Source organism: Corythoichthys intestinalis, chromosome 19, assembly GCF_030265065.1.
Source record: "Corythoichthys intestinalis isolate RoL2023-P3 chromosome 19, ASM3026506v1, whole genome shotgun sequence".
Lineage (NCBI taxonomy): Eukaryota > Metazoa > Chordata > Actinopteri > Syngnathiformes > Syngnathidae > Corythoichthys > Corythoichthys intestinalis.
In genome coordinates this window covers 34,720,474-34,836,717 of record NC_080413.1, presented here as the reverse complement: position 1 = coordinate 34,836,717, position 116,244 = coordinate 34,720,474, and the positions used below count along the sequence as shown (strand labels likewise).

The 116,244-nt window shown below is 39.8% G+C and overlaps 1 protein-coding gene across 1 annotated transcript; it reads left to right on the top strand.

Annotated features, from left to right (window-relative positions):
* Positions 1-31,245: 31,245 nt before the first annotated feature.
* Positions 31,246-115,832, top strand: tnfrsf21 (tumor necrosis factor receptor superfamily, member 21). Its single transcript, XM_057822496.1, has 6 exons — positions 31,246-31,571; positions 63,583-64,258; positions 70,442-71,005; positions 100,374-100,639; positions 108,317-108,548; positions 114,207-115,832. The coding sequence occupies exons 1-6, from the start codon at positions 31,545-31,547 to the stop codon at positions 114,434-114,436; spliced, it is 1,995 nt and encodes a 664-aa protein (XP_057678479.1). The 5' UTR covers positions 31,246-31,544; the 3' UTR covers positions 114,437-115,832.
* The last annotated feature ends 412 nt before the right edge of the window (positions 115,833-116,244 follow it).

Below are 116,244 nucleotides of genomic sequence, written 5' to 3'. Positions count from 1 at the left end.
AATAGATTATGACCGGATTTTTATGACACTGTCAGTCAAAATGACAGACAACGAAAAAGTCTAGCGCAACCTCTGAGTAGCAGTAATCTTGACAGGAAAACGAGACAGAGGGAGACACACATATACACACACACACGCAGACACAGTGCGAAAGGCAGACACACACCCACGCACCCCCGTATACTTTCATACTTGTGGGATAGTGCAATATACACTCAGCCAGACTTAGTGCTATTTTACTGTCCTTCATTGTGTTGTACATGACAGTGTGTTAAAGAATTAAATGAGGAAGTGTTGAACGATTCAAGGCTGTATGTTTTATTCAACAATCCACTGCAGTCATTCTACATATACAACAATACTTTAAGTACATCATGAGATAATACACTAACTCAAGGTGTCATGCAATTTGTGTCCAATGTTGGCTGGGCAAAAGAAGCATAATCACCGGTAACCATGGTTATTGTTATTGTTCAAGATGGCACGCCCTTGTGGGAGGAAGCTGGAATGTAGAGGAAACTACGGTGGCTTAGATAAACCACAATGATGCGGTTTTGAAAATCAAACGTACTGATTTGAACGTTTTAGCATCGTTTTAACCAGAAAAGTCGGTTTCAGTTCAAAATGGAATAGTTGAAAAACTTTATGTGATTAAAAGTCAAAAGCCAAACGCTTCCTCATCTTAACGCTTCATATCGCCAGTGCTCTTTGCTGTGTGGTCTTGTTTGGTTAAAAAATACTGTGCACTCTGAAAATGAGAGCGCCTTTGCCACCCACTGAGTGGATGTGCAATTACACTTGATTTTAGGCAAAAAAAAAAACATGTTCCCAAGGTCACATCCACCACCCCCGTTATCGCTCTGGACCCCTGCCTCTGCATAAAATCACCATCAAATGTGATCTGATCTTTGTCAACATCACACAGATGAAAAAACAGTGTCTGCTTCAACTAAAACCACCCAAGCATTTATAGGTTTTCATATTATAATGAGGATAAGATGCAAACAATGACAGAAGGGGGAAAAATAAGTAAGTGAACCATCACATTTAATATTTTGTGGCCCCTCCTTTGGCAGCAATGACTTCAACCAGACACTTCCTGTAACTGCATATCAGTCTGACACATCGATCAGGACTAATCTTGGCCCATTCTTCTCTACAAAACTGCTGTAGTTCAGTCAGATTCCTGGGATGTCTGGCATGAATTGCTGTCTTTAGATCATGCCACAGCATGTCAATGGGGTTCAAGTCTGGAATTTGACTTGGCCACTCCAGAACGTGTATTTTGTTCTACTGAAACCATTCTGAATTTAATTTACATATATGTGTTTTGGATCATTGTCTTGTTGCAGCATCCATCCCCTTTTTAGTTCCAACTGTCAGACAGACGGCCTCAGGTTTTCCTGCAAAACATCCTGATAAACCTTTGAATTCATTCATTCATTATTGCAAGTTGTCCAGGCCCCGAGGCAGCAAAAGAAACCCAAATCATGATTCTTCCACCATGCTTCACGGTGGGGATGAGGTGTTGATGTTGGTGAGCTGTTCCATTTTTCCTCCACACTTGACGTTGTGTGTTACTCCTAAACAATTAGACTTTGGTTTCATCAGTCCACAAAATATTTTGCCAAAACTTCTGTAGAGTATCCAAGTGGCTTTTTGCAAACATTAAATGAGCAACAAGCAGTGGCTTCCACCGTGAAGTAATCCGATTAACACCATTCTTGTCCATAGTTTCACATATACCTGTAGTTGATGTGTGCACAGACATATAGGACTGAACTCTTAGTTTCATCTTTGGACAACTTCTCTGACTGTCGATTGATGAACATCCAGACTTTTAGAGATGGATTTATATCCTTTCCCAACTTTTTACAAATCAACAATCCCCTTTTTTATGTTTTTTTTTTTTTTTTTAAACAGCGCAGCCCCTCCCTCCTCCCGCAGCCCAGCAAAGGAGCCATCGTCCCCCCCCCCCCCCCCACCCCCCTGGGATCTAGGGTGGTCCCCCGGGCCATCCGTGCACCCATCAACCGGCCTTCAGGGATGGCAAGAGGGGACGCACCACCAACCCCACCTCAACCCCCGTCTGCCCACACGGCCCACAAGCCACCGCCGCAGCCCCCCAAACTGCATGGCACGCCACGGGACCCCCAGCGGCCCACCAAGCCCAGGACAGGGTAGGTTTGTAAAAACAAACAAATCAACAATCCCTTGATTGCAGGTCTTCAGACAGCTCTTTTGACCGAGCCATGATTCACATCAAACAATGCTTCTCATCACGACAATTCTTACCAGGTGTGTGTTTTATATTGGGCAAGGCAGCTTTAAACCACTCATCAGTGATTGGGCACATAGCTGACTTTTATTGTTTGGTAAAAATCGGTTTTAATTGCTCTTTAAGTTTTTATAGCAGAGGGTTCACTTTATTTTCCCCCTTCTATCACTTGCCACGTTTACATGGAGCCAAATATTCCAATTACAATCGGAATATTTGTTCAAACCGAATAAATGTGTTCCATATAAACACCTCATTCGGAATGAACAGGCCCAAACCGAATGGAATTTCATTCCGATTCACAGGGGTGGAATATTCCTTTTCCCAAACCGATTAGAAGTAAAATTATATCATGTAAACAGGGAAGCGGAATGGTGTCTGGTTGCGTTCTTTCTGTGCATGCTCCGTACTGACGTGGTGACGTCACTTGGTGACGTAAGTAACGTCACTTGCAACATGGCTTCCAAGCACACGCACAGCGCACCCACACAACTTTTTAAATGAACGGCGTATCATTCCGAAGTTTTGTTTCCACTCGAAAAGTTAAAACAGCAGCTGATCTGACGATCGATCTCCATGTTTTGCAACGTGACGGTTTGTTTTGATTAATCTGCGCATGTCAGACGGCAGTTGTCAAACGTCCTTTCGGAATAAAGGCAGTCACATGTAAACGCTGGATCGGAATAGATGAAGTGACATGTAAACAGCTGATGTGAAATTTCCATTCGGAATGATTTGAATCGGTATGAATAAAAGTCAGCATGTAAACGTGGCTATTGTTTGCATGCTATCCTCATTAAAATATGAAAACCCATAAATGTCTGGGTGGTTTTAGTTAAATTAGATACTGCATTTTCATCTATGTGATTTTTACAAAGATTATATCACATTTGATGGTGATTTTATGCAGAAATGTGAGAAATTCCAAAAGGTTCAGATACTTTTTCATACCACTGTAAACCACCACTGAAACTTAAGACAATGTTAAGAACCGAAACCAGCAACCAAATCATGTCACTCGTGTGTATTGAGTGTATGAGCCAGGAAACCCGCATGTTGTTTGCACTAACAATAAACTGTGTGTTTACCCCTTTTTTATATGCACTAAACATTGTTTAGGTTCCATTCACTTTGTTGTAGTTGAAGTTGTAATGATAGTGTTTCCTTAAAGAAAATGACATACCATGTTGCTTATTTTAGTGCTGTTTGAAAACGAATTCTATCGAGTCCTAAAAATCCAAATCATGGTAAAGAAGGAGCCGAGCTGAAAGGCAGAGTTCTCTATTTACTTGTCGATCCATGTTCCTGCCTTTATCTATGGTCATGATCTGTGGGTCGTGACCAAAACAACAAGCGCCCGATGTGAGTTTCCGTTGCTCAGTGTGACAAGCTTGGTCATCCGGGCAGGGCTTTGAGTATAGAGTCGCTGCTTCTCCTCATCGAAAGAAGCCAAATGAGTTAGCTCAGCATCTGATGAGGATGCCTCATGGATGTATCCCTGATGAATTGTTCCTGGCATGTCCCAGTGGGAGGAGGCAAGAGACGCTGAGGAGACTGTCCACCCGCTGGCTGGCCTGGGAACACCTCTTGGAACCCGTTATGATGAATGAAGCCACTGGGGAGAGGGAAAACTAGGCTTCCCTGGTGAATATGGTGAAATATACTGTACTGTAGAATCATGTCACAATGCTTTTTAGGTACTATGAATAAAAGACACTGATTTTTTTTTTTTTTATTATAAAGTTATATAAAGTTTCACAATGGTGGCTTGAAATACAAGTGACCTGACTTTCAAGTCATGTTGATTCTTCGACTTGCGATATGAGTTGAGACATGATTGCAGGTGATGCTAGTCTTTTTACAAAAAGCAGAGATTTGGAACATACTAGTACTTTTGGTAAATAGTCTTCAAATAAGAGGTTTAAAGCTGTTTATTTACAGCTGTAGCTGTAAAATTAAAAATGATCCAAAGATAATTACATAATGTGTGTTTGAAATCACATAGCATCCATCTAGTAAACAACGGGAAACAACAAGGGCACTGATCAACCATTTGCATCAACTGGATGTATTGGTACTTTTTTAAGCAAAGGATATATGAAATGTGGGCTATGCATGCTGACAGTAACTATATTCACAGTTACGTAATTTACTTATCCCCTGACTGTGAATAATGACAAATATAATTGCTATACTAATGCCAAATGAAGTTTATTTATTCTTCAATATGGTACAGTACATCTATGTCTCATACTGCCACCAGGTGGCCAAGCAGCATATACCAGAATGAGCAGTAATTTGTTGCAATATGTTCATTGAAATATAAAGTGCTAAAAACCTATCAGTAATTTTCTTGATAATATATCTTATCACACATATTGTTGACATGAAGCCAGGTTCTACAACTCCTTTATGCTCCCCACCTCTGGAACAAGTTACCCGAACGTCTGAAGTATGCTCAAACTGTTAGCTCTTTTAAATCAGGGCTAAAAACGCTTTTGTTTAGCACTGCATATCTATAACTGTCTATATATTTCAATCTACCTGCTTTCTATTCCTCTTGTTTTTATCTCCATTGCTGATTTCAATTATTATTAGTAGTAGTAGTTTTTGTTTTATTTTTATTTTATTTATTTATTTTTATTCTGTGATTAAATGCGATCTTTTGTCTTCGTTTCTACGTTGTGTTGATTTAAATGTGATTTTTATGATCTTCATGTGATGTAAAGCACTTTGAATTGCCTTGTGTTGAATTGTGCTATATAAATAAATTTGCCTTGCCTTGCCTTGCCTTTAACAGAATAAGTCAGTCAGAACATTGAGCCTCAAGTGGGCCCTAACTGGGCCTATATTGGCGATACTTGTTTTAATCCATCTGGTTAGGTCATATATAAATCAGGGCTGTCAAACGATTAAAATTTTTAATCGAGTTAATTACAGCTTAAAAATTAATTAATCGTAATTAATCGCAATTCAAACCATCTATAAAATATGCCATATTTTTCTGTAAATTATATATACTGTAAAATAAATTGTTGGAATGGAAAGATAAGACACAAGATGGATATATACGTTCAACATACGGTACATAAGGACTGTAGTGGGCATTTCACTCTACTGTCATTTAAATCTGTCTATGCTGTCCTCACTCCGAAGCGTCTACTTTTTCCAAAGCTAGACAGCTAGTGAACGACGCCTTAAAAATCAGACTTCTTCCTTTTTCATCTGATTTATTAATAAAATGGCCTCAAACCATTGTCCTCTTTAGACCGTTGTAAAACTACAAAAAAAAAAAGTACACAAGCATTGCATTAGCAACAACGTTAGCTTAGCACGCTATACAGGTTCACTAAACATAAACAAAAAGCGTCTCATACAAAAAATATAAGATTTCGCTTACTAACATAATATGTACATTCTTTACAACAACCATACTTACGGACAAATCTTGTCCAAGGATCATATAAGCACAACATTAGAATGTAGGCGTCAGCTCGAGACGTCGTGAATCCATATTGAACTGGCAAGAAAACAATAAACCATGTCGCAAAGCGACCATAAGAGTTCGCTGTTAGACAGCACAAAAAGCCTTGCTGTAAAACTTACCAAAAGGCAGAATACTGTCTGAGCGGGACATGTGCGTTAATTGCGTCAAATATTTTAACGTGATTAATTAAAAAAATTAATTACAGCGCGTTAACGCGATAATTTAAACATAATAAAGATAAAATAGCCCTAATATAAATCTTATGGTACCTTGGCATGGCTGACCAGTTTTAACTCATGCTCACTTGGCCCACACATAGGCCATTGAAGAAGAAGGTTTTTTTTTTTTTCCTGTAAAAGGTTCTTTAATTATCTTAATGAACAGGTGATGACGACACACAAAACAGGAGCAAAATGGAAGCAATAATCACCTAAGATAAATACATTTATTAAGAAAAGAACAATAAAAATTTGGTCACCCAGGTCGAAATCCCCGAGAGCCCCCCAAGTGCCTTCGAGAAAATTCCGTTCCGACCTTTCAACGCAGATCCTATATTTAATCCAAATGCGGCAGGCACTCATATTAACCCATGAAGTGGCTCACAAGAAAGTGGAATTTTAGTAGCAGCTATGTTATGTTCTCTGCTTTGATCTTGCTGAGAGCTGCACTCTTAGGCAAATAAAGTAATAAAGAAGTCAAACAATATAAAAATGAATTTACCAAGTAAAATGAACAAATGTATGGGAATAAATACCTCAACACCATACAAGACCTAGACATGGTTTACCAGTTATAAAACATGCCCATTCAGCCCATACATAAACCTTTGAACTTGATATAGACACCACCCAACCATATGCAATGCAGATTTTATCAAGCTAACAAAATTATTCTAATCAATTGCAATTTTACATTTCATCATTTCATCCAACTGGTTGGCAACCAGTTTAGGATGTACCCTGCTTCCAGCCATTTGTTAGATGGCATAGGCTCCAGCACCCCTGCGACCCTTGTGAGTATAAGCGGTTCAGAAAGAATGAATCATTTCATCCAATATTTTCTGCAAATAACATCAAAGGTTTGATTTTATATGCACACACGATATTGTTGTTGCATTCATTTTTGCAGCATATGTACATTTCATTTTTTTGTCAACATCTAAAAATGTTTGAATGATTACTTTTTTTATTCATACACATTCCACTGTACAGTAATTATCTCCAGCAGGGCCCGAGAACCAAAAGTGGTATTTGCCATGTGGCAAAATTTTGCCATGTGGCTTTTTTTTTTTTTGTATGTGGCAAAATGCATTTTGCCATGTGGCATTTTTTGGGGGGTATATGGCATTTTTGGGGGGTATATGACAGTTTTGCAGGCCATGCACGTCCATGCCATTGGGGGCCATGCATGTCCCCATTTTCCGTTCTTGGTCAGAAATCAAAGCCACGCATGTTTTTCTGCCATTTAAAATGAATGGAAAATTTGGACATGCATGGCCGTCAATGGCATGGACGTGCATGGCCTGCAAAACTGCCATATACGCCCCAAAAATGCCATATACCCCCCCCCCCCCCCCCAAAAAAAAAAAAAAAAAAAAAGCCACAAACCAAAATCCATTTTGCCACATGGCAAAAAGAATGCCACATGGCTAAATCAATTTTGCCAGCTGGCAAAAAAAAATAAAAAATCCACATGGCAAAATCCATTTTGCCACATTGCAAATACCACTTTTGGTTCTCGCTGTCTTTCGTAATTATATTGTCATCAAAAGAAAATTCAACTCATGAGTTCAACTGTAACTACATATTTTTACCAGCAGATGTCCAACTTGCCATCCCTCCATTTACTACTGAGTTTTTCTCCCTTGAGTCTTTGCAGAGTTTGAGCTGATCTCAGTTGACAATGACGTGACGAGTATTCCATAAATTGAGATCCCAGGTTGTTGAAATCTGTCCACTTAATGCTATCTTTTCATACAATTCACGTACATTTTTTTAACATATCACATGGTGCTTAGACTACAAATTAGACAGTTAGACCCCTAGTGATGCTCAAGCACCTGCCGTTTTGCCCTGAAAGAAAAAAGAGCTCTGTTTTTCTGGAGTCCATTTATAAAAACTCATTCATCAATATTTACAAATGCAATTCCTCCGAATAGTGTGTGGATATCTCACAGGCATTTAGTTGAGCTCTTGTTAGAATTCAACCCAGACCTGATTGGCGGTGCACACAAGCCCCACATTGCTGCTCCCTACCTCGTCTCCTTCATCCACTTAAGTGCTGAGCAGCAGGGCGCGTGTCCTCTGACCCAAAGCATCAGACATACAAGTAATGATAGTGTTTGTGAAATCCCTTTCTGCAAGGGCGTAGGTTTGGTCTCAACATTGGTAGGGACAATATAACAGCATAACCTGCATGTACACTTTTTGCTGGGGACAGGACATTAATAAGACCAAACAGGTTGGGTGGAAAGGGGTCAGAACTACATTTCTCATGAATATGAACATAATTAATCAATACCATGATCAATGCAAAATAAATCTGTATTGACGTATGGCGGAAAAAACTTAGGGGACTTGAAGTTCCGCTCTGAGACCCCCAATTTGTCCAAATTTCAAAACTGTCCGATTGACACGTGTGATACATCATTGGAAAGCTTAATATGTTAATTTTCAGGGGGAAGAAAATTTTTGAACAGCGGGTCATTTAAAAAAAATAAATTTAAACAGCAAAACCCTAACTGGAGGTGAGAGCACGCGAGAGTAGAATTAAAGACGCCATGATTTTAACGAGATATTATCGCGTACTTACCTTGTTTCAAAGGTAAGTCCAAAAACTCCATATAGCATGTTTCATAGCCATAGCTGGATTTTTTCGGGATTTTATGGGTGAATCATGGTAATATAACAAGGGTTGCGATGCAGAAATCGCAGACATCAAGAAGTAATCAAGATTTTTTTTTTTCATATACTTCCCCTTTTAAACGTTTTTTTAAATACGTTATTTTCTTTGTTTGGATTGATTATTTATTATCTAAAATATTGGAGAAAATGCGACAGTAACGAAAAAAATACAATCAAGCAATAGTTATGAGGTAGATATCCGTGACCTTTTTACAGACGCCAAGTTTTTCATTGTGACGTAATTTGTTTAAAACTTTAAAATATGCGAGTAAATGATTTTTCTAAAGTCGTTTTTTTTTTTTTTTTTTTTAAACGAAATATTAGACATAAATTAATGATTCTAAGCTAAAAATGACACATTTCAAATAATAAATATAGTTACTTACTTTCTTTTTATGGCTTGGTTGAAACAAAAGCGGTTGCGCGACGTCTGTAAACGGGGGTATTCAGGGTAAAATGGACAAATTAAAAATAATTCAGGGACTTAATGCCCCATGAATCTGCTATGGCAGCATATGGACATATTGTTCTGTCAGACACAAATTTCTTTTGGCTTAAAATACAGCAGTTTATTTTATAGAGGTGTGCGAGAGCAGAAACTGCTTTTTCAGCCTTGTCTGTTTTTTCCGCCGTATACTTTCTAACTATCATGTGTATTAGTTCAGGTGATACACCGTTCGATTCAAACCTTTGTTTTCAAAAACTACTAAAGAAACATTTTGAAATCTTCCAGAAGGAATGTCTGGATTATTTTAGAAAATTTAAATTGCAATATTTGAACATAACGTAAATTATATTAACATACACAATAAATACAAAAGTGTTGCATTCCTGAATCTTAACTATCCAGGACTGCAAAAAAATAAACATTTGTCTTAAGACCACTCAGTTAAAAATGTTATTTTAATGGGAAAAAAGTCATTTTTCAAAATGGGGTAATACCCACTTGCTTCAAATAAAGGATTTTTTCATACTATTAACCTACACATGGAACTACATGTTAGCCTACATTTCCCTTCACCGCAAGAGTAATACATTGCTTCAAATAGTTGTCTCAGTCATCTTCTCGCTTATTTTCATCTCTAAAGTGCATCAGTGGGTTGAGCAATTATGGGAAAAAAAATTTTTAATCGGGATTAATTCTTTTTTTTTTCTTTTACTTCAGTTATGATTAATGTATGACTATCTGAAAAATGTCAGCATTGGCTGAAAATAAAAAATATAATTAAATAAGTAATGTAGAAAATAAATAAATACACTTTAATATACGTGCACTAATAGGTATTCGGTTTTAAAAGTGTAAAGTCACAAGATGCTCTAGCCTTCTTTCTTTCTAAACCAGGCCGTTTACAAGAAGAAAACCAGCAGCATATGTTTTTTTGACTGTCAACACTTTCCTGTGAAACACACTCTCTAACAAGCTCCTTGCTTACGTTTTTCTGGTTCTGTAATTACCAGCAGAGTTGATTACATTTCTTACAGTTTCATTAACATTAACAGTACACTATAGACCCTACTCACGTGACGTCACAGCCACGCCCCCGCGCCATGATGTCCGCATACTCGCCATAGAAATGCATTAGCGCTTCGTAAATTCTTCCTATTATTGCACGTTTTACTGCTCGTCAACATTAATACTCAAAATGGTGAAGTCGTGTGTGGCGGTCGGTTGCAAAAACAGAGAAGATAGACGGAGAGACTTGAATTTTTACCGTATTCCGAGAGACACGAAGAGGAGGCCGCGATTGACTGCTGCAATTCGACGAGACAACTGGGCTCCAAACGACTACCACAGATTATGTAGTAGTCATTTTATATCTGGTAAGATGCATTTAATATATATTTAGAGGGTTTCGGGCTGACAACCACAATTAAGATCATTGCTAGGCTAATCGCCGACAACATACACGTATGTATGTAGTTAGTGCTATCGCTAAACCATATAAACATTAAAAGCCCTAGCTCCATTGACAAATGACATGAAATACATTAGACTTGACAGTGGATGTTAGCAAGAACAAAAGATTTTCAATTGAAAATTTCGTAACTCACCTTCCGAGCACAAGATTCCTGCCGAATTTTCGTGTACGAGGACGTGTTTCACCTAACCAGCAACGTAGCATTTATAAGCCTCCAAGCTCTTAAAGTTTTTCAAACTTTCGTGAGAATAGGCTGATTTTGTGTGGGTATCAGATGTCAGGCGAAGCCAGCGGGTCGAAAAACATCGATTTAGGCATCAAATACGGATCTGGCGAATGGATAAACTGAAGCTTTTCCACGTAACGCCTTTTATGCAACGGATCCAATGAGTTTACAGCGTCAGATAACGCCGGGGCTTCCATGAATTGCTCTATAACTTGCTCGACTAATAGAAAACAATGAGAATAGGTCTGAAAAAGAGGTACAATATGGCGGCCGGAAACAGCGACACGCCCATTTTGTGACGTAGGTGAGTAGGGTCTATAATAAACTATTTTTGTGGGTAGTAATTATGATCCATATAAATCTTATGAATTATACTAAAAGTATTTAGGTAAGCGAGTAAACTTTCTTATAATACCCTGTTGGCCCGAATATAATACGGCCCTGATTATAAGATGACCCCCTCTTTTTCAAGACTCAAGTCTGAAAAAAGACTTTTTGAACACCAAATTAATTTTTATACAGAAAATAATTACAGTACATCTGAAACAAATGATTATAACAATATATTTGAGAGAAAAAGCATGTTATTTTACCTCATTCAAATCTTAATATCTGAACATTTAAATATGTAAACTTAAGTGCAGTCACATTCGTAAATGAATGGCTTCTGGTTTTTGAAATGTAAATAAACCAATCTATTGTGATAAAACAACAAAATTGCAATAACTGCATTAACCATCGAAGTGAAGTCTAACTGTAACTGTAGTCTTGAAACAAATCTGAATAAGGAAAAACATTGCAATAAAATAATGCAAACTGGTTAAACTTGAGCGTAGCTGAGAGTTGTCATGACAGAACATCGCTTCAATATCTGGCGCCATCTAGCGTCGTGAATGGGTATAACGTCTAGACCGCGAATACAAGACGAACCCCACTTTTTCAGTCTTATTTCAATGCAGAGAAACACTTTTATATTCGGGCCAATATGGTCATTAAAATTAACTCTCTTTACCCAATTTTAATCAGTATAAACTTCAACTTGAACAAACAAGATAATATCTACTCAAAAATATTACGTGTGTGTGCTCAAGGCTGCGTATGCGCCAACACGTCTTCTTTGAAACTGAAAGGAGGACCGTTTCAATTGGCGAGACACTCCAACTTGGATGGCATTTTACAGTAACAGGTAAGTTTGAACTTACGGTTTCTTTTAAAATTGACAATGCGAAATCATTAACAAGCCTGGTATGCGTCGTGTTAAATTAAGAAGCCCCTTAAGTAAAAATATTTTATATCTTATTCCTGGCTTTTGGACAGTCATTCCTGATAGCTAGCTAAAAGCTAGTTGTTTTTCAGAGCATAGCAACATAAGTTGCTGGTAATAATGTAGCTTAATTTGAACCATTAACCTTATATTTTCTAATTAACTTTCCAGCCACGCCGTACAGTATTGTCAAATGTTTTGCCCTTCAGTATAATTGAATGACGCTGGTCTGCTACTGAGGCGTGTAAATGGCAGTAATGGCGGCAACCACTAGAGGCTACAACAACTCGGATTACCCAATATGTATTAAAGAACAACTCTTCAGCAAGCTATCCAATACCTGACAATTATCCTGATTATTTGGTTCAAGTGTGTTTAAGGAAGGAGACATGGAAAACGGACTGAATAGGTGCCCTCGTGGACTGGAGTTGCACAATAATTTCATGAAACTATTTTTCACATAGTTTAACATGCGACAACATAGTGCTCCTGTAGGGTTCAAACATCTATGGCACAGCATTCTGCCTTATTTGTATCTCAAACTAAAAGATGTTTGATACACTGGTGCTGTTCACTGTTCAGTTAAAACTGTTCTTAATCATTCACTCCCAGCCATTTTCAGCGGGGCAACGCCCTTCGCTCCCGGCCGTTTTACTGGATTTTGACTTATTTTTCAAGGCCCACAGAAAATTCTGTTCTATTGCTATATAAACATGGAACCTACCAAAAGAAAGATTAGACTCTCTTCTTCCAGCAGAAAAAAGTAAGTTCATATCTTTTTCCATTCTTTAGAAATCAGCATTAGAAAATAGCTTGGTTTGAGCAGTTTTCCAATTTCTGATGACAAAACTGAGAAATTGAGCTTTTTGTGAAAGCATACATTTCAAACGTAACTTTGACTTTAACACAGCTATTTTTTGCTTTAGTTACATCCCAAACATCTGAATAATGTTTTCCTTTTACAAAATAACAGAAACAACAAGACGAATAGAGCTTTTGATAGCAAAGTAACAATTTAATTACACATACTGTAACTAACTAAAAAAGATGACGCTATTGTGGCCGCGACAACGACATGGTTTCATCTGATTTAGAACTCAGCCCATTTAAAGGGAGTTAAACTTCCCTCATCGTTCCCTGTCTCAAAAAGATGAATTTTTTTGAGTCTCTGCGGGCTCTGCTCGCGAGCAGCACAGACTGAACGACATCTAATGGTCCCGATCGTTCTGCTCGCTCGTCCAGCGCCTGGCATCTGGGGCGTCCTACCGGTTGTTCTGATCGGTCGTCCGCCGCCTGGCATCCATTCTGTCGTCTTCTGCCGGCGCCCGGCTTTGCGGCTTTCCCTTTCGTTGCCGTTGAATCGGGTTGCGGGTCTTACCAAATGCGCTACTGCCTTCCAGTTGCCAGTTTCATTGCTTTAAAATGGATTTTCAGCTTTGTGCTTTGGAGATAAATTGAATCACAACCCAGAGATGTCTCTTTTGAAAAAAAAAATACGTAAAAGATGTATAAATACGTCTTTGGGACACTGAAACAATTAAAAATAGAACGTATTTATACCTTTTTGGGAGCAAATTAGTTAAACTCATGTTGTTGGAATATTACTTATTTTTGACTGATGCCCATGTGTTCTTCACTCATCAGTTAATACTGTACTTGAACTCCTACAATGTAGGAAAAGTTTGCATGTAATATATGTTGGGCAGACAATTTGTTAAATGTTGAATTTAATGAGCAAATTGTCAACAAAAAAAGTTGACAATTAAATGCTTCTTGTGTGTTACGTTTTGTGTTGGTTTTTTCCTAGTGTGACTTGTCTCTGTGATTATCCATTGATGTCACCTGTCTTGCCTGCACATAGTGAGTCCTCCTGCATTACCCAGCTGTTCCTCGTTGTCTCGTTACCCCTTGTCTGCATGTGTGTTTGTATATAAGCACCCAGTTTCTTTTCAGTCTTTGTTGCGTCATCGTCAATGTAGATGTCTATGTCTATGCGAACGTCAATTTCAAGTCCTGTCAACGCCCTCGTGTACCAGTCCCTCTGTTTAAGGAAGTTTTGGTTTGAACCTTGCCTTTTTTGATCCCCAGTACTTTTGGTTGTACTTTGTGTTTTGTTAATTATTATTAAAATGTTTTTGAGAGCACCACCACCTCCTTGGCTGCCTGTTTCCTTGCAATTGGGTCCACACAACCACCTGCCCGCGTTTTCCCTGACACTTGTGTACAATGACTTCAGGGTAAAACAAACCTAATCTACAATAGTAATAATTAAGTTTGTATTAATTAAAAAAAAAAAAAAAAACATTCAGTTAAATATACAATACAATACACTACAACCATGAGTAAATAATACTCAATTTTACTTAGGTATTAAGTGATATAATCTGTTTTAAAAGGTTATGTACCCAAATTATTTGAGTATATTATTGTTGATGCATTTAGGTAATAGTTACTAAGTAAAGTGGCTAAACTTTACACTATCAAATTGAGTATAAATTGTTACCTCAATTGAGTAAATTCACATTGGAGGACACTTCTCTCTAAGCAGTTTCCTATTCCGGTTTTGCAGGTTAGCAAGTTCACACAGTTTAATTTTATGCTAACACTGATGCCGGTCGGACTTTCAGTAGCAAAATTAGTGGTGTGATCCCCACCTCCACAACATTGTCGTAAATGGTCTGAACATAATGAAAATAAATCACTTAATAATGGTAGGGTCTATTCTATTCTGACACATATGGGAAGACAATCTAACTGATCTCATTATGTAAAATCAAGTAATGTTGCTTAAAAGTTGGTTGGGACAATTTGAGCATCCTGAAAAGTTGGTCGTGTTATGTCCTTACTGTCCCTATGCAAACCTACGCCCTTGCCTCCCTCACATTGTTTGGTGCAAAATTAACCACAATACTTTACATTATTGCGCTGCTAAAAAAAAGTTTCATGCTTAAAGGTGGGACATTTCCCGATGGCCTGCACCGTTGAGGGGAGGGGAAAAAATGCTGTTGCTGATGTCTCATTCAAATTAGGTTTACATCACAACACGAATCAGCCGCTTATATTGGTTGCTTCGCCTCTTCCAAAGGGGCCTCTAGTAAACAAAAGATTGCAAGTAGCACTAAACCAAAAGTACATCAGAATAAAAGTACAATCAGAAGGCACAAATTCGAAACAACCTTCCAAAATAAAATTCAGTTGTTCTCAATGAAGAGTATGATTCGATTATTTATTATTATTTAATTATTTAATTGTTATTTAGATACAGCACCACCTCCAGATTGACTAATAACCACCCTAACACCGCAGAAAATGTAAGGACAGATCACTTTCTGTATCACATCATTAGTTATCATTTGCAAGGAATTATGAGAATATGATCAATTGGGCCCCATCATGCCATTACTTTCCACTCGACTGCTATGAGAAATATTTTTAGCCATTTTGATCCGCAGCAAAATGATAGCACTGAAATCCTTAAATTCTCTAAAAGAACCGCAGTGCTCTAATGACACTAAATTGCAGGGCATTTGGCTGTAATCTTCTTTTGGATCAAGCAGACTTGCTAAAAGAGCAAACAGGAGCTTTTGAGTTTGAAGTAAAGCTCCTCTTTGTAACTACAATTTCATCATGCCGAGTGTCTACCAATACTCCAAAGAGCAGAGTAGAAGATGGTGGCTATCCTGCTTGTATGTAAACAACATACTGTACGCTACTGCTGCTTCAGTAAAGGTGAGATTACAGTTTGAGGTCTTCCAACAACTTGACAAAATTATAGCCACTTGCACTGCAAAGCAATTTGTGTCAGCCATCTGGCAAGTAGTTCGTGAAGATTTTTTAAATTATTTTTTTTGTCCAAAGACTTAATGGTTAGATTCATTAGTTATGGAATTAAAAGTGCTACTTCTCTATTTTTCTCAGACAGATCACAATGACATTTGGTATATATATTCTAGGGATGTATATGCATTGATCCCCGCAGCGCTGTTTCTACTTTTTTGTCTCAGTGATGATTAATTACATTACACTGCCGTAATTTTCGGACTATAAGGCACCACCAAGCAAATTTGGGAAACGAAAACGGCATTTGTTCATAGATAAGCAGCAACGGACTACAAGCTCTCTCCTCACTGTATTATGGAATATTTACACAAAAACAAATATTAACCATTAACACTGTAGCGGCATCATAAAACTGTCATAAGACCATATGAACCACCATGAAGCTTTGAACCAATTGGCTGAAAAGCTTCATTGTTTCAAAAAGCTTCATTTGGCCATCACTGCTCCATTGGGGGAGACAGCCAACCTCTGCTGCCACCTGCTGTTAACACTGTTGTTGTCCAACATGCTTCCTAGCCAGAGGTTGCGCTAGACATTTTCGTTGTCTGTCATTTTGACTGACAGGGTCATAAAAATCCGGTCATAATCTATTTTTACCCGTCACTTAAATTTTTAAAATGATAATGATGACATATTCAATAGTATTTAGTTTTCATTCATTTTTAATTAATATTGTAACGCTTGCTTGGTGGCGAAAAATTAGACACGGAAGTCGTAGTATTTTTCTCCCTCTTTTTACTCTGCTTACTATCCACTCGCTCTCGCTATATGATTGGCCGAAGAGTCGAAATGCTCTCCCGTGATTGGCCGAAGAGTCGAAATGCTCTCCCGTGAAATGCCTGTTTAAAAATGTTCCCGTTGTTACTTCTTGCGTTCGCTTAAAAGTGCTCATTTAAAAAAGAAAATCGATGGATGATACTACACACAGAGCGTATTATTAACAAATGCTAAAGTTGTATATTCATAAAGCGAGAATAAGGAACGTCAATGACAAGCGCAGGCCCCCGCGAGTGGATAGTGAGGGGAATAGGATAGTGCGCCTACGCCCCCAAAGAAAAAGAGGCAACTATATTCAATTCAATTCAATTCAATTCAATTTGTATAGCCCTCAATCACAACAGAGGTCTCAAAGGGCTTTACAGAGGCAATATGATACACAATTAGAAATGAAGCAACAAAGATGAATAGATACAGTTCAAGTCCTGGGTATCCCCTATCCTTAAGACCCTCCATGCCGGCAAGGAAAAACTCCAAAAACTCCAGAGTCAATTGGGAGAAAAATGAGAAACCTTGGGGAGTACCACAGTCAGGAGAGATCCACTCCCAGGACGGATAGACAGGAACCCCAGAACGGCTAATGGGAATTAGCAAGCGAAATTGTAGTCCGTAAAAATACAGTGGAGTAAAGGAGCAAGAAGAGGTCCCTCTGGTCAGATGAGACGGGGGTAGCAGCGAGGACGTCAATCCAGCCAGGGGTCCGGACAGTCAGGAGGCTGCAGCTGAAAAATAGCCCCTCCCCAGAGGGGAGGGGGGAAAGGGGACACCGGGTGACTAGTGATGAAGAGACTAGACAACTAGATATTAACATTGGAAAATAGAAATAAAGTAAGACAAGTGGTAGGTAGAGTAAGAAAAGGAGATAGAACTCAGCGGCTGTACTGCCCCCAGCATTATAGCTTCTAGTGCAGCTTAAACTAAACTGTGAGTCTCCTCCGACTTCAACTAGCCTAACCATAAGCTTTGTCGAATAGGAACGTTTTTAATCTAATCATAAATGTGCAGACTGTCTCGGCTTCTTTAATACTAGCTGGAAGCTGATTCCATAAAACAGGGGCTTGGTGGCTAAAGGCTCTAGCTCCGACAGTACTTTTATAAACCCTGGGAACTACCAGTAGACCTGCATTCTGAGATCGGAGTGTTCTGTTGGGGCGGTATGGAACGAGAGCATCGGTGAGATAAGATGGCCCCAACCCATTAATGGTCTTAAATGTAAGAAGGAGTATTTTAAATTTAATTCTAAACTCGACTGGAAGCCAGTGAAGTGCCTGGAGCACAGGGGTGATGTGCTCTCTTCTATTGGTTCCTGTTAAAAGTCTTGCTGCTGCGTTTTGGACTAGCTGAAGACCTTTTAGAGAGTTTTTAGGACAAGCTGCAAGTAGGGAGTTACAGTAATCCAATCTCGATGTAACGAACGCGTGAATTAATTTTTCTGCATCGCTTTTAGATAAAATATTTCTAATTTTGGCAATGTTGCGCAGGTGAAAGAAAGCCGTTCTACAGGTTTGTTTAATGTGTGCTTTAAACGATAAGTCAGGGTCAAATAAAACTCCTAGGTTTTTAACTGTGGCGCTGGAGGCTACACTTACATTGTCCAGAGTGACTATCTGGGCAGATAAAGAGTCTCTAGCACTTTTCGGGCCTATTATAAGGACTTCTGTCTTTTCAGGGTTAAGTAAAAGATAGTTAGTGCTCATCCAGGTATTTATATCTCGGACGCAGGCGCTTAGTTTTTCTACTTGCCTGACCTGCTCAGGTTTAATTGATAAATACAGTTGTGTGTCGTCAGCGTAACAGTGAAAGTTAATGCTATGTTTTCTGATGATATTACCTAGAGGAAGCATATACAGCGTAAACAAGATGGGCCCGAGGACAGATCCTTGCGGCACACCATAACTAACTCTAGAGTACGATGATGATTGCTGGTTTACATTGACAAACTGGTACCTATTAGATAAATGATTTAAACCAGCATAGGGCTGCTCCTCTAATGCCTATGTCACATTCTAATCTCTGCAATAAGATATTATGGTCGATTGTGTCAAAGGCTGCGCTCAGGTCCAGCAGAACCAGGATTGAGACTAATCCAACGTCAGCGGCAAGTAACAAGTCATTAGTTACTTTAACTAATGCGGTTTCAGTGCTATGATGAGCTCGAAAGCCAGACTGGAACTGTTCAAATAAACTATTGTCCTGAAGGTGCTGACAAACCTGTTTAATTACCACTCTTTCAAGGACTTTGGAGAGAAATGGTAAGTTAGAAATAGGTCTATAATTGGCCAAAATATCAGGATCAAGAGTAGGTTTTTTCAAGAGCGGTTTAATAACTGCATATTTAAAGGACTGCGGCACGTAGCCAGTAACTAATGAGGTATTTATTATATTTAAGATAGTGTCAATAGTTAGAGGCAGGGTCTCTTTAAAAAGTTTGGTTGGGATTGGGTCGAGGAGGCACGTTGATGGTTTGGAGGACATTATGATTGAAATTACATCAATTTGGTGTACAGTGGTAAAGTTATTTAATATTTTAGAGGGTTTTATAGGAGATTCCGAATTCTTTGTCTGCACTTTATCAGACCTAATAACTGGAAGTGATTCATTTATTTTATTTCTAATAGTTGCGATTTTATTGTTAAAAAATTTTAGGAAGTTATCACAGCTAAGGGTGGTTGGGATATAAGGTTCTATTGAGGTGTGACTGTTTGTCAGCCTTGCTACAGTGCTGAACAGAAACCTAGGATTATTTTTGTTTTCCTCTATTAAGGATGAGTAATATCTGGTTTTAGCCGTACGCAAGGCCTGCTTATATGTCACTAAGCTGTGTTTCCAGGCAGAGAGGGTGTGCTCTGTGTTGGAACGGCGCCAAAGTCTTTCTAATTTACGTGTCGATTGTTTAAGAGAGCGTGTTTCAGCATTATACCAGGGAGAGGCTCGTCTCGGCTTGACAAACTTTAATTTGGAGGGAGCGACGACATCGAGGGTGGTACGAAACGTAAACAGAACACGATAAACAAACTCGTCATTAACAGCAGGGCCGGGCATCATTCCTTCATAATTAGATGACATGGAGGCAAATATAGGCTGAATTATCTGTTTATACTCTGAAACAGAGTGATCACCTAATGTCCTTTTCATCTGAGTTCTAGCCACTAGTGGCGGATTATCTTGAAGCACAAACTGAAAGGTAATTAGAAAATGATCAGACAGTACAGGGTTGTGGGGATGGACACTAAGATCACTAATCTCCGTACCGTATGTTAAAATCAAGTCCAGGGTGTGCTTGTGACTATGAGTTGGTTTATTTACATTTTGAATGAAGCCAGTCCCATCTAGTAGGTCATTAAAGGCCTTACCAAGGGAGTCACCTTCATCGTCAACATGTATATTAAAATCCCCTACAATTATAATTCTATCCCAGCTTAGCAAAGTACTAGATAAAAAGTCAGAGAAATCTAACAAAAACTGTGAGTAGGGACCAGGGGGACGGTAAACCACTATGAAAAGAATTGGTTTTTGGTTCTTCCAGTTAGCGTCTATAATTGATAGTGCTAGACTTTCAAAGGAGTTATAAATGTAATTAGCTTTACTTTTTGGGCTCATACCTAAACAAGAGTGTGATATTACTGCCACCCCCCCTCCACGGCCCGTGCTTCTAGCTGTGTGAAAATTCACGTGACTTGGGGGTGTGGATTCATTAAGTCTAACAAAGTCATCCTGCTGAAGCCAAGTTTCAGTCAGGGCCAAAATATGAATATTATAATCCCCAATTAAGTCATTAACTAACAGAGATTTGGGCGAGATTGACCTGATGTTTAATAAGCCGCATCTTATATATTTATTACGAGCTATTTTATTTTCACTGCTATCAGGGACTATGTGTATTAAATTCTTTGGTCTCGTTCCTATAGTACTCTGTTTTCCCCTGTTCACTATACGAGGCACGGACACAGTCTCTATCTTCTGTCCTGAATTTTGGATTTGTGACAGCTCGGAAAGAGGCGAGTGGTCACTACTGACAGAGTTGTGTTTTACACTACAACACTGCGCCCGGGCCCCCACTCTGAAGTGTCACTTTGGGAGACTTAGTTTGGCGGCCAAATTTCGAGTTAAGAGAGCAGCACCGTCCCAAGTCGGATGAATGCCGTCTCGGCGCATGAGCCCGGGCTTGCCCCAAAACGCGTGCCAGTTATCAACAAAGACTATATCGTTTTCTGGGCACCATCTAGACAACCAGCGGTTAAATGATGAGAATCTAGAGTACATCTCATCATTGACCAAATTAGGCAGAGGACCAGAGAAAACTACGGTGTCCGCCATCGATTTAGCAAGTTCACACACCGAGGCTACGTTTAATTTAAGCACCTCAGACTGTCTCCGCCGGGCGTCGTTACCGCCTGCGTGAATCACGATACGGCGGAACCTCTTCCTACTCTGCTTTAAGAGCCTGAGGTTTCCTTCGATGTCACCGACTCTGGCCCCTGGGTAACACCTGACAGACACCGCCGGGTGCTTCACGTCTCTAACTATGGAGCTTCCAATTACGAGAGTGTCTGGTTCAGCCGGTGTGTCGCTGAGGGGGGCAAACCTATTGCTGACGTGAAGCTGCTGGTGCACTAAGGTTGTGCGTTTACCACTGCGCTTCCCACGTAAAGTCACAAATCCGTCCTTAATTTCCCCCGGCTGCACGGGGCTCGCTGGGGGGCTAACTGCGCTAGCAATCCTACTACTGCAAGCACGACCTGCGGGCCCTGCCACTACCTGGCTATAGCTCGGACTAGCTTTCGTCTCTAGAGTGCAGAGCCGTGCTTCTAGCTCAAAAACCCTGGTCTCCAACCCTGAGACTAAGCTACACTTCCTACAGCTACTACTGTCCTCGACGAAGGAGCCAGGGTGCTCGCTATACATACAGCACACTGAGCAGAAAAGACGGGAGGAAGAAGGCAGAGGGCTAGCCATAGCTCGGATAAGCTAGGCTAGCAAGATAGAGCTAGAGAGGAGAGTAGAGTAGTTTTAATCCACGACCTGTTAAATCGTGGGATAAAACAAATTAAGGAGCACTAGGAGATTAGCGACTAGTAGCAGCGCTGACAAACAAACGATACACTCACCGGATGTGACGTCATCAAGATTCAAGATTATATAGACCCCAATCACCAACGTCACACAATGATCTTAATTGTGGTTGTCAGCCCCAAATCTTCTAAATATATATTAAATGCATCTTACCTGGCACACCGGGTGCACCAATAAGAACCTCGCGTTGATGTGTCAATCACGGTGCCGCCGCCAGACCCCGGTGACGCTACAATATTCTGACAGAATAGCCAACGACGTCATGCATTAAGAGAGACAATAGCTAATTAATATGCTCACTTGCCACCCTGTGGTCTGGGGTGTGAATTGCAACCTGTCAAAATGACGGACGGACTTCAGTTTTTTCCGTCACCGTTTTAAAAAACCGGTCAACGACGGAAGATATTCGGTTAACGCGACCCCTGTTCCTAGCATGCATTGTAGTGCTACAGGTGTAAACAACAATCAAAATTCATGTTGTGTGATAATATTTTCTTCAGTTACAGTTTAAGTTGTGCATTAATTGCTATTTATGGTATTTGGTAACACTTTATTTGACAGTGGCGTCATAAGACTGCCATTAGACCGGGGCCGGATGAATGGGGGGCCGGGGTGGGCACGGTCCACCCAGACGTGAGTCGTGCCCACCCAATCAAAATGTCGGGAATTTCTATTGTAGCGTCGCACTGGATATAGAAAACGCACGGAGAGTTGGTCTCTCCTACTTTTTTACTGCAAGATTAACGGTGACTGTTGGCCGCAACCATGCTGAACAAGCAATCACCAAAACAAGCTGTTTTTCCAACCTCGTTTGTTATCCGCGCGCTTCCTCTCTCCTCCAGACACAGTCTCGCAGTCGGACATCCGAGCATTAATGACGTCACCAGCCACAACAAAGCGTCGCCATATTGAAATGGGGGCAAAACAAGAGTCACAAGCAGTTGCTCTGTCGTGCATTGTAGTACAAACGCGTTGAACTTTTGTCTTATTTGCGGTCTTTTTTTCCGTCCGAATGACTAAAAGTTGCCGTGTTGCGGGTTGTAAAACAAGGGAGAGTTCGGAGCCGCATTTGAAGTTCTTCATTCTTCCTCATGAGAAGAAAAGACAAGCAAATGGCTGAAAGCAATCAATCGAGGAACAGTAAAAGAAGACGATTCCGTGGACCATTCTCGCCAGTGGGAACCTAAATCCAGGCACATTTACGTTTTCAGCCGACATTTTTTTACTGGTGAGTAAACTTTAATCGATTTTTTTGTTGCCCCAATTAGCTGCTAGGATTCAATAGACTAGGCAGTGGTTATTATTACCGTAACCGACAACTCGCAAAGCATTATTTTTCTTTTGCCGTGAACTGCTCTGATTGGTCAATCGGTATATTATTGGCCTGGTGGGAATTGATTATTCTGCCGTGACGTGTTCATGGCTAAATAACACTTGGAGGCGATTTACTGGTTACGGCAGAAATAATCACTCTGTATATACTACCAGTTTTCTTAGTTCCACACAGTACATATTCCACGTAATTGATAAAGGTCAACTTACTGGGTGACTTTATGAGGTAGTTCTAGATGTTTCCGAACTCCACTGCAAGCAATTCCTCTGGGTTGTTTATCCAGCTATCAGCTGCGACTCTGTATGGGCAGATTTCCAGGCCAATACACGCTAATTTTAAGTTGTATCGCCTCCTCGCGTCTGTCGGCAGTGACTCGTGATAATAATAAGTCATTTTTAAGATGTTTTTATGAAAAAAAGACGCAAAACACAGCTGAAATATATGAATTTCAGACAACGTTTGTCCACGGATGTTTACCTGTGTGTACCCCCATCTCAAAATGGCGAAATGTTGCTATGCGAGATGAAGTCATCGTGACATCACGTCGACTGCGAGAATAAGTAGATAGATGAAGGGGGGAAAAAAAAAAAACATGAAATAAACCTACCAAGAAATTAATGCAGCCTCAACGGGACACAAGCCAGTGTCCTACTTACGCCGGTCCCAAACCCGGAGAAATGAAGTGGGTAAAAAAAAGCCTGCATTGGGGGTGCCCCCTCAAGATTTCTTAGTGCCCACTCTGGTCGGTAAAACTAGATCTGAGCCTGCATTAGACAATCATCATTATGAAATGACACTGATATGAGCATTAATGAATGCTTATAACATGTAATTTAGTGTTATCTGGAAAATTATCTTACTTTTGAATGGATGTAAAAGATTTGAGCTGGACATAAATGGAGTTAGTGAATTTATTTGCCAGATGACACCTAATGACCTCTGTCTTAAGCATTCAGTAATGCCCATGATAGTGTCATGTCTTATTTATGATGATCTTTTTTAAACCGCTGTAAAATAAAATGTTACCTATTAACCCAAATAAATCAACAAATAAGCTGCACTGGACTATATAAGCCTCAGGATTCAAAATGAGGGAAACAAAGTAGCGGCTTATAGTCCAAAAAATTACTGTAATTAATTGCGGACCTATGGTTGCTTTTAGATTTCAAGTTAGCTAGTAGAAGGAGCCAGTCGGTCGTAGTTCATTTTGAACTTGTTAATACAGGCTGAAGGTATGTCAAGGTGCTTATCATGTTGTTGTTTTTGTTGGCGTGTGCACTATCATTTTGATCTAATCAACCATTACTCGTGGATGGATCACGATGAAGTTTAGTAGGTATACTTTCTCCTAGTTTTGGCAATCCATGCCGCATAGATCACCCAATTTTTCAGAGACGGATCATCATGTCAAAATGGATATGTCTTTGGAAAGCCAGCACTCTACTCTTTTTGATTACACCAAAACCTCGATTTTGGCAAATTCATTTGCCTCGCCAGGGTCACATATGTAAACAAATTTCTTTGGACTCTAATTTGTTTTTTGTGATAGCTTGGAATAAAAAAAAAAAAAAAAAGCCCAAGCTTGCTCTAAATTGTGCTCCATAAAGCCACAACCTACCTCGCCCAGTAACTGCAGTCTGATAATATGAGGGGACCCTACAGCGATGTAAGTGGTTTGCCCAGCTGAATGTCAACTCTGCTCTGCAGGATGAGTAAGCAGAAGTGTTGGTCAGGATGTGCATTGCAATTGTCAGTGTCACGCACGGTTGTAACGCATTCTCTTTCGCTTAGCATTTTATAAATTGTTATTTTCTGGAGATATTGTTTTAATTCCTGACGTCTGCCTAATTTGACCTAATTTACATCTGGATCTTCCCTTACGAGCAGAGGCAAAGAATTACACTTCATCCTTTTATCTCCTGCCCTCACAATCCTGTGCTGTGCAATCCCTTCGATTCCACATGCAGGGCAGATGGTACTGGACTTGCTTATCAGCTGCTGCTATTTGCAGCAATGCCTGAGGCTAAAAGATCAGCAGCTTGTGTGTATGCTGACTGCTGCCCAACGGGCAAAACACTGCTCACGTCATGTCTAGATATCTGGGCTGCAGGATGGTAACTGGATGGCAGACTGCACAGAACAGATGACTGAGTGGCTCGCTAAAACCAACATGTTTGCTCTACTGACATCAGACTAGTGGAGGTTAGTAAGTTGGTTTGTGATACTGCAGATAAAATGTTGAACTACTTGATGATGGCTCTCTATGTTGTCCAATCTGCAGGTATAACTATTAACAATTTAAATATAAAAATGCTCAACTGAGTATGGATTCTCTTGCCAGATCAGCAAACAGTTTGGGGCCAGACTGGTCGAAAGTGGCAGAAACCACATTAATGTATGGCCCAGATATGGCGCACTTGTTACCCAATCTGGGCCATAACCAAGCCAGATTTGTTTCAAAACAGTTTTCACTATTAAATTTGGGGTCCATTTTGTTTAATGTATCATACTGTAATGTGTTTATATTGCAAATGTGTCTATTAAAAGCAATGAGGACAAAACTTCTTTTTCATGCCATTTATTAATGCTAACATATTAATGCACAATAACATTGCAACATTGTTTTTTCACAAAATATTTTAACTGGAACAAACTCCGCATTAAAGATGATCCATTTTTAGACTGTAAACAACATATTGTGTTTGTTAAGTCACTGTGGTAACGTGGGACCTAAGCTCTTAGATGGAAGGCAACAAGAGTGTATTGACGATTAGAGGGAGTGGCAGATAGTGTCCGAAGAATCTGGTGGGCAGTTTGGTGATAGAACAGGTGAACAGGCAGGCAGGCAGGCATTACGGCAGGCAAATAGTACAGGATCTAGGGGGGAAAAAATAAAAATTAGCTCAGTATTTAAGATTACAAGATTCTTTGATAGCTGAAAGCTGGAGTCACAAACTCATGTAGTTGAGTTGTTGATCTGGCGATGATTTCAGGCCAAGGACTGGTTTAAGTAAGCTGCTGACATTGATCATTGGCACCTGGTCCCAGGCTCACCCATCTGTCCAATCCTGCAATCAAGGCAGTGACACACAGACACAAACACAAGGAGATGGAGCGGTGCTCAGGGGTCAGGGGCCCCAACAGTATTCCAAATCTGAAACATTTCCAGCAATACAGAGTAAATGCTTTTTCCCTCCGTATGTTGCTCTGCTGCAAATTTTGAATTACTTAATTTGGAGACATGAAGGATCAAGCAGTGACTTCAAAACGAGATTATGACTTTGACTAAAGCACTTACCATAAAAATTTGCCGTCAGCCAAAATGCTGTGTCCTGACTAAAGTTGCACCGATACCGATACCAGTATCGGCAGGGGGCGCTGATCCGGCCCGAATTGGTGGTATCGGCATCGACGAGTACCAACATTTAGGGCGCCGATACCATCTACTGGCATCATTTGAAAGCAAATACACTGTGCTCCTCATGTGAGCTAACTTCCCAAATCATTACCTCTGTATGTCTTTGTCTCGAAATTACCACACGAAATTTACACCTTCATCTTCAATATTGCGGATGTACACTACAACGCATATCCGTGATGTTATACTGCGCATTTAACATAGTATTCACAAATGATTAGCATGCATAAGCTAATGCTTGCTGTTGTTGCGTCGATAGAATCAGAAAGGTTAAGACTGTGGAAGACTCAGCAAACTCATGGTTTCATGATGAAAAATGAATGGCAAATTAAGAGCGCCGTATTTCAAACTCGTCCTGTTTATGAAAGTCGATTGTAATATGCTGGTGTTGTGCAGTAATGAGCAGAAGTGACTTCTGTGGCCAGAAAACACTCAGGCGGCGCAGCGTGCACACTAGATATCATCAAATAGCAATCTAGATGTCCTATGTTAGATCCCATGCCATTAGCTGTGTGAGCCCAGAGCGACGCGTAGACTACATTGATTAAATAGAAACCGTCATGACTGAATGGAGGTTAAGCAGGCCAAATCAACCCATACCAGTGACTATAGATAATGCTGCAAATACTCTTAATTCAGTATATGTTACAGATGGACTCGGACCACAAATAGGATGTTTAAATATAGCTGCTAAGAGAGCTGCAGCAATCAACAGTGTGACCCACTTTACAAACAGTAAAAATTGTTCTCAGCACTTACATACAAAATTTTTCTTCAGATCAGTAAGAAGTAAGCACATAAATATTATGCACTAAAATGCTTGTTTATATGATGGCACTGTTATTTTTGCTTGTTAGCAAAAAAAAATATATAATAATAATAATGATAACAGTTGAATTTTCTGTTTCAGAGCATTAAATGTATTGAATTGTATCGAAAATCGTACCGAACCGTGACTTAACTGTAACGTTGCATCCGTTATACGCACACACACATATACATATATTTATGTTTTTTTTTTTTTTTTTGCAAACAGAGTGGTATCGGAATGGTATCGGTATCGGCCGATACTGCACAGCCAGGTATCTGTATCGGTATCGGGCCCAAAAAATGGTATCGGTGCAACACTAGTCCTGACTCCTGCGTGTCTTCCTGTTTAGTATCGCAACGTGGATACCCACCGTCAGGGTTGGCGCTGTTGTGACATCACACGTCGACCATTAAATTTCCGATTTTGAGTGCATCCGGTCTGCACGGTTCCCCCTCCCCCCGGTACAGTACGTAACCTATCATTTCGACTGTCAGCGGGCATGATTGTCATGTGAATCTGGCGAGCTGAGGCTGGAACTGGCACAAAGCCTTGAGGTTTAGTGTTGAAATTGTTGAAAAAGTGTTGAAATTTCCCCCAAATTGTTGAAATGTTTATCAAAGCATAAAAGGGATGAAGGGTTTCTATATTCTCAATAGAACACAAGTTAATTCATTTTTGATGGTAAATTTCCATTGTTTTATGGCGGTAAACACTCAGGTGACATGAAGTTCTGCTTTGAGACCACCAATTTGGCCAACTTTCAAAATTGTCCCGATATGCACGTGTGATACATGATTGGAAAGCTTAAAATCTCATGTACATGTACATGTACGTGTACATATATATTTACCCTTTTAAATGTTGTTGTTTTTTTTTCCAATTTTTCTTTGTTTGGATCGATTGTTTATCGTCTAACATATCGGAGAAAATGCGACAGTAACAAAAAAAAAAAAATACAATTAAGCGATAGTTGTGAGGTAGATATCCGTGACTTTTTTAACGACGCCATTTTTTTTTTCATTGTGACGTCATTTGTTTAAAAGTTTAAAATGTGCGAGTGAATAATTTTTTAAGTCTTTTTTTCTTTTTTAAACGAAACATTAGACATCAATTAATGATTCTCAGCTAAAAATGACAGACATTTTGAATAATAAATATAATTAATTACCTTCGTTTTATGGCTGGGTTGAAACAAAAGCAGTTGCGCGACGTCTGTAAACGGGAGTTTCCAGGGTAAAACGGACAGATTAAAAATAGTTCGGGGGCTTAATGCGCCATGAATCTGCTATGGCATATCAAACACAGCAGTTCTTTTGGCTTAAAATACAGCAGTTTATTTTAAAGAGGGGTCAAAGAGCAGAAACTGCTTTTTCGGTCTTGTCTGTGTTTTCCGCGTTATGTTGAGTGTGCAGGCGCATGGAGTAACTTCATGAAAAAAATCATATTTTTGCAAATAAGAAACTGAACATTATTTTCATGACCTAAGATGAATAAAACACATCAGAAAAAAAATCTTGACCAAGGATTCAATAATTCATGCATCAGAAGGTTAAAGAGAACAGACTGTTGGTTGTTTTAATGAACACATAAATTACATGCCTGTCAAGTTGTACGGTTTCGGCGTAATTTGTACAAGTAAGCACTGATTTTTAAATGTGTACGCCGTTTAAGATCTGTACGTTTTTCGTGCATTACATTTTTTTTTCTCCATTCGGATTTTGTCACCGTTTCGGCAACAAGACAATGTGCGTTACTATGCGTTACATGTTACTACGTTGGTTGAATGACGCAGGAAAAGTCAGAGACACATAGAGAGAAGAGTGTTTGTTGTGACGCTGTAGCAAACGCGATGCTAGGCTAGGTGGCTCCAATATTTCCTGACTGTAGCCGACAGCCTACAATCTACACTTAGATATCACATGCATATAGAACTATATGCGAAATAACAGACTCGGCAACGTTAGTAAACAGCCACCATTTTAAAGCAGTAGACTTCTCAGAAAGGCTCTGTTGTAGTGAACCTTCCTTGCGAACTTAAGTAACTTTTTATCTAAAATACTCCTAAATTGGCAAAATCTTGACTTGAATCTATTTTTAAATGATGAAACAGTTTTAAAATTTTGACATGTCGAAAGTAGACAGAAGCGAACTAATGCAACAACGGGAGCAATTTTAACAACTTTAAATGACTTCCAAACATAGCATAGCATAGTTTTTTTTTTTTTTTTTTTTAATGAAAAAAAAAACAAAAAAAACATGAAAGGTAGCACCAATTACTTTGCCAAGTAACTAATTACTCTCACATTCAGGTAACTGAGTTACTAACTCAATTACTTTTTGGGAGAAGTAATTTGTAACTAATTCATTACTTTTTAAAAGTAAGATTACCAACACTGGTCATAAAGATGAAGTCTGCAGAATGAAAAGTGACGAAAGCGAAATTTTATTCTGCCAATTTGTTGCCGAACACAATTTGCCTGCAACTATTGCTGATCACCTCTCAGAATTAGCAAAAGAAATGCTCCCTGACTCAAAGATTGCATCGGTAAGTTAATTTTATCAATTGACCTTTTTAATTTATAATTGGACACACTAACGAACTACCTTCAAGTCAAACTTTATTGCGAGCTGAAGTGCCATGGAGTGCAGCCATCAAGACATGACAGAAATTGCCAAAAGTGCTACAGACAATTAGAACAAAAGCAGGCACGTGAAGAGGGGAGGGTGGAGGGTGCTTGAGCACCTGCCCCTTTGCCTCTATATGCCCAAAGTGCCCCTTTTGACTGGGCTTTTTTTTGTGCGTATCTCTGTGGTGACTGTGCAGGCACGCCACCGAGTACTTTACTAAAACACCGAAAACACCTTTAAAAAGCCTCTGTGACCTGGGTGTGTAGTGAGGAGTCTAAGGACATCTGGTTACCGTCTGGTGTTACCCTATTGAACCATCTTTTAGCAAATACTGTACTGAAAATTCTTACACCAGGTTCATTGTGGGGAATTTAAAAAAATAATAATAATATGTAATTTTCTCTTATATAGTTTTCTATTTTAATAACGAAATACCCCCCCCCCCCCCCCCAAGGCTATTTCGACCTCAATATTTGTCCATTCTCTTCATATCGTTATCTAGAAAGGTACACATCTTTAAGTTCTCTACTAATGAAATAATAGTTTTTTTTTTTTTAAATGCTGATTGTGGCTCAGTGAAAATCTAATTTGGTTTGTTCTCAGATGAACAACAAGTTGAGTAAGGAAGTTTTGATATAGAGGTTGAAGGAGGCAAAGACTGACTGAGTCACAGCCAGAAAGTGTTGATGACAGTGTTGATTTCTCTTTACTGTTAGTCTGTCACAGCCAATTATACTGCAAAGCTGGTTAAAACTGGAAGTTATGTTGTTGTAAGGTGCATTACATTTTTGTTCATGTGCCCCTTTTGATGCTTGAGCACCTGCCCCCCCATCGGTCTCTGCACGGCTATGAACACAAGTCACTGTTATATTTTAGTAATCATGATGTAGCTGAAGATATTGATTGTTCTTTGATTGCGCCAGGTTATGTTATAATATTACCAACAAATTCATGTTTTCTTAAAAAATGAGTTTTATTTTTGTTTCATATTGCACGCTATATACAACGTTGTAAGATTAGTCACCAATTTGTAAGGGCATGCGTCACTATTTGTAAGATTGCCAACGGCCTCGGGTTGAAAGGAATGCATAAAGACACAAAAACAAAACCGGCACACAATTAGAATATTAGAACGCTTGTTCAGGAATTTACCCAAGTGCGCTCTATAGTCTCCCACGAAGCGCATAGAAAGAGTGGAGCGCACGTGCTCGCTCTGTTCATAACCACGCCCCACCGTCTACGTCACCGTGTCAGAATGTCCGCGGTGCTCCGCAACGAGAGGACAGCGCCGCACTGCTCACTCAACAAACGTGCTCTGGGCGAGGCGGCGGTCCCCGCTTGGCCCGTCACCGCGATGGGAATTAGCACAGCGTTCTTTGCGAGACAAGCCCTTAACCCTTACTACCTGAAACCGCTCCATCTGTGGACCCAGACTATAAAACATTGCAGTTGAGCTGCTTCTCTTCCCCCACAGTGCATGAGAAGGAGGATGAAGAGCACAAACACCCAGAGATGAGAAGTGTTTGTCTTGTCAACTTGGACAAGGGCGTTTGATTGATCCTCATCTGAGTTCTGTACATCTACACAATGTCCGCCATGTGTATTTCTGCAGTGGTGAGTGTATTTATTTGACTCATTCTCTCGGTTTTTGTTTTACATCCTATGGATTCCTTCAACAAATTCTCAATTTAAAGGGCCAGTGCCTATTTTTATTTCTTCCATCCTTTTCAGTGTATTCCAGACTGAACTTCAGGGTAATGTTCCTATATTTTCACAATGTACAATTATGACCCTTCCATCCCCCCAAAATGGGAGTTAAAAAAAAAAATCAGTATTTAGTTATTCCACTGTGGGCAAAGCAGCACAAAACAGTGGCATGCTTTGTTTCAGTTTATTCAATTTATTCACACATCATTCAAAGTATACAATACATGTCATATACTAACAGTTCATATAATTATATGCACAAAAGGACACAATTTAAAGCTTTTAGTAGGGGTCCAGTTTTCCACAAATTTTATATTTTGGCCAGATATCTTTATCCTTATGAATGTGGACAGCATACACATGCACATACAAAAACCCATACACACACGTACAATTAAATATGGAGAATTTCAACATTTTGGTTACATTGGATTTGATATGAAATACAGTACCCTAGTGATGTTATTCAATGAATCAGCATATTAAACATACTGGTACATTGCTAGGAGTTGAGTCTTAGAGTTGTTTCTTAATTTATGTATGTCACATTTTGTTCAGCAAACTAGTCCAAAAGTCAATAAGTGAGTCATTATCACCCGATGCTTGTCACAAAAAACATATGGACTGATGATGTAGTTTCTGCAAAACCGAAAGGTTTTGAGACAAAATTTAATATTTTATACATATTATACGGCGCAACTCTATTTGACCCTGATTGACTTTGTCCTAATCTTTTTAATTTTGGCAAAGTTGTGTATGTTGTCTTCAAGTGCGTATGTTTGATCTCAACATTGGACGGGACATTACAGATTATTGAACGGGGGTCAGGTCTCCATTTTTCACAAATATGAATCTAATTAGTTGATAGGCTAAATGATCAATGCAAAAATAAATCTGTATTGACTGATACTAACTTTCATGTGTATTGGTTCAGGTGATACAACGTTCGATTCAAACCTTTGTTTTCAAAAACAACTAAAGGCACATTTTTCAAGTCCCTTTATTAAAAAACGGGTAGCTATCCACGAATGTGTTGGGGACACTGGCGCACCCCCAGACTCAAACTAAAGTATTGCAATATAAAAGTGATTTGGGGGGAAAAAATAGAATAAACTGACCGCTGTAGTTTTGCAGGTTAGAAAGCTCACTCACTTTATTGTCACGCTAACTCTGATGTAGGTCGAACTTTCAGTAACAAAATTAGTGGTGTATACCCCACCTCCACAACATTGATGTCTTTCTACATTACTCGAAATGGCTGTTGCTGGCCGAAAAAAAACTTCTATTATCGTACCTCTTCGAAGGGGGCGAAGGACGCGGCATGTTATCGACATGAATCTGTCAGGGCTGTGTGAATGTGCCTATGCTTCTGTGTGTGTGTGTGTGTGGGGGGGGGGGGGGTAATAGTAATCAGCCAATCAAACGTGCATTGGGGGGGGGCACATTCAGCAAGTGAAAAGGGATAAATGTCTGAACATAATAAAATATTTCACTAAATAATGGTACCGTCTATTCCAGGGGTGGGCAAACTATTATACAAAGGGCCGCAGTGGGTGCGGGTTTTTGTTGCAACCCATTAAGACGACACATTTTCACCAATCAGCTGTTTTAGAAGTGCAATCAGTTGATTGCAGTCAGGTGCTTCTCATTTCTGCTGAAACCTCAGTGGTTGTACCATCTGTGCTGGGTCAGTTGGAACAAAGACCAGGACCCACTGCGGCCCTCGAGGACCGGTTTGCCCACCCCTGGTCTATTCTATCCTACAACATAATTGAGGACAATCAAAATTACCTACATAAGGTTGCTTAAAAAGTTGGTGGAGATAATTTGAGCATCCTGAAAAGTTGGAAGTGTTATGTCGCTACTGTCCATATGCAAACCTACGCTGTAGCTCAAAGATGTATCAACATTCCCACAAAGCCCAATGATTTACTGTAAAAGAAACCACATGTTTTTGTTGTTTATACATTTCCTTTTTGATGCCGAGGGCAGAGCTCTGATCAAGAAAGGCCTGTCAAGCAACAAAACAAAACAAAACAAAAAATCACATTTAAAATATTTTGATGTAATAGATTGGGAGTAGTAGGTGTAGCACTTGAAGTACAGGTATATAATCAAAATGTCCATATCATTAAAAAGACAATACATTCAGAAAGTGAACGTTACATGAAACAGAATAATAACACACAGGTAAAAATATTACAAGATTTTGTTTCTTTCAATTTTGATTAGAAGTGCAACACTTAATCGATTAATCGACAACTATTTTGAGAACCGATTAATCGGTTAGGACCTTCTTCACCTTAAACTTGTCTAAATTCTTGAAATTCTAACATATATATATACTATATATATCATCTCATTTGTAAATATGATCAGATTTCTTCATTATATTACTTTGTTAAGTCAAAGTAGGTCATGAACAAAAAATCTTTTACTTTGGAAAACAACATAGAACCATGTGAAAAACAAATTATAACATATCATATCACATCATCAGTCATGGACGAAATTATTGGCACCCCTGGAATTTTTCCAGGAAATACAGTATATATAATATTTTCAGTATGAATGCGTTTATATCTTGGATGTGCATTGGAAAAACACAAAAAAGCTGAATAGGAAAACCAAAATGTACACAATTTTACACAGAATGCAAAAAATGGGCATGATTGACTGGACTTGTATAGGGCTGTTTTTCCTCATTTATTTAGTGTTTAATTGCTCTGTCAAACACTAAATAACTGCAGGGAAAGTCACGCTAACACAACAAATTTGACCCCCAATAAAGAATGAAAACAAGAAGTATACCCGCCATCAGCGGAGTTTAAGGGGGCTCCCCGGTGGCCTAAAAGTGTCATTGCATGTAACTGACTTTGCTACGTATGATTTTAAAATTTAGTTTTCCCGTAATATATTGTCTATAAAAGTTGTAAAGCAACAAAACAAACAACAAAAATGAATGAAATGAACAAAAAATATATTTTTATAATGGGTTAAAATTATTTTTCAAACACATCATGTGACCAGCGCCTTAGACGGTCATTTGCTTTGCTAAGTCAAAACCACCCGAGAACCAAAGAGGCAAGATGGATATGTCATTTTTTCAAACCTAAGCTTTTAAAAGCAACAACAATAACTGAGCAAGAACCAAGGATTGAAAATGTGGACAATGAAACGCGACAGACCACTGTCAAAATGCTGAGCGGTGTTTCAATTTGCTCCACTAAATACGCTAATTGTACAACAGAGCCACCACCGGTGTCTTGCCAATGTAGTTACCCCTGTCAAAAATTTTATTCCCTGGCCGCAGGAGCGCACACACACATATTAGTTATAAGTAATGTCGACTTAAATAATCACTTGAAGCCAGAAAAGAACCACAGTTATGTATTTTGGACGTCGATGTTTATTAAACTGGAGAAACTCCATACACGACTTGAATTACAGTAATAACAGTTATAGGTCATCCTACGAGTAAAACAGGGAAACATTGCCTTTTTTACGTTCAGTATGTGTGTTATGTTATACTTCAGATAAAAAGTTGTTGTTTTTATGGATGGGCCATGTTTTAAAACCTCGTAGATAACTACATCACCAAAACACAGAAATCAAGCAAATCAGAGCAGCGGCTCCGCCTAGGGGATGCAATTTTTGACGGGGGTAACTACATTGGCACGACACAAGCGGGCGTACCATATTCAATGGATCTTGGCGAAAAGTATAGCTGTCCTAAGCAGGTTGATTTAGAATTCCTCACAATAATGATGGGGGAAAGAAAATGCTAATTTTCAACTTATTATTGTAAATATTCTTGTAAGTTAATTCTATTGTTGACACTGCATTTTGGGGTCATCAACATGTTGTGCCCTCCCCCCCCCCCCCCCTAAAAGTCAGACTCCGCCTATGATACCCGATCATACCAGTTTTTTAAATTCCATCATCATCAGTCTTACTGTTTGCGCCTACAGAAAGACCGGCTAAGTTTTAAAACATACATCTTAGGGCATGGTTACTGACATATGCTGTGAGATAATAAGTTGCTTTGTTTGGAAACATTACTAAAAGCTCAAGCAGAAGATGCCTTGTGGACTTGTGTGTCACAGACAGAACCCAACCCTGAACACTAACATTAGCAGTGACATGAATAACATGACTGGCTGGTCCACAAATATGACAAACAACTAAACAAGGTCAGGGCTTGCTATGTGTTACAGGCAATTCATCATGAGAAACATGAACATTGTTGCTTTAACGTGTGAAGAATTTTATAGCCAGTATAGCTTGTAAGTCGCCTGTTAGCTTTTAATTATTTCATGAAACTGATCACTTCCCTAATGCACAATAAAGAGGATCTGTTCAAACCAAAATGAATGAGAATTTATCAGCTGCGATGTGACACATCCACGGAAATAGTCATCTTTTGACAATGATGAATTCACAGTGAGTGAATCCAGACAGTCGCCTTTCTTTCTCAGCTCAAATGTGCTGTGACCACGGTTCGTAGATGGCAAAGGGCGACACACAACAACAGGTGCTTCTCAGTGTGAACAAGTGCATTGGGGACGGGTTCATCAGTAAGTAAACTCACATAGTGAGGGGAGTAGAGGGGGCACGTGCATGTCTGTATCCTGAACATGTGTGTTTGTTAAGCCCTGCTTTAATTAGACGGTGATTGTCACGAAATGTTATTTGGCCACCCGCACCCAAACATATGTATGCACACACCTCATTATGTAAACAGAAAACAGATTGTTTTCACTCAAGGCCCACCCAACAGAACGACTTTAAAAGTTTGATGCTACAAATGTTGTACATAAGAGTTAAAGAGTATTGGGCCCGATATAGAACTAATCTCTGCTGTATCATTAAGAGTACATGTCATGCCTTAACTGTTGGAAGACATAATTCATTGGCAATTTGTGGCATGTAGCTATTCAGTTAGTGTGTTCAAACGCTTATTTTAGAATGATGTTTTGCCTCAAATGACCTAAAGCAGTGGTGTCGAATAGGGTTGGCCGATATTATCGAGTAGCCGATAATATTGACCGATAAAAGCATTTTAGAATGAGATCGGATAATATCGACATCGGTTTTTCATTAGCGGTTTTAAGCCAGTATGCATGTTGGCTCCCAAGTGAATGTAGAATCCTTCTGCCTTTGTACAAAGACTGGTCACAGCTTAGCACAGCACAGCCGTTATGCAATTTGACCATTAGATGTCTCAAGACTAAGATGCTTGGGATTTGTTATGTGAGCAGACCATTTGCATTCATGATGCAAAAATTAAATGAACAATAAATGATTGAAAAATAATTCATCATGAATTCATTACATACAGTATAACTACTGTGTTACCAGAAAGAAATAGTCACTAAGAAAAGTAAAAAAAAAAAAAAAACAACACAAAAATCTGTGCAAAGGTCCACGAATCACGACCGCATATATCGGTATTGGTTTGATATCCGTATTGGATTTTTGAATTTGGACAACATCGGTTATCGGTTTAAAAGTCTTATTGGACAACTTTAGTATCAAACTTACAGCTACCTAGGCAAAAGCGTCCCACCATAAAGTCAACTTCAGCCTGTCTTTCAGGCATGTTTTACCTCACACCAGTTATGCTTTCTAGTTCTTAAGCCAACCGCAGAGAAATTATGTTGCAATTTTTTTCTACCCTCCTAAACAGGTGATGCTCCTGTTAAGGTTTTAACTTCCTTAGATTTCCTGGACACCCAACCGAAATGATTGTATTTCTATCTCTTTTAAATTTCAGTACCATTTTTGCTCATTTTTGACGGAGAAACAGTGTTTATCTTGGCAGCCCTTTAAATTTTGGTCTTAGTTTTAGTCTTTTGGACAAGAATACTTCTTAGTCGTAGTCATATTACAGTAATTTCTTCGTCTTTGTGTAGTTTTAGTTGGCAAAATCACATACAAACTTCGTCTAGTTTTAGTCAACAGTTACTCATAATGTTTTCGTCTGTAAAATTCTAAAAAATTATCCAAAAATAAGTAAAGGTTTTCAAAAAATTTAGAATGAACATAGACTGATGAGCACATATTGTAGCATCTACAAGGACAATGCCAACTTTTTGATGATAAAACACACTTAGCAGGAAAAGCAGTACATTACTTTCAATGAACCCTACCTAGAAGCCACAAACTGCTTGTAAAAAAAAAAGTCCAAGCATTTATCTTCCTCTATACTTACTGGCCAGAGAACCCAAGTGGCTCTGCTTTAGACTAGGCAGTGTTTTAAGAGGACGCTGGCCATTCTGAGCGACTGCTAACGCAAATGCTACACTAACGCTAGGAGTTACATTTAGCATCTGATGATCACTCAGCACAGACATTTAAAGGATAAAGCAACATTACATATTCTCTCTTGCCAAAATAAGTTTCCAAACAAGGAAGTTGGAGTGCAGCCTAGCTTGAGATACATCTTAAACTCCGGTGAGGAGGGATAGGTGCAACTCATCTTACATGAGTGACACAACCCAAACACTGCTATGATGCATGCTGACGTACTACATGTACAGTGTGAAAAAGTCACGCATTGTGAACAAATGACAGAAACGATAATGCATTTCAAGTCGTTGTCATCTCGCCAGATGAAAAGTGACGTTCGTGGTTACATTCTAGTCTCCCAAGCCATGTTTTTAGCTTGGCATTGTCACGTCATCGTCATGAGAAAAAATGTTCTACGAACTATTTTCGTTATCGTCATTGGTGACGAAAACAACATTGCTAGCAAAATAAGCTTTACTGATCTTGTTGTAGCCCTCACCATTTGTGTGTAAAGAAATCATTCTCTTCCTGTGTTCTTGAGCTAGTTGTCATCCTTGTGGGGCCATTACTGACAGCACAAAGTCACGTGGGGTTTCCTCATTAGTAAACATAATTCTATAGTCAGCTGTCTGCCCGACGTCTCTTTAATGAATAATTGGATTAATCTGTGGTTAAAGACCTGCTTTTCCCAAATGCTTTCATGGGGGTGTATTCATTTCTCCCCCATGAGCTTTACAGATTTATTAGAACGATTTTTTTGGAACGTGCACATTAACTAATCTTGATTTAAATTAATTGCCCACGTTCGCCGGATTATTTTTGGTTGTAGTTTGTCATTTAAAATGTTATTTCTGAAAGGGGAAAAAAAAATATCAGTTGGGTTGTACTCAATTATGATGTGCACTTTATATGCTACCAAATACACATAGCAAGTTTGTCATGGGAACCCTATGTGGGGAGGGGAAGGATAAATCGTAAAGCATACAATATATAAATTAGGGATGTCTCGATCGCATATTTTTGCAACCGAGTCCGAGTCCCCTGATTTTGAAAATTTCCCAATGAGTCCCAATGCGATACCAAAAAAAGTTTTAGTTTTTTTGAACAAAAGTTCCAAACATGTTACTGTCCCAACGTTAGGCCTCGCGCGATAACAAATTTTAGTATGTGATACCGTAATTTCCCGAATATAAGAAGCACCCGTGTATAACGCGCACCCCAAATTAACTTGTAAAATCTAAGGGAAATTATTGTACCCGAGTATAACGCGCACCCTAATTTTAGCACCAATAAATAGAAGAATACAACAAAACAGAGCTGTCATTTTACTGACGGGTGAAACACAGCACAAGCATAGCACATTGGTAGTTCAAAACATTACCGTAAACTGACAATATGTACGATAATAATATGATCTGATAACTTCTTGAACTTACCAGAATCCAGGAGAAAACAAAATAGATGTGACTTCTCTTTTAAAGGCTGCTGTATAACTTGCTCGTTTCATCATGGTGAATAAATTTTTCCTCCATGGATTGATATGGTAAAATGAAAGTGAGAACGTAAGTCGGAAATCAGAGAGATCTCATCGCTGTCGACACGACAGTAACAATAGGAACTATTGTTATTTGGGTTTGAGTTTCCCGAGGGACAGATATAGTTGACGGACACAGGAAGTCTGTCTTGTGTTACGTTTGTTATGGTCCGAGTTGCGGAGCTGCAATAAACATTGACTCAAATGAGTTTAAGAAACTAAATTCTGTGCTTTATGAAGAGTGAAAAAAGCAGAATTTAACACAGACGAAATCATTTGGCCATTCAGAGTGAAGTATTACCGAAACAAAATGGTGACGTCACGTACCGTAGTGGTCGGCAACAGATTGCTGCATATGTTTCTTCAACACAACATGGCCGTGTCAATAAAAAAACGAAACAAAAAAAAACGTTCTTTATATAAATATATATATACTTCTGTCTCCATCCATGTACCAGTGTATAATGTGCACCATGATTTTACAAGTTGATTTTGGGGAAAAAAAGTGTGCGTTATATTCGGGAAATTACGGTATATTGTCTCATAAATTATCGCCGATGTGATATTGTTGTCATTTTTTTTCACTAATTCAACCACTAATGTAGTGACAATATATCCTAATAAATCACCCATTTAAATGCAATAAATTGTTATTCTTTAATAAAAACAAACTATACTAAAAATAATATTTAAAAAAACACACACACACATTGCAGAACAAGGGCAGAATATGAAATAGGTGAATCTGAAGTGAGATTAACTCCAGAAATCATTATTTACATGTTGAACATCATGTGCTTTTATTTTGAAATGTTCACCGGAAGGTCTTTTGCTAAGCCACTAACTGTAAGCTTTACACTCCGTTAAAAACAAGAGAGTCTGGCTGCAGCCCGCCTCTCTCAGTACCCTGCGCCGCTCGTCTCAGTACCCATCCCGCAGACAGGAAGTGACGCAATATCGCAGCTCTCAGACCGGAAATGACAACATGAAACAGCGCTCGAGCTCCGAGCTTCCGGTTTTATCGTAATAGTTAGCGTCCATTCGAACGTAAATACTAGTTTACTTTCCTTTTCGCACGTCTTTTATGTTCGGTTTCAGCATCACTCATTATTATTTAAATAATAATTTATTTCCATGCTCCTTAAATTGATTTGGTGAAATCGGGAGATTAACTCTTTGAGCGCGGTCAGTTTGTTAAAGCCTGCTGATTTTACCAAAATGAAAAACACGGTTACAGTACATCAAAATTAAAATACACACTACTGCAATAAAGGTTTAATTGGTGACTGAGAGATCGCATGTGACCTATCACAGTGTGTACTTTAGTTTGTCAATTGTAAAATATACTCCAATTGAGAATTATTAGAAATTGCTGTCATCCTTACATTTTTATGAACGGACACATTAATATAGCTTCATTACAATTTAATGTATCAAAAACGTAATATTCTCTCAATGTTGCAACCAAACCAATTTTGTCTTTCATTTTGCTAATTAAATTCATTCATGCGGGTGAAGATCCTAATTAACTAATTCAGAAACTATATTAAACTTTCTGCTCCAGGAAAGGCACCTTTATTTCAAACAGAAATGACAAAATAGTTGTCATGTGTTAGTTGTTCTTTTCTTTTATCCCAGACAATAGTTGTAGGTTGTTTTAATTACCTGACATTTTTCGGCAAGCCTTCATCACAGGTAATTAAAACTACCTACAACTAACATCTGGGATAAAAGAAAAAAAACAACAAATTTATAAGTGTAGAAAAATGAACTCAATACAACCAGTTCTAATATGGTAAACTTTATTTTTATTATTTTTTTATTATTATTGAGAGAATACCAGATATTTTCTTTGGTCAACAATCTCCTCAAAAAAGGTAAATCCATCTTCCAGATGGTTGAAACAGAACTTGAATGGCTCCAAGACATTGTAGTTCGTGCTCATCCTCTTCCATCTGCAGGATGCTTGGGAACTCCTACTGCATTGATCCCCCCCCCCCCCCCCCCCCCCCCCCGCCCTGTCCGAGGCTTTTGTGCTGTCTTGCACAATCCTTTTACCAAAACTGTTCATTGGAAAAGAGAAAGAAAACAGCTATTTGAATATTACATAATAAAAATGATGCTTTGTTAATTTTATACTTGATTTTTCTTTTCAGGCATTGCATTAAACTAGATATATAAACAATCGTACCATTTTTTCCCGCCATATCTTTTTGGAGTGGGCCACCACTAACTTGAAGGAGCTGTGGTTGCACCTCTTCCTAAAAAAAAATCAGTGAATAAAGGGGGACATGTTCAAAAGTGCGTCAGAGTAATGGACACTAAAAAGTCTTTAAAAGCTGACCTCAGCAATTATATTCAAATTTCACTTCTGTAGCTGATAGACTGGTGGCACTTCACCCTGCAGTAATGCTTTTGCCTTATCTGTCCAATGGGCAAACTCTTTCCTGTGGCTCACCTAAGTTGAAAAAATACAAAAATAAGTATTCCACATTTTCCAACAAAGAATTAAGGTGCTGTGCACCTACTTTCCTATGAATGCCATATCAACAGTTTCAAAGACTTACCATGCACCCAAGTTTGAAATTGTCCACTAGCAATATACACCACCACTTCCTCAGAGTTGGCATATCAGTCTAACAAAAATTAAAAACAAGTGTAAATAAAGAATAACGACAAGGATATTTTGTAGCCCAATTTGAATGATTCGGTGAACTTCATTTTACAATGGTTAAACTCAAAGAGAGCATCCAGAACAGTGCAAAGAGCATACTACAAATGGATAAATGAATACAAATATAACAGAGGACAAAATTGGACAGTTAAACTCACCTACCAACATGAAGATGCCACAGTCCTTCCCCTATGGCTGTCCCGAAAAACCCTAACGTAAGAATTTAACCGAGTCACTTCCTTCTAGTTTTGAATCAATGAATACACACTTTTACAAATACCTCTATTTCACTTCCAATCCTCTCTTTCCATGTCCCCCTGTTGATTGACTGTCAACGTTTTCTGCAATTGAAAATATAGGTTTATATTAAATACAGTAGTTAAACAATTACAAACGTGTTTCCATGCATAAGAACACCAACCAGTCAGGTTTAAATGATTCATGCAAACAAAACAAGGGCGTAGGTTTGCATAGGGACGGTAGGGACATAACACGACCAACTTTTCAGGATGCTAAAGTTGTCCCCACCAACTTTTGAGCAACCTTATTTGCATTATATTCGTCCCTACCAATGTTGAGACCGGGCCAATGCCCTTGAAACAAAACATTCGCAATTTTAGAGTGGCATTTTAGAATTTAGCTTCAAATGATTGGATGAATCATCTGGAGTGCAATTCTGCTTTAATTGAAGGGGCAAAATAAAAGGATCGACTGGAACATACCTTCAAAACCAAACAAGGCTATTCTGGATCATCATGGAAACGCCATGCCAATATGAATGGTTACTGAATTTCATTAGAGATAACAATAGTTCTCTGATCTCAAGATTGGATCTGTTTTTCTTCCCACAAATAATTGGAATTTGGATCATTTAATTTGTTATGATTTGACTGTTCTTTGAAAATGAACCAATGCTCCAAGTTGTAGTTGTTACTAATCAGCCTTACAGGCAGATGCATGTGTGGGTCACATCCTGTAGGCTTTCACCATGTTGCAACAACATAGGGGTCAGCCACAAATATGGTCCTTCCCTGAAAAATACATAATCTATACACACGGACATATGTTATATAAATACAAACGTACGCAGACACCTACATGAGCCCATACAAGCATTCTGTAGGCTACATAGTTAAAATAATACCCTACACACGCCAAAAAAATACTTTTTTATACCTTTGAATGAGCTACTTGTTAGACAAGTTATAAATATGCATTTCATATCTGCAAAAAAACAAAAACAAAAAGTTACATTTTACTTAATTGTACAAGTGACATTATGTTCTTTAGAGAAACTAAATCCTCAAAATTCACAGTTGATTCCATTTCATTGTTCAGGCCAACGTTCCAAAAGTCAGCACGTGTCAATCAAACTTTCTTTTTTTAGACAATCAACACCATTTCTGGCCTCTTTATATTCAAGATTTGCATAAGCTAATGAGAATGTTGATTGGTTAAATAAACAAAGAGTAAATAATCAATTATGTCCAATTGTTAACTAATATAAGGAATAATAAGCCTATCCAGATTTCCACTGAGCACAACATTTGTCTCAGACATAAAACATACCAGCCGTTCCTGGGCAGGATGAGTTTGAACCGTCCATGAAGCTCGGCATGGTCTTATATTGTCACCATTGGTCCTGTCTGCACAGTGGGTTTTACAGTGTTCGATGTCTATCAAAAAAAAAGTATTCAGCACAGTCCAAAATCTAAAGTACATTAATATTTATGCTACTTACTTCCATTTGGATCTGTGTGACATCCCTGTATCTGCATGGGAAGACTACCATTTGGGGGTCGTGATTTAGTTTCTTCCCAATGGGGTGGTGATCTTGCAGCTAGTAAAAAAAAAAACAAAATAATGAAAAAATATATAGCTAAGCAGAGTAACAATATCAAGAAAAAATTACAACCTTGTCCTATTTGGATCATGTGACAACATTCAAACTACAAAGGACCAGACAAAACAAATGAAGGCAAAACAACAATACCATACAACAACAAAAACAGCGAGCTGCGAATTGCAGGCATGTACATAATGAAAAATAAGAGTGCAATATAATGAAAACTACACAAAGAAGACTGTTCATTGTGAAAAAAAAATGTAAAAAGCATTAGCAGCATTAGCGAATTCGCTGCTGAATTCATCAGTACGTATTAAACAATATAAGTAGAGCAAAGTCACATGCAGTTAGTAAAGGAAGACATTATTTAAATTACATTAAGAATACTAGATATAAGTACGGTCTTTTCAACTCAGAATAAACACTTCATATTTTCACCGCAAGTCTTGTTTAACTATTTAACATTTTTAAACATGCATACGCTTTTAAAAACTTTTTTTCAGTGCGGCCACTTACCGTGTTTTTTTCGCGAGAGGTGAAATAACGTAACTTGTTTTCGTCGCAAGGGTTGACGACATTTCCGGTCTGAGGGGACTGAGAGCTGCGGTGTTGCGTCATTTCCTGTCTGCGGGATGGGTACTGAGAAGAGCGGCGCAGGGTACTGAGAGAGGCGGGCTGCAGCCAGACTCCTCTCAAAAATGTTGAACATGACATGCTTTTATTTTGAAATGTTCACCGGAAGTACGTTTGCTAAGCCGCTAACCATAAAAAAAAAAAAAAAAAAAAAAAAAAAAAATCAAATAGTGCACTTCTCTTTTTGCCATGCATGTTGTGTCTGCAATAGATTTTCTTTGTTTTTCATGTTTGAAGTGTCACCTTTTAACTGCAATTTTGCATTCTAGAGAAGACTGCCAATGTTTTATAGCAGGTTTAAGTGGTTAGTATGTTGTCCATTTTCTATTAGCCTCAATGTAGTAATGCTAACGTTTTACAGTGTTTAATATAGATTTAATTCCTTATTTTGTATTTCTCATTCTAAGGTGTGTTGATGACCAATAAACATCTGTGAAAGGAACTGGAGTCTCATATGCAATCAACATGCACGTGTGCCGAGTGCACGTAGCACACGCATCCACAAATGTATGCACGCACGTACGCGGCAATCGATCGCAGCTGGGAAAATTACCGTCCTCATTTTTATTTCCTGTACGATAAATTGACTTATTACATATCGCGACAGGCTTACCCACCATGTCACCTTCAATAATGTGAATTATTTTAAACAAGAATAACATCGAAAAATATTTGTCTTTATTAAATGCTTCATTGAGTGAGTCCAGTCAAATCAATTTGCGCTTTGACCCTCACGCTGCTGAGAACAGCCTCTCACTTACACAGCACATTTGTGCAAGTTTAATGATGATTGACACATTTGAGCCTTTGATCGTAGAGCTACCAAGCTTTTCTGGCAAGATTAAAGCTACAAACTTGTAAATCATCGTTAACTAAGTACCAAATGCAAGCTGGACAGTTTGGCCACACTTCTTAGCAGGAGGGAAGGTGAGAGGCTGTTGCACTGTATGAACATGAAGCAGAAAAACCTAAATATATTCCTTTTTTTATTTAAAAAAAAAAAAAAAATATATATATATATATATATATATATATATATACAGTGGGGAGAACAAGTACTGTATTTGATACACAGTCAATGGGAAAACCCATTGGCAGTGTATCAAATACTTGTTCTCCCCACTGTATATATCCTTTTCACCCGCTTCCGATCCTATGAAAAATTGAGCAATTGGCCAGATCCCTAATATGAAAAAAAGCATTATTAATATATAAACACATGCATTTGCTGAGATTTAGTGCAATTATTTTGTTGCATGACTTTCTTTGTTTGTCACTTTTTTCCTGAGACCTCAACCCCTGTTCGCCGTCTAGCCGTCCGAAAGAACCTTTTCTTGGCCTTTTCTCTGGTAGGAGTCACCCTCCTCGCCTGGTTCTTGATTTTTGTGGCACGATGTGGCACTACACTGAAGACATGAAAATCTATCGTAAATTTTAACTTGAAAATAAATGAATGGATCATTTCCAAAAATCTCTGTACGACTGTTAAAGAAAATGTTTCAGAGCAACATTAAAAAAATTCAATGTTGTATTGTAATACTATAAATGTTTAGAATTTGCAGTTGTATAGAAGGCAAAAAGACATGTAACATATGCCACACTAACTACACTTTATTGTCCAACATATTTAGACAAAAGTAAACAAAATCAGTCCTTGTCAGGGGATTTTTGAATTCTCAGCCTGTCTTCAGACTTGTCTAATGGCTGGCGCCTGGAGTAGTATTACAAGTTGCCCTGCTCATGGTTATAGGAGTATGTTTGTTTTGCTGAGCTGCTGCAATGTTGCCCACGTGAGGTAAACAAGATCTGTCCGACCAGGAACCACACCCTTGAATGTCTCTTGTCTTGTGATTCTTCCCGTTAGTGAGTGACAGAATCTGTAGATTAAAAAGCACATTCTGCTGACTATGTGGGAAAGAGAAGACAGATACAAGATGGATGGATAGGAGTAAAGGTACACAGCAGACCTGACTTGATGTGTGTAGAAGCTCCAGACGGTGCCTGTCTAGTGTCTGCGTAGGCAGAAAAGTACTGTACAAAAACACATTGTTGAATTTGTTGTATTTTCTCCTTTTCGCCTTGCCACGCTTTTGATATCTAATTTTCCACATACTGTCTACACCAGGGGTTGGGAACCTTTTTGACTGAGAGAGCCAAAACACCTAACATATTTTAAAATGGGACTCCACGAGAGCCATACGGAGTGTGTGTGTATATAGAGGTGTGTGTGTGTATATATATATTATACAGTCGCCTAGTTGTGTTTGATAAAAATCTAAGTTGCGTACTCACAACTTGGGAAATAACAAATAGAAACATGAATTGGCTTTGCGTATATTTCCTGGAAGTGGAAACCACAACCAGGGGGACGTATGCAACATAGTGGCCGAGACAGGTGGAGTCTCTCAAGGTAACAATTTCGTGAGTCTCACTCTCCTGGAAGTGGCAACAATTTGACAGGCGAAAAAGTCATGAAAGTGAAACCGATCACACGCTTGTGTGACTTGCGGTACCACACAGTTCACTTTCGTGGTTTAATTTTCTTCTATGCATTTTTATTAACTATACTATACGTTATAGCCACGCTGCTGGCTGAGTGGAGATTTAACGCGTGGGGTGAGCTCTGTAATCCCAATCTCCGTGCACTCCGCGACCACCAATGGGCACCGAATCGAAGCATATCATTGCACGTAGGTTTGAAGTGTCCAAGATCACTGTGAGAATGCGCCATGAGCTCATCACAGCTCCTTCTTGTCAAGCGAGCCGGCTAATTCCACGTTTAAAATTACGGGTTGGTGGAGAGCCAGATGCACTCATCAAAAGAGCCAGATATGGCTCCCGAGCCATAGGTTCCTGACCAGTTCCTTACATTGTACAGTTGACCAAATGCCTTACTCTGTTCATTGCAGAGAAAGTTCACAGCTCACTGTTGAGATGGGCGCTGTCAACGCAATGGCCGACCATTGGCTCAAGCAAGGGTACAGCTCTCCCTATTCATCAGTCTGTGATGCCATCTTTGACATCATGCTGACCTGGTCCATATTCTGAAACACATAAAATGGATTACCCATTAGTACTAAACTGTTTCAATCCTATGTTTTCAAAGATTACATTTTAAAGATTACGTGGTATGAAAACGTATCTGAACCTTTTGGAATTTCTCACATTTCTGCATAAAATCACCATCAAATGTGATCAGATCCTTGTTAAAATCACACAGATGAAAAAACAGTGCCCGCTTTAACATTTATAGGTTTTCATATTTTAATGAGGATTGTATGCAAACAGTGACAGAAGGGGGAAAATAAGTAAGTGAACCATCACATTTAAAATGTTGTCTTGTTTATAGTCTTGTTGTAGCATCAATCCTCTTTTTAGCTTCAACTGTCTGACAGACGGCCACAGGTTTTCCTGCAAAACATAAACCTTTGAAATCCTTCTTCCATTAATGATTGCAAGTTGTCCAGGCCCTGAGAAGCAAAACAGCCCCAAATCATGATGCACCCTCCACATTGCTTCATGGTGGGGATGAGGTGTTGATGTTGGTGAGCTGTTCCTTTTTTCCTCCACACATGTGTGTTACTCCCAAACAATTCAACTTTAGTTTCATCAGTCTACAAAATATTTTGTCAAAACTTCTGTGGAGTGTCCAAGTGCCTTTTTGCGAACATTAAATGAGCAACAATGTTTTTTTTTTCTTCAGACAGCAGTGGCTTCCTCTGTGGAGTCCTCCCATGAACACCATTCTTGGCCATAGTTTTACATATAGTTTATGTGTGCACAGAGACATTGGACTGTGCCAGTGATTTCTGTAAGTCTTGAGCAGACACTCTAGGGTTCTTTTTTTACCTCTCTGAGTATTCTGCATTGAACTGTTGGCCTCATCTTTGGTGGACAGCCACTCCTCGAGATAGAAGCAACAGTGCCAAACTCTCTCCATACATAGACAACTTCTCTGATTGTTGATTGATGAACATCCAGACTTTTAGAGATGGTTTTGTATCCTTTCCCAGCTTTATACAAATTAACAATCCTTGATCACAGGTCTTCAGATAGCTCTTTTGACTGAGCCATGATGTACATCTGACAATGCTTCTCATGAAGACACACTCTTTCCAGGTGTGTGTTTTATAGTGGGCGGGGCAGCTTTAAACTGCTCATCAGTGATTGGGCACACACCTGACTTCAATTGTTTGGTAAAAATTGGTTTCAATTGCTGTTTAAGTCTCCTTAGGCAGAGGTTTCAATTAATTATTTTTCCCCCTTCGGTCATTGTTTACATGCTATCCTCATTGAAATATGAAAACCTACAAATGTTTGGATGGTTTTAGTTAAAGCAAACACTGTTTTTACATCTCTGTAATTTTGAAAGAAGATTTTATGCAATGTGGGAAATTCCAAGAGGGTTCAGATACTTTTTCAGACCACTGTACATTAACCAATTCAATTTAAGTTAAAACTGAAGTGTCCCTTCGAGGGAGCTACTTTTCTGATTGTTTTAAAGCTAGTCCCTAGTGCAAACTTATATTGAAAAAAAACAATGATTTGTTTCAATGAGATGAAAAATACCAATGCCACGTTATAAAACAATGAACCTTTTTCAACACTGTAGCATTGGTTGCAAGGTTTTCAAACAGAATTTCCTCCAGTGGGTTACCTTTACCTTCTAGACGACTCTGGTAGCTTATCTTTACCCCAAGTCCCAAGATGCGCACCCAGCTCGTAGACAAGCCCTGACATCTCTCGCCTTTCCAGTCGTTGGTCAATGGGACGATTCGTCCGCCTGGTCCACCGGCAGATGTGTGTACGTAGAGAGGGGACTCCCTCAGGGGATTGGGGTAGAGGGAGGCGCTCACATAGTTTAGCCGGCTAGTCGAAGCCGTTTCTCGGGGGGTGGCGTCGCTGTACACAAGCGAAACGGGTCAGCAAGCGACAAAGTCGACGCTGCATAGAGAGAGAGAGAACTTAAGTTTAAACAATAAAATTTTAATAGTTGCACAATTCTTAATACTCACCATGATTTACAGTATGTAGTACAGTCAGGGCTTGAACTTTGCCATGTCTGTCCATGTTGGGTCTAAGCCAGATTGCTTGTGTTTGCTTTTTTCTTAGTTCTCCTTCCTCATGTCTTCCTGATCTGAGTCTCCAGCTGTGATCTTGCCTCATTCAGTATTTGAAAATGTTATCGCTACATTAAAATAAAACGCTTGCCACGACCAGTTGGTTATTTCTACCCCTCGGAACGTGAGGGCTAAATACCTTCAGAACTAAAGGGCACCTCGGGACTTGAGATATTAGACTGTGCCAGTGATGTTTAAGTAGCCTGAGCCTCAGAGGCTATTTAAATATTTCGGAACATGACGGTCTACATCACCACAACAATAATAGTCCTTTTGTTAGCGGACCCTCCTCCTTAGGAACTGTTTTCTTTTCAAAATACTCATCTGAAATTACAACCAGTGATGTCAGCAACGAACAAATGCTATGCTACGACGCGACGATTCGGGTCATAGACACGCCATGAACATAAATGTTACGCCAATATCGATATTAAGGTCGTTTTGACAGGCTTAAATCCAGAATTACATTCATTAAGTTGAAATACCTTTCTGTGGATTTTTCTCCCGATTTCCAACTCCGCGGCGACATAGTCAGGCGCACGTTTACAACAGGACAAACGATGTGACTTTCAAAATAAAGGGTGTAAAGGAACAATTAGTATTTGACGTGCTATTTCATGGCAAAAAGTGCGTAAATAATGAGCTATATACGTATATTCATGTAGATGTCATGTTAAATTATACAAATTACAATGTATCTTTAAATCTTAAAATTAAAATCTCATTTGCCAGGCATGGCGGTGCGCCACAATCTTGTATATGTAGGGGAAACCCTGCAATGGGTTAGTACCCACCGCTTTCTTAAGTATTCCTTTAATGGTATTCTGGGCAGCATATGTCACAGTAACCTCAATAGCTTAAAACTGCATGTGCAGACATACTCTTAGGTCAGTCTGCTACTGTTGAGCTTTAAGGGTGCCATAGGTCAATGGGATGGACAGGGTGTTTAGCCATTGGCAGACAGATAGTTCTAGAGCAGGAGTTGGTAAACTAGTTCAATAAAGCACCACAGTGGGTGTGAGTTTTCGTTCCAACCTCTCCAGAAAACTCGTTTTCACCATACCGGTGTCTTAATAGTGCAATCAGACGACTGCATTCTGGTGCTTCTTGTTTCTGGAAAACGTCATTGGTTAAACTGGCTGTACTGGATTGGTTGGAACAAAGACCAGGACCAACTGTGGCACTTGAGGATCGGTTTGCCCACACCTTGTTCTAGAGTAAAAATGTCAAGTTACTGACCTCATTTTAGTATCACAAAAATGTCTAGTGTTCTGAACAATTCTAAATGCTTTGGACTGTGGAAGGAAGCCAGAGTACCTGAGAGAACCCAGACACATGGATGGTATTCAGACAAATTCCAGGTAGAAAGGTCCCAACTAATGCAGCTTTAAGCCAATTACTCACAAAGCATTGATATCAAATCTGGGATAAGGCTGATTTTTATAGTTTGGGATTTGGCTGGTTGACAAATGTGTGGCTTTTTGGGTGGGCTTGGCGCGTGTGCCTTCTGGCTTGTAACCATGTTGGATTCGCCTGACAGAGCGTGCCCTGAGTGGATTAATGCACTGTGCTCCATTCCTGTTATAAAAAAAAAAAAAAAAAAAGAAGGAAAGAAAGAAAAAAAGTGACCTGCTGCGTTCGCAGTATAAATGAAAAAGATTTCCTGCTTGATAGAAGCACATCTTCTGTTCTCCAACCTCATATGAGCGTTAAAAGGTCAGGACAGTACATACTGTTTTCATAATAATCTGACAGAAAAAGACATTTAGAGAATCAATTATGGCATGATTAAATTATTTTGTTATGTACTCCGTCACTATATCTCTGAAGAGCTGGCTGCATCCTGAAAATTTTTTTGTTCTATGCGGTCAATTGTAGAGCAGTGAGCACATTGTCATGAACAACAGAATGATTTTTTAAAGATTCAATGTAGTGATTTATTGCTTAAAATGAATCCAAATCCAGAGAAAACCAAGAGAGTCAAATTTTACTTTATGCACTGGCAGATAATTTCACTTATTTTTAGTAGATTTACACTGAAAACAAGGGAATTTAACTAGCTTTAAGGTGGTGTGTTTTTGCAGTGTAGAAAATTGCCATGTTAAATGAAATGATGAAATTTTGTCTCATCATCGACTTCATAATGATATTGACGGGACACACTCCCCAGACACTGCGTCACATATTTAAGTAGGGGGCCGTGCCACATTCCGCTTCAGTCGGTCGAAGTCGGTCGCAGTTATTCTCAAACACATGCAGCAATCCAATGCCGGATTTAGATAGAAAAAGTATAAAAGCTGTACCGCATACAAACAGGAAGGATTGTCACAGGAGTGATTTGTCAAGGATTCAAGGTAATTGTTATATTTTTCATACCATGCATGCATTTTGAAACGTTGTGAAAAAAAATCAATGGTAGAAATTAACCACTACGGCTTTGGCGCCAGAATTCGCAATATCTACGTAAAATAAAGCTAACTGCCCGGTTCTTTGCTCTTTTAACAAATAATCAAGACTGTTTTACTTCCATATGTATAAATTTAATTCACACGAATTTTCAACGTAAAAAGCTCTTTGTGGTGATAAGGCGGCCCCACAGTTCTTACAGACTAGCAGCACATTCGACATATTTACGTAAAATAAATGCTAACTGCCGTTTTTCTTTTTTTCTTTGCTTTTAACCAAGAATCGGGACTGTTTTACGTCCATATCTATAAAGAGTTCAGGGATTTAAGCATTTATTCACAAGAATTTTCAACATAAAAAGCTCTTTGTGGTGATAAGGCGGCGCCACAGTGGCTTAAAGACTAGGAGCACATTCAACATTTTTACGTAAAATAAATGCTAACTGCCTGTTTTTTTTTTTTTTTGCTTTTAACCAATAATCAAGACTGTTTTACATCCATATCTATAAAGAGTTCAGGGATTTAAGCATTTATTCACAAGAATTTTTAACTTAAAAAGCTCTTTGTGGTGATCAGGCGGCGCCGTAGTGGGTTAAAGACGCAGCACATTTGACATATTTACGTAAATTAAATGCTAACTGCCGTTTTTTTTTTTTTTTTTTTGCTTTTAACCAAGGATTGAGACTGTTTTACGTCCATATATATAAAGAATTCAAGGATTTCAGCATTTATTCACAAGAATTTTCAACGTAAAAAGCTCTTTGTGGTGATAAGGCGGCGCCACAGTGGCTTAAAGACTAGGAGCACATTCAACATTTTTACGTAAAATAAATGCTAATTGCCCGTTTTTTTTTTTGCTTTTAACCAAGACTGTAGACGGTTTTAAGTCCATATCTATAAATAATTCAGGGATTTAAGCATTTATTCACAAGAATTTTCAACGTAAAAAGCTTTTTGTCTGTTTCTACCCGGTCAGCTTTGATAGAGGCCCCCTATTAATCGCCCCGGCGCCCCATGTCCCGTCACTAGATTATGAAGTCTATTGTCTCATGTCTACGATCTGCTTTTTTTCTACACGATAAAACAACTGAGTGATCAACAAACCACACTGCCCATACCATCATTTTTGCCAGGCGTTGAAAATATTGTAGAGTAGAAATTGTAGAATCAACTCACAATCTTATCCAACAAGAGTACCCCACATAAAACCTTTTGTTAAGTGTGATATCTCATCTGCTTCTCACAGATGACAAGCATTTCTATGTGTCATCAGCAGAAATTTCCTCTAGCTCATCACTTCAAACCATACCAGCACCTTTTTGTCCGGCATACCAACACAAGATGTTAATCTCCTCCAATATTTGTCTAGGCATGCGCACTCTTCTTTTAAAAACACACCTTTTCTCATTTTGTCATTATGTAGATACATTTAATAAACAGATCTTTCTTTGTTTACAGATTCAACATCGTACAGTATATTTATTGACATAAATAAATAATTAAAAATAAAATAAATCCAACTTTTTAAAAACAACGGCTTTTGAATCTTTACTACTCATTATCCGACTACAATTCTCCAGACTTGGTCGCCAGGCCCAGATCTTTGCATAGCCTTCTGTGTTTATTGGACACAATGGTTGAACTAACTGCTTTGTCAGTCTGTGTAAACTAGACGTGACGTTATTCCCCTCAACCACGCGTGTTGTCAGCTTCCCAGCAGAGTTGACAGTGAAGTCAGAATAAAAGCGGGTGATGCATGGTTCCCACCAAGTCCTCGTAAACTCCGCGCAACCTTTATTTGCACAGTCAAGCTTGTCCTTTTGGCTCATGTGCATGCGGGTCAGGTGACTTCCTGGCTTGTTATGTGACTTCATGCTGATGTGACCTTATAAATCTAGTTCATCAGTGTAAAGAGGCATCGTATTGTTCTTATCCACATGTTCTTTTGCTAAATTATAGTATCTTTTTGTACATTATTAGTGTGTGTATTAGTATAACTGTTGAGGAGAGTGTTGCTCAATACAATGCAGAACCCAGCATGAGATAAAAATCCTGTCATTTAAAGGGCAACTGAAGACCTTTCCGGATTTTGGTGTAATTTTATGAATATAAACTTGGGACAAGTTCGTCGAACAACCATGACATTATCAACACGTAATTGTAAGGATAATTTGCGTTTTTTTAGTTTTTTTGCACTCCGTTAATGGTCCCTTCGCAAACCCGGAAGTGTGACGTAGGCAACAGAAGACTACCCACAGCTAGCATAGCAGCAACAACGATGTCAGTGATATTTCCACCAAAGGTAACCATTCAGGATCGCTCTTTCGTGACGCTACCAATGGCAAAGGCTCCCAGGAAAGATGAACTACAATTAATGCCTACATGTTTGAACCTGAGGCGTCAGATGACGGCGATTTACTTGACACAGCAGATGGCGTCATGACGCCAATTGACAGCTCGACACTTCACGAACGGGAGAGTGAGTGGTAAGTCCAGCATCGTGATTTTTTTATTAGAATGCGATCATTACATGGTTGTATATTTTTCCATGCTCTACACATAGCTAAAACTGGATATTAGGTAATGGGACAGTTCCTACCGATCTAAATATGATAAAGCTAGCCCAAATGTGGCTAAATGAATGCTCTACACATAGCTAAAACTAGATATTAGGTAATTGGACAGCTCCTACCGATCTAAATATGATAAAGCTAGGCCAAATCTGGCTAAATGAATGCTCTACACATAGCTAAAACTGGATATTAGGTAATGGGACAGCTCCTACCGATCTAAATATGATAAAGCTAGCCCAAATGTGGCTAAATGAATGATATGTTATTGATATTTCAAAATAAATGACAAAACCATTTTATTTTCCAGGTGTTGCTGTAAACCGTCAAGTAATTACCCTTCCAAAAGTATGCCTGTGTCATCAGGAGATCCCAGACGTGAGAGCCAAACTTGAGGAGGCTGAAGCACTGACAGGGGCATGAATTACATTTAAAAAATAAAACCATAAATTGTTAACAACATTGACACATTTTGTTGACTGTTTAATGTATTCTATTGGTATATAATATATTGTAATTATATTACATTCTGAAAAAATATTCAATAGGCCACAATAATAAATGATACCAGATTTATGTTGAATCAGCATTAGCTTTCGTTGTCAGATTGTGACACAACATATGTTATCCAAGCACACAATGGCACACATCAAAGAGCATAATTTTAGTAAGCAACACAAAGTTAGGATAGCAATGGACTAGCGCAACATTGAAAAATGATAATGGCAGTGGGAAATATGTATTTACTCTTTTCTGTAGCATGAAGTGTTCTCTATACAAAGATAACGCATTATCATTAAAATATGAAGGTAACTTGATTTTTCTTTTAAAAAATGTGTACTGTATATATGACTAGTTTATGATTTCATGTCATCAAAATTTGCTACATTTATTTCTCCTAAATCATCGTCATCTGATGTCGCAGACGGAAGAAATTCAACATCTGGCAGGCCTCATAGGATCTCTTCAGTCGTCATCGCTTGACACCGCATCACTTCGTCACTCTCTCTTGATTTTGGGAAACTGGGAGGCAACTGACTTGCAACGCTTTTTTCATCGTGTTGAGGGTTTCCGCCACTTAATTTTTTATGTTTGGCTTCCTGGAGAAAAAAAAAAATCACAGCAGCATGAAATATTGGATGAATCCTAATTTTAATTTAATAATAATTTCTTGGTGATCAAATAATAATGCCCCAGTCATAGCAGCATCTATTTGATGCTATTGTTCCCTCTTCAAATAGGCAGACCTTGATGTTGAAGTATAAAAAACGAACCAAGGACCTATTTGGTGCTGGGGACATTTGAATTTACATAACACCTATTGATATAGTAATAAAATCACACGGGTAGACGACATGTCAGCCAACCTATCTACTTATGACAGGCCAACAGCAAAAAAAAAAAAAAAATGTCGCACTTCAACAAACAGGCAGTAGGAGTCCCCCTCGTTTATCAAAAAAAGCCATTAATGTTCTACTTACGTCTTTGTAAAACCAAGGTTGCATTGTTGTAGGTTTTCAAAGCTGTCGTGGCTGAAATGATGAAAACAATGAGCCGATTGGGGACCTGTATGCATGCTAACAAAAACGGTCCAAACCTTTGCAGGAGAAGTTTTTTTGGGACCACTCCCAGAGTCTCGAATCTTCCTGTGAGTAATTAATCGCTACACATCGAGATGGCATGACGAATCCCGCGAGTAAAACCCAGAAAATGTTTGCAATATGTGGCGAGGATAGCGTGGTGCTATATTTCCACGTTCAGAGTGGTGGCGAGGCTTCCTGGAAGTTACGTCATGAGGTAGGGGTCGGCAGGACGGCGCGTCCCTCGTTGCTATGGTGTTGCTATGGGCATAACTCAAAAACTACGCGGTCAGTTATTATTATTATTTTTTTATGTGACTTTTTGAGAGAGCGAATGACTCATTTAATACAATTCAACTGAGTAAAACACTTAAGAGCGAAATCTGAAAAGCTCTTCAGTTGCCCTTTAAAGTGGATCAAACATGCAAGTGCACATAGCAAGATTGCCTCGTGTGAGCCTTACCTCATGTCAAGGGCGTGGGTTTGCATAGGGACGGTAGAGACATAACACTACCAACTTTTCAGGATGCTCAAATTGTCCCCACCAACTTTTAAGCAACCTTATTTGCATTATGCAATGACTTCAGTTATATAGGTCATTTAGATTGTCTCCCCATATGTTGTAAGGATAGAATTGACATTACCATTAGTTAGTGAATTATTTTCATTATGTTCAGACTTACATTTACCGCTTTTCACTGCTGAGTGTGCCAGTCCATTTTTTTCCCCCTCAAACGCAGGTTTGATTGGCTGATGATTTCACAACACCCCCTCCCCACCCCACACACACACACACATACGCACTAACAGCCCTGACAGAAATTCAACATGTCGACAACATGCCGCGTCCTCCGAATAGGAGGGATAATGGAAGGTTGTTTTTTTGGGGGGGCCTGCAGCAGCCACTGTAAGTAATGTGAAAAGACGTCAATGTTGCAAAGGTGGGAAATACACCACAAATTTTTCTACTGAAAGTCCGGCCTGCATCAGAGTATACTATATAACTATATAATGATTATAATTAGGGCTGCAGCTATCGATTATTTTAGTAGTCGATGAAACGATGAACTAGTTAGTTTGAACAATCAAGTAATCGGATAAGGAACATAAAAAAATAAAATACTTGAGCTGAGCCTAAAATGGTATAAAAAAGGATCATTGTACAACAAAAGAACAATATAGCTTAAATGCTATAAAATACTAACGGTTTTTTTTGTGTGTTTTTTTTTTTTACAATACTCTTAACAAATGGTTCCGACACATATTCCCACAAAAATGGGCTAAATATACCTTTAAACTAAATTATGAATGCATTAAAAAAAAAAAAAACATTAGCTCAAACAAAAATCTAGCCTATGTTGGTCTTAACAGGGAGCAGCTGTATTCAGCCGTGTGAATGAGGCAGACTAGAGGGCTGTGTATCCACCGAAATCAATAAAACTAAATGCAAAAACTTTCAAAACAAACCATTACAACGCCAATTCATATAAACAAATACTCGAAGCAGCAAAATTCAATTTGAATCTTTTTTCCTAATCGAATACTCGAGTTGATCGATTAATCATTGCAGCACTAATTATAATTGATAATTATTAATAATAATTATTTATAATGTCTTCCCATATGTTGTAAGAATAGAATTGACCCTTTCAATTGTTCTAATTCCAAAAGCTCCGCCCCCACTTAGTTAAAGTTGCTAAGCCGACAAGCTTTATCACTTCAAGGGCAAGGCAATTGCAGGCAGACGAGTGTTTTAAGTGTTTTTGGAGCAATACCGGTGCAACAAACTCCAAAATTGAGGCAAAAGCATAGGTTAAACATTTACAGTGAAGGCCGGGAAACTAAGGTTTCAGTTCACAAAATATTAATGAAAAACAAAATATGTTTAAGACGCTTATTAGCATACTGTGTTTACTTAAAGCAAAACTAGGTAACTTTTCCACCTATATAAAATATTTTCATAACATTTATGATGGTATGGCCATGGATAACTAGTTGAATGACACCTCTTTTATATCTTGAGGGGGGTCTGTATTGCTTTCACGGGCACTAATTGACTTTGAGGAGGGTGGCAGGAACCCTGCCACACAAAAAAACTGGAAATGTGCCAACTGCTTTACGACATATGTCACTTCCCCTTTCCTCATTTGTTATAAAGATGGATGTTGATGCAAACGTTTTCACGAAAATTCTGCAAAGTTGGCAGACCGACAAAAGAGACAAAAAGTATTGTCTGAGGAGACAAAAGAAAAAGGGAGGCTTCCAGGATAAAAGGACTCTCAAGAATAAATATTAGCCTGGCTTTCAGTCGCTGGCGTGAATCCCTACCCCTCCTCCCCACTGAAGTCATCAGCACTGTCGGATGGGGGGCGGGGGTGGGTCGGATGGCCGGTGGGGGGAATAAGAACAAAATCAAACATTTATTTTCATCATTGTCATATCCTATTGTTTAGCCACAACTGGATTCATTATCCCATTAATATTCATCCTTCACACAGCCGTTGAAAACAGAAATGTCATTTAATCCAAGTGCAGGCGACCAGAAGATGATGCCTTTATGACGCTGTGTGCTGTTCCTAATGGGAAACACAGTCTTCCTTAAGGCAAAACACTACTGCGTTTGTCCACTTACGTCGCTAAAATCGACCAAAACAAACATTACCTGGTGTTGCTTTAAAAAGACAAAGCATCGCTTTAAAGTGCCTGTGACGCGAAAAAGCATGTTTATTTCATAATACACGCGGTATTTTATGCCCCTGAATGATATGGGCCGCTTGGATGTGTGTGGAAGCGATCGCTATTTTTATTTAGTTTTTTGAATCCTGCGCCATGAAAATGAGTGAGTTCCGGCTTCGGTCTTGCATTGAGGAGGACGTGTACGGTAGAAGACGTTCTCTTCACGCTACAGTGTACTGTTATGTATGAGGACGAAGGATTCAGCTGATTTTGCGGATTAATACGTTTATTTTTCGCATCACGCCAGCCAAACGGCTGCAGAAAAATCATTCTGTATGAGGGAGAGGCGTATGCGCCTTTTTGGAGTTTCAAAAGGTTCCCATTCACCGTGGATATTTACTGTGGGACCATTGGACTTACGATGAAGTGAGTAAACATCTTGTTTTGTATTATGTCAAATACGAATACAGCGATTACAAAGTAAACACTACAAACTTCCTTTAAATGAAGGACTACTTACGTTTGATCATTGATAGGCATGTAAAAAGCTCTCCCAATGCTCATTAGCAGCAGCACGTTAGCTGCACAACAACTCCAGCCACCCTCCTCCGGGGAACGAACTGTAAATTGCTCTCCGCCGGGCGGTTTGCCGAGCCGCAAAGACAATCGCCAACCGGGTTGTCATGTCAAATAATCCAGGATACTTATGTGTGATTTTCCGCTTCGAAGACTTTGAAACATCACTCGGTTCGGGTTAGCATGTCGGCTAGCTGTCACGCCTTCTGGTTTGTTTACATTCTCCGAAGCCGGGGAAGGGAAATGACATATGTCCGATTTAGGTTTCATAAAATATCGTTCGGGAGGTGCGACAGTAAAGTTGAAGTCGACAGTTTTGACCATTATGGAGTAATTTTGCCATGTTGTCCTGAATGAATGCATTTTTATTATTTTATATTCCATTCAGCACAAGACTGTTATTTGTCATGACCATGCCATTTATTTAGCAATTGGGGAAAATACTTGGATAAAAAGAATATCCTGTAAAAATATTGAAGTAAAGAGACAGAAACAATGACATTTTGCTGCTCTCTTCGTTGCGTTTTCCTCGTTGTGAATAGTTCCCCCTCGACAGGCTGACTGGTCCTTCTCAAACCATTTATATAGCTATTGGGGAAAATACTTGGATAAAAAGAATATCCTGTAAAAATATTGAAGTAAAGCGACAGAAACAATGACATTTTGCCGCTCTCTTCGTCGCGTTTTCCTCGTTGTGAATAGTTCCCCCTCGACGGGCTGACTGGTCCTTCTCAAGCCATTTATATAGCTATTGGGGAAGAATACTTGGATAAAAAGAATATCCTGTAAAAATATTGGAGTAGAGAGACTGAAACAATTACATTTTGCGGCTCTCTTCGTCGCGTTTTCCTCGTTCTGAATAATTCCCCCTCAATGGGCTGAATAGTAAAACCGATGAGTCCAGTCTACCGCTGACGTCATCCACCTGTTGGGGACGCTAAAACCCTATAATGAATGGTAGGCGTGGCTAACCGGCAGATTAAAAGACTAATTTCTCGTCATCTGTGCTTTGCTAAATTGTTGTATATCGTCGAATCGTCTCAAAATATGATTCTAATTCACATAATAATGCCATTTAAGACTTTTTTTCTCGTGTCATATGCTCTTTAATGTTAACGCATTAATTAAACGGACTGCGAACGAAGGGGTGCACAGGCATGAAAATCACTCACCTTTCGGCAGGTCAAAAAAGGCGACCTGCGTGAATCGTGTAGATCCGAGGAGAACATTTTTCGGGGGTTGGGGGGGGTCGTTAGTCCATCTAACTAAGTAATGACATGTTTTATTGAAGCTGCTAAGCCTGTCGCGATATGCAATGAGTCCATCTATCGCAAGGTAAATAAAAATGAGGGCGGTAATTTTCACGGCTGCGTTTTATCACCGCGTGCATGCATACATTTGTGTGTGCGTGTAGATGTCCAGATGTTTATTGGTCAACAACACGTCGTAGAATTACAGTTCACACATACAAAATAAGGACACACATCTATATGAAACAATGTAAACGTTCGCATGGCTACATTTAGGTTAATGGGGAATAAAGACAACTTACTTTAGCCTGCTATAAAACATTGGCAGTCTTTTCCAAAACGCAAACTTACGGTGAAAAGGTGACACTTCAAACATGAAAAATCACTGGTTAACCGCATTTGCAAATGAAAACATGAAAAAAAAAAAAGAGGGAGGGAGGGAGGGAGAAAATTAGTCGGTTGGGAACTTGGGACAGCCCTACCGGAACATATTTCCTCTACACCCTTTTCACCTTTTTAACCCATTTTCATGTCTGGGTGCAGTTAAATAACTTTAGCTAATGAAACAGCTATACTTATAGCGTTATAGACGTTATAGCGTTGACATTCTAGTAAGATATAACATTCGATAACAGTAACTACAACTTTGATATCCAGTTTTTGGAATTTTCTTGCTTCTATGTGCAAATTAGGCAAGACAGCTCGCCGGTTATACTCTGCCGTTAGCTTAGTCTTACCTAAAGACAGTGCTTCTCAATTATTTTCTGCTACCCAAAGGAAGACGTAAACGTTTCGCGCCCCCTACTCACTGCCGCCACTGTAAATAGTATCATTTGTCAATAAAATAATTATTATAAGTACACATCTGCATAACATTGTGTCCTTTTTAATTTTAAAGAAAGAATAAATAATATAGATCAGCGTACAATAAAGTATAATGTTATCAACCTTGTTCTGTTGGGAAGAGAAAAGACTTAAAGTGCATCACTTTGCCTGAATTAAAAAAAAAAAAAAAGTCACATCCAAACTGTAAGAATACACTCAAGGTACTACATTTTTTAACCATTTAATAGTGAAAAATGAAATTTAATAAAATCAATAAATAATAACCACAACCACAGCCAGAACCGGAATGGCGATGCAATGCAACCTACAACGAAGCTGCACAACCTTGAGATGAATGTTCGTCGGGAGTCAGAATGAAAACTGCGAGGAGGATTAAGTCGACAAAAGGAGGGTGGCGGACACGGCCTACCATCGGTCCTCAGCTATTCCCTATCTTCTGGATCGAATCAACTGAATAAACTAACTACTGAATTATGAACTAATCTACTGGATCTAATCAACATAACGAGCTCATTGCCACGATCGACAATGGACTATTGGGAAAATGAACAATCAGAGGGGATGGTTACTATTTAAAAAAAAAAAAAAAACAAAAAAAAAACTTGTAATCACTACGAAATCTGAATGTCAAAAATTGATATTCGATATTTTCTGCGTCCTATGTGGTATACCGGGGACGGGTTTCAATAAGCTTTGGCTTCTTCCGTCAGCCCTTTTCTTTTCGGGTTGAATTAATTGTAAACACATATAAATGCTGTATGTTTGGATTTGTCATGCCTGAAGGGAAAAATAAATAAATAAGAATAAATAATAAATTCAAATTGATTAGCAACATTAACTCATGAGAACAATATGCCAAACCATTTGACCAAAAAATTTAATAAAATAAAAATGTATTGCTATAAATATTTGGGTGGTTTTAATTAAAGCAGACAGTGTATTTTAATTTGTATGAATTTTACAAAGATCAGACCAGCATTTCATGGTGAAATTATGCAGAAATGTGATGACTCATAAAATGTTTAAATACTTTTTCATTCTACTATAAGTGACGTCTTAATTTATTTGGCTTCCTGCTGTCCGTTGCAAACATGTTTTGATACAGACCAGTCTTTCCTTGTCTCCCAACCCTTGGTTCACTCCCACTTAAAAGTCAAAGCCAAATGCTACATACGCGTCGTCATATTTCCTCGTCTAAGCTCTTCATATCTCCAGCGCTCTTTGTTGTGTGGTCTTGTTTGGTTCAAAATTACTGTGCACACTCTGAAAATGAGAGCGCCACTGCCACCCACTGAGTGGATGTGCAATTACACTTTATTCTAGTAGGCAAAAAAGTATCTTCCCGAGGTCACATGCGCCACCCTCGGCATCGTTCTGCGCCCCCCTGGGGGGGCCCGCTTCACCATTTGAGAAGTACTGCCTTAAGAGAACTTCTCTGTAAGCTTGTTTGTTTTGGAGATATTTAGCTGGCAGTACAGTTGTTTTTTCGGCTTTGGAAAAAGAAACACATCACATTTATACTGATAAATGCGTAGGTACCTCGTGTCCAATTTTGATACTCCATAGGCACACTGCTTCACCATCTTCTTCCATAAAGTTTTATGGGTGTTGACTATCTGAAACTACCAAATTTGTTAGACAAAGGGGCAACAGAGAGTTTGTCAGAGGTTGTATGTTAACAACGGTCTGTAGGATGTATGATTGGTTGATGGTTGTTTAAGAGACTGAGTTTGCAAAAGGTTAATTGGCTTAGGACAGAGACATTAAGGAAGGATGATGCAGCAGTGATAGGGGAGTAACATTAGGCAGAAATCTCATTTTGGCGAAATAAAAAAATGACGTAGGCAATTATGCTATTAGGACAACGATATTTATTGACTGTCACTACCTAATTACATTTTCCACTGTCTTCCTCAGGTCCTGTGGACATTGGTAGTTGAAATCTCAGCACGAGTCTTGTCCACAACTCACCCGGCTGACCTGCCCCTCCTGTCTTCCCGCCACTATCAATACAAAGACCCAGACTCTGGCTTCCAGCTGGTCTGTGACAAGTGCCCGGCAGGTACCCATGTGTCTGCCCACTGTTCTTTAAATGCTGTGAGGGAGTGCAGCCCCTGCCCTGAAGGTACTTTCACACGGGGTGAAAACGGCGTTTCACAATGCCATCACTGTCGGACTCAGTGTCCTGTAGGCCAGATTGAGAAACTACCCTGCACTGCCACACAAGACCGTGTGTGTACGTGCCCACCAAACAGCTTCCTGTCGATGGAAGGTGGCAAAGAGTGTAAGCAACATTCGCTGTGCCCTCCTGGGACAAGGGTGAAAAAGCGTGGTAGTGAAACAGAAGATGTCATTTGCAAGCCTTGCACCAAAGGAACATTCTCCGATTTGGAATCAAGTGCTCTCAAGTGCCAAGCCCATTCGAATTGTAAAGCTCAGGGGTTGATGCTGCTCAAAGTGGGAACAAGAGAGACTGATAATCTTTGTGGACCCCCATCTACATCCCATTCATCTACATTTTCTTCCACAACCACTGCACAAAGACAGAAACTAGTGACATCGGAATCTTCCTCATCAACATTAGACCACAAAGGTGAGAGTTGACTGTCATTGCAGTCATGAAACCCTATTCAAAAGAAGCACATTCTTAGGCATGGCAACAAAGTAGTGGCTTCTACTTGGTCCTGAAATGCTACTATTTATGGTCATGAGGAGGTCAACCTCTCCTGCTTCTCTGTATTCCCCACCTCAAAGATGTGTCGGATCAGAGAACATGAGTAATTTGTCCCCACCCCATTTGTTTTAGCTGCCGTTCACACTAATCATCATCCCTTCTGTTAAGTCAGTGGGTCAATTCTGGGAATCAACCTACCAATCCTGGTATTCCTACACACCCACTGACACTCACACCTAATAATACTGTCACTACTAATTGTGTTTTAGCATGGGGTAGCAGTATGTTACGAGTCCCTGCAGTTGACATAGGATCAATTTATTATTCTCCACAAAGAAGCAAAGAAAGAGTTGTATATAGCAGTGTCTAACTGTATTTTATTAGCGTTATTCAATGGTGTATAAAAGCTTTTAAAGCTTCGTAAATCTCCTGGTCAGGACAAGGAGGTAACATTTCCTGGTAAACAAATGTAACTGAATGGTACATTGTACCATACATACAAGGTGAGATTTCCCAACATGGTGTGTTCATTGTAGTATATGAATTTAAAACATTCATAGCCCATAATACGTATTTGAATAAAAACATATAACATAACATTTGGAATAGGCTCCAGCTGCGACCCTAGTGAGGAGAAGCTGTACGCAAGATGAATGTTTGTTATTTCTTCTATTAATAAAGTGCATATGACATGACAGAAAAAATATTAACTAGCATTATTATTGGAATTAAAATCATATTTTGAGACGATTCAATGATATACAACAATTTGGCAAAGCACAAATGACGAGAAATGTGTCTTTAAGTCTGTGGTTTAGTTAATCCTGTCACTATAGCGCTCTGGCGCCTCCATCTTGGTGATGATGTCAGACAATGAGCGATGTCAGCAGATTTAGCATTGAGCCCAATGGAGCATAAGGCGTTTTTCAGTGATTCCAGTTCAAGTGTGGATTTTTTGAACGATTTTGTAGATCCATAAAAAGTATGTGACATACAGCCATATACAGCAGGGGTCCCCAACCTTTTTTGATCCACGGACCGGTGTGATTTGGGTCTTTTTTTCACGGACCGGTGTTTTGACAAATTTTGCAACCCATCAAAAACTGCAACTATGTGGTTCTGCGCATGCGCGTAACATTAAAAATGGCCACAAATGCAGCGATTCCAAAGTAAACACTACAAACTTTCTTTAAAGAAGGGAATATTAACTTACGTTTGATCGTGGATGGACAAAAGTTCTCCTCAGACCCATCCTGCCATGTTAGCTGCACACCGCTAGCTCATCGTTAACGCTTTCGCCGTGTCGTTTAGCATTAATTAAGAAGCCCGCTTCACAAAAATTTGATGTTGTTTTCAGTGGTCTCGTAGGTTAAGATTAATTCGGCCAGAATGCGGTCATTAATACATTATTATTTCTGTGCGGCCCGGTAGCAAATGGGTAGATGGTAAATGGTAGATGGGGACCCCTGATATACAGTACTGTATGTTTGAGTCATATTTGGAGGAGAAGGAAGATTCAGAACGAGAAAAAGGCAACAGAGACAACAAACACAAGGCTGATGACTACAGCTGACTTACATGGGCAACACAAAATGTCATCACTGTTTTTATCTCTGTATTCCAATATTCTTACAAGATATTCTTTATATGGTGTTATCCTTATCCAGCGCTTTTCCACCTTTCAAAGCGCTCAAAGCGCTTTACACTATCTTGCCATCCACCTACTGATGACGCAGCACCAGGAGCAACGTGGGGTTCAGTGTCTTGCTCAAGGACACTTAGACGAGTTCATCAGGGTGGAGAATTGAACCCACAAACTCTGGGTTAGGGGACAACTACTCTACCACTGAGCCACGCCACCCCACTAAAATATATCTAAGTATTTTTTACCGTGATTGCTATGTAAATGGTCATGACAAATAACAGTCTTGTGCTAAATGGAATATGAAATATTAAAAATGCATTTATTCAGTACGACAGGGCTAAATTACTGGATGATGGTCAAAACTGCTGACTTCTTAAACCTCCCGAATGGTATTTTATAGCACCGGAGTTAGTCCAGCTCTTGTCATTTCCCTGCCAGACTCAGAGATGGAGGGAAGAGCGTAAAAAAACAGGATGCGTGAGAACTAGGCTACATGCTAATCTGAACCGAGCAGCTCTTACAAGTCTCTTCCTCGCCTTTCGAACACGAAAAATCACACAAAACTACCCCGACTCATGTCACACACGCCAGCTGATGAATGCAAGCACGCCGTGCTTTACTGGCCGACGGCAAGCATTGTCACCCACAAAATACAAGCCACCTCCTTATTAAAACGTGTGCCATGATCCCAGTATTTGACATAATATAAAACACGTTGCTTACTCACTTCCTCGTCCAGCCAATGGTCCCTCGATTGTAAAACCTGTTTTACCCATTTTTTGCGGTCAACAGGGTCTTTTGGAAACCCAAAAAGGCTCACAACACTCTTTCTAGAGTAGCAACAAAAGCCTGCAGCACATTGGGCTGGCGTGACGTGAAAGATAAACGAGTTGATCCGCAAAATCAGCTGATTTCGCTGGCCTTCTGCATACAATAGTATGGCTGTATAATGAAGATGATGTAATTCACTGACGTCACATCCACTTTCTTCCTCAACCCTAAACTCTGGCCGGAGGTCACTCATTTTCACGGGATTAAAAAAGTTGAATAATTATATCGATCGCTTTCACACACATACAAGTGGTCCATTTCATTCAGGAGCATAAAAAACCGCGTGTAAAATAAACATGTTTTCTGGTGTCATATGCACTTTAAACAATCCATGATCGTGTGGATCCTATCGTAATCTTTTTTACAGTAGTCTTTCTTTGTTGTGTCATTCCCCAAAAAAGAAATGCTATGCAAAATTGTAAAACTGTGAGTTGTCTCGTGCATTTTAGTGCTGCCGTGTGAACCCTGTAAGAATGAAGAACAATTAAGATAAAACAGAAGATGCTTAACGATGGCGTTTTATCCTTAAATTGACAGCATAACCCACATAATGTATGTACATACTGCATGTCGGGACATCTCTTAGAACACTTTTACATTAGACCAAGAGGACCACAACGCTTGCAAATGACTCGTTGAAAAGGTTCATTATTCACACTTATTTCGAGTAGATTTACTCTGAAAACATGGAATTTACTGTTTTCTTTTCTTCCAATTTTAAGGAGGTGGGTTTTTGCAAGTGCATATGTACAGTATTTGTTCAGGCAATACATTTTTTCGATTCAAACCTTTGTTTTCAAAAACTACTAACGACACATTTTGAAATCTTCCAGAATAAATGTTTGGCTTTTATTAGCAAATTTAAATTGCAATATTGGAAGACAAATTATATTAACATACACAAGAAATTCAAACTTGTTAATCATCTCTTAACTATCCAGGACATTTGCCTTAAGATCACTCAAAAATTGTCTGTCTAAATAAATTCAATATCACAAAAAACTTTTTAGGGAATAACAAAAATAAATTAAAATGGAGGCTTCCTTTAGGTAAAACACAACTGCTTTTGTCCACAAGCACAGCCAAACGCAACAAAAAAAAAAAAAAAAAGAAAGAAAGCTCATTTGGGCTGCTTTAAGACCACATAAATAACATGAAAGGGAGAAGGGGGTAACCCTTGGTTCAATATATTTCTTACAGTTTCATTAACCTTAACAGTAGAAAACATACAGGAAGATATTTCTCTCAAAGCAGCTTCCTCCTCAAGTTCGAGAAATTCACACAAATTAATGTTATGCTAACTCTGATGCAGGTCAGACTTTCAGTAGTAAAATTAGTGGTGTGTTGTCCACCCCCACAACATTAACCAGGTCTTTTTACATTACTTACAGTGGCTGCTGCAGGTGGGTAAAAAAAATTCTAATATCCCTCGTCTTCGAAGGGGGTGGAGGAGGCAGCATATTGTATTTTCAAGTCATCAGCCAATCAAACGTGCGTTTAAATGGGGGGGAAAATGGACTGGCACATTCAGCAAGTAAAAAGGAGTCAAAGTAAATCTAACTATAATGACAATAATTCATTTAATAATGGTAGGGTCTATTCTATCCTTACAACTTACAATTTGCCTATCACAGTTCTAAAGACGCACCAAATAAACATTATGCTGACAAGGAAGAGACCTCCGACTATTTTAATTTAGGGCTCTAAATTGTCCATAATTGTTAAATGAGAATAGTTTTTTTCTTTGTATTGCCCTGTGACTGACTGGCAACCAGTCAACGGTGTATCATGCCTCTTGCCCAATGTCAAATATTATTGCCTCCAGCTCCCTCATGACTAATAAGAACAATACAGTGTATCACAAAAGTTAGTACACCCCTCGCATTTCTCCAGATATTTAAGTATATCTTTTCATGGGACAACACTGACAAAATGACACTTTGACACAATGAAAAATAGTCTGTGTGCAGCTTATATAATCGAGTTAATTTATTTTCCCCTCAAAATAACTTAAACATAGCCATTAATATCTAAACCCCTGTCAACAAAAGTGAGTACACCCCTTAGTGAAAGTTGTCAATAATAACATACATGTCAACTGTCAATATTTTGTGTGGCCACCACTATTATCCAGAACTGCCTTTACTCTCCTGGGCATGGAGTTGACCAGAGCTTCACAGGTTGCTACTGTAATGCTATTCCACTCCTCTATGATGAGGTTGCGGAGCTGCCGGATATTTGAGACTTTGCGTACCTCCACCTTCCGCTTGAGGATCCCCCAAAGATGTTCTATTGGGTTCAAGTCTGGAGACTTGCTTGGCCAGTCCATCACCCTACATTCAGCCTCTTCAGTATAGCAGTGGTCATCTTGGAGGTGTGTTTGGGGTCATTGTCATGCTGGAACACTGCCCTGCGACCCAGTTTCTGGAGGGTTAGGTACAGTTGGAGTTCATGTTTCCCTCAATGGAATGTAACTCTCCAACACCTGCAGCACTCATGCAGCCCCAGACCATGACATTCCTGCCACCATGCTTGACTGTAGGCATGACACACTTATCGTTGTACTCCTCACCTGGTCGCCGCCACACATGCTTCAGACCATCTTGAACCAAACAAATGAATCTTCGTCATATCAGACCATAGGACATGGTTTCAGTAATCCATGTGCTTTGTTGACATGTTTTCAGCAAACTGTTTGCGGGCTTTCTTGTGTACCGTCTTCAGAAGAGACTTCCTCCTGGGATGACAGCCATGCACACCAATTTGGTGTAGAGTGCGGCGTATGGTCTGAGCACTAACAGGCTGACCCCCCGCCTCTTTAATCTCTGCAGCAATGCTGACAGCACTCCTGCGACGATCTTTCAAAGAAAGCATTTGGATGTGACGCTCAGCATATGCGCTCAGCTTCTTTGGACGACCAACCCGAGGCCTGTTCTGAGTGGACCCTGCTCTTTTAAAACCCTGGACGATCTTAGCCACTGTGATGCAGCACAGTTTCAGGGTGTTGGCAATCTTCTTGTAGCCTTGGCCATGTTCATGTGGCGCAATAATTCGTCTTTTAAGATCCTCAGAGTTTTTTGCCATGTGGTTCCATGTTGGAACTTTCAGTTACCAGTATGAGAGAGTGTGAGAGCTGCACTACACATTTGAACACACCTTCTCCCTATGCACACCTGGACCTAGTAAGACAAATGAGTCATATATTTTGGAGGGAAAATGACAAGCAGTACTCAATTCGGACATTTAGGGATGTAGTTTCTAATGGGTGTACTCACTTTTGTTGCCAGGGATTTAGATATTAACGGCTATATTTTCAGCTATTTTGAGGGGAAAATAAATTAACTCTATTATATAAGCTGCACACAGACTACTTTTCATTGTGTCAAAGTGTCATTTTGTCAGTGTTGTCCCATGAAAAGATATACAGTACTTAAATATCTGCAGAAATGCGAGGAGTGTACTCACTTTTGAGATACACTCTATGTGTAGATGATGGACTCATTGAGTTTCACTATCTAGGGTTGGATGAGTTGCTTGAGATTTGAATTCCTGATCTGAATTATTCCTTGACTTCTGGTATTTGTGTGTTCCTTACACTTCGCTTTTATCCTTGTGTCTCAACCCAGGCATTAACAGCCGGTCAGCTGCAATTCAAGTAAGGGAAAACCAAGAAAGGAAACTAGAGGTCAAAATATTCAGTAATGCTCAAAGCACCAGTCCAGCAATCTATGACTCTCAGACTTCACCTCCAATAGCCCGGAAACATCTGGTGCATCACAAGCAGCAGTGGGACAAAACAAAATCAGACCCTTTGCATGGGCCTAAAAAGAGGACAGTGGAAGGATTCGAGGGTTCAGAGGTCAGGGTTGGGATTGGAATCAATAAAATTGATGTGGTGTCAAACAGAGACAGTGTTTCCAATTTTAACCGTCCCACGCGAAGAGGATCCCCTCGGCCGAGCCCTCATGATCACTTTGATATTAACGAGCACCTCCCCTGGATGATTGTCTTGCTGCTTCTGCTCGTACTGGTGGTCATAGTAATGTGCAGCGTGAAACGGAGTTCCCGTATGCTTAAGAAAGGACCCATGGAGGACCCGAGCAGTATCGTGGGGAGGGCAATCCAAAAGAAACCATCTCTGCCTCCCACACAGGTTAAAGAGAAGTGGATCTATTATTCCAATGGACAAGGTTAGTCTGATGCTACAATCACTTTTTAATGATTTATGTAATGTAGGTTTTGTTTTTGTTACAAATTATAAAAGAATTCAGGACTAGTAGGTTCGTCTTCTTGAGCTCAGTGGAGTATAAATTGGGACGGACAAGTGTTTTATATTGCCAGCTTTAATGTTGAAAAAAATAATTATACGTATACACACACAAAATAAAAAACCAAAAAACATTTAACACAAACACACAAACTCCGATTTCAATTTGGCCAATAATCAATTCAATAATATTTGATTTGGGTGCACCCTTCCAAGTTAGAATGTTTAGTAAGTACCTCTCAATCTAATTTCGAAATTCTAAATTTCAAACTATTGGAACCCCCCCCCCCCCCCCCCCCCCAAAAAAAAAAAAAAAAAAGAAAAGAAAAAGGCACAATTATGAGCTTCTAATACATTTTTTTCCACGGAGGATTTTTTTCCCCAAACCTTATTCAAAAGTACACATACTTCAAACTTCATACTTATTCAAAAGTACTTGATGTGTTCAGTCAAAAATGTCCTGACAAAAAGATATGCAGTTCACAGTTCCCGGGATATTAATCAGACAAGTCCATAAAAAATGTCAAAGTCCTGTCGATGTAGTGCACAGTGTAATGCTGAATGGTGAGGTATTACTTCCAAGCTTTTGGTCCTACCACACCAAGGGAATGTAGCGAGGAGGTATCCAAGTTATCTCATTCTCGATCCAAATGGGTAGCTCGCCATCAAACTCCAGAAAGATGGTCCAATGACCAATGGAAACAAGGTCTAAGAAAAACAAATCAATCGACAGTGTCAGAGCAATTATGAGTTTCAATTTAAATAAAGAGCTGGCTAAAAGTATTGGCACCCCTGCAATTCTGTCAGATAATGCTGAATTTCTCCCAGAAAATGATTGCAATTACAAATGCTTTGGTTGTAATATCTTTGTTGATTTTGCTTGCAATGAAACAACACAAAAGAGAATGAAGAAAAATTAAATCACCATTTTACACAAAACTCCAAAAATGGGCCAGACGAAAGTATTGGCACCCTTTGAAAAATCATGTGATGCTTCTCTAATTTGTATAATTAACAGCCCCTGTTACTTACCTGCGGCACATACAGTAACAGGTGGTGGCAATAACTAAATCACACTTCCAGCCAGTTAAGTTGGATTAAAATTGACTCAACCTCTGTCCTGTGTCCTTGTGTGTACCACATTGAGCATAGAGAAAAGAAAGAAGACCAAAGAACTGTCTGAGGACTTGAGAAGCAAAATTTTGAGGAAGCATGGGCAATCTCAAGGCTACAAGTCCATCTCAAAAGACCTGAATGTTCTTGTGTCTACCTTGCGCAGTGTCATCAATAAGTGTAAAGCCCATGGCATTTGGCTAACCTCCCGAGATGTGGACGAAAAAGAAAAATTGACGAGAGATATCAACAAAATATTGTGCGGATAGTTGATAAAGAACCTCGACTAACATCCGAACAAGTTCAAGCTGTCCTGCAGTCCGAGGGTACAACAGTGTCAGCCCGTACTATCCGTCAGCGTCTCAATAAAAAGGGACTCTATGGTACGATACCCAGGAAGACCCTACTTCAGACCCAGAGACATAAAAAAGCCATGCTGGAGTTTGCCAAAACTTACCCGAGAAAGCCAAAAGTAGGGCTTTTTGGGAAAAGGCATCTACATAGAGTTTACAGGGGGGAAAAGACGAGGCTTTCAAAGAAAAGAACTCGGTCCCCACAGTCAAACATGGCGGCAGTTCCCTGATGTTTTGGGGTAGCTTTGCAGCCTCTGGCACTGGACTGCTTGATCGTGTGCATTGCATTATGAAGTATGAAGACTACCAACAAATTTTGCAGCATAATGTAGGGCCCAGTGTGAGAAAGCTGGGTCTCCCTCAGAGGTCATGGGTCTTCAAGCAGGACAATGATCAAATACACACTTCAAAAAGCACTAGAAAATGGTTTGAGAGAAAGCACTGGACACTTCTAAAGTGGCCAGCAATGAGTCAAGACCTGAATCCAATAGAACACCTGTGGAAAGATCTGAAAATGGCAGTTTGGAGAAGGCACTCTTCAAATCTCAGAGACCTGTAGCAGTTAGCCAAAGAAGAATGGTCTAAAATTCCAGCAGGGCATTGTAAGAAAATCATTTATTGATACTGGAAGCGGTTGTTCGCAGTTATTTTGTCTAAAGTGTGTGCTACCAACTATTAGGCTGAGGGTGCCAATACTTTTATCTGGCCAATTTTTGGAGTTTTGTGTAAAATGATAATGATTTTTTTTTTTTTTCCCGTTCTTGTTACAAGCCGCCGTCAGCGGCATTGATTTAGTCTTTCCATATCCTGTTTTATTTTGGTAGGTTACTTTGTGTTCACTTAAGTCAGCTTTGTCTTCCTCCCCTAATCACCTGAGTGCCAACACCTGTTCTCCATTAGCTGTACTCCTTAAATACTCCTCTTGTTTGTTGCCATTTGCCAGTGCGTTTTCAATGTTTTGGAGATCAGTAGGCCATCACGTCACCACCGTCATTCAAGATAAGTTTTTGCCATTGCCTGTTTTGTGTTGTACTTTGAAGCCTGTTTTACATTTCCTTTTGTGAATTAAATACTTTTTGGACATTGCAATCCTCTCTGCTCGTGCATTTGAGTTCAGCCGTGTGTGCCCCGCCGTGACAGAACGCACTGGCCAACATGGACTCAGCTGAGAACGAGAGGCTAAGGGCCGCTCTGGGCGCCCAAGGAGTCAGACTCAAAAAGCAAGAAGAACACCTTCATGCACTCAGTCAGGCGGTTGAGCAGCTTTCCCGGGAACAGCGCGGAGGGCAAGAAAACGTGGCTCTTCAGATCCAGCAGCTGGCTCAATCCCTGCAGCTGACACTGAGTCGCCTTGAACCAGCATCGGCCAACACCACGTCTGCCGCTGCTTCACCACCTGCCCCTCCTGTACCTCCTTTGCTGGATCCTGGGAACAGTCACGCTTCGCTCCCCCACCTAGCAGCACCTGACAAGTTCTCGGGGGAAAAGGGTGACTGCCGCACCTTTCTTTTTCAATGTGACCTTCACTTTAGACTCATGCCTCATGTTTATGAAACTGACGCTGCCAAGTTAGCTTTTATGTTCTCTCATCTATCGGGCCAAGCAGCTGAATGGGCGACCACGGAGTGGGACAGACATTCACCAGCATGCTCCTCGGTAGAGAACTTCACTTTGGCACTCCGAAGAGTGTTCGATCGGGCAGCCCCAACAAGGGAGGCAGTGTGGGCTCTGGAGAATCTGCAGCAGGGTAGGCTCAGCGTGGCTGATTACGCCATCAAGTTTCGGGCTGCCGCGGCAGGTAGTGATTGGAACGACGCAGCGTTGCGTGACTCGTTCCGTCGAGGCCTTTCTGAGACCATAAAGGACCATCTGGCACCGTATGAGAACCCAGCAGACCTAGATTCCATGGTGGATTTGGCCTCAAGAATGGACTTTCGTCTTCGAGAACGAGAGAAGGAGAGGCGTCACACAACGCTCACACGCCAGGACCCATGCCCCCAAAAGCTAGAGGCCAAACCAGCCTCTACTGCAGCCGAGGAGCCCATGCAGATTGGCCGCACCAGACTCACCCAGGAGGAGAGACAGCGGCGCCTGCGAGCGAGGCTTTGTTTTTATTGTGGACAGGAGGGACATCAGCGTCCGTCATGCCCGGTAATAATGTCACGTTTGTTTAGGTCTCCTCCAATCAGAGTCCTAACCCACAACACAACTAATTATCCGCAGCGAACCCCCACAGTCGTCACATTAACGTTTCGAGCATACAGACACGAATTCAACGCACTCATAGATTCGGGCGCAGATGAGAACTTGATAGACCGTTCGCTCGTCAACACCTTACACCTGACAACGGTCCCCCTTGCCACCCCAGTCATGACGCGCGCCCTGACAGGGAGGGACCTGGTACGAATCACCCATAGAACAGAGACCATAACCATGATCATAGGCAACCATGTGGAAAGGTTGGCGTTTCATGTAATCAGTTCACCAATGCACCCATTAGTCCTCGGCTTCCCCTGGTTAAGAAGACACAGCCCAACTGTGAACTGGTCTACGGGGCAGGTTACTGCATGGGGAAGGGAGTGTAATAAGGGGTGTCTGATCAATGTGGTTCGTCCTGAATCCGGTTCTGAGACACTGGACGGCCGAAGTAAAGGTGAAAGCTTGCACAATGTTCCCTCGTGCTACCATCACTTGCGTGAAGTATTTAGTAAGGCTAAAGCTATGTCGCTTCCGCCTCACCGTGAGTTCGACTGCCCGATTGACCTTGTCCCTGGGTCACCCATACCAAGGGGGCGTATGTATTCACTTTCCCACAAAGAAACAACAGACATGGACACTTACATTAAAGACTCGTTAAAATCCGGGATAATTAGGCCGTCATCTTCGCCAGCAGGTGCGGGGTTTTTCTTTGTTGACAAGAAAGATGGTTCTCTGCGTCCATGTATCGACTACAGTCCACTGAATGCTATAACAATTAAGAACCGCTACCCTCTCCCTTTAATGTCAACTGCGTTTGAACACCTCCAGGGGGCGCGAATTTTCACAAAGCTCGACCTGCGAAACGCATACCATCTGGTCAGAATCCGAGAGGGCGACGAGTGGAAGACAGGGTTCAACACACCATCCGGTCATTTCGAATACCTTGTAATGCCATTCGGGCTTGCTAATGCTCCAGCGGTTTTTCAGAACATGATAAACACTGTATTACGAGATTACCTAAACCGCTTTGTTTTCGTATATTTGGATGACATCTTGATATATTCCCAGTCTCTCGACGAACACATTCACCATGTCACGCAAGTTCTCCGAACCCTGTTAGAAAACAAGCTGTATGTAAAGGCAGAAAAGAGCGAGTTCCATGTACACACAGTCAGTTTTCTTGGTCACATAATATCACCTGGCAAGATGGAAATGGACCCCTCTAAAGTGAGCGCAGTTCAGGATTGGCCCGTGCCCACCAATAGGAGGAAGGTGCAGCAATTCCTGGGTTTTGCTAATTTTTATAGAAAGTTTATCCGTAATTTCAGCACCGTAGCAGCCCCGCTGCATGCGCTCACGTCACTAACTACGCCATTCAGATGGATGCCCCCGGCCGCCGAGGCTTTCCGCCGTCTGAAAGAGGCATTCGTCTCAGCGCCAGTGCTCACCATACCAGACCCGCAACGACAATTCGTGGTGGAGGTTGATGCCTCAAACGTGGGTCTTGGTGCAATCCTCTCGCAGCGGTCCGGGAAGGACAACCGCCTCCACCCGTGTGCCTTCCTATCCCGCAAAATGACACCAGCTGAGCAAAACTACAATGTCGGTGACAAGGAGTTGCTTGCGGTCAAAGTGGCACTGGAGGAATGGAGGCATTGGCTGGAGGGGGCTCCTGTTCCCTTCATCGTGTGGACTGACCACAAGAACCTGGAGTACATCCGTACAGCCAAAAGACTCAATCCCAGGCAGGCCAGGTGGTCATTGTTTTTTAGTCGTTTCAACTTTGTTCTGTCTTACAGGCCCGGCTCTAAGAATGGGAAGCCGGATGCCCTCTCACGCCTCCATGACCCGACACCTATGGCCAAAGACCCCGAACCCATCCTTCCACCTTCCCGTGTGGTCGGAGCGGTGTCTTGGCCTATAGAAGACCAGGTAAAACGCGAACTCGGTGCGAGCCCGGTACCCAGGGGTTGCCCCCCTGGACGACTGTATGTACCCAATGGTATGAGGTCGCAGGTCATTCATTGGGCTCACACCTCGCTGCTTACTTGTCATCCTGGTTCCCAAAGAACTGCTTATTTTCTGGAGCAGCGTTTTTGGTGGCCTGGCCTGCGGCGTGATGTCAAGGAGTATGTTGCAGCCTGCACAGTGTGTGCTCGCAACAAAACATCGACAAAGCGAGCCTACGGACTACTCCAACCTCTTCCAGTTCCCAGCAGGCCATGGTCACACATCTCTGTTGACTTTGTCACAGGTTTGCCCCCTTCCAAGGGGAATACCGTAATCATGACTATCGTAGACCGGTTTTCAAAAATGGTCCATTTTGTCCCCCTGTCTAAGTTACCTTCGGCCAAAGAGACAGCTCAGGTGGTTCTCAGTCATGTGGTGCGGATCCATGGAATACCAACGGACATCGTCTCGGACAGAGGCCCCCAATTCACATCCAAGTTCTGGAAGGAGTTCTGTTCCCTCCTGGGGGCCTCGGTCAGCCTAACATCTGGCTACCACCCGGAGTCGAACGGTCAGACAGAGCGTATCAACCAGGACCTGGAAACCAGCCTCCGCTGCCTGGTGTCACAGAACCCCACCTCATGGAGTGAACACTTGTTGTGGGTGGAGTATGCCCACAATTCTCTGCCTACAGCCGCCACTGGTCTTTCCCCTTTCCATTGCGTCCTGGGCTTCCAGCCTCCCACGTTCCCCAGCTGCGAGAGGGAGGTGCGGGTGCCATCTGCGCATGCTATGGTCAGGAGATGCCGGCGGGTGTGGGCGGCTGCTTCCAAGGTCTTGATGCAGGGGGTCGCCCGCATGAAGGCTGCAGCGGATCGCCGGCGACGTCTGGCACCGGGATACAAACCAGGGCAGCGTGTATGGCTCTCCACCAAGGATCTACCTTTGCGAGTAGATTCCAAAAAGCTTGCGCCGAGGTTTGTGGGACCCTTCCCCATTTCAAAGGTCATTAACCCTGTCTCTGTCCGCCTTCGCCTGCCCAGGTCTCTCCGCGTTCACCCAACTTTCCACGTTAGCCGACTCAAGCCCGTGTGTGAGAGCTCCTTGGTGCCGCCTGTCGCGCCCCCTCCACCGCCGAGGATGGTGGACGGCGGCCCGGTCTACACCGTCCGAAAGCTCTTGGCTGCCCGCAACCGCGGCAGGGGCCGTCAGTTCTTGGTCGACTGGGAGGGATATGGGCCTGAGGAGAGGTCGTGGGTACCGGCCAGCTACATCGTGGACAAGACCCTCATCAAGGATTTTGACCGTGCTGCCTCTTCTCGGCATTGTCCGTCAGGAGCCGGACCTGGTGGGGGGGGTACTGTTACAAGCCGCCGTCAGCGGCATTGATTTAGTCTTTCCATATCCTGTTTTATTTTGGTAGGTTACTTTGTGTTCACTTAAGTCAGCTTTGTCCTCCTCCCCTAATCACCTGAGTGCCAACACCTGTTCTCCATTAGCTGTACTCCTTAAATACTCCTCTTGTTTGTTGCCATTTGCCAGTGCGTTTTCAATGTTTTGGAGATCAGTAGGCCATCACGTCACCACCGTCATTCAAGATAAGTTTTTGCCATTGCCTGTTTTGTGTTGTACTTTGAAGCCTGTTTTACATTTCCTTTTGTGAATTAAATACTTTTTGGACATTGCAATCCTCTCTGCTCGTGCATTTGAGTTCAGCCGTGTGTGCCCCGCCGTGACAGTTCTCTTTTGTGTTTTTTCATTGCAGCAAAATAAATGAAACTATTACTACCAAAGCATTTGTAATTACAATCATTTTCTGGGAGAAATTGAGCACTATCTGACAGAATTGCAGGGGTGCCAATACTTTTGGCCAACACTGTATATTGAGAGGCGATTTTGATGGAACTGTCGCTCACAACAGGATTAAAATCACTGAATAATTATTACTGGAATCTTATTTTACCCAAATCCCATAAGCAAAACCAGTGTTTTCTTTTGCCATCATGATGCAGTCTGCCTTGTGTCTAGAAAAAGCCTATTATTTACTTCCTGACATGCTACTACATCAGCACATTCAAAATGGGCATGCTGGCACCGGGTTGCCGTCTTCTTTCCGCACGACTGCGTGAATCTTTCACTTTGTGGAGTGTGAGAAGGGCTTAAATGTAGGTAATGAATTTTGCAATTTTAGGACTAAATTATGCCTCGAGTTACATCATTATTATAGAACCACTCAGAGTCAGTGAGTTGATCAATGCTTCCCAGAGGCTCACCCCGCAGAGGGCACTGGTTACACAAGAAGGGCCTGTTACATATTGTTGCTTTCAACACAGGGGCGCACACAAATACTCAAGTTTCACCAATGAGTGCTTTGTATGTCTCCTTTCTTTGACCTCCTGTGCGCGTGTGTTTGTGTTTTAAATGCATTCTATGATCTGGTTTTATTCTTTGTATTACGCCCATATTGTTCTTTCCATTTTTTACAATGCCGTCTTGTTTTAGAATGAGCTTTTCTTTTTCACCGGCTCTCTTGTGCATATCTGTTGACACTACAGCAAGAAGTAACAGGTGGAGAGATCAGTTTCACACAGTGAAAAGGAAAGACACACTGAACTTTAAAACCGCTTGTGTATATACAGTGTGGGAGTGTGTGTGTGCGTGTGCACACATGCTACGATAAAGAACTACCCTCCCTGTCTCTGCACAGTAACTGACCACAAAGAACTGGAATAATCTGGTTTCAACTGCATCGAATTTTGTTGTTTTTGTACATGCACAGGTCAAACAGGTTCCCAGCAGAGAGATGCACTACATTGATGGAAGAAAGTATAAGATGTTATCAGAATGTTAGACTTGTAGGCAGTGTTGTTTTTGGCAGACCTTTTAATTTTCGTTTTAGTATTAGTCTTTTGGACGATATTAGTTTTAGTCATGTTTTGGTCATTTCAAAATGTGTTTGTCTTCTTCTAGTTTTTGTTCGTTGAAAACTCTAATTTCGTTTAGTTTTAGTCGATGTTTATTCAATATTTTCGTCTGTAAATTTCAAAAGTTTCACTTAAAAAATAAATAAGCTTTCAGAACTATTTTGAATGAACATTGACAGACGAGCACATATTGTAGCATCTACAAGCATCTACAGTAGTATGAAAAAGTATCTGAACCTTTTGGAATTTTCCACATTTCTGCAAAAAATCACCACCAAATGTGATCTGATTTTTGTCAAAATCACACAGATGAAAAAACAGTGTCTGTTTTAACTAAAATCACCCAAGCATTTATAGGTTTTCATATTTTTACGAGGATAGCATGCAAACAATGAAAGAAGGGGGAAAATAAGTAAGTGAACCATCAAATTTAATCTTTTGTGGCCGCCCCCTTTGGCAGCAATAACTTCAACCAGACACGTCTTGTAGCTGCAGATCAGTCTGGCACATCGATCATGACTAATCTAGGTCCATTCTTCTCAACAAAACTGCTGTAGTTCCATCAGATTCCTGGGATGTCTGGCATGAATCGCTGTCTTTAGGTCATGCCACAGCATCTCAATGGGGTTCAAGTTTGGACTTTGACTTGGCAACTCCAGAACGTGTATTTTGTTCTTCTGAAACCATTCTGAAGTTGATTTACTTGTGTGTTTTGGATCATTGTCTTGTTGCAACATCCATCCTCTTTTTAGCTTTAAATGTCTGACAGACGGCCTCAGGATTTCCTGCAAAACATCCAGATAAACATTTGAATTTATTCTTCCATAAATGATTGTGAATTGTCCAGGCCCTGAGGTAGCAAAACAGCTCCAAATCATGAGGGTCCCTCCACCATGCATCACGGTGGGGATGAGGTGTTGATGTTGGTGAGCTGTTCCATTTTCCTCCACACATGACGTTGTGTGTTACTCCCAAACAATTCAACTTTGGTTTCATTAATCCACAAAACATTTTGCCAAAACATCTGTGGATTTTCCAAGTGCCCTTTTGCGAACATTAAACGAGCAACAATGTTTTTTTTAGACTGCAGTGGCTTCCGCCGTGAAGTCCTCCAATGAACACCATTCTTGGCCATAGTTTTACATATAGTTGATGTGTGCACAGAGATATTGGACTGTGCCAGTGATTACTGTAAGCCTTTAGCAGTCACTCTAGGCTTCTCTTCTACCTCTCTGAGTATTCTGCGCTGAACTCTTGGCGTCATCTTTGATGGACGGCCACTCCTTGGGAGAGAAGCTACAGTGCCAAACTCTCTCCATTTGTAGACAACTTCTCTGACTGTCGATTGATGAACATCCAGACTCTTAGAGAAGGTTTTTTATCCTTTCCCAGCTATATACAAATCAACAATCCTTGATCGCAGGTCTTCGGACAGCTCTTTTTACCGAGCCATGATGCACATCAGACAATGCTTCTCATCAAGATAATTCTTACCAGAGTTGTGTTTTATTGTGAGCAGGGCAGCTTTAAACCACTGATCAGTGATTGGACACACACCTGACTTAAATTATTTGGAAAAATTGGTTTCAATTGCTCTTTAAGTCTCCTTAGGCAGAGGGTTCACTTACTTATTTGTTTCCCCCTCCTGCCATTGTTTGTATGCTATCCTCAACAAAATATGAAAACCTATAAATATTTGGGTGGTTTTAATGAAAGCAGACACAGTATTTTCATCTGTGTGATTTTGACAAAGATCAGATCACATTTGATGGTGATTTCAAGCAGAAATGTGAGAAATTCCAAAAGGTTCAGATACTTTTTCTGTGGGGTTTTACAGCCGCGTCTCCTTGTACTGGGTGCCGGGGAGGTGCCCCCTGGTGTCATACCGCGCACCCCTCCTGGCCCGGGGATTGCGCCTCCGTCCCCTTGGTCTGGGGTTAGTGGTGCGTCCTTTCTTACCATCCCTGAAGGCCGGTTGATGGGTGCGCGGGTGGCCCGGGGGACCACCCTGGATCCTGGGGGGCGGCACTATGGCTCCTTTGCTGGGCTGCGGGAAGAGGGGTGGGCTGCATTGAACCTCCCCCCCCGACCACCCTCCCTCCCCGGGCTGGCTGGGTGGGAGCCATGGCCCTGGGTTGGCGCCCGCGTGGTGTCTCCCCTCGTTTGCGTGGCTGTCGCGCGCTTTGTGGGGCTCGTGTGCAGCAGGATGCTATAGGGCACACTCGGGTGGGGTGTCCCGGTGCCGGGAGTGGCGGTGGGGCGGCGTAGGGTCGGTCACCAACGGGTTTACACTCACAAGGGATTCACACGATTACTGGGTTCCAGATCACAGAGCTGATTTGTGTACACTCTTCCCCTTTCAACCACTTAGCTCATAGACTCCCCCACCTCCGTCCCCCACTTTCCCTCATTCCCTGGTCAGCAGTTTCCCCCGCTTGGTGTCAACTGGAAATACATCTAGCTGACGATAGCACCAACACATTAGTATTTAGTGCAGACGTTCAATGTATTTCTTGTTGTTGTTTGTTTGTTTTCTTTTCTTTCTTCTCTTGTGTTTCTTTTCTTCTGCTCCCCCATAACCCCTTCCTGTTCGCTGCTTTGTCATAATAAACGAGGTATGTTGAATGATCACAATGGGAGTATGCCATACTCTCAATGTGAAACATTAAAACTGTTCAGACCAACCGGGCACTTAGACTTCAATTCTCCGTGTCAAACAGCTGAACAGGACAGGTTTAGGGGGGAAAAAAAAAGTATTTTTATCTGTGTGATTTTGACAAAAATCATATCACATTTGATTCTAATTTTATGCAGAAATGTGAGAACTTCTAAAATGTTGATACGTTTTTTTTTTATACCATTGTATACTGATAACACACAATAAAGTATGACAGGTCTTACACAAGCATTAGGCTACTCCTTTTTACTGTAAATACTGCAGGTACAATTGCAAATAGCAATTACACATAGCAAAACAAATATATTATAAATACAAATCTGAATAATAATAATATAATAACTAAAAATGTAACAAATCAGGTTCTAATGTAGCGGTGTGTTTAGCATGCTATTTCTGAACGCACCGTGAGAGTGAGAGTGGTGCGGATCAGTGGGGTTTAACAGTTTCTTTTTTTCATGTTGTATTGGCGTAGCCGTATTGTGTTGCACAACTTCTGCAATAAATTATTAAAAACCTGACAAAACTGGCGACTTTCTTGCCGATTTTAATAAAAAATATATAAATAAACGGAGGAGACGGTGGGTGGAGGTAGGGAAGGAGGACCTTCGAGATCGTAGACATAGTCCAGGGGTATTGTCGAGCCAGGTCACTGACGCGCACACGACGCTCATATTTTTCTATCGTTCCCATCTTAGTTTCAATGTTTAGCGTCACATTTTTCCTTTTCTCACCATTCGCACTAACCTCCTTAAGACCCATGTTGATTTCTCTCACAAGAAAATCCGCCATTCTGCTGTCTTGTGGGACAACAATTCAATTACGACGCTATAGTAAATCATCGTATTTGGAGCATGATGTTATATGTCGAGCCAAAGACAAGTCAAATTTTACGTTGGATGTTGAAAGGATCGTATGTCGATGCGTTCCTATGTGGAGGTACCACTGTATTTGATTAAAAAAGTTCAACTTGGACAACAGATAGGAATGATAACTGTTTTAGAAAAGTGGGAGGAGTCTCCTAGATTCCTTTACAATGCTCGTGTCTCAGTTCTCTCGATGACACAAGCCCTGGAATTTTTATAACGAATTTTGAATTCAAGTGAAAGCGATTTGAGCATAGTTCGAAACCCCAATCACGCTTAGTAGGCTGATTTTCTGTGTTTGTTTATTGTGCGCATGGGTGTTTTTCTGACTGGATGACTAATCTTGCGCCCATGTGTATGCATTTAAGGCACGAAACATATGCACACAACAACAACACACATTTTACGCTACGATTTACCTCCTGGAGCAATAAATACAACGGCTTTTAATCCTTTCAAGGTGCATAGTTGGCTCCCCTTGAAGGTTATAATGTCCATTTACTAGAAGTAGTTAAAACACATTGACAATAAATAAAAGGTGAAAGATTTCCACATACAAAGTTTACTATTTGATGACAGACAGCCAGTATCGTCATATTTTTATTTTTTATTGTAGCAACACTTATACAATGAATAAAAAGAATTCCTGAAGACAACTCCTTTTGGCTTAGTTTGCATATCCTCCCGAAATGGATTCATACCATCAGTCATCTCTTGGACAATCAGTGGTGTGACTTGCATGATACATGATGTCTCAGAGGTGCTCACTTGGATTTCAGTCTGGAGACAGCGAGGCTCAGTCAATACATTCAGTGACTCTCATGGAAAAACTGCTGAGTAACTCCCAAATTTTGAGGATGAGCATTGTAGGCGTAGATATCACTAGTGTTGCTACAGATTACTTGGAAAAAGTAATATAATTACTGATTACGCCTCAAAAAAGAAATCTAGCTACTTTACTTAATTATCAAAGTAACTACGTTACTTCAAAAGTAATTCATCACTTACTTTTTACCAATTTTTCTCCCTTTACAGCCTCAGCATAAGAATGACATGATAAAAATGTCATCGCATGTAATTGACTTTCCGACAATTGAATTTAAAGGGGATGATCAGAATTTTTCACATAGGGCTTAATCGTTAGTGGAGGTTTAATTACTTGATGGAGTTGATTTCAACTACCATTGATTTGCGCTAGCTTAGCCACTCCGGAGCCATGAAACTAACAAATAACTGACAAACTACATGGAATTTGTTGAAATCAACTCCACCGACTAATTAAACCCCCGCTAACTCGCAGATTTAGCCTAATGTAAAAAATTCTGAACTTCGGGTTAGAGTTTAAGGGTTAACAGCATATCAGTGCCATTGTAAAACAATGCAAATTGTCTGCACAATAATCAACAACACACAAATGAATTGCACAGTGCAATAAACACAAAGGTTGGGGCTGGCGCGGATGTGCGCGCACAACCCAGAAATACGCCGTACACACACACGGTCAATTTGGCCACAAAATGTGGCAGCAGCTAAGCACCTTACACTCAGTCGGACTTGCAACACATCCCAAAGATGCTGAACGAACACGTCATCTCACGGCATAAATGTGCAGCACGAATATGATGTAAACAATGTTTGCCAACTTTGAGCGATGATTACCCGGCGCTTGAATGGCAAAGCTACGAAACGGCTGCGCATGTAGGGGGTGAAACATATTGCTGGAACTGTCCAAACTGAAGGAAAAATACTGACGTTCATTCATGGACGTACTGTACACAGATCAACATTCCCTCTTGCACATCTCAATAAGTAGCACTCGGCTCGAATGTGCACCCTCGTTGGCACATGCCTTTCTCAGTACCAAATCACAAAGTACCGTATTGGCCCGAATATAAGACGGCCCTGATTATAAGACCACCACCTCTTTTTCAAGACTCAAGTTTGAAAAAAGACTTTTTGAACACCAAATTCATGTTTATACAGAAAATAATTACAGTACATCTGAAACAAATGATTATAATATATTTGAGAGAAAAAGCATGTTATTTTGCCTCATTCAAATCTTAATATCTGAACATTTAAATATGTAAGCTAAAATGCAATCACATTCGTAAATGAATGGCTTCTGGTTTTTGAATGTAAATGTAAACCAATCTATTGTGATAAAACAACAAAATTGCAATCACTGCATTAACCATAAGGGGTCGCTTTGGCCTGGGGAATCAAGTTCAGCATGCAATTCAATGATATCTGGCGCCATCTAGTGTCGTGAATGGGTATAATGTCTAGACCCCAAATATAAGACGACCCCCACTTTTTCAGTCTTATTTCAATGCAAAAAACACCGTCTTATATTCGGGCCAATACGGTAACTGAGCGGTTACCATTGAAACAAACAGGTAGCGGGAACCTTTTTTTTTTAGCATTTTCTATTCAAAATGCTCTTCATACATGACTAGAATTTTCTTCATTCTAGATACATTATGAGGCAATTAAAAAAAAAAAAGAAACGCGGAGACAATAAGGAAACTTTTTTTTTTTTTTTTAACCTGTCCTGTTCAGCTGTTTGACACGGAGAATGGAAGTTTAAGTGTCCGGTTGGTCTGAACAGTTTTAATGTTTCACATTGAGAGTATGACATACTCCCATTGAGATCATTCATTATACCTTGTTTATTATGACAAAGCAACAAACAGGAAGGAGTTATGGGGGAACAGACGAAAAAAAGCACAAGAAAAGAAAGTAAGTGGTTATGGGAGAACAGAAAAAAAGAACAAGAAAAGAAAGAAAACTAACTATTAATATGTTGGTGATTCGTCAGCTAGATGTATTTCCGGTTGACACCATGTGGGGGGCCTGTTGACCAGGGAAAGAAGGGAAGGGGGTGGGGGAGTCTATAAGCTAAGTGATTGGGAGGGGTAGAGTGTACACAAATCAGCTCTGTCATCTAGAACCCAGTAATCGTGTGACTCCTTTGTGAGTGTAAGCCAGTTGGCAACCGACCCTATGCCGCCCCATCGCCAATCCTGGCACCGGGACCTCCCGCCCAAGCGGGCCCAATCACATCCGGCCGCACTCTAGCCCCACCAAACACACAAAAGCCACGCAGACGGAGGGAAGCTAACTTTAATCAGATTACTGGTTTGGAAAAATGAACGTGTTAGATTACTCGTTACTGAAAGAAATTAATCAGATTACAATAACACCTTGGATATCACATATACAGTACATAGATCTAGATGCGAGATGATGCAGTCGGCTGCGTTAGTAAACGTCAGCCACGGCAGCGTGGCCAAACTGTCCAGTGCAGCTTGTGTTTGGTACTTAAAGTTAATGATGATTGACAGGTTTGTAGCTATGATCTTGCCAGAATGGCCTGGTAGCTCTACAATCAGAGGCACAAATGTATCAATCATCATTAAACCCAGTCACAAGTGTGCTGTGGCAACTCATTGCGTAAGTGCGAGGCTTATCTCAGCAGCGTGAATATTAAAAGTTGGAATGGATTTGTGTGGGCTCACTCAATAAAGCATTTGTTAAAGACAAGCATTTTAGCATTTGTTATTGTTTAAAAATAATTCACATTATGAAGGCAGCACAGCGGGATAGTAACATGTTTAGAACTTATGTTCAAAAACATTTTTTCAGTATCAGATCGGGACTCTGTATCAGCAGATTCTCGAAACCAGGTGACTCAGACTTGGGTGCAAAAATATGCGATCAGGACATCCCTATCTCTGACGATATCAGTCTATTTGAAATCAGGCTGAAAACTGAGAAATATATTGCTATTTCAAAGTACACACTCTATTGACTATATGACATGTTTATCGAATGGCACTGACAGGTGATAAGGGCCATTATGATTGGCCATCAAGGAATTAGAGTCATTTACCGATGTAAACTGAAGAACCACATGCCAAAGTTCATAAATTTGGAAGCAGCTTTGCAAAAGATTACACTGTAAAATACTTGGCGATAGTCAAATGACATAAGAGCAGTCCAACACTTGCCACGTTTACATGGAGCCAAATATTCCAATTACAATCGCAATATTTGTTCAAACCGAATAAATGTGTTCCATATAAACACCTCATTCGGAATGAACAGGCCCAAACCGAATGGAATTTCATTCCGATTCACAGGGGTGGAATATTCCTTTTCCCAAACCGATTAGAAGTAAAATTATATCATGTAAACAGGGAAGTGGAATGGTGTCTGATTGCGTTCTTTCTGCACATGCTCCGTACTGACGTGGTGACGTCACTTGGTGACGTAAGTAACGTCACTTGCAACATGGCTTCCAAGCACAGCGCACCTAACTGGAGTCCGGCGGAAAGATTGTATTTAATTCAAACTTTAAAAGAATTGAATATAATTGCTCGCTTAGACGGGCGTAAAACGAGGAACAGTGAACTATTTAAAAAAGTTCACGAGAGGTTACACGAAGCCGGAATAGACCAGAGCGTTGACCAGATTAGAAACCGGTGGAAAACCGGCTTCTACAAGGCAAAAGAGCAAAACAGCAGAAGCGGATCCAACGATCGATCTCCATGTTTTGCAACGTGACACTTTGTTTTGATCAAAATGCGCATGTCAGACGGCAGTTGTCAAACGTCCTTTCGGAATAAAGGCAGTCACATGTAAACGCTGGATCGGAATAGATGAAGTGACATGTAAACAGCTGATCTGAAATATCCATTTGGAATGATTTGAATCGGTATGAATAAAAGTCAGCATGTAAACGTGGCTATTGTCCAGTGTCCAGGTGAGTGAAGATAGTGTAGAGAAGGTGATTTTGGCATTACCTGGGGATGATGAAAATTTTGAGGTTTTTTTTAACGTTAATTTGGACATCAGTAGTCATTTAATAGCCTTGTTCTTTTTGTGGAGGGGGAAGGAGAGAAAAATACCAAAGAAGGTCATATAAAACAGTTGGGGTTAATGGGATTGAAGATTTTTCTGAACTGAACATTCTCATAAATCCATAATGCACCACTCTTTGAGAAGCACTAGTTAAACCACAAGGGAACATTTCCAGTTTATAATAAGTAATAGTGTGACTACTTTGCCTTAGACCCAGAGTCATATAGTTCATGTTGTTCCTGAACCCAGTCTCTTGATTAAGCATAAATGACTCAATGGAAGACCCCACAATGAGGAAAAAAGGACTAAAATTCTCTGCTTGAGCTCAACCACGACGTGAAATAGTCGTCACGCCTGTGGCACGGTGGGCTAGTTTGTGGGTAAAATCTAGCGAGTCATCACAGGCAAACGTGAGTATGTACACCTGCGGTCAAAAGATTTTAGACACTTTCTCATCCTACTGAATTGTTAAATGTCTTAAAACATTTGACGGCAGATTTTGATAACAAATCTAATGGCACTTTCACACTGGGCAAGATGACAGATGAATAACCATGGCCAAATGTTGTGCTGAGCTAAGCAGTTGCATTTTATAGACAGAATCGGGTTCTAATGTGGCGGTTGTGTTTTGCATGCTGTTCCTGAACGGAAAGTGTAAGTGTTACAGTGGTGATGGTACTGATGGTGTGGCCGTTTCATGAGTCTTGCTATCCTGGAAGTGGCGACACGAAAGTGAGAGTGATTGCATGCCTGTGTGACTTTGGGGTACCACACGGTTCCCTTTTGTGGTTTAATTTTCCCCTATACATTTTTTATATACTCCAGTTCTCTCGGCATAGAGTCAGGAGGGAGCGACCCCACCGCTGGCAGAACGGCAACTTAATTTATGCTACATTACGTGCAGTGTCACAGAACAACACTGTGACACTGCACGCTCCCTCCCCTTCCAGGTGGGAGGTATTTCTTCTTCTATTTGTCAAATCAGTGAGTGTGCCTTTCGTCCACGTGATGCTATAGACCCCAATCACCAACGTCACACAATGACGTGTCGCTGTATTGTGCCGCCATATTGTCCGTCATTGTGTGTCTGTATTCTCAATGGTCTCAATTTATCGTGCAATTTATAGTGCAATTCATGGAAGCCCCGGTGCTTTCACACGCTGTAAACCCATTGGATGTGCTGCATAAAAGGCGTTATGTGGAAAAGCTTCGGTCGATCCATTCGCCAGATCCATATTTGATGCCTGAATCGATATTTTTCGACCCGCTGTCTTTGCCGTCTCTGCCTGACATCTGCCACCCTGATATCTATAACTATCTTGTCCACAGAAACTCAGCCTATTCTCACGAAACTTTGAAAAACTTTAAGAGCAGCACTCTAAGCAACATTACCCCGTGTGACCCTTCCAATTTTCTTAAATGGCGACAATCAATCAAAAAAAAAAGTTGACTGTGAGGGCCGACGCTTCAAGGATAGGTGGATATTAAACTATTTCTTCAATAAAATACGCAACAACTGTATCTGCCTCATTTGCAAAGAGACAGTCGCTGTTTTCAAGGAGTTCAATGTGACGCGATATTACCAAATAAGACACGCTGACATGTACGACAACATTACAGGGAAGATACACAGCGAGAAATTAAAGCATCTTGAAGCTAGTTTAATTTCACAGCAGCAGTATTTCGCAAGAGCCCGAGTGTCTAAAGAGAACGCCACAAAGTCGAGATTGTTGAAATTATGAATAAAAAAAAAATAATAATAAAGTAAATGTGACACACAGAAGGGCTTGCTAAAATTTGTTTAAATTTATAGTTCTACGTAAATCAGCCAAGGTAGCCACCCCCATTTTTACCACACCAAATCTGGCCCCCTTTGCAAACGTTTGGACACCCCTGTTTAACTGATGATCCGTAGACGAGGCCAGCTTCTTTCACTTGGTACCAGCTAAATACTATTCAAAAAACAATGATGGCGGAAGAAATAAACATCTTGAATTTGAAACTGTATGTTGTCAGCGATTAGCCTCGCAATGATCTTAATTGTGGTTGTCTGCCCAAAACCCTCTAAATATATATTGAATGCATCTTACCAGGTATAAAATGACTACTACATAGTCTGTGGTGATCGTTTGGTGCCCAGTTTTCTCGTCGAATTGCAGCAGTCCATCTCGCTCTCCTCTTCGGGTTTCTCGGAATACGGTAGAACTTCAAGTCCAACCGGCACACACGCCTTCACCATTTTGATTATTAATGTTAACGAGCAGAAAACACGCCGCAATAGGAGGCATGTATGTAGCGGTAATGTGTAAACACGACGAGCTGACGGACAATATGGCGGCTCCAGTCAGGGGGGCTGAGTTGTGACGTCATGTGATTGGGGTCTATATGGAAAGTTTGGTTGGCGCAATGCGAATGCTTAACCTTTTCAACAAGTCATTTGCAAGTGTTGTTGTGAGGTAGCTCTCCGACTGGACTCTGGTCCTCTAATGTGAAAGCCCCCTAAAAGAAGTACACTGGAACAGCCATCATTATGCGGACATCACTGTGACAATGCTGTGGTTTGCCTGAGCTAAGCTCCCATACTGGCATCCAGCGACCAGCCGATGCAAGAAAGTTTGGCTGAAGCTGACCAGTGCTTGCCCGGGACGTGTGAGCACCTGTCATGGACCCACAGGTAGCCACGCACAGCCCAGCGTGGTGTGTTGAGGCTGCAGGTTCCCTTCTTGGGCGTACCAGGGCCCATGGCAGCACTACCAGCCGCAGTCATTAATCAAACATAGAATGGCGGATGCAAGTCATCATCGGCGATCACTCGTAATCGAGTATGATGCCTTTTTGGCCCAGTAAGGAGTTGGTGCCTGCCAAGCACCCGTTTTCAGCACCGAGAGCAAATGCTTGGTTTGTGTAAACAGAAAAAAACGGTGCTAGCCTAAGCACAAGCCAGGAACGAGCACGATTTGAAAATGGGCTTCAGTCAAAAAAGTTCCAAACCCCTGGTCTATGATGTAATGTATTTTCCCTTGGAAAATACGTGGCATGGAAAAGCCAACATTTTAATCCTAGCAGAGAACCTCACAAGTAGTAGTTTAAGCTTGGTGTGAAAGTGGTTTAATTTGCAACATGCATTTTCCAAGTAGGAAATGTGAAAAACATGAAGAAAAACAGCATTGTACTTTCCGCCATCCTCCCTTGTTAAAGATCCACACTGTTGATAAAGCCAACTTCCACATTCTAGCCCAGTGGGGAGCCGCGTTTTAGAATCTACTGTGTTGCCGTACGTCTTGGTAGCTTGTTCCCACATCAGCCTCAGTGGTTTGATCGTTACGGGGGTAATTCCGAGGGAAGGTTCGTTCACCCGAGCACATATTTCACAAATGTAACGGTTGGTGCGCTTTAATTTGTATACACTGTAGTATGCGTTGAATTCAATGTAAAATTAAAGGCATACCTAGGGGTGTTGATGTTTGCGGCTGTCTGCTGAAAATCTGTACGCTCAAATACTTAATTTGATACGTTTGTCTACTAGTTTAAAGGGCAAAAATTCACCTCAACATAAAACACAACAGGGAGCGTGAAAGCAAGAAGGCAAGAGAAAATGAACTGACAACAACCACTACCAAAACAAGACAGTAATGAGCATCATTAGGGCCGATAAGAAGCTGATTGGCTGACACAGAAGGGAATGATAAACAAGAGCATATTCAACTAATATGATAATCATCAGCACATGAGCCACAAAGAGGGGGAAAAACACAAACTTAAATAGAAGTTAACGGAGGCAGACTGACAGACTTTCCAAACAAGACTTTGATATATAAGATGATTATCTCAAAGTGACATAAGGTGAAATATTGCTGCATGATTTTGAGGTGAAAAGAAAAAAGGTATCCATCTTGTTTACATGCTTTTGACAAGCCCTCTTTCATGTTTTAGTGGTAAACACGGGGATGGAGTGAGCTTAGGGATGCTTCCATTTCTCTAAGTGCTCTTCATTTTTCTTTAATAATGCACTTTTTGAAAAAAAAAAATCCTCCTCCAAGAAAACATCTGCAAGAACACTGTAAATAAAGGCAAATCTGGCTATGGTCATTTTAAAAAGGTTTTTCACGCAGGTATTTAAAATTTACAATCCTCATTTTGAACATAAGTAAGAATGATACATAAAGTGCCGGTTCATAACTAAAAAAATATTTTTTTTAATTGATGACTGATACTCCTTTGGGATTTTCTGATAAATATCAGAAATCAGTTTCATCTGACTATCTCTCCACTGGACATGCCCACACCATCTCAGTCTGACCTCTCTGACTTATCTTCAAATCCTCTAACATGCGCTGTCCCTCTGATATGCTCATTCTTGATCCTATTCATCCTGGCCACTCCCAAAGAGAACCTCAACATCTTCATCTTTGCCACCTCAAAATCTGCCTCCAGTCTTTTCTTAAGTGGAGACCATTCAGTCTCCAGACCAAACAACATCGCTGGGCTCACCACAGTTTTAGAAACCTTTTCGTTGATTTTAGTGGACACCCTTCTATCACACATTACACCTGACACTTTCATTCATGGTGCAAAAAATTAAATGGACAATAAATGATTGAAAAATAATTAATATAAAACTCATTACATGTAACTAATGTGTTACCAAAAAGAAATAGTCACGAAGAAAACAAGAAAAGTAATAAAATACAAAAATCTTTGTAAAAGCCATGCAAAGTGCATCTTGGGAATTTTCATTGCATGGGGATGTCTTATGATAGCCTGCCTGTATTTGTAATGTTTTGGTCTCCCTGTATTGGCTTTTTGGGGTAACTACTGTAAATGTGATTCAATTGTTAATGATTCCTTTTATTTAATTTTTGACATTTCAATGTATAATAAATATATGGGACATTTATTTTCTATTACTTCAGTTCAAGCCAGTCTCTTATTTTTCACAGAATGTTAATATATATGGAAAATTTTGAAGTCGTTACATTTATCATTATTAAAGCATCCCATGGGGCATTACAGTAGAATTAGCAATAACACATTAAGTGCATGACTGCATGTATTGGTATTGGTTTCATATCGATATTGGATTTTTGGAATTGGATAATATCGGGATATTACTTTAAAAGTAATTATCAGACAACGCTAGTAATTATATACAGTTCAACAGTATTGGTTTGATATCGGTATCGGATTTTTGTAGTTCGATAACATCAGGATATCAGTTAAAAGTCAGGCAGCTCTAATATATATAGTGGAAAACACAGACAAGAATGAAAAAGCAGTTTCTGCTCTTGCACTCCTCTTTAAAAGAAACTGCTGTATTTTAAGCCAAAACAACTGTTGTGTTTGATAGAACAATATGTCTACATGCTGGCATAGCAGATTAATGGCGCATGAAGCCCCCGAACTATTTTTAATTTACCCGTTTTACCCTGAAACCCCCGTCGGGCAACTGCTTTTGTTTCAACCCAGCTATAAAATGAGGGTAATTAATGATATTCATTATTCAAAATGTCTGTTATTTTTAGCTTAGAATCATTAATCGATGAATAATATTTCATAAAAAAAAAAAAAAACGACTTTAAAAAATTAGTCACTTGCATATTTTAAACTTTTAAACAAATTACATCACAATGAAAAAAAATGGTGTCTGTAAAAAAGTCACAGATATTTACCTCATAACTATCGCTTAATTTTATTTTTTTTTGTTTCTGTTGCATTTTTTCCCGATATGTTAGATGATAAATAATCGATCCAAACAAAGAAAAGTTTAAAAAGGTAAATACATGAAAAAGAAAATCTCGACCACTCCTTGATGTCTGCGATTTCTGCATCGTGACCCTTGTTATATTATCATGTTTCACCCATAAAATCCCCCAAAAATCCAGCTGTGGCCATTCACAGCTGTGTCTTGACACTCAGTGATACATGCTACATGGAGTTTTTGGATCAAAACAAGGTAAGTACGCGATAATATCTCGTAAAAGCCATGGCAGCTGTAATTCTGTTCTCGCGTGCTCTTACGTCCAGATAGGGTTTTGCTGTTTAAAAAACATTTTTAAAAAACAAATGCCCTCATGTTCAAAATTCTTCTTCCCCCAGAAAATTGAGATTTTACGCTTTCCAATGATGTAACACACATGCATACCGGACAATTTTGAAATTTGGCTAAATTCGGGGTCTCAGAGCGGAACTTCAAGTCACCTGAGTGTTTTCCGCCATATACATACATATATCTATATGAATGTATACTGTCCTAAATATAACAATTTTTAATGGCAAGATTTTAGGACTGTCACTTTGTCCCTAGGTATTTAGTTGCGAAAATGTCCTTTTATCCGCTAAATGATTTAATAATTGATGTGCTGTGCAATCAGTTTTAATGGACCTCCTTCAGAAAGCAGATAATGTCACAAGTGAAATGGGTTTCCAACACTACAGGGAAGATGAGTCATTGTCCACACACAATGAATTTGTTAGATCGGCTTTGGACTCGATTGTTGCTTGACATCCTGACAAATGTTAAGAAACACAATGTCTCAATATGTGTTACTCATTAGGATTTGCAGAGCTTCCCAGCGGGGTAGCTTATTTTTAAGAAATTTGAAATTTGCATATAAAAGAGACATTAGTAGCACAGTAATAGAATGTGACAAGGTTTGAGGGAATTGTCGTTGACATTGTTTTACACGCAATTGAACAAACACACACGCTCAGCCTTCACTTCCTCATGCAAAGACATACAGTAAGCACATCTGCTGGCTGGCACACTGAATCATCACGAGACTTATATAGGCCATCCAAGTGTGTCCAGCTAACAGGGACAGTGAGGCATACTGAGCGAGGGGATTTCTCTGCTGTCACTGTCTGTTATTGCCAACGAGGCGGCAGGCTTTTGACCCACAAGGCTGGCACGCGAGGTCCTGTGGGTCCACGATCCACTTGAGTTTATTAATCTTGAGGCTGAGTGAGGGATTTTGTGTGTGTTTACGTGCATGTGTGTCTGGCAGTATCCATTAGAAATATTTGGAGGGTAACTTTGACAAAAGGAGGTCAAAAAGTTTGGGTGGTGGTCAGTTTTCGGAATGTAACAGTAACAAAATGTGCAAGTATGTACTATAAGAATCTTTGAGCATATATTGTACATATATGCACTCATGTGTTTCATTGTATTGGTCGTTCGACTGATATAAATTCATATTCATTTGTCAGCGTGAGTGTGTGCTTGCGTATGCGTGTGTGACTTATATCCCCCCAGCAGTGGCTTATCCATTTAATCTTTCAGAATCATCCTGGATTTGTGCATTTAGCATGTTTGTCACTGTGGACATCAATCAGGGCACAACCTGATGCTTATCAAAGTGGATAAATAATTCATTGTGTGTGGAGGCTTTGTTGAAGTCAACACAGTGTGATGATGCCACCTGTGAAAAGTTGGTAAAAATCAGGAGAATAAGCATAATATAGGATAAGAATTCATATTTCACGAGGTGTTTTATGCTCCTGAATGAAGAATTCATATTTCACGAGGTGTTTTATGCTCCTGATTGAAATGGACCGCATGGATGTGTGTGGAAGCGGTCGTTTTATATACTGTATTCAATTTTTGAATCCCGCGCCATGAAAATAAGTTACTTCCGGCTCCAGTCTCGGGTTTAGGATGAATGCGAATGTGACGTCACCCGGGGAAAAAAATTAAATCATTATCATTTTATACAAAACTCCAAGAATGGGCCTGACAAAAGTATTGGCACCCTCAGCCTAATAGTTGGTAGCACAACCTTAAGACAAAATAGCTGCGAACAACCGCTTCCGGAATCCATCAATAAGTTTCTTACAATGCTCTGCTGAAATTTTAGACCATTCTTCTTTGGCCAACTGCTCCAGGTCTCTGAGATTTGAAGGGTGCCTTCTCCAACTGCCATTTTCAGATCTCTTCACAGGTTATCTATGGGATTCAGGTGTGGACTCATTGCTGGCCACTTTAAAAGTTTTCAGTGCTTTCTCTCAAACAATTTTCTAGTGCTTTTTGAAGTGTGTTTTTGGTCCATTTCCTGCTGGAAGACCCATTACCTCTGAGGGAGACCCAGCTTTCTCACACTGGGCCCTACATTATGCTGTCAAATTTGTTGGTAGTCTTTAGACTTCATAATGCCATGCACACGGTCAAGGAGTCCAGTGCCAGAGGTAGCAAAGCAACCCCAAAACATCAGGGAACCTCCACCATGTTTGACTGTGGGGACCGTGTTCTTTTCTCGTTTTTTTTTTTTTTCCCTGTAAACTCTATGTTGATGCCTTTCCCCTAAAAGTTCTACTTTTGTCTCATCTTACCAGAGAACATGGTTCCAAAACGTTTTTGGCTTTCTCAGGTAGGTTTTGGCAATATCCAGCCTGGCTTTTTTATGTTTGTGGGTCAGAAGTGGGGTCTTCCTGGGTATCCAACCATAGAGTCCCTTTTCATTCAGACACCAACGGATAGTAGGGGTTGACACTGTTGTCCCGCGGACTGCAGGACAGCTTGAACTTGTTTGGATGTTAGTCGAGGTTCTTTATCCACCATCCGCACAATCTTTCGTTGAAATCTCTCGTCAATTTTTCTTTTCCGTCCACATCTAAGGAGGTTAGCCACAGTGCCATGGGCTTTACACTTATTGATGACACTGCGCACGGTAGACACAGGAACATTCAGGTCTTTGGAGATGGACTTGTAGCCTTGAGATTTCCTATGCTTCCTCACAATTTTGCTTTTCAAGTCCTCAGACAGTTCTTTGGTCTTCTTTCTTTTCTCCATGCTCAATGTGGTACATACAAGGACAGAGGTTGAGTCAACTTTAATCCATTTTAACTGGCGGCAACTGTGATTTAGTTATAGCCACTACCTGTTATGTGCCACAGGGAAGTAACAGGTGCTGGTAATTACACAAATTAGAGAAGCATCACATGATTTGTCAAAGGGTGCCAATACTAGTGTCCGGCCCATTTTTGGAGTTTTGTGTAAAATGATTTGTACTCAAGTAAAGTAGATACATTTAAGTACAGTAACAAAGTACTTTTACTTCGTTGCATTCCACCACTGCCTGCAAAAATAGATAATGTGATTTGACTTTGTTTCTCTGATTTAAACAGAGATTAATAACTGTTTCCCCCTTTCTTTAAATGTAAGAATAAAGATTTTTAAAGTTAAAAGAGAGAAAATAGTCACCTTTCCAATTTTTAATTAAAAAAACAACAATAAATCATTTTTTGTTTTTGCCAAATTTTATGTTTTCGTCAATCAAAAGAAAATACTGTATTTTTACCCCCCCCCCCCTTTTTTTTTTATAAGCAACAAAAATAAGCCAAACATTTCCTATGAAGCTAAAAAAAAAGAAGAGGATTTTGGCCATTTTGAGATCAACAATCTCTCTAAATAATGCTTGACCCAAACTCACTTGTGTTCAAAAAATGGGAAGACGAATTCCAATATCTTGACAATGATCCCGGATCCGACGACGACCACCCACATAATCAGGAAGAAGGCTGGAATTGACTCGGAGCAGAAATATCTTAGTCGCTCCCTAAAATCTTCCGCCCAGTGACACATGGCCTATGGATAGTATGGGTTAACACTTGCCACGTTTACATGGAGCCAAATATTCCAATTACAATCGGAATATTTGTTCAAACCGAATAAATGTGTTCCATATAAACACCTCATTCAGAATGAACAGGCCCAAACCGAATGGAATTTCATTCCGATTCACAGGGGTGGAATATTCCTTTTCCCAAACCGATTAGAAGTAAAATTATATCATGTAAACAGGGAAGCGGAATGGTGTCTGGTTGCGTTCTTTCTGCGCATGCTCCGTACTGACGAGGTGACGTCACTCGGTGACGTAAGTAACGTCACTTGCAACATGGCTTCCAAGCACACGCACAGCGCACCCACACAACTTTTTAAATGAACGGCGTATCATTCTGAAGTTTTGTTTCCACTCGAAAAGTTAAAACAGCAGCTGATCTGACGATCGATCTCCATGTTTTGCAACGTGACGCTTTGTTTTGATTAATCTGCGCATGTCAGACGGCAGTTGTCAAACGTCCTTTCGGAATAAAGGCAGTCACATGTAAACGCTGGATCGGAATAGATGAAGTGACATGTAAACAGCTGATGTGAAATTTCCATTCGGAATGATTTGAATCGGTATGAATAAAAGTCAGCATGTAAACGTGGCGACTGTTGTACCCTCGGACTGCAGGACAGCTTGAACTTGTTTGGATGATAGTCGAGGTTCTTTATCCACCATCCGCACAATCTTTCGTTGAAATCTCTCGTTATTTTTTTCTTTTCCGGTCACATCTAGGGAGGTTAGCCACAGTGTCTTGGGCTTTACACTTATTGATGACACTGCGCACGGTAGACACAGGAACATTCAGGTCTTTAGAGATGGATTTCTAGCCTTGAGATTACCGATGCTTCCTCACAATTTTGCTTCTCAAGTCCACAGACAGCTCTTTGGTCTTCTTTCTTTTCCCCATGCTCAATGTGGTACATACAAGGACGGCGGCAAGCGTGATTTAGTTATTGCCACCACCTGTTATGTGCCACAGGTAAGTAACAGGTGCTGTTAATTACACAAATTAGAGGAGCATCACATGATTTTTCAAAGGGTGCCAATACGTTTGTCCGGCCCATTTTGGGAGTTTTGTGTAAAGTTATAATGATTTAATCTTTTTTTTTCCATTCTCTTATGTGTTTTTTTCATTGCAAGCAGAATAGATAAAGATATTACTACCAAAGTGTTTGTAATTGCAATCATTTTCTGGGAGAAATTGAGCATTATCTGACAGAATTGCAGGGGTGCCAATACTTTTGGCCAGCGGGATCATATCACTTTCAGGCGATAACATCGGCTTCAGCCCTCCTGTTTGGAATTAAAAAATTCCTTACTTATAGTGCGCCAGTCCAGACAGAGTACATACTGTTTTGTCCAGAATTTTTGTACCTGCTGTGCTTAAACTCAGTGAACTTGTTTCGTCGGTCAGGGAGGATAGCACTGGGTCCATGTGACCTGAATGTGGACACTGACAGGAACAACTTTTGAAGACTGAGGAGAACATATCATATAAAAATGAATTTATTTATCCAAGTTATTGTAATAGGCGAACACGATTGCAGTGGATTTTGGACATATGTTATCTAACAGAAGGACATTTCTTTTACAGCAATGATGAGAACATAAATTCTAATATATGTGGCGGAAAACACTCAGGTGACTTGAAGTTCCACCCCCATTTGGGCAAACTTTCAAAATTGTTCGATATGCATGTGTGATACATCATTGGAAAGCTTAAAATCTAAATTTTCTGGGGGAATTCAAATTTTGAACAGGAGGGCATTTTTTAAAAAATGGTTTTTAAACAGCAAAACCTTATCTGGAGGTGAGAACACGCGAGAGCAGAATTACAGACGCCACGATTTTAACGAGATATTATTGCGTACTTACCTTGTTTCGATCCAAAAACTCCATGTAGTATGTATCACTGAGTGTTAAGACACAGCTGTTAATGGCCACAGCTGAATTTTTGGGGGATTTTATGGGGGAAACATGATAATATAACAAGGGACGCGATGCAGAAATCGCAGACATCAAAGAGTGGTCGAGATTTTCTTTTTCATATATTTACAGTTTTAAACCTTTTTTTGTTGTTGTTGCATTTTTCTTTGTTTGGATCGATTTATCATCTAACATATCAGAGAAAATTTGACAGCAAGAAAAAATACAATTAAATGATAGTTATGAGGTAGATATCCGTGACTTTTATACAGACGCCATTTTTTTCTTTGTGACATAATTTGTTTAAAAGTTTAAAATACGTGAGTGAATAATTTTTTAAAGTGTTTTTTTTTCTTTTTTAAACAAAATATGAGACATCAAATAATGATTCTAAGCTAAAAACAACAGACATTTTGAATAATAAATATAATTAATTACCTTCGTTTTATGACTGGGTTGAAACAAAAGCGTTTACGCGACGTCTGTAAACGGGGGTTTTCAGGGTAAAACGGTAAAACGGACAAATTAAAAATAGTTCGGGGGCTTAATACAACATGAATCTGCTATGGCAGCATCTAGACATGTTGTTCTATCAAGCACAACAGTTGTTTTGCCTTAAAATACAGCAGTTTCTTTTAAAGAGGAGTGCAATAGCAAAAAATGCTTTTTCAGTCTTGTCTGTGATTTCCGCCCTATAATGATTTTATTTTAAATAATCAATGACTAAGTTAGATGAATTCATAAAATGTATCCCCTTCATAAATTGAATATATAGACAAAGATAACAAATCAATTTGTTTACCTTTTTCTAGGTGTGGACATTCTAAAACTGGTTGCAGCTCAGGTGGGGCCCCAATGGATTGACATTTATCATTCGCTGGCCAGCGCCACTGAGCGAGAGGTTGCCGCCTTTTCCAGCGGCTATTCGTCAGATCATGAGCGGGCATACGCTGCTTTGCAGCACTGGACCATCCGAGACAGTGACGCCAATCTGGCCAAACTGATAAATGCCTTGCACCGACAGCGCCGTATTGACATAGTGGAGAAAATCAGACTGGTCATGGAGGACAACCCGCAGGTAAGAGGATATCAAGGTTAAACAGAGGACAGACAGCCTTTATATTTATTTTTTTTTTTTACTCTTTAATTAAAGAAAAAATGCTTGATGACATTTTTCAAGGTCAAAGCTCAGCAGTTAAAGGTCTTACTCTGCATTCATTGACTTTCTGTCTGTCAGTGCAAACAATTTAATCTTTCGTCGCTGTTTAATTATCAGTGGATGATCTTCCACCTCAGCGTTCTCTAGGTTTCTTTTATGATTTAAGCTTGATTTCTATGACACGGAACATATGGTTGATCAAGGAAGGGATGCTGACACATCATATATCAGAAAACAGAGTTTATAAAAAAAAAAAAAAAAAAACATCTTCGAAATTAGACTAGGCATCAAAAATTCAAACTAAATAATACCTAACACAATTTGTTAATATGTCCTGTAAAATTGTTAGTACCTCTAACACACACACATCTCTTTTGCCCCATTGTTGCTTCATTTCCAGCCAAAATATGCACATTTAATACATACAAATAAACGGAATTCCAATTTTGGCTAGAGCATAAATTGTTTCTGGCTTTGGTTTAGTTAGTAGATTCCAAGTTTTCTTTTCCTTTGTAGTTCCTCACCCTCCTGCTGCTGGATTAGTTTTACGTCTAAGTTTTTGTGCTGATCTCATAATCGCCAGCAATTAACGACAACAATAAAAATCCCCATTAGCCTGCAATAAAACTGAATTAGCCTTTATAATGTAGTAAAACAGCAGTGTGCCTTGGTCTACATGAAGCACTTTGTATAAACATGACCCAAACGGACCCAATTCACTCAAAATATTCATACTGAATAATTCTGGATAAAAGAATTCTGAAATGAATTGCTGTCAGTATTCAGTGACGGCAGGCACGAAACTGCAAAAGAAGCTTGGCTTGAGTATTGAATGGATGAATGAATTTATTGTTATTGTCGTCATCATCAGTATCATTTTTTTTTTTTTTACCCATATGTCTTTCCAAGACATGGCCGTTGGTTTGGTGTAGGTCTCATTGTAGAATATTATGTCCAATGAGCTAAGTGTCCAGTCAAGGAGCTTCATCTCACAGCAGGTTACACACAGCGCGTACGTTGCAATAGCAGGTCAGTAATCTAATTTGGCTGGAGGGCAAATCTTCAGAGCATGCAATGTTATGTCTTAGTCTCTGTCCCTGACATTTAATCATCCTTGTTTGCCTTTTTTGTTGTGGGAACAATTTGTTGCGAATGTGTGTGTGCAGTGCAGCTATGTCTCATTTTGGTTCATGTAACGATTTAGTATAGTTTCTTTGTACATCTTTTTGAAGTAACTCAATGATTTTATACTCGTAAGCGCTGCATCACATGTATTCCATAGGCGAGCCCCAATGTTCGTAATCGAGAAAGATTTTAATGTTGTCCTAGTTGCCCGATATGAAAACAATCTGGTTCCTCTTAGGTCGTAGTTAGATTCCCTTAGTTGGAATAGAGCTTGTAGGTTAGGCGGGAGACTGTTTGCGTGGGCCTTGTACATCATTTAAGCAGTTTTTAAGTTAATCAAGTCATAAAATTTTAATAGCTTAATAGCGTATTGACCTACAATACATGTTATTGGCAATAGAGTAATGACCAAAGTAGGGGTGGGAATCTCTGGGTACCTCACGATACGATGCAATTTGCGATACAAGACTCACGATAACGATGATCTCAACAATATCCGATACATGGGCCAGGAAATCATTCTAGCATATTCGACAAAACAACTAATAAACAGAAAAACAAGCTATTTTCATCCTTCTTCTGTAAATCGGAATGAGTTTATTACTCGTAGATGTCCAATCAGTTTGAAGTGGGAGGGATTGAAGTCATCCTCCGAGTTCATGGTCGTTAGTGCCAACCAATGCCAGGTGCAATGATTTAATTTTGAGGCATTTTACATTTCATTGAGCTTGATCTCACAGAATTGCAGGGGTGCCAATACTTTTGGCCAGCACTGTATGATATGATAATAATCGTCGTCTCGCCCGCCCGAGCGGTATGATCTCTCCTTTCAAGTTCGGGTCCTATGGTCCTTGAGGGTTCTGCGCAGGATCTTGCTTTCCCTAGGATTGCGCTTTTCTGAACGGAGACGTCGGACGTTGTTCCTGGTATCTATTGGAGCTATGCACCCAGCTTGGGGGTTACTACCCCTAGTGTCCCGATCACTACTGGCACCACTGTTGCCTTCACTCCCCGCATTTTCTCCAACTCTTCCTTCAACCCCTAATATTTCTCCAGCTTTTTGTGTTCTTTTTTTTCCGTGATGTTGCTATCGCTCGGGATTGCTACATCTATCACTACTGCTGTCTTCTGATGTTTATCCACCACCACTATGTCAGGCTGGTTGGCCATCACCAGTTTGTCTGTCTGGATCTGGAAGTCCCACAGGATCTTGGCTCGGTTGTTCTTGACCACCTTTTTGAGGTGTCACCCACCTTGACTCCGGGGTTTCCAGTCCGTACTCGGCACAGATGTTCCTGTACACTATGCCTGCTACCTGGTTATGTCGTTCCATGTATACCTTGCCTGCCAGATTCTTACACCCTGCTGTGATGTGCTGGACTGTCTCAGGGGCCTCTTTGCATAGCCTGCACCTGGGGTCCTGTCTGGTGTGATAGACATCAGCCTTTATTGATCTTGTGTTTAGGGCCTGTTCTTGTACTGCCTTGATCAGTGCCTCCGTGGTGTCTTTCAGTCCGGCCTTTTCTAGCCACTGGTATGTTTTTACCATGTCAGCTACCTTCTCAATTTGTCGGTGGTACATACCATGCAGGGGCTTGTCCTTTCATGATAGCCCCTCAGGGTCCTCCTCCTTACCGGGATTCTGTTGTCTGAGGCATTCACTGAGCAGGTCATCACTGGGGGCCATTTTCATGATGTACTCTTGGAGGGATGTAGTTTCCTCCTGGATAGTGGCTCTGATGCTCACTAGTCCTTGGCCTCCCTCTTTCTGCTTTGTGTAGAGCCTCAGGATGCTGGACTGGACTAAAACTGTCCGGCATTGTAAGGAGCTTCCTTGTCTTGATGTCGGTAGCCTGCATCTCTTCCAGTGGCCATATATGCTGTATATACAAAAAATGTTGTTTTTTGTAATTATGCTTTGGGTGAAAAAGTGAAAAAAAAAAAAATCTTACATGTATCTTTCCTATGCTAAATCTGAATAAATACATTGAACACACACAGAAAAAAAACAAAAAACAAAAACTGGGTCGCGCCTCTTTGCGGTTTTTCACTTTTCGTGGCGGGTTCAGGTCCCCATTTTCCACGAAAAATGAGGGCTCACTGTAAAACACAAGCACATCCAAAAATTTGAGTAAAGTAAGAAACCCACCGTTTTCAAAGAATCTGGGTGGGAGAGAAACACATTTGGCGGCTTGATCAACTTTGGGCTACTTTTGACAAAATTTGGCGGTTTTGTTTCATTAGCGGTTGAACTCTTATAGGTAGGGGTGCACGATATCCATTTTTTGAAACCGATACGATATCGATAACTTTCTGCTCCTCAAAGCCGATATCGATAACCGATAATAAATATATAATTTTTTAAATGTATATTCACCGGAGTTTTTGAACACCAGGAGGTTTAAAAAAAGTAATAATGGTGGATTCAACATTGATTTGCCTTTGACCTCACCAGAATTTACATAATGACATGAACATTATTATAATGAACAAAACAAAGACAAGAAGTCTTGACTTAAAGTGCCAATATTTAATTTTTCAAATAAATATAATTTGAGTCAATCACAATCAATTAGTCAATATAATTGAAGATGTTTTTCCTGAAGAATGAGCACTGAACTAAAACATAAACACAACAGGTATTGTGCTTTGTCATCAGATAAACATATTTGGAGCTACAGGAGACTGTTGTGGTCTTGGTCCATGAAAAAACTTTCTTAACCAGGGAGACAGGTTAGGACAACAAGCCTATCAATAACCAATAGGCCTCTCAATAACTTACTAACTTATAACACTATAAAATTCAAACATTATATAGTAAGGTTTATCACTCATTCCTCATAAAAAAATATGGTAGAACAAAAAGGATTAATGGCTTGCCTTATAATAATCAATATGAACGGCAGTGAGTGAACCTATATTCAAATAAGTATGAGGTTTCTTCTCTGCATAGTATAAAATCCTACCAAGCATGCTGACAGGACTAACATTACACGACAACTATTATATGTATGTATAGCATAGCACACTAGCTTGAGCTACTAGCCTTAAGCATTGGCTGGCTTCTATAACGCAACAACTTATGAAGTTCTGTACATATGACCCTTCACCACTGAAGTAAACATATATTGCACGTCCATATGTTATAGTAAACATGAATACTTACAGACATATATTTCCGAGGCGGAAACGTAAGTAACAGAAAGCATTCACGATTGTCAATGCTACCGCTAGACACAGCACTGTGTAATGTGAATGAGTCTGTGGGCCAAATTATAGATGCAGCGAATTATTCTGACCGGCAGGTGGCAGCAATGTCCCGCAAATGGTCAACTGATTTCAAGCTAGCCAGCACAGTACATATTATCGGTCCTATTAATAATGTTATTAGAGTTATTGTGATGACGTCATAATTCCTATTATCGGACCGATAATTATCGGACCAATAATTATCGTGCACCAGTACTTATAGGTACACCTTGAAGTTCAGTTATGTTGCTTACAACAGCAGCATCTTCACTCCACTACTGAACTAGCATTTCAGCGCCTCATCATGCATGAGCTATTAACTGCGTGTTATTTCTGCTTCTGTTAAATGCGGTGACATTTTGGGGGATTTTGTACCATATTATAGTGGTTTTCCAATCGTTTCCCTGTGAAAGCTTCTGCTTCTGACACAGATCATAATATAAATACTTTCCTAGACTACACTTCTCAATGGGCTCTAGAAAATATTGTCAAAGTTGTTCTTCTACAGTGATTTCTATTGGCAAGCGTGTATTTTTTAACTTTTAATCATGGATAAATATTTGGTTCATTATTAATTAATGTGTTCATAAATATAAAATGATACCGCTTGTTTTAATTCTTCCAAAAAGCACTACATCTCCCATGATTCTTACTGGCTAAAAAGCAATTATTACACCACACTCTGATCTGTCTCTCGGCAAGGGAAACGTCTGTCATTTTGTTTTAGTCATCATAAGCAATCTTTTAAGATGTGCTTGGTTTGCTGTTTCATCATTTAAAATGATACTTCAGTACTTTAAGGTGAATACAACTTTCCAACAGAGTTTATGCAACTCAGAATATTAGATTACGTTATTTATCCTGTTTGAAACCTCTACCTTCCTGTCCCTTGAAGTTGTCTATCACTTTGGGTAACGCGTCAAATGTTCCACTTTCCTCTGTTTCTGAGTTGATATGTCATTGTGTTTTGTTCTCATTCTCGATACAATGGACACTCTTATATGACACAGAATTAATTACTTGGTCAGAGCTGTGCAGCACAGTATTGCAGTCATCAATGAATGGAGGAGAACACAAGGAAATTAGTGCTTACATTTCTGGTACCACCTCCAGGCTGGGAAAACAATCCCTTCTCTCATCAGCCAACCTCTAAACCAGTCCTTACTGGTTGGAACTGAATGTTCATTACTGCTCCAGAGAGACGGAGAGGAGAAGGGAGGGGCTTGCACAGATTGAAGGACAAGAGACAGAGTACACAAGAGTAATCAAGTACACATGATTGTTGTACCAGTGCACATACTTATAATACAAGTAAACATAAGCATACGTGTTTGTAGGACACATGCACTCAAGTACACATGTTCATAGTACATGTACACGCAATTACAGATGCTTGTAGTACAAGTACACATACTTGTAGTATACACGTTTTTCTCGAACAGGTATACGCAAATACACTTATTTCTAGCACAAGTACACGCTAGTACACATACTTTTAGTATACACGTACTTCTCGTTCAGGTACACGCAAGTACACGTACTTCTAGCACAAGTACACACAAGCACACGTACTTATAGTCCAAGTACATGCTAGCACATGTACTTAAAGTACAAGTGCATGCAAGTACACGTGTGTGTAGTACAAATATGCGCAAGTACACATACGTATAGTACAGTACAAGTACACATACTTCTAGCACAAGTACACGCAAGTAAACACAACCACACGCACAAATAGTACAAGCACATGCAAGCACACGTGTTTGTAATACAAATACGCGGAAGTACACATACTAATAGTACAAGTAGTGCACGTGATTGTAGTACAAGTGCACATGAGCACACGTGTTTGTAGTGCGGGTATACACAGTACACATATTTATAGTACAAGTACACGCAACTGCACGTGTTTGTAATACAAGTGCACACAAGCACACATACTTATAGTACAAGTACATGCAAGTACACATGTTTGTAGTACAAATTCACGCAAGTACACATACTTATAGTACAAGTACATGCAAGTGCACATGTTTGTAGTAAAAGTGTACACGAGCACACGTGTTTGTAGTACAAGTGCACACAAGCCCGTGTTTGTAGTACAAGTACACAAAGGTACACATGCTTGTAGTACTAATACACATACTTTTAGTATACATGTACTTCTCGTACAGGTACACGCAAGTACACGTTCTTCTAGCACAAGTACACATAAGTACACGTACTTATAGTACAATTGCATGCAAGTACACGTGTTTGTAGTACAAATACACACAAGTGCACACAAGCACACGTGTTTGTAGTACAAATACGCGCAAGTACACATACTTATAGCACAAGTACACATACTTTTAGTATACACTTACTTCTCGTACAGGTACACGCATGTACACATACTTCTAGCTCAAGTTCACACAAGCACACGTACATAAAGTACAAGTACATGCAAGTACATGTGTTACTAGTACAAATATGTTTCAAGTACATGAGAATATAGTACAAGTAGACGCAAGTACACCAGTTTGTAGTACACGTGCACACAAGTACACAGGCTTGTAGTACTAGTACACATACTTTTAGTATGCACATACTTATAGCACAAGTACACACAAGTAAACATACTTGTAGTACTAGTACACATATTTTTAGTATACACGGACTTCTCGGACAGGTACATACAGGTACACGTACTTCTAGCACAAGTACACGCAAGTACACATACTTATAGTACAAGTACACACAAGTACACATGATTGTAGTATTAGTACAGGAGATGCATTACATGGAAGTCATAAATGTAACAGCAGTAACAGCTTTAAGAAATACAGTAGATATACAGTTTCCGTATTATCAGCACTTACATCTATATCTAAATCAATCTTACAGTATGTTCTAATAAGAGGTTGTAGAAAGATGATTTAGTTCAAACATACACTACCGGATTGTACATAATGAAAAATCCCATATGATACACTACGGTTCAAAAGTTTGGGGTCAAAGCAACCCCAAACTTTTGAACGACAGTGTAACTGTAATATTGACTGTACCTACACTAAATTCAGAAGTGATGATATATGATAGGAATGACAAATCTATCTTCCCAGTCAAGCTCTGGTCACATTGCATTTTCAATTTTCCCTATTAACACTCATGAAAACATTTCTGTGCAAATACCAACTTAACTTGGAAAACCTTGTCTGTTTTTTCTTGTGTATTTCCCAGTTTGATATAAACCAGCTGATGACGTCTGTGAATGTAAGCCAAAGCCTAAGTCCCATTCACAAGCCTCAAGAATCTCCCATCAGCATTGGCGGCACTGCAACAGGTGTGGAGCAGTCGCCAGTGGATCGTACCAAAGGTTTTTTCCACGATGAGTCAGAACCACTGCTTCGTTGCGATTCCACCTCCAGCAAAGACTCCGCTCTTAGCAGGAACGGTTCATTTATCACTAAAGGTGAGTTGGGTACTAATGTTGTTGCTATAGATCAACACCTGATTAGTGGTGGTGCTTCATTGAAAGACAGCCCATGCTAGAAACCTCGTGTCTGGCCCTCAAGTACAATGGTACCTCTACATACGAAGTTAATTCATTCCAGGACCTTTTTTGTAAGGGGCAGTTTACATGGCGACTCTGCAACACGAAGACGCAATGACTATGTTGCGGAGTGACCTCGCGTGCATATGGTGTCGGCGAAGACGGAAGGCGAAGACGAAAAATTCTGAATCCTGCCCCCAAAGTGGAAGAATTCATTTGTGGGGGAATGAGGGGGCTTGCTCCACATGCATATCAAAGGCTCCCGCGGCACGACACCGCGCCGATAACGTCAGCACTCGTACACGTCACATTGGGCGTGCGCAGCGGTGCTACTAAATATTAAAAACAGCAAATATGGCGGAATGTCGGCTTTAATTAACTGTTTAAATAATATTTTTAAATTAAATATGTTGAATGTTTCCATTTTTGTGCGTTTTTGAACAAAAGAAAAATGCAGTAGCTTAGAGTGGGCGGACACATTTTTTTCCGGGCTGAGGAACTTGGTGGGGTCAAAGTGCATCATTTGCTGTCGCCTTGTAAATCTGCACTGCCCCTTAGGGCCTGGCATGAATACTACATGGTTTTCATGCGGAATTGCGACATTATTCGAATGGAGACGGGCCCATTAAAATGCGAACATGAAATTTTTCGTCTTCTCGGAGAGTCACCATGTAAACGGCCCCTAAGTCGAAATGGTTGTATGTTGAGCAGGATTTTCCCATAGGAATACATTATAATTCCATTAATTCGTTCCACAGCCCAAAAAACTACACTTAATCCTTAATATATACTGCTGGTACTGTTACAAATGGCAATTACACATAGCAAAACAAATAAATCATAAATAGAAATCGGAAAATATAATAATAATAATTCCTGTAATAATGTAATGAATCGGGCTCTAATGTGGCGGACGTTTTTTGCTGTACTTGAACGCATTGCGGGGCTGACTTGTCAGAGACAGGGATCGGTGAGCTTGAGAGTTTCACTTTCAATGTTTTCTTGAGAACACCGTCAATTGCGGTAGACAGTAGGCATTTTGTGTTGAATAAGTTGTGAAATAAAAGATAAAAACATGGTGAAGCTGGCGATTTCTTTGGCGATGTTACCACAATAATAATTGTCGGCTTAACTTATAAAGACTGGCGAACGGTGGTCGGAGGAGGACCGTGGAGATGTATTGTTGAGCCAGTTCACGGATGCGCACCCCACGCTCAGATTTTATTAAAATTTGCATCTTCTTCTAAAAGGTAAGCGTCACCTTTTTCTTTGTTTCACCACCTCTACCAACCTTTTTGAAACCTGTGTTGATTTCTAACACAAGAAATTCCGCCGTGCGTTCGTCTGCGGTGCTGTCATGTCGTCGTATTTCGAGCATGTCGTCGCATGTAGAAACAAATGGCGAGTAAAATTTTACCTCGGATGTCGAAAAGATCGTGTGTCGAAGCAATCGTATGTCGAGGTACCACTGTATATGCTTATAAAGTCTAAAAAAATTTAAAAAGTACTTAAAGTACTTATACTTTTGAACGTGACGCATATGTTTTGATTTACACACATACGGGATGGTACAAACGACAAAGAGTTATTTGTTGTATCTGCAACAGGGGCGTTATGGGGGGGGGGGGGGGGGCAGGGGTGGCGGTGCCCACCCACGGACACGCTCAGCCCACCCAAAGAAAACTGGATGTAGTACTAACGGCAGTCTGGGCACCACATATGGTATCCCATTCATATAGTACTGATGTGTTTTAAGTAGGGCTGTCAAAATTATCGCGTTAACGGGCGGTAATTAATTTTTTAAATTAATCACGTTAAAATATTTGACGCAATTAACGCACTTGCCCAGCTTAGACAGATTTAAATGACAGAAGAGTGAAAGGCCCACTTGTTAATTGTGTTTTGCGGAGTTTTGCTGCCCTCTGCTGGCGCTTGGGTGCGACTGATTTTATAGGCTTCAGCACCCAGGAGCATTGTGTAAGTAATTATTGACATCAACAATGGCGGGCTACTAGTTTATTTTTTGATTGAAAATTTTACAAATGTTATTAAAACGAAAACATTAAGAGGGGTTTTAATATAAAATTTCTATAACTTGTACTAACATTTTTCTTTTAAGAACTACTAAGTCTTTCTATCCATGGATCGCTTTAACAGAATGTTAATATTGTTAATGTCATCTTGTTGATTTATTGTTATAATAAACAAATACAGTCCTTATGTCCCGCTTGTGAATACATATATCCATCTTGTGTCTTATCTTTCCATTCCAACAATAATTTACAGAAAAATATGGCATATTATATAGATGGTTTGAATTGCAATTAATTGTGATTAATTGCGATTAATTAATTTTTAAGTTGTAATTAACTCGATTAAAAATTTTAATCGTTTGACAACCCTAGTTTTAACCTAAGTTTTAACCTTAACGGTGTTACCTCCTCTTTCACCTTTTAAAAAAAAAAAAAAAATGGTTTTTTTCCTAGGGGGCGCTACACACATTTACACTTTTTTTTTTTTTTTAATATACTTTTTACATTTTATCAAAGTTTTCACCAGTGTTCACCTGGCTGTTGAGCTGGTGAGTTTTGAAGCATTCTGAGGGGGTTAAAGTAGGGCTCTAAGCGTCGGCGGGACAAAGAATGACTGCTAGGGGGCGCTACATAGTGTATTTGGAATTTGTCTTTACACGGTATCAAAGATTGCGCCTGTGTTGACCTGCCTGCCGATTTTGGTGCATTTTGAAGCATTCTAAGGGGGTCAGATTGAGCTCAAAGGGTCTGCGGAACAAAGAATAACTATAATAATAATAATGAAACCGAGGAACAACAATAGGTTACTTAAAAAAAAACATTGTCACCTGCATGTAGTCAAATAAAATCAATTAACTTTTATTTGTTTAGACCAAATCACAACAACAGTTATGTCAAGAAGAAAATAAAATGTGTTTTAAGGTGCAAGTAGCCCTACGCTAGATTTTGACCTACTTGAGCATTGTAGTTTTTTTTTTTTTTTTTCTTCTCCCCCAGGTAAGACTAATGCCCACCCATACCTGGCATTCTGGTAACACCACTGATCTGCAATATAGACATTGAAACATTTTTTGCTGTTTATGACTTTAGGCATAATTTAATTTAATAGTTCAGAGCTGCTATGACGCAGTTGAGCTGGTGTGGCTTTTGACAACGTTTCCATTTCTTCCAATGGCCCTTTTCGAAAATGAATTGCCCACTTTTAGTCTTGATGGATTTATTTGCCAGTAGCTTTTGTCAACGATAGCAACATTTGTGTGGTGGTTAGCATGTCTCTGGCTTCCTCCCTGATTTAAAAATATACATAATTCTGTTCATACATGATGCTTGTTTGTCTGTACGTTCCCTGTGATTGACTGTCAACCAGTCCAGAATACACTTCTCATATAAATTCAGATTGATGATAGTGAATAATGACAGGCCGAAAGAAAATGCGGATAAATGATTGAAATTTGATTGCCCTCTCTTGGTTGTTGTGGGTATTGTATATTTTTACCATTTCAAACAATATTGTTTCATTTTGGGCTTTATTTCTCAATGTTATAATTATGAACTGTGGGGAAAATAAACGAACGTTCTTTGGTAATGAATGAATGAATTAAAAAAATAATGAATGAAGGAATGAACTAAGATTATGCTGAATGATTAACTCTTTATTATTTTCCCCCAATATTCTTTTTTTTTTTTTTTTTTTTCCTTACCTGCTGTGAGGGTTTAATCAAGTGGATGTCTTCATTGCATGAATTGCTTTATATCATAGAACTATATTTATACTATTTGATTTACTGTAGGTTATTTGCCATTTAAATGTTTACTGGCGTTCGTCTGTGGAGCCCTTGGGGCATAGGCGGAGTTTGACTTTTGGGGCAGGGGGGGGCACAAAATGTTGATGACCCCGAAACACAGTGTCTGCAATCAAATTAACTTACAAGAATATTTATAATAATAAGTTGACAATGAGTGTTTTTGGTTTCCCATTATTCTTGAGGGGAATTCTAAATAAGGCTGCTTAGGCAATACTTTTCGCCATGATCGTCATCCGTTGAATATGGTACGCCCGCCGGTGTCGTGCCAATGTAGTTAACCCAGTCAAAAATTGTATCCCCTGGGCAGAGCCATGTGGTGGTAGATTTGTGTCTTTATTATTCAATCAAAAAAAGTTGCTTCAATTAATTAAAAAAATGCTTTTATGTTGAATGCAAAAATACATTTTAAACTAAAAAACAAAAAATGCATGCGAAAGCTAGTTTTCTTTGATTTTTTTTTTCTTTTTGATTGAAGTAATGTTGATTTGTCTTTGGGCCACATTTTGGATAGGACATTTTTGTCATTATTCAATCAAAAAATAAGCTGCTTCAAAAAAATATGTATTTTGAAAAAGAAAAATTGCTTCAATCAAAAAAAAAGAAAAATTTCAATGATGGTAAAAGTTTTTGAATGCGAAAGAATATTTGAGATTAAAAATTTTGCATTTGAACACTTAATTTTTAATCGAAAAACTTTTCTTTGATTGAAGCAATCCTTTTTGTGTTTGGGCCATATTGTGGGTAGGACATTTGTGTCTAAATCATTTAATGCCAGAAAAGGTTGCTTCAATCCCCAAAAAAATATTTATATATTTTCAATCAAAGAAAAAAAATCATTTGAATTTTTTTTAATCTATATGCAAAGCAAATGGACGTCTAAGTTGCTAGTCACATGATCTGTTTGAAAAATGATTTTGACCCGTTGTAAAAAAAAAAAAAAAAAAAAAAAAAAAAAGTGTTCATTTCATTCTTGTTGCAGTTTTATTTCGTTACAACTTTTATACATATAGGAAAGTCAATTACATGCAATGACACCTTTCGGCCACCGGGGGGGGGCTGCCCCCCTTAAAATATCCGCTTTTGATTATTTAGGTCAATATAAATAAATTGACAAAACTTAGATACTGCATTAAAAATCAATTACTACTATTATTTCACACCCCAATGTTGAACATTCCCAATATACCGATATGCAGTACCCAGACTGAAATACTGTAAATGTCTGAGAACATATTACCTAGTGAGACGCATGTGATAATGCCAGGATTATTGTTAAATAGGAGTCTTATTTGAAATTATCCTTCGTTAGCACCCTGCGAGGAGGTTGAAATGTTGCAATCGACTTTATATTGGACATGAGTACACAATATTGAGGGAGAAATGCACACATGTACTTACTCGATTAAAATACAACTTCATCTGTTATAATAATAGGGCTCTGAAGGCCCCCAGACGGCACCATTGTATGCAGTAGATGGTTTTGAAAACCTTTTAAGTTTGGGTCCATGGGGAAAATATATAGTTAGGCCTTGAGTTTCAGATAAAAACTCTGCTTGCTAATCCTGCTGGTTTCCTAGTAAATGCATTGGCCACAAGAGGGTAGTGTTGATTTAAAAGGCAGGTTGCTGCAGTTAAACCTGTACACTATACACACTCAAATTTCAACGTTTTTGTTAAATACCTTAAATAATATTAGAGTGAGAAGTCCTCATGTTATTCTGAATTTGTCATCCCAACAGAGAAGAAAGACACAGTGCTCCGGCAAGTACGCCTTGACCCTTGCGACCTTCAGCCTATTTTTGACGACATGCTGCACATCCTGAACCCGGAGGAGCTGCACGTTATCGAGGAGATCCCTGCTGCTGAAGACAAGCTGGACCAGCTTTTTGAGATTGCCGGAGTTAAAAGTCAGGAGGCCAGTCAGACGCTTTTAGACTCGGTGTACAGCCACCTCCCTGATCTTTTGTAGGCCAAGTAGAAGACAGAGTTAAAGTCATCAAATGTCACCCAGTCGATCAGATTGCGTACGAGTTGGATCTGACAAAGTGATCCCGCTTAAGTTTAAATCTGTCCAATAATGACTTTGTTTCATGCTTTTTTCACTGGGTTCGATCTTTATTCCTTTTAATGTTTGTTCTTTGTTGTTCATGCTGAACCATATAACAGGGTCAAAGTCAATACTTGGTGTAATCCCTACAAAATGTATTGGAAAGACTCAGAGTTTTATAATGTAGCAAACCTCAATACAGCAGATATGGCTCCAAAACATGTTGCCAAACAACTCCGATACTACAGTTTTTCCCAATTGCTAAAACACATTTCACAAAACTTCCCTCCTTTTTGCCCACATTTTAAACTTATTTTCTAAAGCTAGTTGAACAAAACCTCACCCTGTCTGTTCAAAACTCAAATTTTCACACCAAAACAGCTGCTTAAAGCCTGCAAATGGTTAGACATCGTCACAGGCGACAGCATATGTAACAGCTGAAAACACAATCATAAGAGTGTGAGAATGTTTTCTTTTCCACAACTGTCAGAGTGCAGTTTCAGAAACCGTACAGTATCGCTTCTTAGAATATTTTACTGTAGCTTGGGCATTCATAGATTTGCGGGTTTTATATGAACAATAGGTAAATCCACATAATACAGGATGTACACTACTGTGCTATATCACAACCAAACGAGGATGCAATACACGTGTACAGTATGTAGATGAAAGGCATTACTGTCAAGATCAACTAAATTCAAGCTCCATTCCACACAACAGTATTCATTGAAAACAATGCTAAGGGTGTGATGATTTTTTATTTATTTTATGTAAGAAAGTGCGCATGTGCACACATGGACTAGCAGACGCACACACGCCTACTAACATGCATGCACGTACGCGTAGTCACAAACAGGCGTACACACGCACGTAAACACGCGCATGCACGCACACAAACAACTACGCACATTACAGAATCAGAATTCCCTTTATTGTCATTTCATAATTATTTGCTGATTGAAATTGTAGCTTCTCGCTAGTGTATCACAGTGTAGCAAAAAAGTGAGTACACCCCTTGCATTTCTGCAGATATTTAAATATATCTTTTTCATGGGACAACACTTACAAAATGACACTTTGACACAATGAAAAGTAGTCTGTGTGTATAATAGAGTTGATTTATTTTCCCCTCAAAATAACTCAAAATATAGCCATTAAAGCGGAAATGTGAAGTAAGGTTGGCCAACCATGTTCAATATCAATGGCTAAACAGTTATAAGCATATTTTCGTTATGTTTTTTTTAACGCAACCCTTCCAGATTCTTTGTTTAACCCATAGGAATACTACATAGTATTTCGTTTAAAAAAAAAAAAACGACTTTAAAAAATTATTCACTCGCATATTTTAAACTTTTAAACAAATTATGTCACAATGAAAAAAATGGTGTCTGTAAAAAAGTCACGGATAACTACCTCATAACTATCGCTTAGTTGTATTTTTATTGTTACTGTCGCATTTTCTCCGATATGTTAGATGATAAAAATCGATCCAAACAAAGAAAAATGAAAAAAAAAAAACATTTAAAAGGGTAAATATATGAAAAAGAAAATCTCGACCACTCCATAATGTCTGCGATTTCTGCACCGACACCCTTGTTATATTACCATGTTTCACTCATAAAATCCCCCAAAAATCCAGTTGTGGCCATTCACAGCTGTGTCTTGACACTCGGTGATAGATGCTACATGGAGTTTTTGGATCAAAAAGAGGTGAGTGTTCGAGAATATCT

What these genes read in the sequence shown, in the direction of transcription:
- tnfrsf21 (XM_057822496.1), top strand. Translation starts at nt 31,545, where the DNA reads ATGTCCGCCATGTGTATTTCTGCAGTG. An exon ending in CCATGTGTATTTCTGCAGTG is followed by an intron (nt 31,572 to 63,582) that starts GTGAGTGTATTT and finishes TGTCTTCCTCAG; the next exon opens with GTCCTGTGGACATTGGTAGT. An exon ending in TCATGGAGGACAACCCGCAG is followed by an intron (nt 100,640 to 108,316) that starts GTAAGAGGATAT and finishes TGTATTTCCCAG; the next exon opens with TTTGATATAAACCAGCTGAT.